The sequence below is a fragment of the Hyperolius riggenbachi genome, chromosome 1 (assembly GCF_040937935.1).
Source record: "Hyperolius riggenbachi isolate aHypRig1 chromosome 1, aHypRig1.pri, whole genome shotgun sequence".
NCBI lineage: Eukaryota > Metazoa > Chordata > Amphibia > Anura > Hyperoliidae > Hyperolius > Hyperolius riggenbachi.
The window spans coordinates 354,919,005-355,063,183 of NC_090646.1; the positions used below are offsets into that span (position 1 = coordinate 354,919,005).

The 144,179-nt window shown below is 44.6% G+C and overlaps 1 protein-coding gene across 2 annotated transcripts; it reads left to right on the plus strand.

Annotated features, from left to right (window-relative positions):
- Nucleotides 1–4,410: 4,410 nt before the first annotated feature.
- GTPBP3 (GTP binding protein 3, mitochondrial) lies at nt 4,411–96,502 on the plus strand. Of its 2 annotated transcripts, none has more exons than XM_068234175.1 (10): nt 4,411–4,852; nt 31,040–31,115; nt 45,494–45,729; nt 48,447–48,533; nt 51,335–51,537; nt 60,121–60,193; nt 63,255–63,398; nt 85,142–85,307; nt 92,444–92,734; nt 96,150–96,502. In XM_068234175.1, exons 2-10 carry the CDS (start codon nt 31,075–31,077, stop codon nt 96,379–96,381), a joined length of 1,473 nt encoding a protein of 490 aa, XP_068090276.1. In that variant the 5' UTR covers nt 4,411–4,852; nt 31,040–31,074; the 3' UTR covers nt 96,382–96,502. The 2 variants fall into 2 exon arrangements, with proteins under 2 accessions (XP_068090276.1, XP_068090275.1); XM_068234174.1 differs by lacking the exon at nt 4,411–4,852 and adding an exon at nt 4,910–5,252.
- Nucleotides 96,503–144,179: the final 47,677 nt, after the last annotated feature.

Below are 144,179 nucleotides of genomic sequence, written 5' to 3' on the forward strand. Positions count from 1 at the left end.
ATGTCAGAGGCTTAGTGTATGTATACATAAATGTGGAGGATGAGCACCTCTTATAAATTGACAAGTGGTGGGTGAGGTGAAGGATCACCTTAGGAAAAAGCACAGAGACAACGGGAGCCCAATAGCCCAATATGTCTCCACTCAGGCAATCCAGTGTTGGCCTGATGGGATATGGTTGGACTCTTTAAATTTTTTTAGATTAGATCTGCAGGAGGTAGAGCCACCGCAGACTAAAACATACGAACCACCCCCTCGAGAAAACGAGGGGGAGGTTAAACTTAGCACAGCAGCAAGGGTGAAGAGACACCCAGGATGGATAAAACTTAGTTAAAAGCACAATAAAATAAGAAAATAAGAGGTGTCTTACCTCTACAATGACATTAATGAGGATTAATAACACAAAGATTTTTATTTGCAGACAGCCTGGGCGCCTCTTCTTCTTTGCTGTACCTCTTATAAATGTGCAGTTACTTTCGTACAGTGCTAAGGCCTTGGCAAACTGCTGCCGAGGAAATTTAGCAACACGTGTGTGTTATACATAGCACTGTCTGATGCTCACACTGTATGTTCTGGGCACATTGCAGTTTTACAATGCATTGCATTTATTTATGTTTGCAAAACATTGATGCTCCATTCACTGTGATTGAACGAGGTCAGGGCAGTACTCAGAGCCACCTAGAGCAACCTAGGAACAACATTTTTTTGTAAAAAGGATAGTCACTTGCATTTCATAGCAACACAGTAGTGTGCCAGGGGCTTTAGTGCTTTGGATTTGAAGTGTGAGTCGCACAAATGGAACAGGTTTGTGCCGGCTAGAGTCTATATATGTTTATAACATCTTGTCTGCGTATTAAGTTGGGTGAGAGACACAATAAATTAAGTTTGCTGCCTGCACATCTCATATGGATACCCTCTCTGCTATCGGTTTCAGCACAAGGATGTGAGTATTGCATGTGTAATGCTGATGAGCACAGCTTATGGTGTTGTTGGAAGCTCTGGGTAATTATCAAATCTTTCTTTATTCGGGTCTAGTGCTGCTGCAAAGCCACAGCCAAATCGCTATAGCCGCACCATGCTGTCCGAATTGCACTGGCATGCAATGATGGCATGCTGGTGTCTGAATAGGCAGCGTTTCCCAGCTGCGAATTCAGACATAATGGAAATGGGCCCTTCCTAAATTGAAGCCAAAGTCACTTAATTATACTTGAAACCAAATTTAAAGTAAGGGTCCTTTTACACGATATTAGTTGATCACAGTTACAACTAAAAGGACAACTGATTTTCAAAGTAATGCTCATGTTTTCCTATGGCTCAGTTCACAGTATAGGTGTTTTAACTGAAAACTTTTTCACAATGCACTGCTATGGAAAGTTATAACGCATCAGTTTTTCAACATATAGTGTAAAAGAGGCCTCAGAAGAATAAAAATGATTTACTTTCCTCAGTATTAGGAAGATTCTAGATCAGGCATGGGCAAACTTGGCCCTTCAGCTGTTAAGGAACTACAAGTCCCACAATGCATTGCAGGAGTCTGACATCCACAGTCATGACTCATAAAGGCAAATAAATTGTGGGACTTGTAGTTCTGTAACAGCTGGAGGGCCTAGTTTGCCAATGCCTGTTCTAGATACTACAGAGACTATTCCGATTATCATTGAGTCCACGTTACAGAGCTGGGTTCCACTGAAAATTTTCATCAAGAGCTTATTGAATATTGTGCTCCCTCCACTTTGTGTGTGAATGTACAATACATACCACATATTATGCTACTGCCTTGCACGCCTGCCTGCATATACTTATAGGTTTTCCTGGAAGATTCGATCAGAGATATAGAATCTGCAGGGAATTGATATCCAAAATTATTCCTTTTAGAACATATTTTGATCACCTAAAATTGATTGAAAGTATTGAATGATCAAACCAGATGAAAGATTTCGATCAGTTGGGCTTGTGTGGCAGTTGGTTCGCAGCCCAAAGCGATGCACTGCATTGAACAGTGCATTGTTGCAGTTCAATCAATTTTGAATCAATGTCCTGCTGGAATCTATTGAATATCTATGTGCTGAGTCCACTCTGATTCCATTTTGATCAAAGTGGACTCAATTGTTTTGCCAAATTGCAGGCTCACCTGTCACGATGGCGCAAATTCTTTCCTCCTCCTGTGTCTGACGTATCTTTGAATAGTGATGTCAGTACATGCGGCATTGTGACGTGGTACTAGGAGCCGGTGGCAATGAAGAAAGATGCCGGACACAGGAGGAGGCGTGGAGTTGCACCAACGTGACAAGTGAAGCTGCTTCCACACAGTTACTACAGGCTTCGGGGCGAGTGACACACATCCACTTGGGGGGAGACTGGCTTGGGGTCTGTGGATCGCCAGGAAATCAACCGCTGTTACCACTGTGCGCCCAAATGAGCCCTTTTGAACCAAGATTTTTCCAGCATGCTGGATTAATCCCTTCAGCTGGAAATCAATGGAAACGTTAATTTGGGTGACCATGTTGTAGCATCAATCTCTGCTAGATTAAATCATTATGATGAAATTGGCTGGATTTTGATGCCAAAAATCAAGTAATGTATCTCTTATAGGCTGTCAAGCAGGCCGGCTGATGCTAGGTACACAAGATGCGTTTTTTCGTGCTTCTATTTCTTTTGAAAAACAGAAACTCTGGCTGCAGCATTAGGAACTCCTGTTCCTTACCTTGTGCCACCGATAAGAGCTGATAACAGAAGCATAAACTATATTGGAATCTCCCTGACTTGCAGAAGGAGTTTAACCTTCCTGGCGGCCACGCAGGAGGATTTCTCAGGCCCTGCTGGGCTGATTTGCATAATTTTTTTTTTTGCAACATGCAGCTAGCACTTTGCTAGCTGTGTGTGCACTCCGATCCCCGCCGCTCCGCGCCGATTAGCCGCCGCTTGCCGCGCCGCCCCCCCCTAGACCCCGTGCGCTGCCTGGCCAATCAGTGGCAGGCAGCGCTGGGGGGTGGATCGGGACTCCCTTTGACGTCACGACGTCGGTGACGTCATCCCGCCCGTCGCTATGGTGACGGGGGAAACCCTCCAGGAAATCCCGTTCTTTGAACAGGATTTCCTGATCAAAGATCGCCGGAGGTGATCGAAGCGGGTGGGGGGATGCCGCTGCACAGCGGCTATCATGTAGCGAGCCCTAGCCAAAATGCGGGGATCTCATCAGGGCCGGCCTTTGACCTGAGCGACCGGAGCGATCGCTCAGGGCGCCGGGCCGCAGGCTTCCAGGGGGGGGGGGGGGGGCCTGTTCCTGCCGCCCTGGCCGCATGTTACTTTGTGCTGCTGCTGTGAGCTCCGGTTTGGTCCATTGCGTCTTGCTCCGGCTCCGCCCCCTGGGGGTGATGGGGGCGAAGGCCAGCAACTGCTGCGGCGCCGTCTCCTGGAGTCAGTGTGAGACTCCGCCCGGCGCCCGGCCCCCGTGAAAGGATAGATGGAGCGCTGAAGTGCGCAGCACGTGTTCCAGCCACCCTGTGTGACTGTCCTCCGTCCTGAGTGAGTGAGACAAGACCTGGCCATCTTCTCCTCCTCTCGTGCTCCCAGAACTGACCAAGTGACCAGCAAAAGTAATGCTCCCCATCCCCAACCTACCTAACTACTACTGCCTACAACACTACCTACTACTAAGTCAGTATTTTTCCTCTCTGGCTCTCGGGAAAATTGCTAATGTTGCTGAAACCCAAGAGAAGCTGAAGATGTGTCTGACACTGCCGCTGCCCGGCGGATCAACACTTCACCATACACATCACCATAGCAACAGGGACGTGAGCCCTCTGCTGCGCATGCGCACTGTCCCAGTTTGAAACATTGTATGTCTCTCACAGGATGACATTTTAAAATTTGTGGCGTTTATGGCTCTCTCAGACAAAATGGTTCCTGACCCCTGGTGTAAAGCATCCCCCTATTATTTATTTATTTTTTAACACAGTGGGGCCATATGCAATTCATTTTTTCACCTGAGTTTTCTCCCGGGTGATATTTTCACAACTTGTAAATAAAATGCCTTTTGCACCATCAGCCAGCAAACAAATACTGAAAATAATTTTGACAGTCCTTTTTCACCTAATTTTTGGTACTTTTTTTATCGTAAAGTGCTAAAACGTTATTTTAATTCGAAGATGAAAAATTATCTCCTAGGAGAAAACTCTGGAGAAAAAGTTTAAACAGGATCGTTTCATGGTAATTTATACAATTGGCAACTAGGTGGCGCTCTAATAACATGACAGATTATTGTCCACACAGAGAAGGAGACCGTTGATCCTGATACCCACATGGTCACAGAGAATTATTTACCTTTTTTTAATTATTTTATTTTAGTATCATCAGTGGATACAAGGAGTTCAGCCACTTCCGCTGTCATCTCAGGGGAGCATCAAATGTGTACATATCACCATGGCAACCGGATCGCAGCTGCCGTGACTAGAGCTCTCCCCTCCGCTTACACTGTCCCATATCCTGATTCCTGTAACATGTCTCCTGCTCACCCGCTGCCTATCTTTTCTTGAATCCCTCATTAAATGCAGCTATAATACCTCATCACCATATTATTGTCAGGGTGTTAGAATTACTATTACAATTTTTGGCACCGGGGATTGGGAAAGAGAATGGAAATACTACAGCTGCAGGAAAGGGTAATGTCTATTTCTGGCCACAAGGGGGAGCGTCCTTCCTCTACAAGCTGCTAGTCATGTACAGTATTTCTCCTGTCTGGCTCGCCGAGAATATGTTGCTGTCTGAAGCAGAAGAGATGCTGAAGACGCGTACCCTGCCGCTGCCCGTCTGCCCTGAGGACCAGCTGTAAACATTGTGATGTCAATGGCAACAGGTATGCGAGCCCTCTGCTTGCGCATGCGCACTGCCCACAGGCTGTAACTGCATTGCATCACATTATTACGTCTGCACTTTTTTGGGGGGGATTTTTTTTTCCCTTCAGAAACTGGGTGGCAGACAGTGTCACAAGCAAGGAAGCCTCCATTATTTAATACAGCAAGGTGGAAGTGGAATAAGGAAAGAGAGGAGAAAGGGCGGAAGTAACATGTAAAGTGAAAAGACCAGAGCCAATAGTAAGAAACGAGAAGTGATGTCAGAGAAAGGGCAGAAGTGATACAGGAAGCTGTTGTGTATGGGAAAAATCTGCAAAGGCACATTTGCTGTTAGGAAAAGCATACAGTACAGATACACTGTTGATCCACGTGAGTTTTGACTCCAAAAGCAACATGTGAAAGGTAATATGCTAGTTATCATAAGGACAGAAAATTATTAGAACGATGAAACATGCTGAATGAGATGCAATGTTTATGGGACTCTGAACATGTGACTACTATGTTAGCTAGCAGTAGGGTTGCCAGGTGTCCGGTTTTAGACCGGACAGTCCGGTTTTTGGCCGCTGTGTCCGGTGCAAAAAGGCATGCTAAACCGGACAATTAAGATGTCCGGTTTTATGCCTTTTCCGGCGGCTGTCAGTATTGACAGCCGCCTGTAGCAGGAGGAGAGCAGCGCAGTGGAGGGAAAGCGGTGGGCAGCGGCGGAGAAGGGGGCCATCTCCCCCCCTTCTCTCACCTTAGATGCTTTCCGTCCCTCGCTGTCTCCTCCGATCTGTGTGTGGCTGACTGGCGGTGGCGCTTGGCAGCGGTCGGGACTTACCTTCCGTGTCGCTCCATGCGCCGGCCGGAAGTTCTGGTGCCGCAGCCGCTGCTCTGGTCTGCATCAGACCAGAGTAGTGGCAACTCATCCCGCGCGGCGCCTGCGACGAGACCAGTCACCAGACGGAGGAGACACGGAAGGTAAGTTCCGCCCCTCTGCCAGCCACCGCACACACCGATCGGAGGAGACAGCGAGGGAGGGAGAGGACCCTAAGGTGAGCGAAGGGGGGGAGATGGCCCCCTTCTTCACCGCTCTCCCTCTTCTCTGCGCTGACTGCTTCCCTCCTGGGGGGGGGGGGGGGGGGACGACACACCTGCCTACATATACTGGGCCCATATACACCCTGGCTACATATACTGGGCCCATATACACCCTGGCTACATATACTGGGCCCATATACACCCTGGCTACATATACTGGGCCCATATACACCCTGGCTACATATACTGGGCCCATATACACCCTGGCTACATATACTGGGCCCATATACACCCTGGCTACATATACTGGGCCCATATACACCCTGGCTACATATACTGGGCCCATATACACCCTGGCTACATATACTGGGCCCATATACACCCTGGCTACATATACTGAGCCCATATACCGCTGGCTATATATACTGGGGACATATTCCCCTGCCTACATATACTGGGGACATATACCTCTGGCTACATATACTGGGCACATATATCCCTGGCTACATATACTGGGGACAACTGGCTGTTTGTCATTATGTGCAGTTACTGGTGAAAAGCTGTCTCTTATTATGTGCATTTACTGGTGAAAAGCTGTCTCTTATTATGTGCATTTACTGGTGAAAAGCTGTCTCTTATGTGCATTTACTGGTGAAAAGCTGTCTCTTATGTGCATTTACTGGTGAAAAGCTGTCTCTTATGTGCATTTAGTGGTGAAAAGATGTCTCTTATGTGCATTTAGTGGTGAAAAGATGTCTCTTATGTGCATTTAGTGGTGAAAAGATGTCTCTTATGTGCATTTAGTGGTGAAAAGATGTCTCTTATGTGCATTTAGTGGTGAAAAGATGTCTCTTATGCACATTTAGTGGTGAAAAGCTGTCTCTTATGTGCATTTACTGGTGAAAAGCTGTCTCTTATTATGTGCATTTACTGGTGAAAAGCGGTCTCTTATTATGTGCATTTACTGGTGAAAAGTGGTCTCTTATGTGCATGTACTGGTGAGGACAGTTAGTGACATGGCTATGTACTCTGTAATGTGCTGCAGAAGATGTCAGTGCGATATAAATACTGTAAAAAACATTTTTTAAAAAGTCCATTGCTTAGCCCCACTCTACATAAAAGTGCGCTTCTGACTCCGCCCCTAACTCCACCCCCTGTCCGGTTTTCTCCATCAGCCGACCTGGCAACCCTAGCTAGCAGTGTAATGGAAGAAAGTACTGCAGATGACATGGGAGATTGGATTGATGTTCCATTCAGCAGGCTAGTTGATAGGTAGACTGACACAGCATAACTCTCAACATTTGAAAGACTGCTATAGGACACTATTACTATTAATATACTGGGCTTGATTCACTAAGACAAATAGCACGCCTTATCAAAATTAGTACGCCTTATCAAAATTAGCACGCCTTATCAAAGTTAACATGCCTTATCATAGAGTGACCAGACGTCCCGGATTGCCCGGGACACGTCCCGGATTCGGGGTCCGCCGTCCCAGGCTGCATGAGGTCCCGGGAAACGTCCCGCTTTCAGCAGCGGGACGTCCCGGCCTCGGGACTCTGGCCACTCTATCCTTATGAAATGGCAGCGGCGTCTATAGACGCCGTGCCAGTTCATTGCCCGCAGCCCCGCTCCAGCCTTCTCTTCCGGTGTCTGTTCCGACACCGGCAGGCAAGCAGGGCTACGGCAAGATGGCTGCCGAAGCCCTGTACTTGAGACTATTTGTCTCCAGTACAGGACTTTGGGCGCCATCTTGCCGTAGCCCTGCTCTGCCAGGCTGTCAGCGCGGGAGACTTCAGGAGCAAGATGGTACCGGGAGCAGCGCGCCAGAGGCCGGAGACTTCTGCCAGGTGAGTAAATGCTTGTTTTCCAGGTGAACTTTGCCCGCATTACGTTTCTTGTCTGGTGAAATGTTTGCCCGCATTGCGTTTCTTGTCTGGTGAAATGTTTGCCCGCATTGCGTTTCATTTCCAGGTGAAATGTTTGCCCGCATTGCGTTTCTTTTCCAGGTGAAATGTTTGCCCGCATTGCGTTTTTTTTTCCAGGTGAAATGTTTGCCCGCATTGCGTTTCTTTTCCAGGTGAAATTTTTGCCCGCATTGCGTTTCTTTTCCAGGTGAAATGTTTGCCCACATTGCGTTTTGTTTTCCAGGTGAAATGTTTGCCCGCATTGTGTTTCTTTTCTGGTGAAATGTTTGCCTGCATTGCGTTTCTTTTCTGGTGAAAAGTTTGCCCGCATTGCGTTTCTTTTCTGGTGAAATGTTTGCCCGCATTGCGTTTCTTTTCTGGTGAAATGTTTGCCCGCATTGCGTTTCTTTTCTGGTGAAATGTTTGCCTGCATTGCGTTTCTTTTCAGGTGAAATGTTTGCCCGCATTGCGTTTCTTTTCTGGTGAAATGTTTGCCCGCATTGCGTTTCTTTTCTGGTGAAATGTTTGCCCGCATTGCGTTTCTTTTCTGGTAAAATGTTTGCCCGCATTGCATTTATTTTGTACTGACATGTTTGCCCGCATTGCGTTTATTTTGTGCTGACATGTTGCCCATTGCGTTTATTTTCTGGTGTCCGGGGTAACTGTTACTGCATTTATTATTTAATGGTCATAGGTGGCTATGTTTGCTGCTTTGTGGTTACGGTATACTATTAGCATCACACAGTTTCTGCACACCCATGATGCAAAGCCTCGTCTGTCCACATCATGGCGTAAACACTGCTTTCTTATGCCACGCTGTTACATCATTACGTTAGCTCTGCCCATACAATGACATGACCACGCCCATTTTTCGCCGCGGTGCGCGCAGCCCCCTCCCCAGTCTTCATCACTGCGCGCTCCTCAGTCCTCCCCACTCTTCGCCCCCCCACGACCCCCTTCCCCGTCCCAGGTTGGACCCACAAAAATTTGGTCACTCTACTTATCAGCGTACATAGCAAACTTATGCGCAAAAGGTGGATCAGCGCAACACCAGGCCGCCTCCGAATGGCCTCCATCAGAGATGCGCTGAGCCCCCCCAGGAACTACAAACGCACCTTGAACCCAAACAGAAGCTCTGCATATACACCAAAAGCATGGCTGTTAAGTGGGAGCAGCTGACCAAAAACGAATTACATCAGCACATAGCAAGGAAATGAGCAGCGCTACTTAAAAACAGACTAGTGCCTACCTGCAAAAGAGTGCAAGCCCCACTTGTGGGGTCGAATACACACCGAGCATACACATGACCTGTCTACCACTAGAGGAGGATGCAGGCTATGCATATACATAGGTTAGGATTTAGTTAGAGTTAGGCCCCTCCCATGGAGGATTGACTTCTTCGCAGTGGGAGGGACAAGTACTTAATAGGTTGCATGCAAGCTGTTAATGGAAACCAACATCCTCCTCTAGTGGTAGACAGGTCATGTGTATGCTCGGTGTGTATTCGACCCCACAAGTGGGGCTTGCACTCTTTTGCAGGTAGGCACTAGTCTGTTTTTAAGTAGCGCTGCTCATTTCCTTGCTATGTACATAGCAAACTTATGCCTGCTAATTGGCAATGACAAGAGCTCCACTCGTCCTGCCCTGAGCCCCTGCGGGTTCATAATGCTCGCTATGCTACTCTGATAAGGCCTGTTAACTTTGATAAGGCATGCTATTTGTCTTAGTGAATCAAGCCCGTAGAGTGCTAGAATCTTCTATGGTACTGTATAAATAAATATGTTATGAACAATTAAACTGGACAAAATATGACAACATAGATAATTCACTGCTGTATAGCACACCTTGTCCTAAGTAAATCTGCACAGCACAGAATATAATAAGAAAGAGGACTTAACCAGCTGAGCTTACACTCTTTGTGGGTGAGGGATGCATGCAGGAGTTATGGGGAATAGATTAGTTTAGTAATTTCACCTGTGGTGTTTGCTTACTATATTGCTATCTATAATGCAATCTAGATTCACATATATTTATGTTACGTTTATGTTATCTCCCATTTGTGTCCAACCAGTACCTACATGAGCAATGTATATGCCCCTTTTTAGGTATCCTGAAATACTCTGAGTATTCTAAGAGCCTAGCAATACCCCTGTCAACTTTTCAGAGAATAGGGCCTGTACTGTTCAAAGTATTTCTATTATCCTATAGAAACTCAGCTGTTAATGATTGCTTTGAATTGTAGTGATCTATGGGGTTGATTCACTAAAGCAACCTCCTGTTGCTCACGCTATTAAATCAGAGCGACTTAATTTTGCTTCCATGCACGCTAGCACAGCATATTGTGCATAACTAAACAATGGGTGCTGCTTACAAAAGCCGTGCTATAGTCATGTATCGAAGTTAGTATTGTTGTATAGTTACTATGTAATTAACATAAACTCCAAGAGAAGAGACCCAGCACCGTCTTCAAGCGTATTATAAGCTCTTTTATTTATTTAAAGCATCAAAAAGACATAAAGGGCAAGTCCGTGCGACGTTTCGAGAGGAGGCTCCTCTCTTTCTCAAACTGACAAGCCCTCTGAATACATGAAACACAATCAGCTTTAAATAGTGCTTGCTCCGCTAGGGAGCCAATCAGAATGGTCTGGACGCCCTGTCATCAACCAATCAGGTTAAGTTCCTACTTGTAGGCCCTCCCATCTGGTGGAGGACCTGATGGGGAACTGCATCTATTTATATACTCCAATCATTTTAAAATGGCCACTGGAGGGCCGACCAATAAGGGCAGAGCATGTTCTGAATAAGAAAAACGTCATTCAACCGCCACGCGGAAATCCGTATTGAAAATCCGCATGTGGTTAAAGTCAATGCGTATGCGAAAAAACCCGGAAGCGTAAATCGACTAAGCCATAGACGTTCCAATCCAATCGCCCATACCGTTCACATGTTAAACTTATCTTTTCAGACTAAAAAATGAACATGCTCTTAACCCTTAAAGAGACTCCGTAACAAAAATTGCATCCTGTTTTTTATCATCCTACAAGTTCCAAAAGCTATTCTAATCTGTTCTGGCTTACTGCAGCACTTTCTACTATCACAGTCTCTGTAATAAATCAATGTATCTTTCCCCTGTCAGACTTGTCGGCCTGTGTCTGGAAGGCTGCCAAGTTCTTCAGTGTTGTGGTTCTGTGATGCATCTCCCCCTTCCAGGCCCCTCTATGCACACTGCCTGTGTATTATTTAGATTAGGGCAGCTTCTCTCTTCTCTCTTATCTTTTACAAGCTGGATAAATCGTCCTCTGAGCTGGCTGGGCTTTCACATAGTGAGGAATTACAGACAAGGGCAAAGCTGTTTGCAGGAAGAAAAGAGCAGCCTGAAACTTCAGTGCATGAGAGATGCAGGGGGAAAGAAACACACAAATGATCTCTTGAGATTAAAAAGGAAGGCTGTATACAGCCTGTTTGTGTATGGATTTACTTTCTATGTGTGGACATACTGTACATCAACCTACTTCCTGTTTTGGTGGCCATTTTGTTTGTTTATAAACAAACTTTTTAAAACTGTTTTTAACCACTTTTAATGCGGCGGGGAGCTGCGAAATTGTGTCAGAGGGTAATAGGAGATGTCCCCTAACGCACTGGTATGTTTACTTTTGTGCGATTTTAACAATACAGATTCTCTTTAATAGGAATGAATATCAACAATATATACTGAGAGAAATAAGTAAAAAAAAAAGTGAAAAGAATGAAAAAGGAAAAAACTAGCGCTAGGTGTCTGGCGGCCACCCACAGCAGCGGCCAGACACCGAGCATTGCAACAAAAACAATAATTTCATCTCACCCTCCCAGACTGGCGTCCGCCTCATTGCGGCGGCCAGTCTGGGCTGGCGAGAACAAAAATTACCAATTCCATCCAGACTGGCGTCCACCCCTGGCGGCCAGTCGGGAAAGAAACAGGCAGAAAACAAAAAAATTTGAAGGCCAGCCCGGACTGGCGGCTACACTCCAGCGGCGGCCAGTCCAGGATAGCCAAGAAATCAACATAATAAAAAAAAAAACAAAAAAAATAATTTCTCTATAAACCCCTCTCCCTCCCGACCGGCGGTCACCAAATTGTGGCAGCCGGTCGGGGAGGATCGGGGAAAAAAGAAGCAGAACCAACCCAAGAAGAAGACTCCAGGCGTCCAGACCAAAAAATCATCAACAAGACATCTATCTATAAACACATGGACCCAACTCGCACTCCCGGTTAAGACCCCCCGGACCAAGGGCATCCAGCTTCCTAATCCAAAACAGCTCCCGTCTCAATAATAGTTTGACCCTATCACCCCCCCCCCCTTTCGTGGCGGGGGACAGAGTCGATCACCTGGACCCTCAACTGGCTAACATTATGGCGACAGGCAGAAAAATGGCTAGCAACCACCTGTTCAGATGTGCCAGAACGGATGGCTGACTTATGCGCTGAGATGCGCATTTTAAGTATCTGTGTGGTCATCCCCACATAAATCAATCTGCAGGGGCAACAAAGAAGATACACAACATATGCAGAGTCACATGTGTAATAACCATTAATTAAAAAACGTTTCCCTGTAGTAGGGTGTGTAAAAGTATCTCCTTTAACCACTTAAGGACCGAGGTGATAGAGATCTACGCCCTGTTTTGATGGGCTCCTGGCTGGCAGGGCGTAGATCTCTATCACCGGCGCCGCTGCTCCCCGCCGCGATCGCGCGCACCGAACCGGCTGCACTTAGCTGTCTTATGACAGCTAAGGCTTCCGGGTATCGGCAGGAGCCGTCACTGATTGGCTCCCTGCCGTGTGATCGCTGTGAGCCAATCACAGCGATCACCCTCCGAAAGGCAACATAGTTGCCGTTCCGCCTCCCTCTCCCTGTCACTGTGGATCTTGTGTGACAGGGAGAGACGCACAGCCTGCAGCCGTGACAGGCTGTGCGATTTTAGTGTAAACTTTTTTTATCCAGCACTCCCCCCCCCCCCCCCCCCCCCATGTATCCCTTGATCCCCTCCCAACCACCTATATATAGATCTATCTATCTATCTATCTATCTAGATCTATCTATCTATCTATCTATCTATCTAGATCTATCTATCTATCTATATATATATATAGATCTATCTATCTATCTATATAGATCTATCTATCTATCTATCTATCTATCTATCTATCTATATATATATATATATATATATATATATATATATATATTTTACTGCATTGTGATTTTAACCACTTGCCGACCAAAGTGGAGGCCGAAACGACCGCAATACGCCGATCGGCGGCGGCTCGTTGCGGACTAGCTGGCTGGGGATTGCACGCTGGATGTGCCCACCCGCGACGTCAACCCGCCAGCCAATTAGCAGCGGCGGCGGGTTGTTAACCCCCGATCTGCCGCATGTAAAGCGGATAATACGCTTTGTAATGTATACAAAGCGTATTATACAGGCTGCCTCCTGCCCTGGTGGTCCCAGTGATTGAGGGACCACCAGGGCAGGTTGCAGCCCTCCTAGTAAGTACCCAAGCACACTGATCCTGCCCCCTGATCGCCCACTGCACCCATCAGACCCCCCCTGCCCACCCCTCAGACACCTGTTTGCACCCAATCACCCCCCTAATCACCCATTAATCACTCCCTGTCACTATCTCAACGCTATTTTTTAGATTAGGTCCTAAACTGCCCCCTGGGGGCTCCTGAACACCCACACCCTCATATCCTCCCTAGAACCTGTCACTGCTACCCATCAGATCAGGCCCTAATATGTCCCCTGCGGGCTTCTGATCACCCGGCCAAACCCTCACCCGCCCCACCGCAGTGACAGAATTTTTTTTTCTGATCACTGCTGGTACGACTTAATTGCCATGTCCAGGTCACGATTTGAGAACATTCCTGCACTTCAGTGCCAATACAACCTGTCATCTAAGAAGCCACCCTGCTTATGACCGGTTCCACAAAATTCGGCCCCTCATAGACCACCTGTCATCAAAATTTGCAGATGCTTATACCCCTGAACAGTCATTTTGAGGCATTTGGTTTCCAGACTACTCCTCGTGGTTTTGGGCCCCTAAAATGCCAGGGCAGTATAGGAACCCCACAAGTGACCCCATTTTAGAAAGAAGACACCCCAAGGTATTCCGTTAGGTGTATGACGAGTTCATAGAAGATTTTATTTTTTGTCAAAAGTTAGCGGAAATTGATTTGTATTGTTTTTTTTCACAAAGTGTCACTTTCCACTAACTTGTGACAAAAAATAAAATCTTCTATGAACTCACCATACACCTAACGGAATACCTTGGGGTGTCTTCTTTCTAAAATGGGGTCACTTGTGGGGTTTCTATACTGCCCTGGCATTTTAGGGGCCCTAAACCGTGAGGAGTAGCCTAGAAACCAAATGCCTCAAAATTACCTGTGAATAGGACGTTGGGCCCCATAGCGCACCTAGGCTGCAAAAAAGTGTCACACATGTGATATCGCCGTACTCAGGAGAAGTAGTATAATGTGTTTTGGGGTGTATTTTTACACATACCCATGCTGGGTGGGAGAAATCTCTCTGTAAAGGGACAATTGTGTGTAAAAAAAATCAAAACATTTTAATTTACAGAGATATTTTTCCCACCCAGCATGGGTATGTGTAAAAATACACCCCAAAACACATTATACTACTTCTCCTGAGTACGGCGATACCACATGTGTGACACTTTTTTGCAACCTAAGTGCGCTAAGAGGCCCAACGTCCTATGAGTACCTTTAGAATTTCACAGGTCATTTTGAGGCATTTGGTTTCTAGACTACTCCTCACGGTTTAGGGCCCCTAAAATGCCAGGGCATTATAGGAAACCCACAAGTGACCCCATTTTAGAAAGAAGACACCCCAAGGTATTCAATTAGGTGTATGGGGAATTCATAGAGGATTTTATTTTTTGTCACAAGTTAGTGGAAAATGACACTTTGTGAAAAAAACAATAAAAATCAATTTCCGCTAACTTGTGAAAAAAAAATGAAATCTTCTATGAACTCCCCATACTACTAACGGAATACCTTGGGGTGTCTTCTTTCTAAAATGGGGTCACTTGTAGGGTTCCTATACTGTCCTGGCATTTTAGGGGCCCTAAACCGTGAGGAGTAGTCTAGAAAATAAATGCCTCAAAATGACCTGTGAAATCCTAAAGGTACTCATAGGACTTTGGGCCCCTTAGCGCAGTTAGGGTGCAAAAAAGTGTCACACATGTGGTATCGCCGTACTCAGGAGAAGTAGTATAATGTGTTTTGGGGTGTATTTTTACACATACCCATGCTGGGTGGGAGAAATATCTCTGTAAATGGACAATTGTGTGTAAAAAAATCAAAAGAAATCTCATTTACAGAGATATTTCTCCCACCCATCATGGGTATGTGTAAAAATACACCCCAAAACACATTATACTATTTCTCCTGAGTAAGGCGATACCACGTGTGACATTTCTTTTGCAGCCTAGGTGCGCTAAGGGGCCCAAAGTCCTATGAGCACCTTTAGGCTTTACAGGGGTGCTTACAATTTAGCACCCCCCAAAATGCCAGGACAGTAAACACACCCCACAAATGACCCCATTTTGGAAACTAGACACTTCAAGGTATTCAGAGAGGGGCATGGTGAGTCCGTGGCAGATTTCATTTTTTTTTGTCACCAGTTAGCAGAAATGGAAACTTTTTTTTATTTATTTTTTTTGTCACAAAGTGTCATTTTCCGCTAACTTGTGACAAAAGATAAAATCTTCTATGAACTCACCATGCCTCTTAGTGAATACTTTGGGGTGTCTTCTTTCCAAAATGGGGTCATTTGGGGGGTATTTATACTATCCTGGAATTCTAGCACCTCATGAAACCTGACAGGTGCTCAGAAATGAGAGAGATGCTTCAAAATGGGAAAATTCAATTTTTGCACCATAGTTTGTAAACGCTATAACTTTTACCCAAACCAATAAATATACACTGAATGGGTTTTTTGTAATCAAAAACATGTTTGTCCACATTTTTCGCGCTGCATGTATACAGAAATTTTACTTTATTTGAAAAATGTCAGCACAGAAAGTTAAAAAAATCATTTTTTTGCCAAAATTCATGTCTTTTTTGATGAATATAATAAAAAGTAAAAATCGCAGCAGCAATCAAATAGCACCAAAAGAAAGCTGTATTAGTGACAAGAAAAGGAGGTAAAATTCATTTAGATGGTAGCCTGTATGACTGAGCAATAAACCATTAAAGCTGCAGTGGTCTGAATGGAAAAAAGGCTCTGGTCCTTAAGGGGTGAAAAGACTGCGGTCCTTAAGTGGTTAACAATAGAATTACACATATGACACGACAAACAGGGAAAAGTCCCTTTTCTTGTAGTAGTTAAATTAGCAGTCCGAGAGCCAATATCTGCCTTAACCAAAGTGTCGCTAACCGTAGGAGCCGTCTGTATGACATAAGTGGATATTCCTGAAATTCTATAACCTGTGGAAAGCCTTGTTTTAATAAAGGCCAATGTTTTCTGACAATTTTCTCAATCTGTTTAGAATTGGTCGAAAAGGTAGTAACGAGAGGAATCCGATCGATCTGTTTGGAACGTGGTCTTTTAGTTGAGGAGGATCGACCAAAAGGATTGCATAAATGTAGAGGATAATCTCTCTGAACAAACCTATTGGCCATTTCTTTCAGACGTGTATCTCTCAATGTAGCATCAGACACTATTCTATTTACATGTTCAAATTGGTTTTTAGAAATATTATTAGCAATATGAGAAGGATGGAAACTCCTATAATGGAGCAATGCATTTCTGTCAGTAGATTTCCTAAATAGATCGGTGGTCAATTTTCCTCCAACTTTCGTGACCACCGTATCCACGTAGGACACAGAATGTGTACTACAAGTATACGTAAGGGAAATGTATGGACAACATGCATGTAGATCTTTAATGAAACATTCGAGGGTCAAACGTGGCCCCGCCCAAATAAAAAAACATCAATGTATCTCCACCACCCCTTAGAGTGGCGGAGAAAGAATTGATTCGTGTATACAAATGAATCTTCATAGAGACTCATGTATAAATTAGCATATGTCGGGGCCACGTTTGACCCCATAGCTGTACCTCTACATTGTTCATAAAACGTATCCTCAAATAAAAAATAATTCCTCCTCAAGATCACCTCCAACAGATCGATAAGAAAACGTCTCTGGTCATCAAATACATCTGAACAAGTCTGCAGATAATGAGAGACTGCCTCCACACCTCCATCATGAGGGATGGAGGTGTAGAGTGACTCTACATCAATTGTAACTAATAAGTCATCATCATCTAAATTCTCAAATGTATTAATCACCTCCAGGAACACTTGAGTGTCCCTTAGGTAAGACGGTAAAGCTATTACCATAGGTCTAAGAATACAATCTAAGTATTTAGCAATTTGAGAAAATAATGAATTTACACCTGCAACGATTGGCCGACCAGGTGGATCAACCAATCGTTTGTGTATTTTTGGAAGCACATACATAACAGGAGTCACAGAGTTGTCCTGAACCAGAAAAGTAGCTAGATCCCTATCTATGATGTTTTTGTCCAGAGCATTCTTCAACAAACGACCTATCAACCTTCTCAGATCCCAAATCTGATCTCGATCTAAAATTCTATAGACACTTCTATCCCCCATCTGACGTAAAATCTCAGCACGATAATTAAGTGTCGATTACGACAACTGAGCCCCCCTTGTCGGCGGGCTTAATTGTTAGGGCCTTATTGGCCTTCAGACATTTAAGAGATTCCTGTTCTCGTTTGTTAAGATTCTTCATTACTTGAGAACCAGATCCTTGTAGCTCCTGAATGTCCCGTTGCACATTCCCAAAGAATGTATCAATCACTTGGTTGGACGGGGGGGCAAAAAGAGCTTGTATTTTGTAATGGAGTGTCCTTAAGTCTCAAGGGCCCCATAGTAATTGAAAGGGAACCTGAGTTGGTTTCGGAAGTTTGCTAAAAAAGCATTTCAACTTCAAAGTCCTTGCAAAAGACCAAAGATCATATTCCAATTGGAGTGAGTCCCCATCGTTGGTAATACTGAATGAGAGACCTCGATTAAGTACCCTAATCTGAATATTGTCCAAGACATATGAAGAAATTTTGATGACTAAGGATTCTTGCGTTCTCTGAGTGTCATTGGAGAGCCAAAGGGTTCTACGCATTTCTTTGTGCTTTTTGGCAAGCTGATATTTTCTCCCACCTCTCCTGATCCGTCTGGAGGGATATTGGCCGAACTGTCCGAAGGCAAAAAATCGGATTCTGATTGCTCTTCCTCTGAAGTTGTTATAGAATCATGAATGGGTCAAGGTTGTACAGGTTGTGGACCCTTCGGTGGAGCTTCTCTAGGACGGGGTCTGGGTTTACTTGGCCCATGGGGTAAATTAGAGGAAGGTTGTTTTTGCCAAATGTATACATAACCACTTTCATAATCAAGTGAGTCCCGTTGGAACTTCTGACGTTTAACACTTTCAAGTTCTTTACAGTATTTCTCCAGGTTTCTAGATAAAAGTTCCTCATAAGCAGAGATATCATCTGTGGGCAACAAGGTTCCCAAAGTATCTTTCAATGAGGCAATCTTACTGTCCAGCTTAGGTAATTCAACTTGGATCCTTTCAATGGTCAGTATCATAGAATCGAAAGAAGCTTTGTTCCAGATTTTCTCCCATTTTAGGCGGAACTCCCCATCATGAGGAAACATTTATATACTCCAATCATTTTAAATGGTCGGCCCTCCAGTGGCCATTTAAAATGATTGGAGTATATAAATAGTTGCAGTTCCCCATCAGGTCCTCCGCCAGATGGGAGGGCCTACAAGTAGGAACTTAGCCTGATTGGTTGATGACAGGGCATCCATACCATTCTGATTGGCTCCCTAGTGGAGCAAGCACTATTTAAAGCTGATTGTGGTTCATGTATTCAGAGGGCTTGTCAGTTTGAGAAAGAGAGGAGCCTCCTCTCGAAACGTCGCACAGACTTGCCCTTTATGTCTTTTTGATGCTTTAAATAAATAAAAGAGCTTATAATACACTTGAAGACGGTGCTGGGTCTCTTCTCTTGGAGTTTCTACTTGCTGTTCCTGGAGACAGAGGGACAACGACCAAAAGCACGTCGCATCTGGATGGTTGGGTGCTGCCTGTAACCACTTGTCCACTATGTAATTAACATAGTAACTAAATAGTAGTGGCTAAGCTAGTGAAGTATTGCGGTAGTGAAACATCACTAATGCGCGGCTTTTGTAAGCAGCGCCCGTTGTTTAGTTACGCACGCTACACTGCCACTAGCGCGCATAGTGTGCATGGAAGCAAAATTAAGTAGCGCTGAATTAATAGCGCGAGCAACAGGAGGTTGCTCGTGCTATTTCCCTTAGTGATTCAACCCCCATGTGTGATACATAATGCCCTGAGTGCAGGCTATTAGGCTTGGAACCCACTAGGAATCGCTGCAGCGCTTGTGTGCAGCGATTCTGAGGGCGTTTGCAATCACAATTACCTGACGCTTGGAAGTACTGTGCAGCAAACTGTACAGCTCTTCTGATTTGCTTTTTTTTTTGTATAAAACTTTATTATACTTACCAGGCGTGCTTCCTCTGTCCCTAGCCCTGCCCCCTAAAGGAAGAGGCCATAGGTTCTTCTCTATGACCAGGGAAGCGCCTGTGACCTCTTCCTTCAGGGGGCGGGGCTACAGACAGAAAAAGGAACTACAGAGACCCGGTAAGTATAATAAAGTTTTTTAAAAGGCTAATAGCTTGGCCACCCAGAGCACTACATACTTGCTTTGATAAGCAATTTATGCAGTGCTTATATACTTTGCATCGAGTGCAAATGTGCTCAAAATGCTACATGTCCTGTGATTGCAATTACCCCTAATGTAAGTCGCCCTAATGGGTTCCCCCACTCTCATTGGCAATGCAGTTTTGGGAATCGCCGGCGATTGTCAGAGATATCAAAACTCTGCCAAAATCGCCCTAGTGGGTTCCTAGCCTTAGGGATGGTCATCTAAATGCAAATTGTTCTGAGTTGCAGGATTTTGCAAATGTATGCTGCTTGAACCAATCGAATCCTTTCATTTGCGTAGAACAGTATTGTACTGGCTAATTAAAAATTGAGAGCTTTATGTTTTTAAATTGAATATTCAGATTCGTCCAAAGAGCTAGGTATGACTTATTCTATTTGTCACTACAGCCATCACAGAACTGATGCATCTTCTAATTTTCCAGTTGAAGGCTACACATCTGTGGATCCAGCAACATCTGAAAATATATGCTCCCCTGGCTCGTTCACCCAGACCTTCAGATCAGCGCAGCGACGGGGCTTACTTCCTAACCTGTCAGGTCTCACCGGTGCTCCCTCCACTAGGTGTCACTGTCATCTTTGCAGTCCTCTCGGTCTGAAATGCGATGTTTGTCAGACCGAGGAAGGCAGAGAGCATAGTGGCTATAGTGGTGAAACCCTTCACTGCTGCTGTACAGTTAGTCTGGATGAAAGGACACAACCAGAGGAGCACAGGAGCTGCTTTACCATAGTAATGCTAGCGTGCACACGTATTTCATGGATAATGTAGATGAGTGCTCTGTGGACACTCTCACGGGAGTCTTGGACTGGAGGGGGCAGAGCAGCAATGTCCTGGCTTTGGGGGGGGAGGGGGGGGGAAGAGATGGGTATGGCAGGAGTTGTGAGAGGAAGTGGAGTGATGCAGCAAAAAAACCTGTCCGCAGCAAGAGCTCTGGAGGGCCGCATGCGGCCTGCAGGCGGCCATTTGGACAGCCCTTATCTAGAACTGAAAAGTTTAGTTTCAACCTGTGGCAAAATTGATACAGGAAGATGAAGCTCCCTCCTCCCATATTAGTAAATGGTTAATTCCATCTTTTTTAGCATGCTTGCTTGCTTTCTGGCCTTTCCAGCCAATACAAAGTATACAGGTTAGTGTATAGATACCAGGCGCAGAAACAGTGAGTTTGAGATTTCCTCAGAAACTCCTCAGCTGCGTGTTAAAAAAAGGGGATTCCCTCTTCCCTTAGAACTTAATACAGATTAAACAGCGATAACACGCGCTAAAATTCAAATGGCTACTTTATTAAAATCCTTCATGAATCATATGCTCTACTCGTTCACAAATATTCCCATGTATGCCCTTAGTGGGTTAATTCCTCATCCATACACCACACATCCACAATGAAGGGCCCTTCAGTACTCACAAACTCTGAAATCAGGATGGGGTATGTTCCTGATTAAGAAAAAAGGGGCTAAAAAAGCTTAAAACAAATGTTCAAAGTTTTCCACAGGAAGCGTTCACTATGCCCCCTTACTCGTGACCAGTGATTGCACTCTCTTCATCCCCGCCTGCATAAGCGGTGTATGTATAAATTCCAAAGACTCACGTGTCCTTATAGTGTCATTGGTTAGCGTCTCCACACGGGATATTATCCGCAATAACGCCGATTGTCTAGTACAGGCCGCGTCACTTCCGCCACTCAGGCTCAGCGAGCCGCTCTCAGTACTTCCGCCCGGCTGTGTTGCGCTAGGATCAGCTTACACGGTGACGTCACCTTAGGATTTTGGAACTTTGTCTCACGGGCAGCAGCTGCGCGCTTTCGCTACATGCCCAGTTCTTCGTCCTAGATTAGCGTTGCCCACACTAAACGATAGCGTTCTCTCACCTCAACGCGTTTCAGCCAAATAACGATGGCCTTCATCAGCGGAAGTACTGAGAGCGGCTCGCTGAGCCTGAGTGGCGGAAGTGACGCGGTCTGTACGAGACAGCCGGCGTGGAAGGGACACTTGGAAGTTGCCTATTTACAAACAGGACGAATGTTGCGGAGCGCTAGTGGGACTTATTGAAGTTATTGCGGATAATATCCCGTGTGGAGACGCTAACCAATGACACTATAAGGACACGTGAGTCTTTGGAATTTATACATACACCGCTTATGCAGGCGGGGATGAAGAGAGTGCAATCACTGGTCACGAGTAAGGGGGCATAGTGAACGCTTCCTGTGGAAAACTTTGAACATTTGTTTTAAGCTTTTTTAGCCCCTTTTTTCTTAATCAGGAACATACCCCATCCTGATTTCAGAGTTTGTGAGTACTGAAGGGCCCTTTATTGTGGGTGTGTGGTGTATAGAGGAGGAATTAACCCACTAAGGGCATACATGGGAATATTTGTGAACGAGTAGAGCATATGATTCATGAAGGTTTTTAATAAAGCAGCCATTTGAATTTTAGCGCGTGTTATCGCTGTTTAAAGTATACAGGTTGTATAATTGTAAGGCCTGGAACCCTCCGGCAGGGATTTTGAATCGCTTGCCGATCGCCAGCAATTGGCAAAGCACTGCAGCAGTGGAACCCTATGAAAGTGGGCCCACTTGCAGTGTTGGGATCGCAAAGCACTGCATGCAGTAAATTGAGAGCAATCCTGGAGCAATTGCATTAATCACGTTTGAAATTGCAGCATTCCTGCAAAGTGCCACCAGTGGGTCCCAGGCCTGAGGGACACTTGATCCGCTCATGATGAACTGCAGTGCCATTAGCAACACTAAAGAGGTGTAATGTTAGTTCTGCTTTTGCATTTAGACTTTGTTCTTAAAAGTACAAAATGCAGAGACCTATGGTACTTACATTCGCAATAAAAAATAGAGCAATGTAGGTCAAAGCTCTTACTATGGAGAAACACCTTAGCATGCATACATAAAAAAGGTGCCTGGATCAAAGGGCGCAGTGTTTTGCTGCTAGTAGAATCTCGCTAAAATTAGCGATATTCTACTGCTGAATTCAGATAGTAGAATATTGGTAATATTTACAGATATTTTACTATGGCTAACCCTACCCTCACACAAAACCCTCCCTCTACTGATCTCTAACCCTAAGACCCCCACGGTGGTGCCTAACCCTTAGACCCTCCCTGGTGGCACCGAACCCTAAACTTCCCCCCAAACCTTTTCTCCACCCTCTCTACCGCAAAGCCGTAATGGGCGTCAAAAGTAGGTAAATTTGGGCACTTGGAGGTGCCAGAGTAGTAGTAATGATTTGAAATATCGGCGACCGATAGAATCCCAGCTGCCGAGGCTTGCGAAAATGCAGATAGCGGCATTGCATAGCGGATGCGGAGTGCACGCTATGCAATGCTGCTATTTGCATTTCTGCAAGGCCTGCCACCCAAACTTCTATGGGCCACGCTATTTCAAATCATTACCACTAATCTGGCATCTCCACTCCAGACAGCAAAGTTAGCCTAGTTTGCGCCATACTGCGGCCATCATTAAAGCCGTGATTTGCGGCAAAGAATGTAAATTGAGGCGCCTCATAGCAGCCACTGCTGTGTGCTTAATCACGACTCTTATAATAGGCGCCTATAGTGGCACCATTTTTTTCCGAAAGGGCACCTGCACCCTTTTTTCATCCTTCGCCTTAGCTCTGGCATAATAATTAGATAATTAACAAAGGGTGCACTCTTTATCCTATTATGTAATAACTAAAGTCTTGGCTTTTTCACATTCTAGACGGTTCTTGGCCTAGGTGGGTTGTAGGGGCCATACCAGCAGAGAATCTAGCACGTGTACAGCGGCCTCAGTGCCTTGCTGACAAATCCGAGGTGCTGGATTGTCTTTGCCTGAACACAGGACTAGTGGGTTGTTCCCATCCTGCTATGTTATGTGCCACGCTGTCATAAATTCTCCCTTCTTTATAAAAACAGCACTTGGCCCCAAAGTGTAACCCTGATCCTGCAGGCGACAGTCATTGTGCATGTGTCTGCACCTTGACAGTACCTTTATAGGCCTTTGCAATCGACAATCTTTGTTAGAGGGAGAAGGGGGGGGGGGGGGGAGATGTAGGAGGTCCGGAGAGCTTTAGGTGCACCACTGGAATTGCTGCTTACACTAATTATGTAAATGGGGCGGTGGGAGAGTGGCGCTCTGGGGACCGCCGAATGGCGTCATCTCGCTCCTCGCGAGATTAGCAGGGACCGAGCGCTCGCTTGAGTGCGTGCTCCCTGCTGTAAACAAAGCAGGGTCACACAATCAGCCTGCCAGCTGTGATCAGAGTTGGCAGGCTGAAATAAAGCAAAAAAGGCCAATAAATAATTGTACAGCGCTGCAATGTAGTGCAGCGATGTACTGGGGACAGCCTTGTCATTTAACTATCCCTCCCAAAGCTTACAATCTAATCCCATACATAGACTGATGTATGCAATCACACACACACTGATCCTGCCCCCCTTGCCCCCTGATCGCCCACAGCACCCCTTAGCCCCCCCATCACCCCCTCAGACCACTGTTTGCACCCAATCACCCCCCTAATCATCCATTAATCACCCCCTGTCACTATCTGTCAACGCTATATTTTAGATTAGGTCCTAATCACCCCCACACCCTCAGATCCTCCCCATTTCCCCCCCCCCCCGCCCCTGTGTACTGTATACATCTATTCTCTCCTGTAATCACCCACTGATCACCTGTCAATCACCCATTAATCACCCCGTCACCACCTGTCACTGCCACCCATCAGATCAGACCCTTACCTTGCGGGCACCTGATCACCCGCCCACACCCTCAGATTGCCCGCAGACCCGCCCTCAGATCACCTCCCAAGTACATTGTTTACTTCTGTTCTCCCCTCTAATCGCCCACTGATCGCCCATCAATCACCCCCTGTCACCACCTGTCTCTGCGACCCATTAGATCAGACCCTAATCTGCCCCTTACGGGCACCAAACACCCGCCCACACCCTCAGATCGCCCTCAGACCCCCTGTAATCAACTCGGCAGTGCATTGCTAGCATATATTCTCCCCTGTAATCACCTGCTGATCACCTATCAATCTCCCGTCACCGCCTGTCACCCCCTGTCACTGCTACCCATCAGATCAGACCCTAATCTGCCCCTTGCAGGCACCCAATCACCCGCCCACACCTTCAGAGACCCCTCAGACCCCCCCCCCTGACCACCTCCTGAGACACCCATCAATCACCTCCTGTCACCACCTGTCACCCCCTAGCACTCCTACCCATCAAATAAGGCCCTAATCTGCCCCCTGCGGGCTTTTGATCACCTGCTTACACCCTCAGAACCTCCCCGATCACCCCCCTGTCACTATCCTAGTGATCTAAAAACAGTGATCAGTGAAAACTGTCACTTTTTTCAGTATCACTAGTGTTAACAGTTAGGCCAGTCATTTAGCTAGGGCCCTTCGTTGGGTAGTTAGCGTCAGTTAGCACCCGGCCCACCACACTGCAGTCACTAATTAGTTGCTGATTAGCATCATCACTGTCGCTAATCAGCATTGCTACTGTATAGTATCTGTAAGTGATCATTACTGATCGCAGTCAGATCTATATTAGGGTCACTAGGATACACTAAAAACGCAGTGATTGACCGATCAGGCCTGATCGTTCGCCTGCACTTGCGTTCAGCCCAAAAAACGGTGTACAATAGCTGTGGCGCTGTAAAGATCAGTTTTGATTTTTTTTTTTTTTTTATCAAAACTCTGTGACCACATCTTTCTTCTTCACAAGTACTCCCTTTTACTAGGTAGGTGATCTTTTTCCTGGGTAGTCTCAGAGGAATACCCCCTAAATTTAGCAGTCCACAATGGCAAAAAAGGGGTATTCCGCCAAAGAGGCCTTTGAGATTCTGGCCCAGTGGGGTGAATGCAATTGGGAAGCCTAATCCGACGAATCATCCGGGTCAGAATACGAACCGGTGAGCAGCAGTGGCTCTCTGACCGATAGCAATAACGAGGTTTAGGTCCCGGCTAGAGCAAGGCGTACCACACCCCATGTCACTGGACCGCAGGTGGCGCAGGATCAGACTCAAGGGCAGCAGAGTGGTGCTAGCGCTGATCCGAGTTTTCTTGGTGAGGCATGCACCAGCAGCGTAACATCTCCTGGACCTAGCACCAGTACATAGACCCTGGTGAAGTGGCGAGCACCAGCATGGTAGTAGAAACTGGTTCGGTGGCACGTGCATTAAGACTCGAGTCGCAGCTACCAGCAAAACAGGCCCGTACTACCCATAGTCTCCCAGAGGTGCTGGCAAATCCCAATTGGCAATTCCCTGGTTCCGCCGCACCTGTACTGCCCCCTTTCACCGCAGAGTCTGGATTCCAGGTGGAGACAGATAATCTAGGATAGGCCCTAGACTTTTTTTCATCTGTTATGCACTGTGGATCTTTACGACTTAATTGTGGCTGAGACCAACCATTATGCCACACAATACGCAACCCCCAATCCGAGAAGCTACCATGCCCAGCCTTTTCGGTGAAAACCACGCCAAGTTTTCAAACTTAACATTTTTTTGTGCCTTCTCCTTAACATGGGTCTAGTCTAGTCTTATTGGTCTACGCACCCAATACATCACATGCCCATGTTCTCTGCTGCCATGTCCAGGTTACGATTTGAGAACATCCTGCATGCTGGGTGGGAGAAATGACTCTAAATGGACAATTGTGTCTAAAAAAAAAATAAAAAAAAAATCAAACAATTGTCATTTACAGAGATATTTCTCCCACCCAGCATGGGTATGTGTAAAAATACACCCCAAAACACATTATACTACTTCTCCTGAGTACGGCGATACCACATGTGTGACACTTTTTTGCATCCTAGGTGTGCTAAGGGGCCCAACGTCCTATGAGTACCTTTAAGATTTTACAGGTCATTTTGAGGCATTTGGTTTCAAGACTACTGCTCACAGTTTAGGGCCCCTAAAATGCCAGGGCTGTATAGGAAACCCACAAGTGACCCCATTTTAGAAGGAAGACACCCCAAAGTATTCCGTTAGGTGTATGGTGAGTTCATAGAAGATTTTTTTTTTTCGTCACAAGTTAGTGGAAAATGACACTGTAAAAAAAAAATAAAAAAAAAAAAATAAATCAATTTCCGCTAACATGTGACAGAAAATAAAATCTTCTATGATATTTGTATGTAGAACAAAGTTGCCAGCAGGATAAAAGTCAATAAAATTTTTAAAAATTGCTTGGAGGAAGTGGTGGGCTTGCCTCCCAAAAGCAGACACGAGATCCTGTCTTCATATAAATCAATACATTTATTATACGGTACCCCAAAAACAGTGCAAAGCGTTTCGCAGGCCCAGCCCGCTTCATCAGGCAATAAAAGTGGGGACAAAACTGTAGACAAGAGACAGTACATTATGCTATAGTAAATTCTGCAGTTACAAATTTGCATATCAATATATTGCATAGCATAAAGTATACCATATGAAAAAATGCTTCGTGGAGATGGCATAATAGAGTTGGGTGTGCAAATAAACAATAGGGGGTAGAGGCTATGGTGCTCATGATAGTAATGGGCTATGTGGTGTTTTCTACACAGATTTGCAATGAGTGGTATTGGTAATGGAAAAGGGTATATGTCCGCAAGAGTAATGCGTCATAGAGAATTGAGAAGAGAACAGGGGGCCAAAAATACAGGGTAAAGTGTGCAAATAAAAAAAACATAAAGAACTCACCAGAATTTTGTCAATAGCAGGTGTAGCGCCTCATTGAAGTGGTGAGGACACTCAACTCCTTATATATACAGGTTCTTGCTAAAAGGGCCAATTAGATGTGTGGGAGGTGTTAGGTAGGCGGGGTTAGAGCGAGTGTGCGAGCAGCCAATGGGCTCTTGCCACCTGTGTTCAATGAGTTGGGTTTTGGGGAAGGGTGGGCGGGGTTAGGGCGGGCTTGTGAGTAGCCAATGGGCTTTCGCCACCTGTGTTCAGTGTATTGGGTAGTTGGGGGGCGGATACAGGTATCATGGTGACCAAATGTGCAGATGAGTAGCGTACTGGCTGAATCAAGTACTGGTTAAGGGCACTGCCCTTGACATGGTTTTTTTTTTCTATTTTAAAATCTTCTATGAACTCACCATACTCCTATGGGGTCTTGGGGTGTCGTCTTTCTAAAATGGGGTCACTTGTGGGGTTCCTATACTAACCTGGCATTTTAGGGGCCCTAAACCGTGAGGAGTAGTCTGGAAATCAAATGCCTCAAAATGACCTGTGAAATCCTAGAGGTACTCATAGGACATTGGGCCCCTTAGCGCAGTTAAAGTGCAAAAAAGTGTCACACATGTGGTATCGCCGTATTCAGGAGAAGTAGTATAATGTGTTTTGGGGGTGTATTTTTACACATACCCATGCTGGGTGGGAGAAATATCTCTGTAAATGACAATTTTTAGATTTTTTTTTTACACACAATTGTCCATTGAGGCCCGGTGCACACCAAAACCCGCTAGCAGATCCGCAAAATTCTTGCAGATTTTGAAACGCTTTTTCTTCTTTTTCTGTAGCGTTTCAGCTAGCGTTTTGCGGTTTTGTATAGCGGTTTTGGTGTAGTAGATTTCATATATTGTTACAGTAAAGCTGTTACTGAACAGCTTCTGTAACAAAAACGGCGGCAAAACTGATGTGAACAGGCGTTTTTCAGAGCGGTTTGCGTTTTTTCTATACTTAACATTGAGGCAGAAACGCATCCACAATCCAAAAAATGCCTCACCCCGGGAGTATGCGTTTCTGCAAAACGCCTCCCGCTTTGGTGTGCACCAGCCCATTGAAATACATTACCCAAGCGTATCCGCAGCTGCAAGCGGATCGCAAAACGCAGCCGAACCACTCTGGTGTGCACTAGGCCTTACAGAGATATTTCTCCCACCCAGCATGGGTATGTGTAAAAATACACCCCAAAACACATTATACTACTTCTCCTGAATACGACGATACCACGTGTGACACTTTTTTGCAGCCTAGGTACGCTAAGGGGCCCAAAGTCCTATGAGTACCTTTAGGCTTTACAGGGATGCTTACAATTTAGCACCCCCCAAAATGCCAGGACAGTAAACACACCCCACAAATGACCCCATTTTGGAAAGTAGACTGCCCAAAGTATTCAGAGAGGGGCATGGTGAGTCCATGGCAGATTTCATTTTTTTTTCCACAAGTTAGCAGAAATGGAAACTTTTTTTAATTTATTTTTTTGTCACAAAGTGTCATTTTCCGCTAACGTGTGACAAAAAATAAAATCTTCTATGAACTCACCATGCCACTTAGTGAATACTTTGGGGTGTCTTCTTTCCAAAATGGGGTCATTTGGGGGGTATTTATACTATCCTGGAATTCTAGCACCTCATGAAACACGACAGGTGCTCAGAAAAGTCAGAGATGCTTCAAACTGGGGAAATTCACTTTTTGCACCATAGGTTGTAAACGTTATAACTTTTACCCAAACAAAAAACAAAAATCCAATAAGTCTCTATTTATTGATCAAAGACGTAGCACAATACATTTAGACAAAAATGTATATAGAAATTTTATTTTATTTGAAAAATGTCAGCACAGAAAGTTAAAAAAAAAATCATTTTTTTGACAAAATTCATGTCTTTTTTAATGAATATAATTAAAACTAAAAATCACAGCAGCAATCAAATAGCACCAAAAGAAAGCTGTATTAGTGACAAGAAAAGGAGGTAAATTCATTTCGATAGTAGGTTGTATGACCGAGCAATAAACTGTTAAAGCTACAATGGTCTGAATGGAAAAAAAGTGTGTGATCCTTGAGGGGTTTTAAAGAGGATCTGTAACGTCAAAAGATCCCCTGGGGGGTACTCACCTCTGGTGGGGGAAGCCTCCGGATCCTAATGAGGCTTCCCACGCCGTCCTCCGTCCCTCAGGGGTCTCGCTGCAGCCCTCCGAGAAAGATGACGTCAATATTTACCTTCCTGGCTCCTGCGCAGGCGCTCTGACGGCTGTCGGCTCCGAAGTAGGCGGAAATACCCGATCGCCGTCGGGTCTGCTCTACTGCGCAGGCGCAAGTTTCCGTAGAGTGGACCCGACTGAGATCGGGTATTTCCGTGTAGTTCGGAGCCGAGAGCAGCCACAGCGCCCCCGCTGGAGCCTGCAAAGGTAAATATTGAACTGACAGTCGGGTCTGTCGCCGGCTGTTCGGAGGGCTGCAGCGAGACCCCCGTGGGACAGAGGACGGCGTGGGAAGCCTCATTAGGATCCGGAGGCTTCCCCCACCCGAGGTGAGTACCCCCCAGGGGATCTTTTTTTTTGTTACAGAGTCTCTTTAAGGCTGCAGTCCTTAAAAGGAAACCTAAACTGAGAAGGATATGGATTTTTCCTTTTAAAATAATACCAGTTGCCTGAATCGCCTGCTGATCCTGTGTCTCTAACACTTTAAGCCACAGCCCCTGAACAAGCATGCAGATCAGGTGCTCTGACTGAAGTCAGACTGGATTAGCTGCATGCTTGTTTCAGGGTGTGATTCAGCCACTATTGCAGTCACAGAGATCAGCTGGACTGCCAGGCAACTGGTATTGTTTAACAGGAAACATCCATATCACTCTCAGTTAAGGTTCCCTTTAAGTGGTTATACATACAAGATTTCAGAAATAAAATCTATTTTCTAAATTATAATAATAAATAGCAGCCTTTTTTAAGCTGCATAATGACAAATATTAAATATTTTACAATTATTGGAGGAACCCCTCCCTTCCTTTCATATTGTCGGGACAGAATCCGGCAGACTGGTGGAGTAGGTGGTGTCCGGCAATGGAGGAATTGCTAATGGCTGCCACCTGTATAACCCTAGTTATGGAAAGAGGAGGGTGAAAAGCATGCACTGAAATGCTCATCGGCTTGAAGGAGTGTTTATTTATCTTTGTATGTGTCAGAGTGGTGCAACTAAATCTTTTGAATTAAAAAAGTGTTTGGCTTGGGTCCGCTGCTATTGTGGCTCACAACCTTAAAATGGAAAACGCACATTGACAAATAAACCAAAACGCTCCAGGCATTGTGTTGTTTTAAGCAGAACAGATGATCACTGTTCTGTTGTAGGAGCTATAGGATTTTTTTTGCAAACAGCGTTAATTATGGCTGCAGCATGGTTGGTAATTATATCATTATATCGGTTGTGTGGCTGTAGAGACATGTGGGTGTAAGAAACATTAGAACATTTTAATTCAACAGGTTTTTTATTACTATTATTAACAAGTATATTTTGTTTGAATAACAAAAATTGTGGTTGTGTAATATTTTTTTTTTTTTTTTTTTTTTTAATAATGTCTTTTAATAGACCATTTATGGCCATCTTCATTACTTTGTTTCCTCCCTCTCTACTCTTCCTCCACTTGGACATTATAGCTATGTTTGTAATATATTATGGTTAAAATAATCTGTTTAGAACATATACCTTATTTTTTTTTTCTTGTAAATTATCTTTCGGCTAGAAATTGAATAAGCAGCTAGAGGACAGATTGGGACTATGTGGTTTTTAAGAAGATGTCTGAAATCACTAGCTTTAAGGTAAGTGTGATGATGGTACCAACACCCAGTATCCTTACTGGAAATCTGTAGTGCATTGCTGGGCAAATTAAGCGGCCCAGGCCACAGGCTGAGTACCGCAGGCCACATTCCTCTTCTCTTTTTCTCCCTCTCTGCAGAGTTGCGAGTGGGCATTAACAAGAGGGTTAACTCACCTAATCGCTGCAGCATCGGGTCTCCATGGCCACAATGACAATGGGAGCAGCAATGAGGTGAGTTAACCCTCTCGTTAACGGCCACTCGCAAATTCTGCAGGGAGAGAGGGAGGACAATAGGAGAGAAATCTGTCTGTCCAACGCCAGGCCAGATTCACAGCGCCTACGAGCTGGACATGGCCCGCAGGCCGTAGTTTGCCCAGCGCTGGTGTAGTAGGTACAGTTGCCCAGGGTCCACATTGGCTAATGTTAAGGTGGCCATATTCTTAGCGATTTTTACTATCGGTATCCGGTCAATTGATACTGAAATTTATTCAAATTTTGTTCCTAGCGTGTGGCACAGATCAGATTGAACCCTGTCAGTTTTGACCTGACAGGGATCTATCTGATGGTTGAATCTGGTGGCAGTCTATAAGTGTATAGCCACCTTTACTGCCAGATTATAGAATGGTCAATTGTGCAAGTACTGTTTGAATGCCCTCCACTGTGTAAGCATGACAAATGACTTAAAGTAAACCTGTAAGGGAAAAAAAGGAAATGTTTTATTGTCTCTGCTCAATGGCAGCCTATAGAGTGTCACATAGCTAAAATACATGAACTATTTACCTTTTTTATCTATCACCTGGCCTACACTCTGTTGTTGTTTGCAGGAAAAAAAGTTGTAAGGCTGTAAATCCTTATTAGTTAGGGTTTGTGTTAGGACTCGTTTCCACTGCAATGCAGAGCTGCGCGGCTCTGTGTTGCACCTCACTACCGGGGGGCGGAGCTTGCGATCCCATTCATTATACTGAATGGGATCGCGGACGCAATTGCCCTGAAATGCAGTCAACCATGTGCTTGAATGGGAATGGCAGACAGTGCTGTCTATGCACTGTCTGGTGTCCCCGCAATCGCATTTCCGTAAGCGTGCATGAAAGCGCGCTATATGGAAATGAGGCCTGACAGTCTGAAAAGGTTCCAACACAAGAGAAACTGTCACCTGCATGCCTGAATGTCAACTCTTTCAGGCACAAAAAGAAAGAGGAACATAGCCTATTTATTTATATGTTTGGCTCTATAGATACACACGTTTATCTCATCATATCACATATCACACTCAAAGCATAATGCAGAAAAACAAACAGAAGAAGAACTGATACGGTAAAAGAATGTTGTGCAAAAACAGGCTAATAACAGTACATAATAGCCATTACAGTATTTAGTGCAATCATTCCAGCATAGGCTGTAGCTTTACTTAAACAGTTTCAAGTTTTGTATATCAGTTTGCTTATTCTTTGGAAACAACAGATGCTTGTTCAGTGAGACGTCATAGGTTGCATGTAATCATGTCTATGGGTTTCAGAAAATATAAATAATGTTTAACATATCCTTTTACATTTCAACCGTGTGATGAAAGGCTAGGATTAAGAAGATGCTGTTTCTTTGGCAGGTTAGATTTTTTTTTTTTCAAGGATTTAGGACATAGATAAGTATTTGAATGTGTAGACTTATCTAGTGTTAGCTTAAACCATTTTTTAAGCTTAAGCTCCCTGGGGAATTCAAGTGCATTAACCCAGTTCCTCCAGACTGATATGAGAAACCTTTTTGGTTACTGTGACTATAAGCAGACTTGGGCGACAGAAGAGTTACCATAATTTAATCTTTAATAGCTAAAGAACTGTGTATGTATGTCAGGTCTGGTCGACTTCTCTCAGGAAGTATTAGGTCATATAACAAAACGCTCAGCTCCGCATAGAAACGTAACTGAACACTGAATCTGACACACTGTGAAAAGCATCTTGTGCATGATGACATTAGAATTTTCTCTTTCTCTCAATGGAGAGTAAGTATGCTTTCTGCTAATACAGAAGACTTGAACAATAAAATCTAGTATTAGAGATCCTATATTCACCTTTACAAACTATAAAAAAAAAAACAGGGGGATGACCCAGTGCTCTAACACAGTGAATTTCAGCAGTTGAGAATCATTTGGTGAGTGTCAAGAATGCCCACTGATTGGCATTGTCACGGACGGTTGCGGGGCCGCAGGCGCGTCCTGGAACCGCCCGTGAAGAAAAAGCAATCGCACTCGATTCCCTGCATCGATTGCGCTTCAAAACGGTACAATCTGGGTTGAGTGTGTAGGGACAGCTGAAGTCCTTTTCTTAGCAAAGAGAGCACCATCCTAAAGGCTGGGTGGCTCTTTTGATATGCTAATGAGCCTGAGCCTAATCTGCCCCAGAGAGTCCCTGGCTTCAAGCTGTGCTGATGGCCCATCCATCAGGTATAAGGTGACAAGCATCATGGCAGAAGCAATCTAGTTGGACTAAAAGCCAGACCCACTGGCTCATTCCCAGCAGGGGAGGCGACACCTCGCTGGCTGCTCCAAACTTCAAAGAGCCTTTGCCTGGGAATAACCTGAGTCTCATAGCAAATCCATAACTTCCCAGATCTGTCATATTTCTGGGGTTCCTGAGATGGCAGCTTCGCCAAACGTGGGGGAAGTGTAGCATGAGCCCCGGTGCTGGTTCTGAGGAAGTTTCAGAACATTCTGAGGTAAGGACTGCCAGTTAGGCAGTTTGAAAGTGCCTGATGATACCACAGGGGTCCCACCCCTCATGTCTGGTATCAGGGCGCTGGGTAAATCGAGACAGACCTGAAAATGTTAATAAATCTGCCCTGACCTGTACGGTTCTGTGAGATAGAGCCCATATATGGGTAGATATGATTTCTAGCCCCAGTACAAGGGGAGGGCTCATCTCATCTTCTAAGGGGGTGTATGGCTCCCCGCCCTCACTCCCTCCTACTGAAGCAGGGGCATAAGAATGGCAGAGGACCCAAACTCAGGGTCCTCCACACTGAAACATCTTGAACTCATGAGATGCCAGCTTGAGGATATGCTGGCATCCACCTGGTCTGAACTCTGAACTCTGGACTTTGAAACCAAGAACTCTATGATTCTTCCCACAATAAGGACATCTTTCCAGGAACTAAGTATTTTTCTCCCTTCTTTTATTTTTCATACTGGCTATTACTGTTTTAATAATTGTTGATTTTCATAATTGTCTGTATATATTAATTATTTATATTGCGTGAATAAACAACTTTCCCCAAGTCATTCACTGTTTCGCTACCCTGCTTATCAGCACACACAGAAATGATCCCGGGTCTCTGAAGATACGCTACTGTTTGTTTGTTGTTGGCTAGACAGAATATCGTGTGTTTAACCGTTTTATTCGCAGGATTAGCCAGTCAGTTAGTGGGCCCCACAGTCCCATGATAACCGCGGTGGTGGCAGTTTACTCTGAACCAGTGGGTGAAGTGGTAATCACCCGTGTCTCACAGGCTCCCTTCTGAGTTGTCCGCGGCCAATTCTTAACGGTTCCTGCGCATTGACTGCGACCAGAGTTTGCACGATCCGTGCGCTGGCACCGTTTAGAAGGCTAAGTGCGGTCAGCCACTAGGGTTCCTGTGACAGTGTTAGGCAGCGGTTGGGACCTGTGTTGTGCTGAAAGTATCTACGATAGCGCTAGCGCTATCGAGAAACGAACTAATTCGTTGGTGTAGCTGGAAGGCAATATATTTTTTATATATACAGAGAGACTGTGTAGCCAGTACCCCTCCCCAAAAGTTTTATTTTATTTGGCGTGGAAATGTCCGGGAACTACAAGAAAATGTGCCTGGCGGACCTGCAAAATCTTTGCCAAGAGAGAGGCATTGATGTCGGCCGCAAGAAACAAGGGGACCTGGTAACGGAATTGTTTCAATGGGATACCCAGCAACTGCAGGAGCTGGATGTGTCTGCTGAGGTAGAGGCTGACCCATCTGACTCAAGGCAAGGGGAACCAGAGACTGAGACTCCTGACCGTACAGAGGTTGTGCATCCTGAGGGCCCTGCATCAACAGTTACGCAGGAGAATGTCAGTGTGGACCCCAATCCCAGAGTTTCTGAAAGTACTCGCCTGGAACCGGCCCGTACTGGACTGTCCGTTTGTACTGATCCGCTAATGCAGCAGGCATTACAAAAGCTGATGGACACTGACCTGGACAAGTACCTGCAGTACATGCGTGAGGAGCGCCAAATGCGGGAGGAACGGGAGCGGCAAGCCGCTGCTGCTGCAGCCGCAGAGGCGCGGGAGAAACGACAGCATGAGCTAAACATGGCAAAAGTGCAACAGGCCAGCCGGAGTTCACCGCCCAGCCTCCCTGCTGAAGGAGCTGCACCACCCGTAAGTGCAAAATTTAAATTTGCTAATATTGAAAAAGACACAGACATTGACTTGTTCTTGCGGTCTTTTGAAAAAGCATGCCGTCAGTATCGTCTGTCCCAAGACCAGTGGGCCAGACATTTGACACCTTTGCTGCGCTACAAAGCGCTTGATGCCTTCGCAGAATTGCCTGCGGAGAAGGATAATGATTATGCTGCTATAAAAGACGCTATCATTACTAAGTACCAGCTGACGCCAGAAGCCTATCGGAAAAAGTTCAGGGCCTGGCAGAAAAAGTCTTCTGATTCGTACCGAGATGTGGTCAGCAGCTTGCTCACCACACTCCGCCAGTGGACGCTAGGCCTCACCAAAGGGTCTTATGGCGTCCTGGAGGACTTGATAGTCCTGGAACAATTTCTGAACATTTGCCCTGCTGATGTACGCCAGTTTGTGCTAGAACGCAGGCCGGCTTCAGCAACTGTCGCTGCAGACCTTGCTGAGACTTTTGCAACTACCCGGGTGGTTGATACCCGCAGAACTGTCCCATCCAGCTGGAGAGGAGGTCAGCCCAATACCTCAGCAGACCCTCCTGCCCCTGTGAGCCGTCCGCCCCAGAGGCCACCCAGCGCAGCTGCTGCACCCAGGCCTGCAGCGCCTGGAGAGGTCACCTGTCACTACTGCCGCCAGCCCGGACACATGAAATTCGACTGTCCGGAGCGGAGACAGACACCACCAGCACCTGGATCATCTGCATCACCTGTACCTCACCCACAGCAGAGGCAACCCGCCAGCGAACCACAGCCTGGATCATCAGATTTTGTCCTGTTTGCCCGCGGAAAGGAAATCCGCGACCGAACCGACCAGCAGCAACTTGTTAGAGTGAACGGCAAAGTTGTCACCGGATTTCGAGACACCGGAGCTGACATCATGTTAGTTCACTCACATCTTGTGCCAAAGGAGAGCATCAGCTCCAGCCGATCCCTTGCCCTTACTGGAGTAGAGGGCACCCTTTTTCACATAGCCCACGCGACAGTGAAGCTGGATTGGGGAGTGGGAGGAATCCAAGAAAGGGTTGTTGGGGTTATGAAGGATCTCCCAGTCCCTGTGTTGCTGGGGACTGATTTGGGCAAGCTTGTGTCCTACTATGAACCTGCCACGACCGCCTTGTCGCTCACGGGAGGAGACGGACTCTCCGCCCACCACCAGGTACTTTATACACTTGGGGGAGCACCAGGGGGAGGCGGGTTGAATGTGCCCAGTTCAAGGGTACCAGGTTCAATAGTGCCTGCTTCAAAGGCACCTGAGTTTGATGTACAGACTGTTTGTTGTGATGATGCTGTAACTGTACCTGAGTTTACTGTACAACCTGTCTGTAATGAAAAAATGTCTATACCTGTCAATGTCATTACTGCATGCAATGATGATTTGAGTAATGTCCGTCTGTGCCATTCTGACAGTGTACCTGTGCTAGCAGTACCGCGCAGCTGCACTGCTCAGAACCCGAGCTCAGAACAGGTGGAGGGGGTTCCGGCCTCCTCCCCCTCCTCTGACCACAGGGATGAGACCTTTCAGCCGCTGGCCTCGTGTGACATGAGCCAGTTGGCTGAAACTGACAGCGCCGTATTCTCAGCCGCACTACAAAGTGACCCAAGCCTGAAGGTGCTCAGGCAGCAAGCCGCTGAGCCCCTCGCAGACGGGGCCGCTTTCAAGGTGTACTGGGAAGGTGGGAGACTGTACAGTGAGTCTGTACAGCCCCCTACAGGTAGATCCCACGCGAATACCAAATGGCTTGTGGTCCCGAGTGCGTTCAGGGGACATGTGCTGAAATCCGCACATGGTAATCCTCTGACAGGGCACTCAGGGGTCCGCAAGACACTTGCCGGTATTCGGAAACAGTTTTATTGGCCCCGGATGAACAGGGATGTAGCAAACTACTGCAGAGCATGTGCCGTCTGTCAGGAGCTGGGAAGGTCCAGGGATCCCCGCGGGGTTCCCTTAGGTCCACAGCCACTTAGCAGGGGAACCCCGCGTGGGCTGGCTGTTGACCTAACCAACCCACTGCCCGTTGTCAGCAGTCCCGGCAGACACCACGTCCGACTGCAGTGGCGCAAACGCCCTGTCCAGAACGGTCCATGTCGGGTCAACCCTGAGGGAAGCAGACCGCGCCCGGTCCAGGGGAACCGAGCCACAGGCTCCAATAGGTTTTCCCGCCGCACCGGCAACCCGAGACCCGTCAGCCAGGTTGGCCGACACGCAGCGGGCAGCCGACCCCAGAACGCCAACGGGGAACTAGATCAGATCTCGCAGATTAGCGGCAACGACACACATCTTGCTGATGAATGTCTATCTGCCTTCTCCCCAGGGAGGGCTGTCACGGACGGTTCCGGGGCCGCAGGCGCGTCCTGGAACCGCCCGTGAAGAAAAAGCAATCGCACTCGATTCCCTGCATCGATTGCGCTTCAAAACGGTACAATCTGGGTTGAGTGTGTAGGGACAGCTGAAGTCCTTTTCTTAGCAAAGAGAGCACCATCCTAAAGGCTGGGTGGCTCTTTTGATATGCTAATGAGCCTGAGCCTAATCTGCCCCAGAGAGTCCCTGGCTTCAAGCTGTGCTGATGGCCCATCCATCAGGTATAAGGTGACAAGCATCATGGCAGAAGCAATCTAGTTGGGCTAAAAGCCAGACCCACTGGCTCATTCCCAGCAGGGGAGGCGACACCTCGCTGGCTGCTCCAAACTTCAAAGAGCCTTTGCCTGGGAATAACCTGAGTCTCATAGCAAATCCATAACTTCCCAGATCTGTCATATTTCTGGGGTTCCTGAGATGGCAGCTTCGCCAAACGTGGGGGAAGTGTAGCATGAGCCCCGGTGCTGGTTCTGAGGAAGTTTCAGAACATTCTGAGGTAAGGACTGCCAGTTAGGCAGTTTGGAAGTGCCTGATGATACCACAGGGGTCCCACCCCTCATGTCTGGTATCGGGCGCTGGGTAAATCGAGACAGACCTGAAAATGTTAATAAATCTGCCCTGACCTGTACGGTTCTGTGAGATAGAGCCCATATATGGGTAGATATGATTTCTAGCCCCAGTACAAGGGGAGGGCTCATCTCATCTTCTAAGGGGGTGTATGGCTCCCCGCCCTCACTCCCTCCTACTGAAGCAGGGGCATAAGAATGGCAGAGGACCCAAACTCAGGGTCCTCCACACTGAAACATCTTGAACTCATGAGATGCCAGCTTGAGGATATGCTGGCATCCACCTGGTCTGAACTCTGGACTTTGAAACCAAGAACTCTATGATTCTTCCCACAATAAGGACATCTTTCCAGGAACTAAGTATTTTTCTCCCTTCTTTTATTTTTCATACTGGCTATTACTGTTTTAATAATTGTTGATTTTCATAATTGTCTGTATATATTAATTATTTATATTGCGTGAATAAACGACTTTCCCCAAGTCATTCACTGTTTCGCTACCCTGCTTATCAGCACACACAGAAATGATCCCGGGTCTCTGAAGATACGCTACTGTTTGTTTGTTGTTGGCTAGACAGAATATCGTGTGTTTAACCGTTTTATTCGCAGGATTAGCCAGTCAGTTAGTGGGCCCCACGGTCCCATGATAACCGCGGTGGTGGCAGTTTACTCTGAACCAGTGGGTGAAGTGGTAATCACCCGTGTCTCACAGGCTTCCTTCTGAGTTGTCTGCGGCTAATTCCTAACGGTTCCTGCGCATTGACTGCGACCAGAGTTCGCACGATCTGTGCGCTGGCACCGTTTAGAAGGCTAAGCGCGGTCAGCCACTAGGGTTCTTGTGACAGGCATTATTATTATTGATTACTGATTATTCATTGTATAATTATTCCCTTAAATTAAACCTGAACTGAATCAAAATAAACATACATACATCATACATACCTCCCACATAGTCTACCCAGTAATCTTTTTCTCCTTGCCTGCTTCCTGTTTGTCCACTGTGATCACTGGAATTCTCCATCCTCCATTTTAAAAATGGCAATGACCCCGATACAGCTCTCTGTTAACCTGTAATATCACCCACTTGAGCCATAGGGAAACATGGACATTACATTGCACGTCAGTTGTCCTTTCAGTTATAACTGACAGCAACTGATGTAGTGGAATAGGGCCCTAAGGCTTTCAGTTCAGACTAGATCTAGTCAGAACTGGAAGGAATCATTGTAAGAGACTCTCTAGCAAAATTTTCAGCCTTCTTTCTTCTATCCTATAAGTTCCTATACCTGTTCTAATGTGGTCCGTCTTACTGGAGCCTTTCCTAGTTGCACAGTGGCTGTATTATCTCTGTTATATAATCTAATCTTCTTTCCTTTGTCGGCTCAGGCAGGAATGTGCTGCCCTGCTGTGATAGGTAGAAGTTATACCCATCCTATCCACGCCCCCTCCAGGCTCTGTATGAGTCACAGACTGAGCTTCTCTCAGCCTATCACATGCTGGTTAGCAGCCAAGTTTTTTGTTTGTAAACACTGCCTAAAACTGTCAATTACAAGCTATGATTGCAGCAGGGAGTGGCAGAAACAGGAGAACATAATGAATAGAATGGTATGCTTTTTATTGTAAGACTTTTAGAGTACAGATTCTCTTTAAAAGAAAATGATGAGCTTCTGAGAGGAACTGACGGCAAGGTAAGTTTGAAATATTTATTTGCAGGTACATCACATTTATTTTATATAATTTTACTTGCTTCAGGTTCAGGTTCCCTTTAATTATGGTACACAGGAGACAATCCTAGGACTAGATTTCATTCAGTCTATAATTCCACTTGAATTCCTAAATGACAACTAGTCACACAATGTTCACACCTGTCTGATGGCACTCACAACTTGTCCTTTGCCCACAGCAAGTTACTGTGGGTTCCAGGGGCTTTCTATTAATACCCTTATACAATATTGTATGTGTTGATATAAAAGCACATTGCATCAGTTATCATATTTTTACTTTAGTTGGCTAAACTCTAAAGTTTGTAGGGTATGTCAAGAGATCAAACCCTGAAATTTTAGAAATTCATGCATTTATCTCAATGCTCCCCATTCTTTTGTATGGCTAAAAAAGCATATAAGTTTATACATTGTAACTTTAGGGGAAAAAACACCTACCTTGGCTTTGAAAACCTTGCACACTTGCTAGATGGTTCTCAGCCAAGGTAGCCAGACAGAGCCACCTATGCCGAGAATCTAGTGTGTGTACAGTGGCCCCTGATTTCACCATGAGCTTGCTGGGTAATCTGTAACTCTGGGTGCTTCAAGTCCTACCCCATAGAGCCACATTAATCCATGCCATGCACTGATGAGGATCAACCAATCCGACCAGTCTGTATGCATGTTGGATTATTGTGGCTCTGTACAATTAACAAGCAGACACATCATTGCATTCCAGCGGTTCTGGAGGTGTGTTTAACTTACAGGGACAACAAAGAGATGATTTGCATATTCAGTGATGCATTGTTGGAGACCTCATATACTCACTCCAACCTGAATAATTGCATATACCTTCTGTTTTGAAGTGAATGGGAACTGAGATAAAAAAAAAATCAACCAGATACTTACCTAAGGGTAGCGAAGGCTCTGGGTCCTATAGAGCCTTCCAACTCCTATCACTGATCCCTCGTTCCAGCGCTGGATCCCCCGGTAGCAGTATTCCACCGAATTGGTCAAATACGGCTTTCCGCCACTGAAGGTGGCTTTGAAAGTATTCGGGAGCCTGAGTGCTCCCGAAGACGGGCGGCTTCATAATGCGCACTGCATACTGCACGCTCACACAGGTGCAATACAGAGCCGCCTGTCTCATGCACATGGCTCCCAAAGACTTCTGAAGCCTCACTCCATGGAGAATTTAAACGGGAACCAGCACTTAATGGAGGGGACCAGGAAAGGAAAGGCACTATAGGACCCAGAGCCTTCCCTTTCCTTAGGTAAGTATCTGTTTAATTTACTTTTTAAAGCTTCCTATTAGCTTTATGAAGGCAAGCTTTTGTTTTCCATAGCATTGTAGTAAGAGGAATTTTTGGTCCTTTGTAGCTTGTTACACACTCCTAGGTGTTCTGGTTCATCATAAGCTTGCTGGGTAGTCTGTAAGTTTATAGAAGAACCTGATTGGTATGTATGATTAATTTTTTTTTGCCTCTGATTTTGTAAATCCATCCCAATCGCTAGTCAACATACTCTCATTGCCATCCATATTTATAAGTTTGTGCTGAACTTGTGTAAGGGAGCTTAACATGGTAAGGTAATAAATGATAATTGCATGTACTTGTAAATGTGGTCTTTTTACCAGTGACTATTATACAGTCTATCGATCTGAATCTTTTTAGCTACTTGATAATGGATGGTTTATGTTGTGATTGACATATGTATCATGTGAATGCTAACTTGTGTGTGGCTGTTATTATTACTAATTCATACATTTTACGGTAGTTAGTGATAAATATTAATGCTCTTTTATGTCCTGAGTATTAATAATTCATATCATACATTAAGTTGCAGAGACTAATGATACAGTAAATATGCTGTCGTTTTTAAATTAGAGCAGCTGTACACGGTTAATTTTCTTAGTCAGTTTAACCACATAATGACATGCTGACTTATAAAAACGTCCTGCTAGAGCCTCTTAGGCAGGGAACACACTTGACTTTCAGTTTTCCGCGCGCGTTTTTCTGCATACCTTTTCTGCACACTAAGTGTGTTTCCATGCAGGAAAACGCGCGCGTTTTTTTACAGCAGCTGATGTAATTAATACAGAAAACTGCCAAAATGTGCAGAATCAGGATGCAGAATGTCAGTTTTTTTTCCGCGCGCGGACAACACAGTAAGTGTGTACTAGCCCATTGATTAACATGAGTTCTCAGTTTTTCTGTGCAGAAAACGCGCACGAAAACTGTCAAGTGTGTTCCCTGCCTTAATGGCTCCAGAACGTTTTTATAAGTCAGACAGTGCTGCTGCCGATGTGCGCATGCACGTGCGCGCTACCACGTGTGCACGTGCATGTGAAAATTGTGATAAAAAAAAAACACCAAAAAAATACACCTTTATTTCCAAACGATATATTGTCACCATACTTTGTACTAGGGACATAATTAAAATCTTGTGATAACCAGGACAAATGGACAGATAAAATGTGTTGGTTTTATGCACAGTAGCAGTGTTTATATTAAAACCATAGGGGATGAAATTGGAGAAATAGTGTTTTTTTTTCATTTTTTCCTTGTATTTCCCTTTAAAATACATAGAAAATAAAGTAATTACTGAAAACAAATATCAACCCCAAAAAGCCCAATCTGTGGTGAAAAAAACAAGATATACATCATTTCATTGTGATTAGTAGTGATTAGGCTATTGGCAAATGAAAGGGATAAGCACTGAAAGGTGAAAATCGCTCTTGTCCGTTAGGGTAAAAACCGCCTTGGGGTGAAGTGGTTAATATAAAAACCACTGACTAGGGACACTTTTTGAAGGGAAGCCAGCATGCTTTTTAGGTGGCAGTGGAAATGAGAATACTTGGAGAAAATGCACACAAGCACAGGAACCACATTCTAACTCCATGTAGATAGTCTCCTTGGCCAGCAATCAAACTTGGGACTCCAACACTGCAATGAGAGGTTGCTGTCCACTATGTCATTGTGCTGTTAATTGGGGCTTATTGGTTAAAAAAAGAAGTTGCCCAGAGTGGCCTGTCAGGTTTCAGCTGATCAGTAATTTTTTTTCTTACTGGATGTTTTAGCATGTTCCACTTTTGTTCCAGATTTCTTGCACTTGTACAGATAAATCAACTCCTGTTTTCCATAGATGTTGGCATTCACCCATTTTCGCATTATTGACATCGCATAGGGTCTTTTTTTTTTCTTTTCTCGGCCCACAGTGTGCAGTGTGTTAAACCCACCCAGTGACCAGGCCATTTTTTACTAATTGGGCCATTGCAGCTTTAAGGCCTAGCTGCAGGGCTGCACAATTCGGCACACAAGTGATTTCCCCCCCCCCCCCCCCCCCTTTTTTCACCATCAACAGACCTCTCTGTTGGTGTGGTCTGATCGCTCCTCATTTTTAGAATTTAACTTTTTTTTTTTTTTTTAGATTTCCCCCCCCCCCTCCCTCCCCCCACCAGCCAATCAGCGTGATCGGCTGTCATAGGCTTCAGCCTATGACAGCCGATCACTTCCTGGACTACAGAGGGGACAGCCGTGTCACACGACTGTCCCCAGTTCAGCGCTGTCTTAGATTGCAGCACTGTACAGGTATATTAGAAGGCGGTTTCACAGACTTTTTGGGTGAATTCAGCTATGCTATTCCAAAAGAATTCCACTTGTGAACAAGACCACCACATCTGTATTGCCATCCCGTGCCTCTGACCACACCTGCAACACTTGTCACTGCAATGTGAGTATTTGTTCAATTGGGTTGGAGTTAAGTACCACCTGGTGATCGTCTTAAACTGAGTCTGCTGAAGTCTTGTGTTGTATATTTTCCAGTTATTTAACCATATTTTAGGCCAGCCAAGTGATTCGGTGACCTCTTGCTCCCATTTCGAGCAGTAAAAGGGGGGTGGCTCTTGTGTTCAGTGAGGTTTAAAGGGAACCTTAACTGAGAGGGATATGGATGTTTCCTGTTAAACAATACCAGTTGCCTGGCAGTCCAGCTGATCTCTGTGACTGCAATAGTGGCTGAATCACACCCTGAAACAAGCATGCAGCTAATCCAGTCTGACTTCAGTCAGAGCACCTGATCTGCATGCTTGTTCAGGGGCTGTGGCTAAAAGTATTAGAGACACAGGATCAGCAGGTGATTCAGGCAACTGGTATTTTTTTAAAAGGAAAAATCCATATCCTTCTCAGTTTAGGTTCCCTTTAAAAATAAATAATAGAAAAAGACTAGATAATGTTTATTCCAAATCTTTGTTAAGCAAAATGTGTTTTTCAAAACCATTCACGTCTTTACTCATCTTATTATTTCTTTGTTCTAATTTGTAAAGCTAACTTTGAGCTTGTACGAGCCCCAATTCTTTCTTCTGCTTGCAGTCTTCCAGCAAACTTTGAAAATAACTGTTAATTGGGGCTTATTGGTTAAAAGAAGTTTCCCAGAGTAACCAGTCAGGTTTCAGTTGATCAATAAAACCTTGATTTATATATTTTTACTGGCTGTTTTTAGCACAGCACTTTTGTTCCAGATTTCTTGCACTTGTATCGATAAATCAACTCCTATTTTCCATAGATATTGGCATTCATCCAGTTTTTGTGTTATTGGCAACTAATAGGATTGTCAGTGAAGCTGATGGCTTATCTGAATGTTAATCAGTCATATGCCTATTGTGCCTCCACTGGACCTGGTGGTTTCTGTCTGTCAGATGCACTTACATGATCATTCAATTAGATACCAGAATGTATGAACAAGTGCCATTACAAAGCTAGTGACAAGACAGACAGCCTATAGCAATGGGGACACAGAGAAATAATATATACTTACAAGAGATTTAGCGTTTTCTCATGCTATCCTGTTCTAAATCTGAATTAAAAACATGATTGGCTGATATCTATATATTCTATTTTCATGTTTTTGATCTGTCTGATTTAACCGCCAATGTCTGAATGCTTAGTTGCAGATAGTGCTTATCCTGTTACAGGAATAATACTCTGCTGAGCTCCATACAGTGAGAGACAGGTAGAGCCTTTTCTTCTTATGCCACTTTCAATACTTTCCATGAAGTAACTCAATGTGCGGGCATTATTGGCCTGATTTCTGTAAGTGATTATTTGAAATTCATGTTAAGTATTTCAGGTTATTAAGCTACCACTATGAGGGAATAAAAAGCATTAATGGTTTGAATGAATGAATAAATCTACAGCAATTGTTTTATGCTACAGCAATAACTTAATATATGCCTGAACAGTATATAATACTTGTTGTACCTAACAGGCTTGTATTAATGAGGAGTTACAAATTTGTAATTGTTGCACAATCATTCAAAACTATTTTCTAACTTTCTTATGTTGTGGTATAGTCCCTTGAAAAAATGGAAACATCATAATGCAAGAGATACAATATTTGCCCTATCTTCTGGACACGGAAAATGTGGTGTGGCAGTGATTCGAACTAGTGGCCCTGCCAGTCAAGAGGCACTTCAAATTTTAACAAAATGGCAGAGGCTACCCCCTCCAAGACAGATCACCTTGGCATCAATAGTTTGTCCAAAATCTGGAGAGCTGTTAGACAAAGGACTGGTGGTGTGGTTTTCAGGTGAGCAAACATTTCATTCATTGCTCCATTGTCTTATATTGCTAAGCTCAAAGAAAACCTCTTACAATTCTGGGCAACATAACTAGAAAATATGATGAAACAAATAAACAAGATCATCTTAAAGGAAACCAGAGCTGACTTAAACTAAATGTTCTATACATACCTTTCCCCCAGCCCCATCCGCACAAATCGCTCAGACGCCGCCATCCGCCGCTGGGTCCCGTAACTTCCTACAGTCGTAACCCTATCTGACGCAAGTGAAGTGCAGCAGCTGGAGAGATACGTTGAGGGCGCACTTCTCTTGTGCAGACTGGCCGCGACTAGAGGAAGTTACGGGACCCGGTACCGACGCAGGAGAAGGCTGAAGATGGCGGCGTGGGAGCCCCAGTTGTGTATAAAACATTTTGTTTAAGTCAGCTCTGGCACAGATTAAGTGAAAACCGTGATAAATGTTCAGTAGTTTTTCTCAACCGATTTACCCTGGAGGAGCCCTGCAAATAACTTTTGGATCTTACGGATCCCCGTGCATACATTTTTTTATTTTTTTTTTATAGTAAGGAGCCCCTGCATTTATTTTGCAGGAGGCATGGTCTTTAAAAGTAGGTGAGGCTGTTTATTTCACTACCCCCTTTTACACTGCCCCTCATTATACTGTCTCCTTATCCTAGTGCTTTTTATTAATGTGCTCATTATTATTCTGATCCCCAATGTAATGCTTATTTTTATAATACCCCCTATTATAGTGTGCTGTATTATAATTCCCCCACGATGGGAGAAAATGTCATGGAACCCCTGCTGAGTACTCAAGAAACCCTGGTTGAGAAAGCCTGATCTAGACTGTCAAAAGACAGGCAAACTAAAACAAGTTGAACTTGAGCTTCCCTAATGCTAGGTACACACGATGCAATTATCTGACAGATGTTCTGTCAGATCCACTATTTCCAACAGATCCGATCTGATTACCGATAGATTTTCCTTTCACTTCTATGAGAAATTGATCGGAAATCAGAGTGGAAATATTGGAGCTAGTCAATCTGACAGTAAATCTGTCAGAAATTTGCATCGTGTGTACCTAGCATAAGAAAGAGTTTGTGACAGTGCAGTGGTATCACAGTCAAGAATTCTCTGGTGGTCCAAAAGATTAACAACACTATATTATAAGTAGAGATGTGGCGAACGGTTCCCGAACCGTTCGCCGGCGAACATCTCTAAATTCATGGGCCTCTTACTACTTCCGGGTCGCAATGACCCGGAGTAGTACGCCTGCGCTGCCCGGCGGAGCGCGTCCTAGATCGCGCTCCCGTTGCCGGGCACTCTCTGCGCATGTGCGTGACGTCATGAGTGACGTCACGCTCATGCGCAGAGAGCGCCCGGCAACAGGAGCGCGATCTAGGACGCGCTCCGCCGGGCAGCGCAGGCGTACTACTCCGGGTCATTGCGACCCGGAAGTAGTAAGAGGCCCAGAGAGGTTCGCCAGGCGAACTGTTCGGCCCAACTCTAATTATAAGTTCTCAAAGCAAACCCTTTTAAAAAGGGTCAACAGGTTTACTTTTCAGTTTACAATTACAGTAGATCTTTAGTAGTGTACTGCCCTGAGCAGCAGCAATTGATCACGGCTGCTATGAGATTGTTGTTTTGTCTCTGACTGCAGATGAGGATGATTTATGGCTAATAACTTTTCTGTGTGCAAGGTAAACTAACATGAAGTGCATTCAGGTTAATAACCGGATGCTGCTTAGTCTGAACTGCACATTACATTATTAAACAAGATGCCACCTTTCACACTAGCTGTTGTTACCAGGGGAAGAATTGTGATTTTCACTTAGTTGACATTACTTTGAGTCAAAGGCACCTAAAAGGGTAACTGTATAGTCAATGCGGACTTGGGAGGTTTTTTTTTTTAATTGTATGTTATACCAAATAGTAACTCTTCTTTAACTTAAGAATCCAGTCTTATGCCATTTATTTAAATCCGATCTCAGCCACACTGTTGAGGTGATGTATTAGTGTTGTTGGTTTTTTCAAAGTAGCACACTTACAGGGGTTCACTAGGCATCACTTTTTGGCTGAACAAGTGTTTATTATTTTTTTTACATTCCTTCTTTACAAAATACATAGTTATAAACCACTGCAAACTCAATTATTTTAAGTATATTCTAGCACTACGTTTTGTTTCTTTGTTCAAATTGCACTGAGAACTTGTTTTTTTTTACAATGTACCTCCCCATAAAGAAGGTTTATAATGCAGTGTGCTGTTGGGGGGAGCGCCATTACTTACCTACAGAAGACTGCTTCTCTAGCCCCCTATCCATGTGGAATGCGCCATGTTCCCCAGGGTGCGTCATCCTCAATTAAAAAGTTTGCCTCTGCAGCAGACTCACGGCTGTCCCAATGTATGCTGCGAGTTGTAGTCTGTAGATGAGAGTATACCTTCCACCAGGACTACATTTCCCGGCATGCATTGCCGCAGCTGGGAGCCCGCTACAGAGGCCGGAGCTTTGATTTGCCAGTCCCTGCAGACACTGCCTGTATTTCTGTACACATTAAGCCTGTCTTGTATCCCCTTTTATACTTCTTACATATGTATTTGCAATATGGTCAGGGAGCATTAATCTTCAAATAGCACATTGTATATCTCAGATGCCCCTGTGTTACATATGGCTTGTTGTCATCATCATGTTTTTTTTGTTTCTAAATTATTATCATTACTTTCCTAGCCCCACGTAGCTTCACAGGAGAAGACTGTTGTGAATATCATGTCCATGGTGGGCCAGCTGTAATTAGCGGTGTGCTACAAGCTTTAGGTATGTTATGCATCAAACTGTATTTTCAGAAGAGAAAATCAACAGTTAAATTTATAGTCATGTATATCTTAGATAAGACATGTATACAAAATATTTTATATAGTGTGGTATCATAAAAAATAGAATTAATTAAAAAAAAAATGGAACGTTAGGGTACCCTTAGTTCTCCAACCAGATGCTTGTCAAGGCATGTGCATGTTCTTGTCTTAGAGAAGGGAGGACATAGAGCATGTAATATGGCCAGGCTAATTCTAGGATATCATAGAAGGCAGCATCCGCAAACTCTAGGGATGGGCATAAGGACATAAACCTAGAGCACAAGTCACTAAGCTTATGTCTTGTCTTTAATTGTGATTCTGGGCTTTTTTTTTTTTACTATTATCACCATGGTGATAAATCATTTTGCATTCACTAAGCAATATACCTCATGCAGTCCTTAAATAAGGACTCTGTCCTTAAAGGGGCACTACGGCGAAAAATAGTACAATTTAAAATATGTGCAAACCTGGACAAATAAGAAGTATGTTTTTTCCAGAGTAAAATGAACCATGAATTACTTTTCCCCTATGTTGCTGTCACTTACAGTAGGTAGTAGAAATCTGACAGAAGCAACGGGTTTTGGACTAATCCATCTCTTCATAGGGGATTCTCAGCAAGGCTTTTATTTTTTTGAAGATATTCCCTAAAAAGGATATAAACAATGATGCTGGCCAGCTTCCCTGCTCCCTACACATTTTTTGGGCAGTTAGACAGAGCAACTTTAATTCACTAAGTGCTTTTGAAAATAAATCCCTGAGAATCCCCCATGAAGAGATGGTCTAGTCCAAAACCTGTCACTTCTGTCCGATTTCTACTACCTACTGTAAGTGACAGCAACATAGGAGAAAAGTAATATATGGCTCAATTTACTTTGGATAAAATGTACTTCTTATTTGTATGTGAATGCAAGTGACAACAACCCTAAAGTGTGTGATGAATTATCACCTGGCCTTGGCTGTCAGTAAATGGAGTGTTATTATAGACTGCATTTTAAAATGGAGGATTCTGATCTGTCTGCTTTATTTTTTAGTATTTTATACAAAGGTGGACTCTGTATATAGAGAAAAACACAGCAGGCATATAGAGAGGGAGGAAGAGAGAGTTGTCAAGCGTATGTATGCATACACACAGACACTAAAATATACACCCACACACATTATTATTATTATGTATTTTATTTATAAAGCACCAACATATTTTGCAACACTGCACAATAGATAAATGGGTTAACATACAAGGTAGAACTTACAATGTCTATGATAACCGTAGTTCACTGTCTTTGGTCAAAATAGACTCTGTTCTAGTCTGCAAGAGGGATGTCAGACAGTGAGGTTGCATAATCAAGCTGGAAACACTGGGGGAGGGCCACGCCAGAGACAGACAGAACACACAGTCGCTATCTGTCCTTCCTTGGCTGCTATACACAGGATCCTCTTGCAGGCTAGCTGTAATCATGTGCTCCTCCCCTCCCTACCTACTGCATATAACTACACAGGTCAAAACTTAAGGACTGGAGTGAAAAGATAACATTCTCGGGGCCATATGCAATTCCCTTTTTCACCTGAGTTTTCTAATAGGAGATAATTTTTCATCTTCAATTTAAAATAACTTTCCAGCACTTTTCAACTTAAAAAGTACCATAAAGTAGGTGAGAAAGTACTATTAAAATTAATTTGAGTATTTTCTTGCTTGCTGGTGGCTTAAAAGAAATTTTATTGCCAAGTTTAAAATTATCACTTAGGAGAAAACTCAGGTAAAAAAGTGAATTGCATATGGGCCTCGCTGTGAAAACTTATCACTACACGTTAATAAAGCAAGCTTCTTTAGTGAATGTGAGATGAAAGACATCTCAGGTTCTATACTTACCTGGGGCTTCCTTAAGCCCCTTGAGGCTGCTCAGTCCCTTGCTGTCTCCCTGGGGGGCTCCTGTCCCCCGCAGTATGAGACGGTAGCCTGGCTGAGTTGTGCATACGTCGCCCGGGCCACGTGCGCTCCCTTCGCCAGAAGCATACTGCGCGAGTGCAGAATGCTCCCAGCCGCAGGAGCGCGACTGGGCCATGCATGAGCTATGCAGCACGACTAGGCCAGGCATTTGGGCTGTATTGCGGGGGACAGGAGCTACGCCGGGGAGATGGCAAGGGACTGAGGGGCCTCAAGCAGGCTTAAGTAAGCCCCAGGTCAGTATGGTACTTGATGTATTTAATCTCAGTTACACTTTAAAATATCGATCAATATGTCGTAATAAGGTTTCAGTTTCCTTATTATCACCGGAATGATCTTTATGAATTGTGGCCAAACTTTTTGATTGTCTGCCATTTATGTAGTGGTGGCAAATCATTATTTGTGTGTTTCCCAACATCTGTCCCACCTGAGTCTGCCTATTAAAAACATAATGTACTAGTTTCGAAAGACACTTTTCTCTGTCCTATTACCTACTACATCCAGGGCTTTCTGTAATTACATAGTTTTCCTAATGGTCATTTCTCTTATTCAATATTTCATCACCAGTTTTCACAGAATATTTGTGAATTTTGTAGAATAATTACATTAGTGCTTTTTCACTACTTTTCCTACTCATCTCTAGCAAACAAAACCGTTTCACAGCTTTTAAATATGGAGATACGTCTGTGTACAAGTGAACCTAACAAAATGGTGCAATTTAAAACAAAACAACAAAACAAAACCCTTCTTTATAAATATTACCATAAGGGTATCCTATTAAAATTAAAATATCTAAAATGAAATATGTATTATTTTTTTAGGACATCTAAGCACACTTCGCCCAGCAGAACCGGGGGAATTTACAAAGAGAGCCTTTCAAAATGAAAAGCTGGATCTAACTGAAGTGGAAGGACTAGGAGACCTTATCCATGCAGAGACTGAGGTTCAAAGGCGTCAAGCTTTACGCCAAATGGCTGGAGAGCTTGGACAGTTATATCACAGATGGAGTCATAGATTAATCCGGGTAAGTAATAACATTCTGTCCCTTTGAGTTCCAAGGCTTTGTATGTCATTGTTGAAATGGAACTGGCACAAATTTAAAAACTGACCTGTGTACAAAAAATGTTATCTTTTCTTTCCCAGAACGTCATTTCGGACAGCACCCCTGGATGAGACTGGTCTCCCTCCCCACTGTGGACAGGAAACTGTTAAAAGAAGAATTTGCATAAGCAATAGGCAGCCACATATAAGATACTACACCTGCCACAGTACCTCAGTTTAGTTTCCTGTCCCGGACGGGATGCATGGGAGAGGTCTCCAGGAGTGCTATCCATGTCAGGCGGCAGGGGCAGCGTTTTCCAGGGCTCCAAGCAGCACTGTTCAGTGAACAGTCAGGAGCCCTGCAGCGTGGAGGAGGCTTCTCCATCGGAGGCAGCAACTTTATGCGCGCATGTGCGTGCATTGGAGAGAGTTCACTTCCGGTTGAACCGGAGGTAGTCACGCGCTGGCGTCCCGCGTGATCTGAAGTCTGAGCCGGGCGGCAGGGGCCGCGGCGGTGATTAGGAATCAGCATACAGCTGATTCCTTAAGGTAAGAAGCTGATTAAGCATATGCTTAGCCGGCAGGGGCCGCTTGCATAATTGGATCAGCTGCATCAAATCAGCAGCACAGGTATAAGTTTGTAGAGTCCATGATGCACTCTGGTTTGTGACTGAGATCATGGAGGACGCCTCTGGGTCAGCTCCTGCACAATCTGCTGAATCTGCCCAGGATCCCTCTCTGGCAAGTAGATGTGATTATGTTTCTTCTGCTTGCCTGGATGTATGTTATGTATAGAGGGATTTGTCTAATAGCTGGCTATCGTTTATTATGTTTTATACCCCATAAGACATAAGACTGAGAAGGTTGAAAAGTCTGAAAGATCTTCTACTCAGTCCAGTCAGCATGGATTGGCAACTCTGAATGGAAATTGTGCCAGTATTGTACAGAGAAGGTCCACAGCAATAGGAAATTAAAGATTCTGCTATTGCTTCTACCGCCTCAGCTGCTTCAGATGGGCCTGGGACTAGTACTGCTATGGCTTATCTACCTGTTATAGCTAATCCATCATCTCCTATGTTGTCTGCACCTCTAACTATGCCTCCTGCTTCCAAGAGACATGGGCCTCTATTTATTAAGCATTCCTGCATGCGGTAATGCTCAAAACAGCTGACTTTACCCACCATTTAGTAAAGTGTGCATTCATAAAACCTGTGTCCGCATGAAAATTTATAATTCCTGAGCAGGTGCCAGAAATTAACACCTTGTGCGGAGATTATCACAACACAGGTCACTGAAGGTTAATTAATAAGAATTAAAGCAGGCAAATGTGGGCAGGGAATACCCAGGCTGTGTTTTTAACCCCTTGGATACCTGTTTTCAGATAATTTTCACATCAGAAAGCCTGCATGTGTAACATTCTTGAAGTTCTTCTAAGCTGCAGCAATTAAATAGATTGTTTAAAAGAACTTGACTCGTTAAACTAATGGAAACTGCAGCAGCAATTTCCATTAGTGCAATCTGATTGCGATGCGATTTGGACAAAGCACAATCGTCTTCCTCCTGCATTGTATGCAATTGAGCTGTACTATAAGTATAGTAGCGCAATCGCATAGTGGAAATTGAAGTGCGATTGGGATCGCAAATGCGGTTGCGATCGCATTTCATAGTAGAAAAAAGCCCTAACCGCAATGTTTTTTTCCTGAATTAATGAAAGACTTACTAATAGGTATTAAGTCTGAGCAGAAATCTTTGACGCCTTTGGTCAAATGTATGAGAGTTTGGCGGATCCTCATTCTCGGCTTATTCCAGTCCATTCTACTCTTAAGATTAGGATTAAGGAGTGGGATAATCTAGGAAAAGTTTTGAAGTTAGATCCATATTTTTCAAGGGTATCAAACAAAGCTGACCTACCTTTTTTGAGGATTTCTGGGAAATTTTGAATGATTTCCCTAAAGTTTGGAATGCTTCCAATCATCTAGTGGACGCTTCAGATGATACGGTTAAACTTATGGCCAGAACTACGGCATTAGTCAATTCAGCCAGAAGAGGTGTATGGGTATAAACTTGGAAGGATGACAATTCTTCAAAATCAAGTTATGTGGTGTACCTTGTGAAGGGGGTCTGCTGTTTGAGTCAGTTAGACAACCCTCTAGACAGAACGGCAGACACATATATAAAAAAAAAAAAAAAAAAAAAAAAAAAAAAAAAAAGGTATTCCTGTTAAAGGAATTCTATCGATTCACATATTTTCAATTGACACAGGAATTGTTTGGGAAGTGTTGCTAAGTTCTGGTATATACATTTTAGTAGCAACCTCTTTGTTTACTGTTATCAAAATGCTTTCAAACTTTACTGACAAAACTGACTCTGAGCCATGAGAAGAGGGTAAATTCCCCTCACACTTGATCAGATAACTCTGTGTAACTGTGTGTGACAGAGAGAACAGCTGCAGCTTCTGTGTCCTGTTTCGGACTGAAGTGTCTGTAGAGAGCAGAGGAAATGTAACTAATTGTTACAGCTTTTCATACTGTTTTTTGCTTTCAGAGTTTGTTTGATATTTGCTTCTGTAGTCCGATATGCAACTCTGGCTGTGCATTGAAGTAGACACCCCTTCTGCAATTGATTTGTCCCAATATGGCTAATCCTACCCTCAGTAAATTACAGCTTTTTCCTCTGATATTTAACATGAAAAGTAGGAAAATGTTTACACAGCAACTTAGACATTATTTGTACATTGTCATTTTAGAACACTTGGGTATCGATAGTATTCCTTAAGAAAGGACCTTTTCAAAGTAAACGGTCCTTTCGTCCCTCCTTCTAAGAATAAGTCAGATCCCTAGTCCTCTAGGGCAGGAGATGGGCTCTCTACAAGTCACAGAGGCCTAAGGGCCTGTTCAGACTGCACACGTTTCCAGCTGCGTTTTGGAAACGCGTGCAGAAGGCCAACACGCACGACATCAGACAGTGCATAGAGTGCGCTGTCTGATGTTCACACGGCATGCGTTCCGAACGCATGCTGCACGCAGATTTAGCAAAAACGCGCGGCTGTCCCATTTACTTTTCAGTGATGGGATCAGCCACGCAACGCATGCAAACGCGGATGGCGTGCGTTCGTACGCGTTGCGTTCCGCATGCGTGGCCGTCCGCGTTTGTAATGTAAACCGGCCCTAAGTCCAACTTCACTTTTACCAAGAAGTCAGATAAGCAATGACGCTAGTATTCCAGTGAGATGGAGAATTGCAAATTTCAAAACTTGGCAACTACAGTGCACAAAATATTGGTTATTTAGGCTTCTTTCACAGTGGGACGTTACAGGCGCAGGTTAGAGCAGCTTGTAACGCAGCCCAGCTCACAGTAATGAAAAATCAATGGGCTGTTCACAGTGCCCACGTTGTTACACTCTAACGCTGGACGTTTAAAGAAAGTGCATCATGCTGTGCGTTATACACGGTTTTAGCCGCATTAGACTGTTTGCATATGCTCAATAATGTGTGTTTTTTGTTTTTTCTTGCAGGAGGAGAGTCCGCTGTTGTGGCCAGCCACATGACTAATTAATATGCACTGCAGTGTTAACTTCCTGGAGCGGCCGCTTATTGCCTGGCAGGTGATGCGGAGTTTTCCGATCATGTGCTCTCCACAGTCTTTTGCCGCATGCGCCGTTTTCGTCCGATAGTAAGCGTCAAAAAGTACGCATCACAGACCCATCAGGAGACGCATAACGTGGCTCTAAATAGCATCCAACTTCAAAGCTCACATGCGTTGCGTTGGGGGCACGTTATGTGACCTTAGCGTCGCATCTAACGCAACGTCTTAGTGGGAAAGAGCCTTTAAGGTGTTTTTTTGGAGGGTTACAGAATAGAGTTCAGCCAGCCTCCTTTTAAGAGCTTTTGCATTACTCCCCGTTTGCAGGACCAAATAAAGTTTTCAGCCCTACAATCGAAAGTCCTTTCCCTGTTTAGAAAAAAGGGTAATTCGAGAAAGTACCGAAATGTCAGAGGACAGGGATTCTATTACCCTGTGTTTTGTCTAGTAAAGGAGCTACAGGGAAATTATCAGTTCATACTAAATTTAAAGAGTCTAAACCAGAAGGTAAAATACAGAAAATTCAGGATGGATTTGATCTATTATTCATCTCTTACAGAAGGACGATTTCCAAGCCTTTCTAGACTGAAAAGATGCGTATCTTCAATTACCGATACATCTGGCTTCTCAATAATGCTTAAGGTTTGCCTTCCAGATGGAGGAAGAGGTAAGAATGTATCAGTTTAATGCTTTGCCCTTCGGATTATCCTCAGCTCCAGGGTTGTTTATGAAGGTAATGTCTGGGGTTCTAGCTATACTTAAACAGAGAAAGGTTAACATTTTGGGTTACCTTAAATTTCTGTTTTGGGGGACATCTCCCAATTCGGTAAGAGATCAGATTGTTACGACAATAGTCTTACTACAAGATTTAGGTTGGATCATTGATTGGGAAAAATCTTCCTTAATTAAATCCTACACAGATTATACATTTGTTTGGGCTATTTCATTAGCATATCAGACACAGGGGGAGCAATTCAATTCTATCATGGCTCATTCCACAAGAGGAATTTCGACTTCTTGGGCAGAGAGGGCAGGGACCTCTATAGATCAGATTTGCAGAGCTGCGACCTGGTCAAGTCACAATAAGTTTGTAAAGCACTATCGCCTTAATGTATCTGTCTGCAGGTTTATGCTTCAGAAGGAAAGTTTTGCAAGCTGTGGTCCCACCCTAAGGTTTTATCTCTTGTATATCGTCTCATCCAGGGGTGCTGTCCGAAATGACGTTCTGGGAAAGACCACTTTACTTACGGTAAAGTCTTTTCCGGTAGTCATGAGGACAGCACCCCTGCAACCCGCCCTTATTTGGGTAGGAGAGAGAAATAAGTTTGTGTAAGCATCATTAAATGTCCGTGTCATCTTTTTTATTAACTGAGGTACTGTGGCAGGTGTAGTATCTTATATGTGGCTGCCTATTGCTTATGCAAATTCTTCTTTTAACAGTTTCCTGTCCACAGTGGGGAGGGAGACCAGTCTCATCCAGGGGTGCTGTCCTCATGACTACCGGAAAAGACTTTACCGTAAGTAAAGTGGTCTTTTTCCTTGAGCAAATGTTCTTTATAGATCATGTTCTGCAACGTGAATCTAGTCTTGGCTGCCGTGATAAGTGGGAAAGTTGGTAACTGACCTCTCTTGCTATAGCTGGCTTCTCCATCTTGTCATGCTCTTGAAAATGTGATTCATTCAAAGCCATTATCCTAGTTTACCATAGCTCCTGGAGCTTGATGTGTTGGGATACAGCAGCAACCTTGGTAAAGAAGCTTGTTTGCTTCATTCTATTGTCATCCTTGTCTTCCAGAAGATGGATTCCGATCACAGAGGATGATCATTAGGAAGCATGGTGCTTTTATGGGGAGAAGAAAATCTTAATGCATTAAAATGAAGAGGTTAACAGTAGGATTTCTGGCAGTCATTGATTAATCCTGGTGACACCAAGGGTTCAGATTCAAATACATGATGTCACAAGGATAGGAAATGAGATGATTTCATCTCCAGGACAGCGCCCTAGGAAGATGATTCCTCCACACACTGCTGGACAGGAACAGGTGACATATTTAAAGGAGTACTGTAGGAGGGAAAAAAAAAAAAAGAGTTGAGCTTTCCTGGGGCTTCTAATGGTCCCCTGCAGACATTCTGTGCCCGCGCAGCCACTCACCAATGCTCCAGTCCCCGCCTCCAGCTTACTTATGGAATTTTGAGACTTTAAAGTCGGAAAAACCACTGCGCCTGCGGGGCCGTGTCCTCGCTCCTGCTGACATCACCAGGAGTGTATTGTGCAGGCCGAGTACAGCCTACGCCTGTGCAGTACGCTCCTGGTGATGTCAGCGGGACCGAGGATACAGCCGCGCAGGCGCAGTGGTTTTCCAACTTTAAAATGGGAAATTCCAGAAGTGAACCAGAGGCAGGGACTGGAGCATCAGTGAGAGGATGTGTGGGCACAGGACGTCTGCGGGGGACCATTTGAAGCCCCAGGTAAGTTCAACTTTTTTTTTCTCCCTACAGTAGTCCTTTTAATGTATGCATGAGCAGCAACATAAATAGCTACCATCAGCACTCGCATTCCAAATGTGTGCATTGAGGACGATGCTGGCCAGGTCTGATTCTCCACAATCAGCAGAATGAGGAGGCAGCGAAGGCGCTCCCCTCTGGTTTGGCTCCTGGAAGCTGGTGAGGAGTGGTGCTAAGGCATGTCACGTACACGTCACCTACTAGTTTCGGACCACTGCGAGTCCTTCCTCGGGGTATTAGAAAGTGGTCCGAAACTAGTAGTTGCCTTACCAGCTTTTACCCAGTTTTAAATACAGATTTGTTGCAACTTTTAGCTTGAACATTTTTTATCGACGTCTGGCTGATAAATGTGATATGTGTGACCATCTTCATGTATTGAAATCATAATATGCTAACTGCAAGCTGAAGAAGTTTGCCACTGTTCTGAGAGCTGCCAGGTCACCTTACCAAAGCAACAGGGAAGCAGCCAGAGGAGACAGTGTGGAGTAGATGCTGGGAGAGAGATCAGACCTGGCCGGAACGGCTGACAGCTGCAGTTTTCACACTTGTGGAGAGACCAAGGAGAAGTAACCTGCACACTCAGGGATACAGGATTGCCTGAATCTGCCCATAGGTTAGACCACATGGAGTGGTAGGAACATGATCTGGGTGGCATTAGGTTCCTGGCAGTGACAGTGCATTGGTACTGAGCAGAATTTGCAAAGACAATTTGAGAGCAATCATGATACTTCCCTACTGGCCCAAGAGACCTTACCAAGTCACCATATTAGCAGCAGAACCTGTCAGACTACCTTTTCAACCAGATCGCCTCCTTCAGGGCCCAGCTTATCACCCAGATCTACAAATGCTCCATCTGTCAGCATGGAGGCTGAATTGGGATCACTAAAAAGTAAAGGTTTTTCCAGAAGTGGATTTGAAAGAAAAATGATTCATAGTATTTAGAGAAAAATATGAAAAGGATATGAACTCTTATTCAGCCTTAGAATTTTTAAGAAGTTTTACCATCAGGTTTTCAGTTGGGATTGAGTATCAGAACTTTAAATGTTCATACAGCAACTCTTACAGTTTTATTGCCAAAGAAGTTAGCAGAAGAAGAATACTTTACTCGTTTCTTCAAAGACAGACGTTTAGTTCTGCAAGCTTTGGTAGAACCTCCATTTGAACCCTTAGAAGAACTGTTAGAAAAATATCTAACATTAACAATAGTGTTTCTACTTGCTATCTATTCAGCCGGAAGAATAGGGGAAATGTAGGAATTATCCAGGCTTTACTGTACCATTTCTGAACATGTAATAACTTTAAAGTGTACCTGAGCTCTTGCACAGGACAGACGGAAAACAGAAAGCAATACACCCTGTGTGTTTTTAGAGAAAAGAGCCTGTCTAATTCCCCCTCATCTTCAAGTAATCACAAGTGTAATTTGAACTCTCAGCACAGAAATGTGTCAAAATAAATACTACACCTGGTATTTTCGCTGCTCTGGTGTGCCGTTTTTTGTGTTTGTTTTTTGTTGTTGTTTTTTTACTAAAACTCCATGCAAAACACAGTTCATCAGAAATGCATATTATTTAGTGGGGTGTGTGCAAAATGAAATGACCATTTCTAAAAACTTCTTATGACTAACAAATATAAATAAAAAAAAAAAAAAAAAAACGTTTTTTATATACCCTTACATTGGCAGTTCCTCCCATGTCATCACAGCTCTCTGTGATGCTGTGAGTTTAAAGAACTGGAAAGCAGAGCCAGAAGGGTGCAGACTTTGGCTTGAAAAGACATCAGAGAAGACAGACTCAGCTATAATGATTCCTGAGCAAAGCCAGACTGAATGCTCAGTCTGGGATTTTATCAGGGCTGAAAACAAACAGGCTGAGCAGTGAAGAATAAAACAGAGAGTAGGGTAGGTGTTTTTTCTAATGTTCCCACTGAAATATATGGTAAATACATGAGGGTGCTTCGTCTCTGGTTCACTTTAATTGTATCATTGCACATTAAAACATTGCTATCAAAGGATTACTCCAGCGACAAAAATAAGCTGTTAAAACCTCACAGAACCGACAGGTTTTGGACTAGTCCATCTCCCCATGGGGGATTCTCAAGGTTCTGTTTTCTAAAGCATTTCCTGAACGACAGTTGGTAAGTCTAACTGCCAAAACAGTGTGCAAGTGAGTAGGGAGGCTGGCTGGTCTTGTACTATCTTGTCAGTTAAAGTGCCATTCAGGAAATGGTTTTGAAAACAATGAAACTGCTGAGATTCCCCCATGAGGAGATGAACTAGTCCAAAACATGCCAGTTCTGTCAGATTTTATCTGCTAATTTTTTTTCCTGGTGTGGTCCTTCAAAGCATATAATATCACACTGCACTGAGAGCTTCTTATCTCAACCTTTCTAGCCTCTGCCAAATTTGAAAGTATTCTCTTGAGCTTTGACTTTAATCTACCTGCTTAACAGCCTCTGTCTCTTGTTCTCCTTTTTTGATCAGGCATTGGCTCATACTGAAGCCTTCATAGATTTCAGCGAAGATGACAATGTAGAAGAAGGCATTCTAACTTCAGGTATCCGCTAGAAATCTGTCAACATTATTATATAGAAGGCATAATTACGGTATATATGGTGTGCTTGTCAATATGGCTTTCTGTTGGGCCATACTCTTAATCTAGTAGTCACAGGAAGGCAGCATTTGATGTGATAGAAAATAAGTCTAGCCATGTCTAATGTCATGTCTAATGAGATCAGACCAAACTTCGAACTTAAGCCTCCGAATCCATTATTTAAAGAGAACCCGAGGTGGGTTTGAAGAATATTATCTGCATACAGAGGCTGGATCTGCCTATACAGCCCAGCCTCTGTTGCTATCCCAAACCCCCCTAAGGTCCCCCTGCACTCTTCAATCCCTCATAAATCACAGCCACGCTGCTGACAAACAGCTTGTCAGAGTTGGCTGTGTTTATCTCTAAAGTGTCAGTCTGCTGCTCTCCCCGCCTCCTGCAGAACTCCAGTCCCCGCCTGCATCCCTTCCCTCCCTGCTGATTGGAGTGAAGGGACAGGGGTAGGGACCGGAGCTATGCAGGAGGCGGGGGAGCAGCTGAGACTGACACTACAGATGTAAACACAGCCTCACAGCACGGCTGTGATTTATGAGGGATTGCAGAGTGCAGGGGGACCTTAGGGGGGTTTGGGATAGCAACAGAGGCTGGGCTGTATAGGCAGATCCAGCCTCTGTATGCAGATAACATTCTTTGAACACACCTCGGGTTCTCTTTAAGCCTAGAAGGGAATCACTTTATCCCATAAAGATGGTTTATTCCTTACATTGTATTAACTTTTTTTTTTAACAGGGAAGCAATTTAAAGCTGAATTGCAGACACACATTGGAATAAAAATATATTTGAGTTGCGTTAGCTTACCAAAAGATTTTCGCTATGCTCTACCAGACCTTTTATTGTGTAGCCACATACAAGAGTCATCTTAGGCCCGGTTCACACTTGCGGTTGTCTGCCAAATGGACCGGATGACCTGACCGGATGGAACCGTACGGTTCTGATCCGGATCCGATCCGGATCCGGTCAGGTTGCATCAGGTGTTCATCAGGATGCGATCCGGATCCGTTTGGCAAAAGTTAAGTACAAACCAAATAAAATGTTGGGGTCTGGGAGGTCAGCAGAAGGGGGACCTGTGGAATCAGGCCCTCTGCTGTTTAGCACTCACCTCCACCTCCGACATGCTGCCAACATCTCCAGCTCGTGTAAAGTCACTGCTGCTCCACTCCAAAATGCTTGCCCATGTGTCCCCATCCAAAATCGCCGCAACAATCCGCATAGGAAGTGGGGTAGAACATCCGGATTTTTAGCCAGTGTGTTGTGCGCTCTCCGGTTCTCATTGCTTTGTATTGGCCGGATGGTGCAGTCCGGCTCCGCCCCGGATACGGCTGCCGGAGGAGCCGGACCCAAAAATAGCGCATGTTGGAACGGACGCCGGAGTCCGGATCCGGTCCGGCTCCGGTCCGGCAGAACGGACGCATGTGAACGGACGCATAGGCTTTCATTGCCATGCCGTGCGTCCGTTCCGTCCGTTCTGCAAGCGGTCCGGCTCCAGCACGGCGATTCCGGACGGCCACCGCTAATGTGAACCAGGCCTTAAAGCACACCTGGAGTGAAAAAAAAACATAGAAAATGATTATTTTATGTGTTTTACTAAAGAAAAATAGTACATAGAACAAAGTCTCATATGTTTATGTTCAGCTTAGAGACCACCTCCAGCCAAAAAAAGGTCTGAATGGCAATACATATATGAAGTCTAGGCACTGTGTACCGTTAGATGAACATATAAAGTTTACATCTAGTACATTGTAGTGGATAGAACAGACTCACATTTATATCTGTAAGTAGCATTTCCTTATTCTTCCTGAAGCTGAAAGCATTGTGCCCACCTCTTCAGCCTGGTTAACTCCCCTGCCCCTCCCTTCCCTGCTGTCTGCCTGGATCAAATGACTTCTCTTTTCACAGTGAGAGAAGACACAGGAAAACTCCTGCAGCCTGTCTTATCATGTCTGTCTGCTATAATTCTTATTTCAGATGTCTGTCTGTCTGCCTAGATTAGATCACATGGACATGAGGGGTGGCGTTATATCAATCCCCCAGCATCCTTTGCACCTATGGTTTGGAAAAAAAAAAAGGCCCAGGGTCCAATTTCACACTGGGGGCGGGGATTTCAAGACCATATGTGGAATACAGACCCTGGGGGTGAGAAAGTCACACTTTATCATGTGTAAGTTTATATATCTTGGCAACTTATTAGGTTTAAAACAAACTGTAATCTATAACTTAGGTACTATTTAAAGAGGAACTATAACCAAGGATTGGACTTAATTCCAATCAGTAGCAGATACCCCCTTTACCACAAGAAATCTTTACCTTTCCACAAATAAATCATCAGGAGGTCTGTATGGCTAATATTGTGGTGAAACCCCTCCCACTGTGTGATGTCATCGCCATGGTCATGACAGTTTTCTGTCTGTGAACCTTGTTTCATTGTGGGAAATACCAGTAATGTATGTTTCCAGCTGCCAAGCTAGCATTATCTTCTTCTGTGCATAGAACTCTAAGTAAACGGTAATTCCAAGCAGATCACTTGACCAGACTAATGAGGTCAGAGTGAGATTAAAGATTTTACAATGTGCAAACACTGACCAAATAATCTATAAATTAATATTGTAAAATATAAATATTTGACCCTCTGTTGTCTTGCGATCCTGCTTTTGCAGGATGTGCAATGGTATGCCCCAGTGTGAAAGCCTGAAGGGGTCTGCTTGTAACTGGGTTATTGAGGAAGGGCAGATTAGGAGGGAAATATGCTAAATCTAGTAGAGAGATCATATAGAGGACACCCTGGACACAACAGTGAAAGAGGGTGAAGAGAAAGGGTACCTTACTCAGAAATGGAATGCATATACAATGTAGTAGTGCATGTCCCATGTAATTTTAGGTAATTTCCATTTTGACTTTTACCATGCCTTTCTGGCCCATATGCTAATTACTTTCAAATGCTTTGCTTTTTAAGCCTACATGATTATATTTATTCAAATTGTTTCACACTGTAATTTATTTACCTTGTCAGTTGATGAAGAGATTGATAAACTTCAGAAAGAGCTAGAGGATCACCTCAGGGATGATCGCCGAGGAGAGAGACTGAGATATGGTGTACAGGTGGTTCTGGCGGGAGTTACAAATGCAGGAAAGAGCAGTCTCCTTAATGCAATAAGTAAGTATTGTAATTGGGAGGTACTGTATCTATGTTCTTTTTTATGTACCTTTCTGCATCAAAATATATATATCCATAAAGATTTGCTTTGAATAGGAAAAAGGCATGTATTGGACAATATCCTGCTTGTGTGAAGTCCAGGCAGCTTAATAGCCATTACAACCAGTGGTAATCCAGCGCTAGGTTAACGCTTCAGTTCTCTCCATGCATGGAACTGCAGTACACAACATGCCCACCCAGGGACGGATCAAGACCAAGTTGCGCCTGGGGCAAGGTCAGGTTTTGGCGCCTAAAGGTCAGGTTTTAGCGCCTAAACTGCCATTCATTTTGCCGCCTTTTTAAGAACTCAACAAACTGCGCCTGGGGCAAGATACCCACTTGCCCCCCCTCCTAGATCCGCCCCTGTGCCCACCACTGAACCAATAACTACTTGTCAGAACATAAAGGACCCACATTATTGAGGTCTAATGGGGTTTTTCATTATAGGTTTTTAGTATATACATATCTCAGGTTGGCTTTCCTCCATTGTTCTTTCCATCCCGGTAGGTATAAACAAAGGAATATCATGTGCTCCCCTCCTTGGTAGAGCCTCAGACAGACTCTCCTAGACTTCACAGACCCCTGCGTCCTCTATAGCAGTGTTTCTCAACAACATTTTGGTATGCATTCTTTTCGAAAGCACATGTTCACCAATTACCCTTGATATTGGTATATAGTCATTGTTTTTAAACCGTTTTCAGTAATTTACTATTGCTTTTAACTAGCTAAAATACTAATTTGGGGTTGTGGTTTATATAGAATAATTTTCTAAAGCTATACATTTGTTATACTTGATTAACTACATCAAGCCCAACTACGCCCTGGACCCATCAGTAGTACCCCTGGAGTTCGCATATTACTGCTTGAGAACCTAGGCTCTATAGAAATCTTTCCACTCCCAATGTTCCTGAGAAAAAAGGGATCAAGGTACACATAGCCTAACTTTATGCACCTTTTAGCCACCTCAAACGTAGACCAGTCACCTCTATAGTTGCCGTTACATCACATAACAGCTCACAAAGCTCAAATAATTTATCCCATCTTGGCAGACACCGCCATGACCAAAAGTCTAGTAACTGGCTCCCCTCTCTCTCACCAGCCGTTCGCCTTTTTCGCATGCCATCTTATTACAGGACAGCAATATTCGCTTAACATCCACAGATCTTTGCTTGGGGATGAAACCTTACAATTAGAATCTAATTCTATCGAGTCATTGCTGGTAATAGAGTGCTTAGCAAAGCCCATTTTGACCATTTACAGTAGCTAGAAAAAAGTATGTGAACTCTTTGGAATTGTATGGATTTCTGCACAAATTGGTCATTGTAACATCTGCAACTATGGCGGCTGCGGACACGCAGGATATACCCGCAGCCGCCTTTGTTCCCTGTTCTCAGGCCTCATCCGTTCCGTCGGTGTCTAGCACGCCGGGAACGGTACTGTCTCATGCTCATAGGGTCGCTGTATCGCGCGGGCGCGCGCGGAGACAGGACCTTTATACTGGAAGAAGGCGCGTCAGCTGACCTGCCGGTCGGCTGACGTCAGAGGTGACTCACGCCGCTCGGATTGTCTGATTGGTAAGGTTCGTGGCGCTGGGCTCTCCTCGGCTTCTTAAGCCTTCACTGGTCATTTGCAACTTGTCTGCAGTTGTGAATACACTCGTGTTAGCGCTCAGACCTTAGACTAGTAACCGGTGTGCTTTGATCTGGGAGGAAACCAGGGATTTCACACAAGACTAGGACTATTGTATATTGTATTGCTGATTACCTGTGTATGATTCTGGCTATACTCTGACCTTGCTATTGCTCATCGATTCTGTACTTCTGCCTATCTGACCTTAGTTGCTGAACCTCTGCCTGATAACTCACTATTCTTCTGCCTCACGTTTCTGTACTGTGTTCGCCTCTCAGTTGCCAAACCTTGCCTGTCTGACCTCTCTACTCATCAGCGGGCCCTTGCCACTGGTGAGGTGCTCTTTTGATTAAATACCCACCAGCTCCTCTGATGAGGTTTAGTTTAAGTTATACACCTCCTGTGACTGATAGTACCTTACCATCTCCTCTGGTAAGGTCTAGTTAAACTATTCAGTCTCTTGTGCTGATAGTACATTACCAGCTCCCCTGGTAAGGTTTAGCCAAACTTTGTTGTCACTCCTGTTATTAGTACTTTACCAGCTCCTCTGGTAAAGACCTATTATTTATACTACTGTTGTTGCAGCTAGTACCCACCAGCTCCCCTGGTGAGGGCTAGCACTGTTATTGCAGCTAGTACCCACCAGCTCCCCTGGTGAGGGCTAGCACTGTTTTGTAGCTAGTACCCACCAGCTCCCCTGGTGAGGTCTAGCACTGTTGTTTCAGATAGTACTCACCAGCTTCTCTGGTGAGATCTATCTATTTAATCGACTGTTGCACCAAACACTTTACACCTCTGTTTCTCAGCCGTCTATACTTGCATTATTGGTGATACTGCAGATCACCACCTAATCTGGTATAGAGTCTGTATTATTGGTGATTCTGCAGATCACACAATAATCAGACGTCTTTGTGCTACACCAATTGTTAGTCATTAAATGTGATCTGATCTTCATCTAAGTCACAACAATAGACAATCACAGTCTGCTTAAACTAATACCACACAGATAGTTAAATGTTTCCATGTTTTTATTGAACACACCATGTAAACATTCACAGTGCATTTTGAAAAAAATATGTGAACCCTTGGATTTGCTAACTGGTTTAATCTCCATTGGCAGCAATAACTTCAACCAAATGTTTTCCGTAGTTGCAGATCAGATGTGCACAACTGTCAAGAGTAATTTTTGACTATTCCTCTTTACAGAACTGTTTCAGTTCAGCAATATTCTTGGGATGTCTGGTGTAAATCACTTTCTTGAGGTCATGCCACAGCATCTCAATCGGGTTGAGGTCAGGACTCTGACTAGGCCTCTCCAGAAGGCGTATTTTCTTCTGTTTAAGCCATTCCGTTGTTGATTTACTTCTATACTTTGGGTCGTTGTCCTGTTGCAACACCCATCTTCTGCTGAGCTTCAGCTGGTGGACAGATGGCTTTAAGTTCTCCTGCAAAATGTCTTGATAAATGTTGGCATTATTTTTTCCTTCGATGATGGCAATCCGTCCTGGCTCTGACACAGCGAAGCAGCCCCAAACCATGATGCCCCCACCACCATACTTCACAGATGGGATGAGGTTTTGAGTTTGGTGAGCTGTGCCTCTATTTCTCCACACATGGTTTAATCTGTCCACAAAAGATTTCGCCAGTACTGCTGTGGAACATCCAGGTGCTCTTTTGTTTTTTTGTTTTTGGACAGCAGTGGCTTCCTCTGTGGTATCCTCCCCTGAACTCCATTCTTGTTTAGTGTTTTACATACTGTAGATTCTCTAATATGTATGTTAGCATATGCCAGTTGCCAGAAATTATTGTAAGTCTTTAGCTGACAGTCCTAGAATCCTAATTCTACTTCACCTCATTGAACATTCTGTGCTCTTGCAGTCATCTTTACAGTACAACCACTCCTAGGGAGAGTAGCAGCAGTGCTGAACTTTTTCCATGTATAGCCAAATTGTCTTACTGTGGACTGATGAACTACAAGGCTTTTGGAGATACTGTTATAACCCTTTACAGCTTTATGTAAGTCAACAATTCTTAATTGTAGGTATTCTGAGAGCTCTTTTGTGCAAGGCATCATTCACATCCGGCAATGCTTCTTGAGAAAAGCAAACCCAAAACTTGTGTGTGTGTGTGTGTGTGTGTGTGTGTGTGTGTGTGTGTGTGTGTGTGTGTGTTTTTTTTAGGGCAGGGCAGTTGTAACAAACACCTTCAATCTTACCTCATTGATTGGACTCCAGCTTGCTCACACCTCACTCCAATTAGCTCTTGGAGATTCCATTGGTCTAGGGCAGTGATGGCGAACCTTTTAGAGACTGAGCCCAAGCCGCGATCCAAAATCCACATATTTATCTGGAAGTGCCAACACGGCAATTTATACTGAATACTGCTATTTTAGTTAAAGAAAAATAACTCGTACATTAAAGGCCACTCTACATTTAAAATGCTGCAATCAGCCCCACGTGTGAAATGCAGAAATTTCTCTCATATATAAATAAATAATAATATTAAAAATTGTACAAGTGGCTTCAGGAAAATAAATGAGTAGCTGGATTCTCAGACAAAATAAATGACATTGCACTCTGTGTGCTTGCATAATAAATAGTTTGTTTGTGCAGATGAGGGCCAAACATGGGCCATGCATGAGTCACAAGTGCAGTGCATACTGTATGTCTGTAGCAGAATACATGTGTGAATGAAGTGCACCTTGTGCACCACTCATACATGTGAGCACAGAGAAATGAATGGATTGCAGGATACTGAATGCTTGTATGCAGAGAATTCCAGCAGTGTAGCCATAAACTTCCATAACGTAAAGCCAAAATCTGGCCGTGCAGCAAGTTTCTGGGAGAGGGAGGAGGGGGCACCTACCAGGGGAGAAGCCTCAGCCCAGCTGCAGTCCTTCTACCGCCTGTCTTTCATCTTGGCACCTCTTTAATGGTTCTTGTGTGGGGGATTTACAGCACAGACAATGAGTCGGCTTACAAGAAAAGGGCTCTGGCTTACAAGGCAGCGACAGACATCGCTCAGGCTCAGCTGACAGCTCTGTCTGTTTAGTGAAGGGGAACAGGAGCATTCCACACACTCACGGGGCTGTTCAAATAGCGTGTCACCCTCACTTAGTCCACTGTGGAGGATGGGGGCGGTGCTTCAGCGAGTATCTGTCTCCTCTGCTCCAGATGGAACTATAAGTTAATTGTCGGGAGGGAAAGGAGGAATCCATACGCAGTGTAAGGGGGCAGGTGAAAATAATCCTCTTTCACCTGCCCGTCCCTATGCGCTGTAAAGGATTTGATGTTTCCGGAGGTGAGGAGGAGTAAGAGAGCAATTATTTATTTTAATAAAGAAAAAAAAATGAAAAAAACTTAACATTTTCAGTCAAGAGGTGGTGGTGGCCAGCAGCGCACATGCCCACAGAGAGGTGCTCGAGTGCCACCTCTGGCACGCGTGCCATTAGTTCGCCACCACTGGTCTAGGGGTTCACATACTTTTTCCACCTGCACTGTGAATGTTTACAAGGTGTGTTCAATAAAAACATGGAAATATTTAATTATTTGTGTGATATTAGTTTAAGTAGACTGTGATTGTCTATTGCTGTGACTTAAATCAAGATCAGATCACTTTTTTTAAAAAAACTATTTTTTATTGGGGTACAGAAATGGAAACAAAACGAGATTGCAATTTATACAAAATGTCACACACATTGTGACCTAAAAGAAGACAGGCCCCAAAGTTTCATAAATTTTCTGTGAAGAGTTTTAAACCACATAGATGTGCACTTGCTGCCACCCAAATAATTATCCAGTGGTATACAATTGTACATGAATAACATCAAAGATTATCCCAAAAATACAATAGTCAATCGTAAAGATATTGTAGGTCTCCGGTCCGATCTGATTACATTTTATGACCAATTTGTGCAGCAACCCATAGAATTCCAAAGGGTTCACATACTTTTTCTTGCTACTGTACTTGTCTGCTGGCCAGCTTTGGCAATAACTAACAAAATCTGGGCCCAATGGACTTTGGATCTGGGGACATAGGTAACGAGGATTGGGAGGAGGTTGTGGGTGGAGAAGTGGAGAGACTGATCTCTTTCAAAGATAGGCTTGTCCAGTTGAAATTCTTCACAGACCCCCCTACAGACTACAGACCACAAATTAATAATTCTCATTCTGATAAATGTACAAGATGTAGGGTAGATATAGGTACTTGTCTACTCATGTTCTGGGCGTATGGGGCTTTAGCTCAATTCTGAGATCAGATTGAAAGGGTGTTATCTTGGCTGCTGGATAGCCCAATTTAATCCAGAAACTAAACTAGCTTTGTTGAGGCCCTTTGGGTGAGAAAATCTTAATAATGTAGATATAAGAAGACTGATAGTTACATTACGGCATATGGCAAAAACTTTGTACTGCTCCTCTGGAATCAAACAGAGGTGCCCACTAAAAAGGAATGGATAAAAATAGTATACAAATCCCTCCCACTATATAAACTTATATACAAAAGTAAAATTGTCCTGCGAAATTTGACAAGATATGGTCGAGATGGTATGACCAGATGTCACTGTATACAGCATTATAAATGGTGTGGTAACAGCAAGTATTGAAACTGTGGATTGGGTAGGCTATCCTTGCCTAATCTGTTGCTGTATTAACCCCGGGAACTCCTCTAGTGGGATATATACCCTTGTTACACGGGTTGGGCCTGTTGCTTTCCCTCTAATGATTCAGCAATTCTAAGTGTGAATAAAACTGAAGCCTGTACTATGCAAAGATACGATCAAGCTGCTATACTATAATTGAGAAATGAGATGCTCTTGTGCTGTTGACAGTGTACTCCCCAAATAGTGAACAACATCGTAGCCTATGTTTAACACGTTGGTAATTGTCCAAATACTTACAATAGGACATGTAAAAGAACATCTCCCTCTCCCCTTTTTCTCTTTCTCATTCTCTTGACTGGACCAAGAATCGCATGTCATTGTTTACAAAATCCAATAAAAATGCGCCTGTTAAAAATAATAGTGTTTCAATTCACAATATCTTGCAATTCCTCTAGCCAGGGAGCAGACATATTAGAATTGTTGAACTTTCTCTCTGGCCCTTGTGTTTACTCGCCCTCTCAGGAATCGCATGCCATTTACAATCGCACAGCTGTTTGCTTTTCCCGCACGATAGGCACAAATTCAATACATTGTGCCGAAATCCAAAAAATTATGGTTGAATTTGATGGACAGATGTCTTTTATTTTTTTTTTGTTTTTGTTTTTTTTTTCCAGCCAAATTATGTAGCTATGCAGACAAACACGGAAAGTTGCTTGTAGTAAATGTGAAAACAGACCGTCGTAAACCCAGAAAACAACTGGGGAATTGTGCAGACAAGTGTGCTGTGTTATCAATTACAGTGGCTTTGCTTTTTTTTGTCTACAAATTGTGATCATCCTGTTTTTGCCTTTTCCAAAGAGATTAATTTGACTACAAAGTGCCTTCTAGTAGTCCTGTGACTGCTACCAAATCAAAGTATGGGATTCAACAGATTTTATTAGTTGTTTCCTAGAAAGACACCTGCTGTTTTATAGGTTATGAGGCCACATAGTTTCCCCAGTAATGTGGAAACCTCATCCTTTAATTTTACAGCCTGAGGACACGGCCTCCTTGTGTGTATAATGAAACCTATTTCCCTGCAATTCAAAAAGCATGATGGGCAAGCATCTGGGATCCATTATTGTATTGTATGGTCTCGTCTACATAAAAATGTATTAACACTAATACTACCTAATGGCTAATTCAGAATCAGAATCAGATTTATTTCGCTAAGTGGGATGGATGCTGCATTGGCATTGGACATAGCACATTACATAAAATGGGAAACAATCATAATGCAAAAAGTAAAAACACATACTGGTCTTCATTGTTCTGTTCCAATTATGGACATTATAAATGGAGAATATTAAGGTTCCAAGGTAAAATTAACTATATATATGTATATTTTTTTTTTTTATGTTGCTGTCACTTAGAATAGATTGGAAAAATATGACAGGTTGTAGACTGCTCCATGTCCTCATGGGGGATTTGCTGGATTTTCTTTATCTTCAGAAGCACTTATTGAATGGCAGTTGTTCAATCCAACTACCAACTACTACAACTAATAGTGTGCAAGCGAGTAGTGGGGCGGCTGGCTGACATTTTTGTATAGATCCTTTCCAGAGAGTGCTTTTGTAAATAATACATACAGGCCCGCCATCAGGGGGGGACATCCGTGACTCCCGTCACGGGCCCGGGCCTGCAGGGGGGCCTCATCCCCGCCGCGGCCCTAGCGGGTGCCGCCTGACCGCCGCTCAACCTCCACTGGCCGCTGCTCCATCCCTCTAGCCGCCGCCTCCCCCGCCGTGTCAGACCCCGATCAGGCGGCGACAATAGTGCGGGCGCTAGGACCCAGCGCCCGCACTGATATGCGGAAGTGACGTCACTTCCGCATATAGAGCGGGTGCGTCCAGCGCCCGCTCTTACTGGTCGGGTCGCCGCTGATCTTGAGGTCTGACGCTGCTGGCAAGGTAGGGGAAGCAGCGGCGGCGGCTGGGGGGGGGCTCCCTGTCACTCACTCACTAGCTAAAGGGGCTCCCTGTCACTCACTCACTAGCTAAAGGGGCTCCCTGTCACTCACTCACTAGCTAAAGGGGCTCCCTGTCACTCACTCACTCACTAGCTAAAGGGGCTCCCTGTCACTCACTCACTCACTAGCTAAAGGGCCTCCCTGTCACTCACTCACTAGCTAAAGGGCCTCCCTGTCACTCACTCACTAGCTAAAGGGCCTCCTGTCACTCACTAGCTAAAGGGGCTCCCTGTCACTCACTCACTAGCTAAAGGGGCTCCCTGTCACACTCACTCACTAGCTAAAGGGGCTCCCTGTCACTCACTCACTAGCTAAAGGAGCTCCCTGACACTCACTCACTCCCTAAAGGGGCTCCCTGTCACTCTCTCCCTAAAGGGGCTCCCTGTCACTCACTCCCTAAAGGGGCTCCCTGTCACTCACTCACTAGCTAAAGGGGCTCCCTGTCACTCACTCACTAGCTAAAGGAGCTCCCTGTCACTCACTCACTAGCTAAAGGAGCTCCCTGACACTCACTCCCTAAAGGGGCTCCCTGTCACTCACTCACTCCCTAAAGGGGCTCCCTGTCACTCACTCACTCCCTAAAGGGGCTCCCTGTCACTCACTCACTAGCTAAAGGGGCTCCCTGTCACTCACTCACTCCCTATAGGGCCTCCCTGTCACTCACTCACTAGCTAAAGGGGCTCCCTGTCACTCACTCACTCCCTAAAGGGCCTCCCTGTCACTCACTCACTAGCTAAAGGGCCTCCCTGTCACTCACTCACTAGCTAAAGGGCCTCCCTGTCACTCACTCACTAGCTAAAGGGCCTCCCTGTCACTCACTAGCTAAAGGGCCTCCTTGTCACTCACTCACTAGCTAAAGGGGCTCCCTGTCACTCACTTACCAGCTAAAGGGGCTCCCTGTCACGCTCACTCACTCCCTAAAGGGGCTCCCTGTCACTCACTCACTCCCTAAAGGGGCTCCCTGTCACTCACTCACTCCCTAAAGGGGCTCCCTGTCACTCACTCACTCCCTAAAGGGGCTCCCTGTCACTCACTCACTACCTAAAAGGGCTCCATGTCACTCACTACCTAACCTGGGGGTCCCTGTCAGAATCCAGGTGAGAGGTGTCTACCATAATAAGGGGGCATTCTGCCTATTTATGTGAAATGCTGTCTATTTATGTGCCTCATGACTGCTGAATTTGTCTTGTTGGGGGCCTAATGATAGAATTTTTACTTGTTGGGGGCCTCATGATTTGTTGGGAGCCTCATTGCCTCAAGATTGCTGAATTTGTCTTGTTGGGGGCCTCATGATTTGTTGGGGACCTCATGATTTGTTGGGGCCTCATGATTGCTGAATTTGTCTTGTTGGGGGTCTCACGATTGCTGAATTTGTCTTGTTGGGGGCCTCATGATTGCTGAATTTGTCTTGTTGGGGGCCTCATGATTGCTGAATTTGTCTTGTTGGGGGCCTCATGATTGCTGAATTTGTCTTGTTGGGGGTCACATGATTGCTAAATGCGAGACTATGGGAAAAGCTGACTCATTACCATATGAGACAATAGCATTAAACCTACTTTTTTAGCTTTTTTAAACAGAAAATAAAACTGGGAGGTTCTAAAAAAAATGATGGAGCACTTCCTCCTTCCGGCTTGAAGGAGGAAGTGCTCGATATCGAGGCTTGCAACGCGTCCATTCGGAAACTTGCACCTCGTTGAAACGCTAGGCGGAGAGCGGCGTTCTGGGTAATTAACCCCGCCGCATCTAGCCGCTCAGCTGTGGCAATTAGAACTAACTTGAATCACGAATATCCACCGTGATGGCGGCCCTGAATACATATAATACTGAGAATCCCCCATAAGGAGATCAATTATTCCAAAACCTTTCAGAACTGCCTTATTTTTACTGCTTACTATAAGTGACAGCAGCATAGGAGAAAAGTAACTTATGGTGCATCGTACTCTGGGAGAAATGTACTTCTTATACATGGGTATTTGACAGTTGTTCATGATAGTTGTCCTTTAATAGTTTGATGTTCTTATTATCTTTTATTATCTCTTACATAAATGTCCTGGATAATGTGTTCCGGGCAGCAGTCAAACATTTACAGTATACATTCAGTACTCCTTTCTCAAAGAAATCCCTCACTTTTATTAAAATGAGGTAACAAACTGCTCATCTGTATCAGACACTAAGGACTGGGGTGTCTGATATACTGTAGAGTGTAGATCGATGCAAGTTATTATTTTTTTTTTTGTCTGTTCCACATCTGGTATCCTAATAAATATTTCATTTTTTTTTTTATTGGACTTGTTAGGTGGTGTATGTACACATTTGTAAAATATGTGATTACGCGCTTACAAATAACTACATTCTCCTAGTATACAGTATAGTGTAATTGGATTACTAAAATACTGTAGTAAGCACTTGTAATTATTTATGAGGCCATAAGATGGCACTGCTGACACAGATTTGTCATGTCTCTACCAAATGTAATGCACACTGGGCACAGATTATCCATTATGCCTTTTTGGATCTGGCATTTTCATAATGTTGTAAGATATTAATTCGAATGTCGTCACTGTCTTAATATCAGTTTTGATATCAGTTATAGCTTCAAAGTACACTTATTCTATGAACCCACTGCCACCCCTCCAAATACTACCACTACCTGTTCTTCAGACCACATCGGCAGGTTCCAGACCTGAACTCAGAACTGCTTCACTGCTCTAAAAAATACACAACAGCATAATGACCTTTAAAGGAAAACATGTATTTGTTACAGCTGATTAAATTCCTGCAATAAGTCTGCAGTTTGTCTAATTCCTCCTTTCATGGAAGCAGACCTATTGTTAACATCCTGTGCTTTCAAATGCGCTTTTCTGCCATGGCAGTCAGCTGACATTGCTGAGGGATCAAATTACAACTTGTGATTAGACACAGATGAGGAGGAATTGGACAGGTTAAACTCTCTAAATTCAGGGTGCATTTCTCTTTTTTTCCTTCTGTCCGGTGCAAGAGTTCAGGTCCACTTTAAGTATAATTACATTTTTTTACAGTTTACACAAAACCTACAATGTTCTGCTAATAACAAAATGTCCACAGTTCCAAAAGAAAAGATTGCACATCATGCCTTTGAACTCTGTATCAGCCCAGACATAATATAGAAATTTTAGCATTCGTGACTTCCACTTAAGTTTGGCATTCCCATGAATGCTTGTGTACCCGCTCCTACATTGTCCCTTCGCTTGGGATCAGCAAGTTATGCAAGATTTTTATGCTCCCTACACAGTTGAAGAGTATTTTGGAGCCCCACCCGGTTATATGCGAATCACTGTTTGAGGCTATCTCACCCTGCCAAGTGTCCCCCCCTATGCTGCCAGGAGATTCCCACCAGCGGGTCTGTGCCTGCATGAATGCCCTCAGCCACTTGTACAACATCGCAGTAGTGACATCAGTGCCAGGGTTTCCTATTCAGCTTGTGTGACGCTCTCCCTGTGTCTCATCTTTCTTTTGAATATGGTTTTATTAAATTGGAATCGGTCAACAGTTTCATACAGAAAACGTTCAAACTGTAGCAGTCCAAATAGCAAGAAGAGCATCCATAATTTCCAGGTTTTTAACATTTTAGGGATGGCATTATATACAAATAACATTGAACGAGATCATCTACTGTAAAGTTTTATCGCTGTGCTGTGTTTCCATGCCCTTCTAGTTTAAATAGGGTATCGTTTGATAGCCAAAAGTGTCTCCTCTTTATGTCGCCCTCTAGTGGTGTCTTGACACACAGAGAGTGTCACACAGGGTGAAGTGGAAATCCTGACTCTGACCACACTACTACATGCTGCGATCCCAGGGGCCTTCAGTCATGGACGCACTGGTGGGGACACGGACATCTTCATGCAGGCAGCAGCAGTAATCTCCCAACAGCATTTGGAGGGGACACGGGGGCATCTACTGATCTACTGTACCTCGGGTAGGCTGCCTAATACAAGGAGCTTATCTGGCTAAGGAGGGGGATGCCTAATGGGGATGCTTAATTCAGGGGCAAAATATGGCTATGGTGGGCTGCCTAATACAGGGGGCACATCTGGCTACTTATGTTATAAAGGGCGCTATAGTGGGGAGAGGGATTATACAGGAGTCACTTTTTCCTGGTTTCTGAAGAAAAAGTGGGTACCTCCGCTTATACCTGGGTCGGCCTATACATTAGTATTAGAGATGATCTAAGAGATGCGAATACATCCGAGCTTATGCAAATATTTGCAGCTTGAAAATGGTCCAATCAATTTAAAACCGGGTGGGACTTGATTGGTCCATTTTTCAAGCTACATATATTTGCATAAACTCTGAAGTTTTTGCATATCGTTGATCATCCTTATTGAGTATATACAGGTACCTTATGTACTGAGATGCTCAGATAATACGCACATAAAATATAACATTACACATATTTTGTAACCAAATATATCATTTAATCTAATAGTGTAATAAAGTAATTCTACAAAAAACAAACAAAAAACAATTTAACAGAAACTTCCATTTCAGACGTGTGAACTGTGCATTTCCTTGAAAAGGTTAAACGATCACAAGCAGCATCAGTTACAGTCTGGCTTCTATTTCCTTCCTGTAAAGGGTCCCCATTGTGTGAATGTGTATGCTGTGTTTTAGGATGTGACCCTTTTTAGAACCATTGAGAATAACGAATAGGGCCAGCCACCCATCTTATTTTTTTACAGGTGAGGTCAAAAGTGCCTAAAGGACAATGGGTAAACTAAGTGCAAGTAACAATACAGGGCAGGGAAAATTGACTGGTTAACACAGGAAAAAATGATTTATTTCAGGACTGTGGGTTTTGTGTTTATTTTAGGAATGTCATTTACGCTTTGTCTTTTTGCAATCCTTAATCTGGATACAGACAAGCAAGGTTTGTCTGATAATGCAGGCATGATCTGACAGCTCTCTTTTGCAGATGGGAAACACCGGCAGTTCCAGTTCAAAATCAGCTCAGCCAAGTGTCTGTGTTCATTGCCAGACAAGATACAGTGGAACCTTGGTTTCCAAGCATCATTCCTTCCAGAAACCTGCTTGTACTCCAAAGCACTCTTATATCAAAGCAAATTTCCGCATAAGAATTTATGGAAACTCAGATGAATAGTTCTAGAATCCAAGAAACATTTCTAGAAAAAGTTGTAGAAAAATATTTAAAGGAATACTATCGATTCACATTTTTTTCAATTGACACAGGAATTGTTTGGGAAGTGCTGCTAAGTACTGGTGTATACATTTTAGTAGCAACTTCTTTGTTTACTGTTAGCAAAATACATTCAAAGTTTACTAACGCCAAAACTGACGGCTGACTGAGCCATGAGGAGAGGGGAAATTCCCTGATCAGTTAACTCTATGTGTAGCTCTGTGTGTGACAGAGAGAGACAGGACACAGGAGCTGCAGCTGTTGGTAGCTCTGTTTCTGACTGAAGTGTCTGAAAAGAGCAGAGGCAATGTAACCTATTGTCACAGCTTTTTCATATTGTTTTTGCTTTCAGAGTTTGATATGTTTGATATTTGCTTTCTGTAGTCTGATATGCAACTCTGGCTGTGCATTGAAGCAGACACCCCTTCTGCAATTGATTTGTCCCAATATAGCTAAATCCCATCCTCAATAAATTACAGCTTTTGCCTCTGATATTTAACATGAAAAGTAGGAAAATGTTTACACAGCTACTTAGACATTATTTGAACATTGTCATTTTAAAACACTTGGGTGTCGATAGTATTCCTTTAATGTTAAGTGATGTACTACTGTATAAAGTAAAAATGTAAGAAAAAAATAAAAAAATATTTTAACTATAACTAACAGTCATTGCTATATGTTGGCTTCTGTGTGTGGTTTTAACAAGGAACTTGACCAATGACATTTGCTTTTGCCTATTTTGAGGATTTCACGGAAATGTGATATTGTATAGTCAATACAGTCAGATCAAGTACAATCCTGCATTGCAGTGGTGTACCTAGGGCATCTGACACCCAGTGTTGATTATCAACAGACATCTCCCCCTGTCCCCCCTCCCCCAGGATCAAATTTTTTTGAGAGGTGGTGCACTAAGTGTGTTGCAGAAAAAAAATGGGATAAAGGAAGGGAAGGAAGTGTGGCATTTAGTGCAGCAAAAATGATCATGTCTATGACATAATGTGGTGGATCTAACTAGTGTAGCTGTGTAACTCAAAGGTAGTGGGCCCAAGTTTCAAGCTTCACCCCAAAACACAGTTAGGGGGTAATTGGGCAACGTTGTATGGAAACAGCAGACGGTGCAGTCTATGCACTGATTGATGTCCCTGCGATCGCACTTTCATAAGCCCAGCTGAAAGCACGCTATTTGGAAACTAGCTTGTAACGATTGGTGTCAGCAAGCACAGATATTCTGATTATTGGTGATCTGCAGTATCCCCAATAATACAGATGCTATACCTGATTAAATGGTGATCTGCAGAATCACCAATAATGCAAGTATAACATGACACGATACAATCGTATGCAAGAGGGTGCTTGGTACAATAGAGTATCTCTATAGGGCACAGAGATACAACCTCCAGCAAGCTGGAACAGCAGACAACAATAATAATATACAGCGTAAATTCAAGTCTGTGGAAATCTCCACCACACTGTAATTCCAAAGAGGTGTGGTTACCTCTGAATTGGAACCCCGTGTGTGAGATCCTCCAAAGAACGGAGTGCCTCTAGCAGCAACGGTTTGCTAGTGGCGGTCGTCTCAAAGAGGCAAGCCTCTAATAGAACCCTACAGTGGGAGACGTTCCACTGAAGGGAGAAAGGTCAACAAAATGAGGTTCGGCAACAGATCAGGCGGCAGCAGTACAGAAACGTGAGACAAGAGAATAGTCGGAAACCAAGCCAATAGTCGATAACGGTACGGGCTGGCGAAGAACAGAATCAGGAAGCAGAAGAGTAGTCAAGACAGGCACAGAATCAAACACGATAAATCAAACAGTATAATATGTGTATATATTGGTGGTTAACCAATATATAACACCATATCAGAGACAAGGCTGACTAGGTCTGAGTGCTGACACAGGGTATCGAAAACACAGACGAAGTGTGACTGAAAAGCACTTCCTTATATACTGCCTGGGAGAGAAGTCTCCACCCCAGGCAGCAACCAATCAGAGCAGGCTAAAATGTCAGCTGACCTCCAGGTCAGCTGACACGCTTTCTAAGAGTATAAAGGCGTGTCTGGCGTGCGCGCGCACCCCCTAGAGGCAAGATGGCAGAGCCCTGGTGAGCAGCATGCTGGTGAGTTTGGAGCAGAGTGCTCGTACGGGTTTGCGCAGTGGATGTGGACGAATTTCCGCATCCCGCGTTGGAAGGTCCGCTTGCCGGACTGGATGCGACCATATTTCCGCAATCCATCCGGCGTTGCGGATTTTTCGTTACAGTACCCCTCCCTCTAGGCGTGGACTCCGGACACGTCCCACCTGGCCTGTCAGGATGGAGCTCATGGAACCGTCTCCTAAGATTATCAGCATGTAAATCACCTGCTTTGACCCAGGATCTTTCCTCTAGACCGTACCCTCTCCAATGCACCAAATACTGCACTGAACCCTGAACTCGTCTGGAGTCCAAGATCTCCTCAACCTCCCATTCAGGCTCACCATCAACCATGACAGGGTGAGGCGGGAGGGAATCCACCTGAACAGCCAGCTTCAAGAGCGACACATGAAAGGCTTTTCCCACCTTTAGAGAAGGGGGTAAATTGACCCTGTAAGTGACACTATTAACCCTTTCAGAAATTGGATATGGTCCAATATACCTGGGCCCAAGTTTTGCTGACGGCTGTCTTAGAGCTATATGTCGAGTAGACACCCAAACCTTGTCTCCAGGTTTGAACTCCCACTCCGCAAATCGTCTCTTATCTGCCTGCCTCTTCTGTATGCCAAAAGCTTTTTTCAAATTTGCATTAGCCCAAATCCTTCTAAAAGATTTCTGCCACTCCTCCAGAACAGGGAACGGAGAGGCCATCACGGGTAAGGGGGAAAATTTGGGAAACTTCCCATTGACCACCTGAAAAGGCGCATGCCCCGAAGACTCATTCCTGAGATTATTATGTGCGAACTCTGCAAATGGTAGAAAATCTACCCACTGGTGTTGGGCGTCCGCCACATAACCTCTCAGGAACTATTCCAAGGGCTAGTTGATCCTTTCCGTCTGACCGTTGGTCTGCGGGTGCTAACCCGATGAAAAGGACAAAGACCGACCCATCTTTTTACAGAAGGCCCGCCAGAATTTCGAGACGAACTGGACCCCTCTGTCTGAGACGATATTCTCTGGAATACCGTGCAATTTAAAAATGTTTTGCACGAAAAGATCAGCCAATTCTTGGGCAGTAGGGAGACCCTTCAAAGGCACAAAATGGGCCATCTTACTGAATCTATCTGTGACCACCCATATGACAGTCTTTCCGCTGGAAACCGGAAGTTCCCCCACAAAGTCCATGGAGATATGCGTCCATGGTTCCTGAGAGGAGGGCAGAGACTGTAAGGTTCCGGCTGGAGCTGGAGTCGGGAGGGTTTGCTCCTAGCACAGACAGAACAAGCTTTAACAAATTCTCTGCAATCAGGTTGTAAAGATGGCCACCAGACAGATCTACCTAACAATTCCTGGGTTCTGGAAATACCAGGATGTCCGGCATTCTTATGTCCATGAAACAGTTGCAGAACATTGGTACGCAACTCACAGGGAACATACAGAACGCCTTCCGCTTTCCCCTTTGGGACCTCTACTTGAAAAGGGTTAAGAAGGTTAGCGAGATCTTCCACTATTTCGGTGGCTGCCAAAATAATCTCCTTGGACAGAATACTTTCTGGAGAAGGAGGTGGCGCTGTTTCTGGTTCGAAACAACGTGATAGAGTGTCTGCTTTGATGTTCTTACTCCCTGGTGTAAATGTAATTATGAAATTAAACTGGGAGAAAAAGAGAGCCCATCAGGCCTGTCTGGAGGTGAGTCTTTTGGCCTTTTCAATATACTGCAAATTTTTATGATCTGTGTATACAGTTATTACATGCTCCGCCCCCTCCAACCAGTGGCGCCACTCCTCAAAAGCAAGTTTGATGGCCAACAATTTCCCTGTTTCCCACATCATAATTCCTCTGGGCTGGAGAGAATTTTCTAGAGAAAAAGGCACAGTGATGAAGTTTACCTTGAGGACCTGAGCGCTGGGCCAACACTGCTCCAACTCCAACCTCCGAGGCATCTACCTCTACTATGAATGGGTAAGCCACATCCACATGACATAGTATAGGGGCAGAACAGAATGCTTTTTTCAACAACAAAAAAAAGCCGCACAAGCTTCCTCTGACCAATGAGTGGCATCAGCCCCTTTTTTCGTCAAATTGGTAAGTGGAGTCACCACAGATGAGAAACCCTTGATGAATTTCCTATAATTATTCGCAAATCCCAGGAATTGCTGCAGTGCTTTAAGCCCAAAGGGTTGTGGCCAATCCCTCACAGCAGAGACCTTCCTGGGATCCATGGATAAGCCTGTCGTGGAGATAATATATCCCAGAAAGGAGATCTCTTTTGTCTCAAAAACACATTTTTCCAATTTTGCGAATAATTGATTCTGCCTGAGTTTTTGTAACACATACTTGACATGTTGGCGATGATCAGTGAGATTTTTAGAAAATATCAAAATGTCATCTAATGACATAATCACGAAATGACCCAGTTCCTCCCTAAAGATCTTCTTCACAAACTCCTGAAAATCCGCAGGAGCGTTACGCAACCCAAAGGGCATCACCAAGTATTCGTAATGCCCCTTGGGCGTGTTGAACGCCGTCTTCCATTCGTCTTCTTCCCTAATACGAATTAAGTTATAGGCCCCTCTCAGATCCAGTTTAGTAAATACGGAAACCTCAGACACTTGTGTAAACAAGTCGTCAATGAGTGGAAGTGGATAACGATTTTTAATCGTGATCTTATTTAAACCCCTGTAGTCAATACAGGGACGCATACCTTCGTCTTTTTTTTTTTAACAAAAAAGAATCCCGCTCCCGTAGGGGATCTTGAAGGGCGGATGAACCCCTTCTGTAAGTTCTCCTGAATATAATCATCCATGGCCAGTTTTTCTGGATGAGAGAGGTTATACAAGTGACCCCTAGGAGGCATGGTTCCCGGTTTGAAATCAATTGGGCAGTCGAAAGGTCTATGTGGGGGTAATCGATCTGCTGCTCGAGGACAAAACACATCAGAGTAATCCTGATATTGTGGAGGGACTCCTTCCACATGAACCTTCGTAGAACACAAGGCTATACTTTGTAGACAATGCTGAGAGCAATAAGGAGACCATGTGGTCAGCTGCCCATCCCTCCAATTAAACTGAGGAGAATGTAAACGTAACCAGGGTAAGCCTAATATCACTGTAGAAGTAGACATTTTTAAAACAAAGAATTGTATGGTCTCGTGGTGCAAAACTCCGACTTGAAGTGAGAGAGGAGGAGTCTGACACAGTGGGGACTTTCCTTGTAGAGGAGAGTCGTCAATTGCCGTGACGTACAAATGTTTTTCCACAGGAAGGACAGGAATATTTAAACTTAACGCAAAATTTAAATCTATAAAATTAGCAGTGGAACCGGAATCTACAAACGCTGTGGTAGGAGAATTTTGCCCCTCCCAATCTATGGAGCAGGGCAATAATATCTTCACTTGTTTAGGAGGTAAAACTAGTCCGCCTAGGGTGGTACCCCCAACCACACCTAAGCCGAAGAGTTTCCCGACTTCCTATCACAGTTTTGTGCAATGTGACCTTTCTCTCCGCAATACATGCAGAGACCCTCTTTGCGTCTTCTTGTCCTCTCAGCCTCTGTGAGGCACCCGTGGCCTAGTTGCATAGGCTCCTCAGACTCATCTGTTGCTGAGCTTGTAGCCCCTGAACCCCTAGGATACATAGGGTACCTGCGCTTTTTGTTATACCTGAGGCGTCTATCTAATCTAATAGATGACGTTATAGCCTCATCTAGATCTTTAGGCTCTGGATGGCTAACCATTACGTCGGTTACTGCTTCCGACAACCCGTCCAGGTACCTATCAAGAAGTGCATACCGCTCCCATCTAGAGGATACAGCCCATTTCCTAAATTCTGACGCATATTCCTCTGCTGTACTGTGTCTCTGTCTGAGGTTTTTAAGTTTGCGTTCAGCCGTGGCAGCGCTATCTGGATCATCATAGATGACCGCCATGGCCTTAAAAAATTCCTCAACGGAAGCAAGGGCAGGATGCTCATCAGGTAGACCATAAGCCCAAGTTTGAGAATCTGCATGCAACAGAGTCTTAATTAAGGTGACCTTCTGAGCCTCAGTTCCTGAGGACACAGGTTTCATCTGAAAATAAGACAAAACTCTGTGGCGAAAATTCTGGAAGTCTGACCTAGCGCCTGAAAAATTTTCAGGGATGTTCATTTTTGGCTCACTAGGAGCCGGGGGAGGTAGAACGTTAAGTGGCGGTTGCAGCCTCTGGACAGTCTCTGTCAGCTGAGTAATCTGAGCATGCTGAGTAGCCACAGTAAGCTTCAGCTGTTCTAACTCTGCCCTTACGGTCTGAAGCTGATTAACCACCTCCTCCATCTTACTTCTTTCTGGTCTGTGTTTATGTAACGATTGGTGTCAGCAAGCACAGATATTCTGATTATTAGTGATCTGCAGTATCCCCAATAATACAGATGTTATACCTGATTATATGGTGATCTGCAGAACCACCAATAATGCAAGTATAGCGTGACACGATACAATCGTATGCAAGAGGGTGCTTGGTACAATAGAGTATCTCTATAGGGCACAGAGATACAACCTCCAGCAAGCTGGAACAGCAGACAACAATAATAATATACAGCGTAAATTCAAGTCTGTGGAAATCTCCACCACACTGTAATTCCTCAGAGGTGTGGTTACCTCTGAATGGGAACCCCGTGTGTGAGATCCTCCAAAGGACGGAGTGGAGGATTCTCGGTCTCTAGCAGCAAGGGTTTGCTAGTGGCGGTTGTCTCAAAGAGGCAAGCCTCTGATAGAACCCTACAGTGGGAGACGTTCCACTGAAGGGAGAAAGGTCAGACAAAAGCAGAAGAGTAGTCAAGACAGGCACAGAATCAAACACGATAAATCAAACAGTATAATATGTGTATATATTGGCGATAAACCAATATATAACACAATATCAGAGACAAGGCTGACTAGGTCTGAGTGCTGACACAGGGTATCGAAAACACAGACGAAGTGTGACTGAAAAGCACTTCCTTATATACTGCCTGGGAGAGAAGTCTCCACCCCAGGCAGCAACCAATCAGAGCAGGCTAAAATGTCAGCTGACCTCCAGGGAAGCTGACACGCTTTCTAAGAGTATAAAGGCGTGTCTAGCGTGCGCGCGCACCCCCTAGAGGCAAGCTGGCAGAGCCCTGGTGAGCAGCATGCTGGTGAGTTTGGAGCAGAGTCCTCGGACGGGTTTGCACAGCGGATGCGGACGAATTTCCGCATTCCGCGTTGGAAGGTCCGCTTGCCGGACTGGATGCGACCATATTTCCGCAATCCATCCGGCGTTGCGGATTTTTCGTTACATAGCTCTTCTGCAGTGTCATTTTCAGAGATGCTGCCCATAGCTTTTAGAGGTGGTTGCATTTACATTTTTTGTCCCTCTATAGGCTTTAAGGAACACTTAAGCCAGGAATAAAAAAATCAATTTTACTTGCCTTGGGCTTCTACCAGCCCCCTGCAGCCATTCCGTGCCCTCGCCGTCACTCATTGAGCCTCTGGTCCCCCGCTGCCAGCTAGTTTTGTTTTCGCTGACAGGCCCCGACAGGGAGTTGGTGGACTTTCTGCGCCTGCGCAGGCCTGGCCACGCGTATCCTTCATGTTCCCGTTCTCAATAGTATCCTGCACAAGCTCAGAACGCTATTGTGGATGGTAACACGAAGAAAAATACTCATGGCCGGGCCTGTCAGTGAAAACAAAATTATCTGTCGGCGGGGGACCGGAGGCTCAGTGAGTGACTGCAAGGGCACGAGATGGCTCCAGGGGGCTGGTAGAAGCCCCACGAAAGTAAAACTGATTTTTTTTTTATTTCTTGCTTAATTGTCTCTTTAAAATGTGACTGAGCGACGGGAAAAAATGCCTAATACTTAGTTGTTTGGTTGCTGAAAAGCATTGGCTAAACGTGCTGCCTATAGTCACCCTTGTGAACTGTCCCTTACTGGCATAAAGGGTCTTTCAAGCTAACGAGTGCAAGGGTACATTAATACTCATTGCACATTCCCCATAAAATAGTTGAAAGAATTAACCACAGTCTTTTTTTACTCTACTCACTGCATGCTAATTTTCCCCACATTTTAGGTCACTACAGTTACAGTTTTTCTACAAGTGAAAGTGGACAATGGAAGTGATGAGATTTTTTTTTTTTTTTTTATTCTCTCTCTCGCTCTTTCCTTCAGACCAAAAACCAACAGCTATTGTTTCTTCCATACCCGGCACCACCCGGGATGTATTGGATACCACCCTGAATATTGGCGGATATCCTATTATTATGAGTGACACTGCAGGGTTGCGGGATTCTGAAGACCCCATTGAGAAGGAAGGTGTCAGACGTGCTAAGGCCAGGTGAATACATTTTAATGCGTTGTGTGTTGGTATATAAAGGAATCTCTACAATCTGGTTACAGACAATCAAGAAATAACCCCATGTAAACAAAACTTAATAATCTATCTTGCTCTGTATAACCTTTATATGAGATGTGTGTGTGCGTGTGTGTGTGGGGGGGGGGGGGGTTTAAACACCCTGCGGGTGTTTACTCCCACTTAGAAATCATGGATGTGTCTGAAATTCACATTGTAGGTGCATTCCCACTGCGAGAGACTGCATTTAAAAAAAAATTAAGACAATCATATTTATGATTTTTAAAGAATTTATTTGTATTGCACTTCTGCACTTAAGTATTTGAACACGTGGCAATTAGCAAGAGTTCTGGCTCTCAAAGACCTGTTACTCTGCCTTTAAAAAGTCCACCTCTACTCCACTCAGTCTAAATTAGTAGCACCTGTCTGAGCACTTTAAAGACACCTGTCCACCCCACAATCAGTCAGACCCAACTTCTACCATGGGCAAGACCAAAGGGCTGTCAAACAACACCAGAAACAAAATCAAGGACCTCCATAAGGCTGGAAAGGGCTACAGAGCAATTGCCAAGCAGCTTGGTGAAACTAGATCAACTGTTGGAGCAATTGTAAGAAGATGGAACAGGCTAAAAAGTACTGTCAGTCTCCCTCCTACTGGGGCGCCATGCAAGATTTTACCTCGTGGGGTATCATGATGATAAGAAAGATGAGGAATCAGCCCAGAACTACATGGGAGAAGCTAGTCAATGACATGAAGAGTACTGGGACCACAGATTCAAAGATCACTGTTGGTAGAACACTACGCCGTCATGATTTCAAATCATGCTTTGTATGGAGAGTTCCCCTACTCTGCCTGTAACGACTGAATAGTCTCTTATTGCAGAGTATCTGTTTCCATCTCCCAGTGCCTCATGTTTGTTGCAGGTGGCAAGACATGGATGCAAGGAAAGTAACAGAAGAAAATGAAGTGATGACTGGCAGCATATTGTGTTGGATAACAATACACCGTTGCCATATGTTTCCCGAACTTGAAGTGAGGACATTTCGCTAACGCTGACAAAGACCTCAACGTACAAAACATTTCTTGGTAGCCTGGTGAGTACTTTTACATTGTTGACCACCTTCATTTTCTGTGCCCAGGACTGCAAGCAATCACATTAAAGCCCTGAGAAATGATAGTGGTCCAAGGAACATGAAGAGTGGGGACATCTTTTATTTGGGCCATTGACAGTTAATTCAGATACCGTAGACAGCACAGCCACAAATGGGACTTTCCTCGTGGATATTGCAGGAAACCGAGACTGGCCAGACACGCTGTCCCTACTATGCAATATGCAATCTAACAGCACTTCGGTGCCTCTCCTATTAGGAGACTCTGGTATATGCTTATAAAGTCTATGGCGCTACAAAAGCACTGTCAATTGCCAGCAATTACAAGCCCATCCTATGATTCATTCAAGCCAATGGGAAGTTCAAAGAACAACATTGCAGCTCATCATAATGTTACTAAAACCCAGTTTTTCAGTTTTTTGTTTTGCAGTGCGCGGTGTTTGTGGCAGTCTGTTAGTGTTTAAAGTGAACCAAAGATGAAGCACCCTCATGTATCTTACTATATATATCAGTGGGTTACATCCGAGAAAATACATACCCTGCTCTGTTTCATTCTTAACTACTCAGCTTGCTTGTTAACAACCCTGATAAAATCCCAGACTGAGCATTCAGTCTGGCTTTGCTCAGGAATCATTATAGCTGGTGGTCATCCTCTGCACCGTGCGGGGACCCCGGGCCGGTGGCTGCGAACGGAGCTTCAGCTGCAAGGGGCTGGAGGAAGCCCCAGGTAAGTAAATGGTCTGTCATTTACTTTGCCTGATGACTCCTTTAAGTATAAGTTTTTACGATAATGTTCCTTTTCCCTTTTTTAATTTAAATATGCAACTAGACTTAACTGGTGGCTTTTTATGTTTTCTTGGAGATCAGCTTCAAAGAGAGCGAGAATTCCGAGTAAAATATTTTCCTAATGTAAAAGGACAGTTGTTTAAATCTCCTGAGAATTTCAGAGGATGGTTGTCACAGCAGCAAACCACGTCACCGAACTGTGCTTCACCCTCTGTAGCCTGCCAAGAAAAGTCATTTACTGCTTTAAGGGAAAAAAAATTTCCTGCCGTGTGCCTGATAGAGGAAGAGATTTTGGACAGTGTGAACCAGCTGCATCCTCTGTACACAGAAGCAGAGGATGATTTAAATCTTTAAATGCATGATGGATGCATGCACATTTGTCAGGCTGGATGTATATGTAGATGTAAATCTGGTAGATATTTAGTAAAAGACAGAAGAATTCTGTGAGCTCAGCTGGGGAATCCTAGATTGTCCCATTTATTTAGATCAGATCATTAAAAGCAGTGGAGATATGTTTTGGGAGTTATCAGTGTCCTTCAGAGTGAAAAGGGACTTTCAGTTTTTAGTCCGCTAACTTAGAGGTAAATAAAAAGTAAGCTTTTGACTAATAACGCCTTCTTTGGGCTTAGTTCCTGTATCAGGAACTAAGTCCAAAGAAGGCTTATTAGACGAAAGCTTACTTTTTATTTACCTCTAAGTTAGCCAATAAATGGTACCATCCTGATTCAAAACTTCTTGCTTTTACAGATGGCTAACACGGTACAACACTCTATTGCTTCTAAAGCTTAGTAAAATGGAACTTCTAATTTAAGCAAACCTTGACTTAAAGAGGAACTCCAGTGAAAATAACGTAATGAACAAAAGTGCTTAATTTTTTAAATAATTTATTTTTTTATATAATTTTTTTCCATTGTAAAATCTTTCCTCTCCCTGATTTACATTCTGACATTTGTCACATGGTGAAATTTTTACTGCTGGCAAGAGATGCCACTGGAAGTAGCTGCTGCTTGCTTTTTTTTTGGCAGTTGGAAACTGCGGTTAATTCCCTCAATGCAACAAGGCTTCCACAGTGTGATGTCAGCACCATGGTCCTGACATCACACTGTGGGAGGGGTTTCACCACAATATCAGCCATACAGGGCCCCTTCTTGATCTGTTTGAGAAAATGTATAGATTTCTTGTGGGAAAGGGGTATCAGCTACTGGTTGAGATGAAGTTCAATCTTTGGTAACGGTTTCTCTTTAAGGCATGCTTCAAATGATGCGAGTGTATCTGCATCTTAAAGTTACACGCATGCCATCCATAGTATGTTTACATGGTTACTTCTTCCCCATAGCTCATTTATGTAGCTTATATTTTTGCTTTAATAGAAGTTGGCTTCTTTCAACACTATTAACAGAACAGAGAATTCACACCATTGTCCATCCTGTTGTGCTGTGCCTCACCTCATCTTGTCTTTCAAAACAGTCAACTGTCAGTGAGAAGCAGTTCTGTAACATTCGTGTGTGTATGCCAGACTTGAATCCATTCTTACAATTTTAATTTAAAGGACACTTAAGGTGAGAGTGACATGACATACCATATTTATTTCCTTTTAAACAATGCCATTTGACTGGCAGTCCGGCTTTTGCTGCGGTAGTGTTTGAATCACACACCTGAAACAAGCATGTGCCTAATCCAGCCTAAAACAGAAAAAAATACATAAATAGTTACCTTAGGGACTGGACTTTTTAATATGCATGTCACGAGGGTATACTACTGTTATATTTTAAATCATGAGCTTGTAAATGGCGATGGACGCAAAATTGAAAAAAATGCACCTTTGATTTCCAAATAAAATATTGTAACCATATATTGTACTAGGGAAATATTTTAAATGTTGCAATAACTGGGACAAATGGGCAAATAAAATGTGTGGGTTTTAATTATGGTAGCATGTATTATTTTAAAACTATAATCACCGAAAAATGATAAATAATGCATTTTTTTCAAATTTTTTTCTTATTATTCCCATTAAAATGCAGTTCGAGTAAAATAATTATTCGCAAAAAGTACCACCCAAAGAAAGCCTAATTGGTGGTGAGAAAAACAAGATCTAGATTGTTTCGTTGTGATAAGTAGTAATAAAGTTATTGCTCTGTTTTTTTAAGGGGAAAAACCCTTGGAGATGAATTTGTTAAACTAAAAGTGGCCACAGATTTTTCTGTTATTGATTAGGCATTAGATTAGACATAAACATCAAATCAAATTAAAAAAGCTATTGGAGGTTATGGCATTTTCGATTGATGTTTGAAAACATGGATCGTATATACAGTAGATTAAAAATGCTGATTAGTTGATCGATCAATCATGCTGAAATCTGGCGAACATGCTGGTAAGGGGTGTGGGCACAGGCAGCAAACAGTCCCTGATCATTGTATGTCATAGCTTTGTACTGCATCAGGGAGTACATGGGTAGCAGCTGCAGTAGTGAAATTAATGTTCAATCAGATTTCTGCTTAAATCTTATCTCATATCCAACAGTCAAAAATGGCAGAGGTTAAGAAGTGCTTGAAATCTAGAAGCAGGGCCGGAATAATGGAAAGGCCACAAAGGCCTTAGGTAGCTACAGAGGATCCAAAAAGAGAAAGACAAACCAGGCAGGCACACCATTGGTAAAACTTAACACAAGTTGACTGTTAATCTTTTAAAGACACAGTTCCATAGACTGCTACCGCAGTATTTTGAAGACAACTTGTCAGCAACATACATTCAAAACTTGCATCAACTGGATATGTTGCAGCAAGAGGATGCTAAAAATGGGAAGCAACACATGAAAAAGGGAAACTGATGCCCAAGAAAGCTGTTAATGAAAGATTTTGGTTTACTTTTAATTTAATATTGTGTGGCTAGCTAAAGGGTACAGTGGCTTGCAGCTCCAGAATCCAAGAAATTATTTATTGCCTTATGACGGAGGTTCCCCCAATGTTTCACTTTGTGAGCTATTTTGAAACTTATGAATTGAAAATGATTCACTTAGTAGAATCTACCTACAGATGCAAGTCACAGCAGCAGTCCATTAGCGTTTACCATAGGCTGCCAGACAATTAGATTGCATATCATACAATCTACCTCAGTAAACCAAATAGAAAAGTGCTTGACCAAAGAGTCACAACATCATGCTTACAATATGATGCTTAGTGACAAGCAAAATTGTAATCAGCAGTAACACATAACACTTCTAAATGTATGGCTCCCCACCTTGCAATATCATAATCCTCTACACTGCTGTGCAAAGCATAAGGGCAGGATATCACACTAAGCTCATCCCAGTCAGAGACAAAGTACGACACCTACATCACTCAGGCAGGTGGTATGGGATCTACCAGGAAGTCCTTTCCGATCTACCGGTAGATTGTGATCTACCTAATTGGCACCCCTGCCTTATGATTATGTCACACTTGGGTAAAAGTCTTTTGAAAGCTTGTCACTTTAATGTAGATCGAGGGCTATCATAAGTGAATGTTTTGATCATATTAGAGTGTATGTTTAGGTATCATTTGGAAAATATTCAAATATATTACTACCTAGCTGACAATCAATATAAAGGGTACCTGACCCAGGTAAAGCTACCTAAGATAAGCACAGAGGTATGTTTATGCTGGACCCACATACATCTATGTGTTTTCTATTTCTCTGTGTTCCTCCAGTCACTCCTCTTTAGGGCAGTAAATGGGGCAGGGAAGAGGAGGGAATAGGGAGGTGATAAGTCTATTGTTTACCGCTTTACATTTAGAAATAACAAATTAATCAGAGTGCCCCCCCCCAGTATTGTTAGCCAGAGAGTGCCTCCTTCCTCCAGTATAGGTAGGCAGAGAGTCCCCTCCCATCATGGGTTGCCAGAGAGCATCTCCCTAATTTAGGCAGTCACCGAGGCTCCCCCAGTATAGGTAGCCAGACATGCCCCCACCCCAGTATAGGTAGCCAGGTAGGGCCCTCAGTATAGGTAGCCAAATAGTACGTTCCCCCCAATATACCGTAGGTAACCAGAGAGTTCCCCCCCTTTCGGTGGGGGTAGCCAGAAAGGATACTTCCATTCCCAATGCACAGCGGAGGCGTGTACTACTAGTCACCTCTCCAGGATCTGGCAGACATGTGACACATGTCCTCTCCTTTTAGATGCTCTTGTCTCTATAATGGGACCATCATCTGTTATCATTTGACAGAGTGCCTAGGAAGAAGGAAGACAGGTGTTGCTGGATCCTGGGGAGGTGAGATTTACACTGCTCCGCTGTGCTCTCTGCATATGACATCACCTGGCAGTTGCTTTGAATGTGGCTTGGCGTAACCACCTTAGGAACTGAAAATTAACTCCGAGCCACACTCGGGATTACCGCTGGGGAGGATGAGGCTAAAAAATAGAATTAAAAGTGTGAGTGGAATGCTAGGTTCAATTTAACTTAAATGTTTCTGGCTTACCAAACACAGTACTATACCAGGTTATGCTATACTTCATAAAAATTGTCAGTTGTACACATTTTTGTATACCTTTGCGTATACTGTTATTTTATTCATTTAAAGGGACTCCGAGCAGTGCAGAAAGTATGGAAAGATGCATATCATTTTAAAGGTCTCTTTCTCCTCTTTCCAATGATATATAAACCGCCGCCCTACGCCTTTTAGTTTTCGCTATTTTCGATTTTCCGCGATTTTGATCACGAAAATAGAGAAAACTAAAAGGCGTAGGGCGACTATTTAGGTGTCGTCAGAAAGAGGAGAAAGAGAGCTTTAAAATGATATCCATCTTTCCATAGTTACCTTGTATTACACAGGACGACACTTTCCCCAGTGTCAGCAGCTGCATTCAGCAGAATGGAGCTGCTGACTTTAGGAAAAAGTCGCCCTGTGTAATACAAGGTAACTATGGAAAGATGGATATCATTTTAAAGCTCTCTTTCTCCTCTTTCTGGCGACACCTAAATTGTCGCCCTACACCTTTTCGTTTTCTCTATTTTCGCGATCGAAATCGCGTGCGCAGCAATTTCAATCGCAAAAATAGTGAAAACTAAAAGGCGTAGGGCGGCGGTTTATATATCATTGGAAAGAGGAGAAAGAGAGCTTTAAAATGATATGCATCTTTCCATAGTTTCTGCTCTGCTCGGAGTCCCCTTAAGCAGAAATTAAAATGCAACCTTTGACAGTTTATGATTGTATTTATTTGCGTTTCCTTTTTCTTTTTTCCTTAGGGTCAATGAAGCAGATATTCTGGTAGCTGTGGTGGATATAAGTAATTGTTCACTCTCTAGAGACTCACTTCTTTCCCCCCTGAAAGACCTATGCTCCAGTGTACAAGGGGATGGTCCAAGGAATATCATTGTAGTTCTGAACAAAGCTGATTTGATAAGCCAAGACAATTGGTGTACTGTGCGGGAGCTGTGCCAACGGTCTGGCTTACCACCAACCTGCATGCTGTCCTGCCATACAGGAGAAGGCATCAGTGACTTCTTACAAATCCTCAGGCATCAGCTAGAAATCATGTAAGTTGTAAGCTTTAGTAGGACAATTTACAAGAGAAGCCAGGGCATGCAAGCTAGATCTCTATTTTTATTGCTTCTTTATCTAACAGCCATTCCAATCCCCTGTGCGTCATCAGATCAGTACAAATAGAAGCATTTTTCATAAGTAAAGCAACATACACGATGTAGAAATTTCTGTCACCTAAAAAAAAGTTATTTATGTGATATTTCTTGACTTTCTTAACCTCCCTGGTGGTGCATTTCTGTCTGGATTTATGGGTCTAAAAGAGGTACATTTTTTTTCAAACATTTTAGGGCTCCAAATCTTAAGTCTTTACTCACCAAAATATATTATAATAAAGGCCTGGTAGACATCCTGCGTATAAATAAAAGACTGGAACACAAAATTGTTGAAATAATTACATTTATGAATAAGATTAAAATATAGTGAAACTGTACAAATAAGGCACTAGATCAGGCATGGGCAAACTTGGCCCTCCAGTTGTTATGGAACTACAAGTCCCACAATGCATTGCAGGAGTCTGACAGCCACAGTCATGACTCATAAAGGCAAACGCATTGTGGGACTTGTAGTTCCGTAACAGCTGGAGGGCCGAGTTTGCCCATGCCTGCACTAGACTATACAGTATGTACATATATACCTAATACACCTCCCGCGTGTGGTATATTTTGAAACAGGGAAATGGCACAGATGGCGGCATCACAATCGGGACTGTAGATGCGTGATTCATTTCAGACTTTATTCCCTTTGCTATCAGTCTTAGGAGGCAGGCAGAGAGTAGTCAAAATCCAGGCAGAGGTCCATGCAGGCGACTGGCAGAGGTCGGTGCAGGCAGAGAGTAGTCAAACCCCAGGTAGAGGTCGGTGCAGGTGGCCAGCAGAGAATAGTCAAATTCCAGGCAGAGGTCGGTGCAGGCGGCAGGCAGAGAGTAGTCAAAATCCAGGCAAAAATTGGTAACAGTAAGGCACTTAACAATATAGCCATTTGGTTCCCAACTGCTTCTGAGCTAACATCCTGTGCTTTCAAATGAGCTTATCTGCCATCTCAGCCATGACAGGTGACACGGGAGAGATCAAATTACAACTTGTGATTAGAGACAAATGAGGAATTAGACAGGCTAAACTCTGTACATATATACAGGCTGCATTTCTCTCTGTTTACCTTCTGTGCAGTGCAGCAGATCGAGGGGTTAAGATAGGGAGGATCAGATAGGCTAAACTCTCTATATACATCCAGGGCAAATTTCTTCTATGTTCTCCTTCTGCCCTGTGCAAAAGTTCAGGTCCACTTTAAAAATTTGTGCCACCCCAATGACGTCACAACGTACACATACCTCCATATGCATACGACACGTCGCAGCTGATTGGCCACCGGGATCCCGGAAGAAGAGCGGATGTAAAGGGGAGCCCGATGGCCGTGGGAAGAAGCCTGGAGTTCCGCTAGCCAGCGCTGATTGCGCGGGACCCAAGCAACAGGCAGGAGCTCAGCTTGGGAATACCGCCAGGGGGGGTTAAAACACGTACACACTAGATTAAAGTTGGCTAAGGTGGCTGATAACAACCGCCTCTGCCGATAATCCGGTGTGTGTACTGCAGCCCCCTGACTGCCGCCTGGCCAGTGCTCCACCAGGCAGATTAACTCGGCCAATAGCTTTGTTCTCCTTGCTTGCCCCGCCTGCTGCATGACATCACATCTGCACTGCTCTGTTACCGCTTCGCCCCTGTGGAGCAACAGAACATAATGTGTCATTGGCCAGCATGCCAGTCTTTACGGTCTCAGTCTAGCGATAATGGCTGATGGATGGGTTCCCGATTGGGTAACATCTGTCTAGTGTGTGTAAGGGCCGTTAGTATCAAGAGGGTTGAGGCACTAACCAGCATTATGATGTCTAATTTCCATGTCATATTTTTGCATAGTGCTTTATTCCATGCTTATTCCATGTTTCTATTTCTATGCTGAGTATTATATTGTAACGTAAGAAATGGAGAAAAAGCAGAGCACCACTCCATAAAAACCCTTTATTATCCAGTTGGGTGACAGCAGGTACAGAAAAGAACAGTGGGGGTCTAGGGTGCCTGACAGTTGTTTTGCTGGCTAAACCAGCTTCTTCAGAGGCAAAATATACCGTCGTATAATTTACCTCTAAAGAAGCTGGTTTAGCCAGCGAAACAGCAGTCAGGCACCCTAGACCCCCACTGTTCTTTTTTGTACCTGCTGTCACCCAACTGGATAATAAAGGGTTTTTATGGAGGAGTGGTGCCCTGCTTTATCCTCATTTCTTCAGTGCATGGACATGTGTTGTGGATGAGCACGCCCCTCACCCAGAATCCGGTTTATCCACCCTGCTACATCTGGTGCCAGGTACAGTTTCCTCTTTTTACACGTGATGTATTATATTTTTAGATGTATTTTCTGTCTTCAGATTGGGGCCTCATTCCAGCTGGGCATTACATGTACAGTCCTAATTTGATGTTTACAAGGGAATAAGTGCAAGCTGCTCAATCTTGACTCTGTTATTCTTTAAAGCGGAACTGTAGTTTGCTAATAAACACAAAGTTTCACTTATCTGGGGTTTCCCCAAGCCCCCAGCAGCTGTCCTGTCCCGCGCCGCTCCTTAAAGAGCCTCCGTTCGCCCGCCACCAGCTAGTTTCGGTTTCGCCGCCGGGCCACTGCGCGGCTCTGGCCACGCGTATCCGTTCTTCACGTTCTCCGCTATTGCAGAGGGGAACGCGAAGAAAGGATACGCTTGGCCAGAGCTGCGCTGGCATCGACTTACAAGTTGAGGTGCGTGAGCGAGCGGCGGCGGGGGAACGGAGACTCGTTGAGGAGCAGACAGGACAGCTGCTGGGGGCTTGGGAAAGCCCCAGGTAAGTGAAACACTGTGTTTATTAGCAATCTACAGTTCCGCTTTAAATGCATGTTTTCAATTTAGATACTGAATTGTTAAACAGTATTACGCTGTGAAAGTAATTGTGAATTGAATTAAAGGAATACTGTGGGGGGGTCAGGGGAAAATGAGTTGAACTTACCTGGGGCTTCTAATGGTCCCCCGCAGACATCCTGTACCTGTGCAGCCACTCACCTGAATTTCAGATTTTAAAGTCTGAAAACCACTGCCCCTGCGTGGCTGCGCCCTCACCCTCGCTCTCGCTGACATCACCAGGAGCGTACTGCGCAGGCACAGACCATACTGGATCTAAGGGACTAAGTTTGAAATTCCAGAAGTGAACCGGAGGCGGGGCCGGAGCATCGGTGTGTGGCTGTGCGGGCACAGGATGTCTGCGGGGGACCATTAGAAGCCCCAGGTAAGTTCAACTCCTTTTCCCCCGACCCCCCCTACAGTGTCCCTTTAAATATAAATTAATGGAATGCTTTATTATAATTGTGTTGTTTGTTTTTTTTGTTCCCTTGTAGCTGTGGTGATCCTCTGCAGGGAGCTCCAACAATAACTCAGACTCGTCACAGACTTCACCTTACTGCATGTCTTCATGCTTTGCAAAGCTATGGCATTTACAGGCAACAAGACTTGGTTCTGGCTGCAGAAGAACTCCGCATTGCCCACAGACAGCTGGGCACAATCACAGGCAGGGTGGGAGCAGAGGAAATTCTCGATATTATATTTTCTGATTTCTGCATTGGAAAGTGACACCACCTACCGTATTTATGTGGCATTCCAACTTAACTCGAACACTTTTAAGAATGTTAAGTTTGCGTGGTGCTGTCTGAATGCAACATCAAGCAAAATATTCATAAAAGGTTTTTCATTTTTTTGCATACTGTTTTTTTTCTTATGTATGGTACTAGGATTTGTAAGTACTTTGTTACATGGTATAGTTTTATGGCCGCAAAGAGAAACTACCTGAATTTGTACATGGGAACTTTTCATGCAGTGCCTTATATGTAAAATTGATAACATGCAAGTGTGTAACTCCTGTGCTGAAATATATGCATGTTGGTGCATTTTTCAATAGCTTCTTCATAGGCAACACAAAAAAGGACACCGAGAGCCAATAGTGTGTAGTATGTTGAGATGTAAGATGGGGGGGTTATGTGAACACAAATTAAATATACTCACAAACAAGGGTTACCAATTAGGCAACCAATTTGTAGGCAGGTGGGGAGATTAGACCTGACCCCACTCAGGTTAAGAAGTCACTCTCTGTAGATCGGAAAGAAAGGAGCAACACCCCTCCACCTTGGGTGTACTTAGCAATACACAGATATTTTGAACACAGACGCCAATACAGGATAAAATTAGTTAAAAGCGGATTTAAAAGAGGGGGTAGTGGTGGACTTACCTCCTCCAAAGTAGACACGGATTCTGTTGATAAATAGTCAAATATATTCAATTACTACACCGTTCAATGCGTTTCGCAGGTTCAATCCTGCTACATCAGGTAGTAACTGGAGCAAACTATTGTGGATAGCTCAGGAAGCAGCTTGGCTTTCTGACCGAGCCACAATAGTTTGCTCGTTACTTGAACCTGCAAAACATTGTGAAGTAATTGAATAAATTCATTGTTGACTATTAATCAACAGAATCTGTTTACTTTGAGGGAGGTAAGTCTGCCACTACCTCCTCTTTTAACAGCTTTTAACAAATGTTATCCTGTATTGGTGCCTCTGTTTCAAACTATCAGTGTCTTCATCGGCAAGTTTAGGGGAGGATTACTAGTGCCCAGAATCCCCCCGTCACACTGGGGCCGGTGCACAAGTGGAGACTTCTTGCACTATGTGCCACCCAGCCTCCTTTCTTTCCCTGCTACAGTTGACATTGAATGTATCAGCAGCATGTGTACAGAGCATGAAGCAGCTCTGGGGAACTTTACAGAGCACAGAGCCAGGTATGAGCAAAGCCCTGTTCCCCTGCTGGGTGCTAATAAAGAAGGAAGTTGGGACCTTGCAAAATGCTACACACGCACACACGCTCACTCCCAGCTCTAGCAATTTCCTACCTTTATCTGGTCAGCAGGTGCCTGTCAGCCAATCAGGTGCACAATTATAAACCATTTGTCGGCCGTACCAAATCTAGCAAGTATTGCATAAATTAGGCAGCATTCAGGTGAGAGGCTTCTGTTGGATGTAATCGTAGATTATGTCGCTAGCACGACCGCCCCATGCAGGCATCCCTCCAACAGGGGTCCCTCCCTAACCACTCACCTGTCACCCGCAGAATTTAAAACCACAAACACTGGTTCACACGACAGCTGCTTCACTTTCCCTTTCATTACAGATGTCAGTTTTGCGTATTATTTCTATCCAAACTGCTACTGATCAATCCCGTTGTTGATCTGGAGAAAATTGGACATATTGGAAATAATTATCCAATCCTATCAGTCGGAAGGGAAATTGCACTGTGTGTACCCAGAGACTTTTTGGCAATTCTCCCCCCCTTGAAAATGTGGGTTTGCCCATTTTCTTCACATGCCTACAGTGAACACAGGTTATCGCACACAGCAAGGGTTCTTGCTTCACTGGAGCTTAAGCATGTACTGTATGTGAGGCTGTACAGTTCTTTGTCTTTCTACCATGATAATGTATTTCAAAGGTAAGTACATGTAAAACATAGATGTATTAACCTCCCTGGTGGCTAGCCGCCGCAGGGGATCACATGGCCCCGGGAAGGATTTTTTTTAATGAAATGATATTTATCTGCTTAAGCTAGCACTAGGCTAGCTAACTATGCCCCCCAAGTGTCGCCGCTCTCCACTGATTCGGGGGGGGGGGAAGGATCGCCGCCGTAATACGTACCCTCCAGGGATCCATCGATGGTGCAGCTTCCCAATCAGCTCCAGGCTTCGCTATGGGGAGGATTGGGACTGCGCATGACGTCAGACGTCATGTCCAATCGACGCTAGAGTGAAGCTGAGTGGAGAAGCTGCGGCTCACGCGGGATCGCGGAGGGGTAAATATTGCCGGCGGCGATCGGGGGGTTGTTATCTATGCAAAAGAGCCATTGAGCGCCACGACTTTCAATGTCGCAGAGATCTCTATCTTCTGAAGCTTATTATCTCAAGTGTCTGGCACTGTATTGTTTTTTTCTTCTGCAGAGAACAGTTCAAAAGTTCACTAGCCTGCTTTGTAAATTTAGAATGCTGAGTAGTGTGTTAATTGCAAATATTAGAGAATGATGCAATGTTATAAAAAAAAAACTATATAACTGAAAATAAAAATATGAGAATATTTTCTTTGCCACTAATGTTCTAGTAATTATCCATACTACATAACCAATTCATTATATCATCATGTTTTCACTTCAGTGTCTCTTTAAATTATACCCAAACATATGTACCAGTCCATAATGTAGCAATATTGAATTAATAATAATCCCCCAATAGATCTAAACCCACCCCAGCTCCCTATTGTTTACAGAGCTTTCAGACTTTGAAAGTCGTCTTATAGTGGATACCTTACAGTTGGGACTATTGTATTATATGATGAATGCACCATTGCATCATGCTTGTATTACCATGGATGCACTTAGTTGGTTTGACAGCTTCCCCATGCCTTTCTCTGCAAACCACCTACTACTGCCCATCTGTTATGAAGACTTTACGTGTGCACCATGTGATATGCATAGGTCAGGTCTGATAACTGCTTCTCACAGATGCATTTCTATTCCTGTCTGTCCATAGGAAGGAAAAGAGGCACTCCCAAGAAATAGACTGCAGAGACTAATTATCATGCATGATCTAAAGATCAGATGTTTGAATAAAACCTTTCGTAGGAATGGACAGCAGTGGCGACTGGTTTGCAGGGAGAGACATATACAATAAATTAATTGATTTATTCCAACTGGATTATTGACAAGATGTCCTATGGTCATATTTGTAGGACCGCTTTGGTCCTAAGTCATGGCCGATCTCTATCCAGCTCCGCTGGTCTGATTCCTAAGTGGTTTCGAGCTCTATTCTGTGTTTTTTTTCTCATATTTAGTAGCATGTATTGTCTAAATTACACAATGTAATGGTACTTGAAAGGAGAAAAAATGCCCAAGTTTGATACTTATTTCAGCTAAGAGAAGCCTCTGGATTGTCCAGAGGCTTTCCCACGCTCCCCGTCCCTACCAATCCAGTGGTGGGACCCATTGAATCTATTCAACAAAGGCTTGTCAAGTAGCTTTGTGCTTCCATTCGTGTATGGGAACAGCTGCACTGTGTAGATGCAAGATAGCCTATGCCAGAGTTCCCCAACCCTAGCCTCAAGGCCCACCAACAGAACATGTTTTGCAGGAAACCACACACAATCACAGGTGGGGTAATTAGTGTTACAGCAGAGCTGTTTATCTACCTCTGTGGCTTTATACAAAACATGCAGTATTGGTGGGCCTTGAGGACAGGGTTGGGGAACACTGGCCTATGCAATAGCATGGAGCTGCTTGTGCACGGAGGGAAAAGCATTGTATGAGCGGCTCCAAGCTACTGCGTGGGCATGGGCAGTCAGTGCACCTGCGTACACGGAGGGGAACATGACCGTGTAGAAGCCTTTTTTCAAATAACAGACTGGATTTATGTACCATAGTTCAGTTTCCTCCATTGTATTTCATAAATCTGGCCAGTACTTCTGTACCTTGTAAACAATAGTTATTTGTCCTGGCAAAAAATCAGTGTAATTGCGTGAACAGTTAGCAATATGTAAACAGTGGCCCATTAAAGTCCACCGATGCCAGATTTCCAGTTATCCTTGGGCTGACGTTATGTCCATCAGTTTGTTCCTGTCGTTCCAGGAATCTCGTAGTGTCCGAATTCATTTATATTAGATTATTATGAAATCTGTCCAGCTACTTGTTTTGCCTCACCTCGATAATGATACTGTGACATGCAAGGACATTGTGACTCTCTAACTGATATGCGCTTTAGTTGGAACCTTCTTTTTATAGCAAACAATGGCAGAATAAATATTTTTATTATGCACAAGAGAGCTTGTCCAAATCCAGCAGGCTCAGGGGAGATGGGAGGAAGAACTACTTTACACAATGGGTGGTGAATTTATAAAATAGACTTCCTGAAAAGATGATACATTGAAGAACACTTCAACTAACTTGTCTAGGGTCAGCATCAGGGGAACACTCGCATACATTGAAAACCTTATTGTAACAAGTAATGGTGCAGTTTTGGAAGTGGTTTTGAGCTGCACGTTCCTAATTGTGTTCAGTAATGCAAAATTATTTTATCTGTATCCTAATTTCAAAGTGGTTTTACTTCCTTTCAACATTTTAAAACACTATTAATCAGCATCTGCAGTAATGTAAACAAGGCCAGATTTTAAGCACTTATACTAAACAAAATAGCATATGTCCTCTTTTCCAAGTTTCTTGAGAGCTATAACATATTCCTGAGATAAAAGAACATGATATGAAAACTATTGTGGAAGCTTATGTTATGAGGATTCAATAGAGTAGTAGATAAAGTCTGGTAATGCTCTGCCCCCCTTCCCAGCTTTAAGACCTTATAGCGAGCCTAGAAAGCTAATTGCTCAATTTGCAATCCTTCTATACACTACACTAACTTCCTGTGCTTCATCTAATGTTGAGTACATGATTCTTTGCTCAAACTGCTCCTCTAGAAGAACTTACATATACTGTAAGATACATTGAACAGAAAGGGTATGCAAGAATGAACCACCTCTGCTGTAGCATTAGTGAGCATCACTGAGACTCCCCATTGGTGTAGCTTTTCTATGAAGCAGGCCACAATATGCACAGTAGTTTCAAAACTGAACAATCATGAAAAAGTTGAAATAAAATTTCTGTGAGTGCGGAGCAATAGCATATGTGGTCAGTAGAAGAGCCAGGCAGCTCTGAAAGTTGAGACTACTTATTGCTATTCAACCCATATGTGGCTAAATTGTGCTTTTAAAGTGAATGGGAACCGCATTTTAAAAAAATGAAGCAAATACCTACATAAGGAGAGTGAAGGCTCTGGGTCATATAGAGCCTTCCGTCTCCTCTCTCGGTGCTCTCTATCCTGTGCTGTCTCCGACCCCCCCCCCCCCCCCCCCCCGTTTCAAACCCCCGCCGAAAGGGTATTTGGAAGTCTTCGTGAGCCGTGTCCTCCCGAAGATGTGCGGCTCCATACTGCACAGGCTTGAGCATGCAAGAGAGCGTGCTTGCGCAGGTGCAGTACAGGGCCGTCCTTCTTGAGGAGCACTCTGGCTCCCTGAAGACTTCTGAAGCCTCCTTAGGCTGGGTAAAGCAGTATTTGACTAATTTGAATTCAGTAACGATTGTAGAAGCCCCCACACTGCCACGATCCTGTCAAGACACATGAGTACATAAACTAACCTGCCGGAGCCTATCACGCAGGAACTGTTTATACTGTTGTGTGACAAACATTGTGTGATCTCCGTGGAGATGTATTGAGACTGAGCACAGACCTGCTCTTCTTTTTTTTTTTTTTTTTGCACCGTAAGGACTCTATACATATAGTAACTGTAAATCTAGAGGAACCTTAATAGCTTATATGTCCATTTTCTAAAGAAACCATTTACCTAATCAACAAGTTTTTTTCCATAATAAGGAGGAACTCCATGTGTGTTTGGTGGTATGAATGGTGCAAAAGCTGTGAGAGCTTTTTGATCTAATGATTAGTTATGCTCATTGGGCTTACTTTTGCGATTTTTTTTTTTTAACAAACATTACTATTTTTTTAGAGCTACTTATGTTTTTGTAGGTAGAGCAGAGAAACACAGTCAGCCCAGGCCTGGACAGAGCCCAGGGGGGGACCATGTGTCCCCCCACCAAAGGAAATACACTTACCTATTGCAAATTATCCCCAGCTGCAAGGGTTTGCATGTGCACACAAAACAGATATTCATTTTGGACTGGGGTATGTATTTGGGCTGGGGATAGCGTAAAAGGGCCTCTAGGTTGTGTTTCCCCCCCAGGCCAAAAGGTCCCAGTCCTCCACTGCTGAGTACAGACCTGCTCTTCTTCTTTTTTTTTTTTTTTTTTGCACAATAAAGACTCTATACATATACAGTGGCTTGCAAAAGTATTTGGCCCCCTTGAAGTTTTCCACATTTTGTCACATTACTGCCACAAACATGAATCACTTTTATTGGAATTCCATGTGAAAGACCAATACAAAGTGGTGTACACGTGAGAAGTGGAACGAAAATCATACATGATTCCAAACATTTTTTACAAATCAATAACTGCAAAGTGGGGTGTGCGTAATTATTCAGCCCCCCGAATCAATACTTTGTAGAACCACCTTTTGCTGCAATTACAGCTGCCAGTCGTTCAGGGTATGTCTCTCTACCAGCTTTGCACATCTAGAGACTGAAATCCTTGCCCATTCTTCTTCACAAAACAGCTCCAGCTCAGTCACATTAGATGGACTGTGTTTGTGAACAGCAGTTTTCAGATCTTGCCACAGATTCTCGATTGGATTAAGATCTGGACTTCGACTGGGCCATTCTGACACATGGATATGTTTTCTTTTAAACCATTGCATTGTTGCCCTGGCTTTATCTTTAGGGTCATTGTCCTGGTGGAAGTTGAACCTCCGCCCCAGTCTCAAGTCTTTTGCAGACTCCAAGAGGTTTTCTTCCAAGATTGCCCTATATTTGGCTCCATCCACCTTCCCATCAACTTTGACCAGCTTCCTTGTCCCTGCTGAAGTGAAGCAACCCCAGGTCATGATGCTGCCACCACCATATTTGACAGTGGGGATGGTGTGTTCTGAGTGATGTGCATTGTTAGTTTTCTGCCACACATAGCATTTTGGCCAAAAAGTTCCATTTTGGTCTCATCTGACCAGAGCACCTTCTTCCACATGTTTGCTATGTCCCCCACATGGCTTGTGGCAAACTGCATATGGGACTTCTTATGCTTTTCTGTTAACCATGGCTTTCTTCTTGCCACTCTTCCATAAAGGCCAATTTTGTGCAGTGCATGACTAATAGTTGTCCTATGGACAGATTCCCCCACCTGAGCTGTAGATCTCTGCAGCTCGTCCAGAGTCACCATGGGCCTCTTGACTGCATTTCTGATCAGCGTTTTCCTTGTTCGGCCTGTGAGTTTAGGTGGACGGCATTGTCTTGGTAGGTTTACAGTTGTGCCATACTCCTTCCACTTTTGAATGATCGCTTGAACAGTGCTCCGTGGGATGTTCAAGGCTTTGGAAATCTTTTTGTAGCCTAAGCCTGCTTTAAATTTCTCAATAACTTTATCCCTGACCTGTCTGGTGTGTTCTTTAGACTTCATGGTGTTGTTGCTCCCAATATTCTCTTAGACAACCTCTGAGGCCGTCACAGAGCAGCTGTATTTGTACCGACATTAGATTACACACAGGTGCACTCTGTTTAGTCATTAGCACCCATCAGGCAATGTCTATGAGCAACTGACTGCACTGAGACCAAAGGGGGCTGAATAATTACGCACACCCCACTTTCCATTTATTGATTTGTAAAATATGTTTGGAATCATGTATGATTTTCGTTCCACTTCTCACGTGTACACCACTTTGTATTGGTCTTTCACATGGAATTCCAATAAAATTGATTCATGTTTGTGGCAGTAATGTGACAAAATGTGGAAAACGTCAAGGGGGCTGAATACTTTTGCAAGCCACTGTAGTAACTGTAAAGCTAGAGGAACCTTAATAGCTTATATGTGCATTTTTGGAGAAACCATTTACTTAAAGAGGAACTTAACCACTTGCCGACCGCCCACAGCCGATGGGCGGCGGCAAGGGCTGGGCCCAAACGACCGCAATATGCCCGGCGGCGGGCGTGGTTATGCGGCGATCGCGTCATTTGTGACGCGATCAGCCGCCGGCGACAGGCTCCGTCCCCCTCGCGCAGTAACCCGCCGACCGTTCAGAAGCACTGGCTGGTCACTAACTACCGGATCGCCGCAATAAACATGTATAATATGCTTTGTAATGTATACAAAGCGTATTATACAGGCTGCCTCCTGCCCTGGTGGTCCCAGTGATCGAGGGACCACCAGGGCAGGCTGCAGCCACACAGGTAAGCACCCAAGCACACTGATCTGCCCCCCCCCCCTCTTCCCTCTGATCGCCCACAGCACCCCTCAGCCCCCCCCCCTGCCCACCCCTCAGACCCCTGTTTGCACCCAATCACCCCCCCCCTAATCACCCATCAATCACTCCCTGTCACTGTCAACGCTATATTTTTAATTGGTCCCTAAACTGCCCCCTGGGGGTTCCTGATCACCCCCCCCCACACACACACACACTCTCAGATCCTCCCCAGACCCCCCTCCCCCGTATACTGTATACATCTATCCTCCCCTGTCAATCACCTGTCATTCACCTGTCAATCACCACCTGTCACTGCCACCTATCAGATCAGACCCTAACCTGCCTCTTACGGGCATCTGATCACCCTCCCACACCATCAGATCGCCCGCAGACCTACCATCAGATCACCTCCAAAGTGCATTGTTTACATCTGTTCTGTCATCTAATCACCCACTGATCACCCATCAATCACTCATCAATCACCCCCTGTCACCACCTGTCACTGCTACCCATTAGATCAGACCCCTATCTGCCCCTAGGGCACCCAATCACCCGCCCACACCCTCAGAACGACCTCAGACCTCCCCCCCCCGGTGTACTGTATACATCTATTCTCCCCTTTAATCACCTGTCAGTCACCTGGCAATCACCTGGCAATCACCCCGTCACCACCTGTCACTGCCTCCCATCAGATCAGACCCTAACCTGCCACTTACGGGCATCTGATCACCCACCCACACCATCAGATCGCCCGCAGACCCACGCTCAGATCACCTCCAAAGTGCATTGTTTACATCTGTTCTGCCATCTAATCACCCATCAATCACCCCCTGTCACCACCTATCACTGCTACCCATCAGATCAGACCCCTATCTGCCCCTAGGGCACCCAATCACCTGCCCACACCCTTAGAACAACCTCAGACCCCCCCAGACCTCCCCCCACCTGTGTACTGTATAAATCTATTCTCCCCTGTAATCACCTGTCAATCACCCGGCAATCACCCCTTCACCACCTGTCACGGCCACCCATCAGATCAGACCCTAACCTGCCTCTTACGGGCATCAGATCACCCACACCATCAGATTGCCCGCAGACCCACCCTCAGATCACCTCCAAAGTGCATTGTTTACATCTGTTCTGCCATCCAATCACCCACTGATCACCCATCCATCACCCCCTGTCACCACCTGTCACTGCTACCCATCAGATCAGTCCCTAATCTGCCCCTTGGGCACCCAATTACCCGCCCACACCCTCAGAACGCCCTCAGACCCCAGCCCTGATCACCTCGCCAGTGCATTGCTTGCATCTATTCCCCCCTCTAATCGCACCTTGAGACACCCATTAATCACCTCCTGTCACCCCCTAGCACACCTACCCATCAGATCATGCCCTAATTTGCCCCGTGTGGGCTCCTGATCACTCGGCCAAACCCTCAGATCCCCCTCAAACCTCCTTCCGATCACCTCCCCAGTACATTGATTGCATCAATTTTCCCCTCTAATCACCCCCTGAGACACCCATCAATCACATTCCCATGTTCTGCTGCTGTTATGTCCAGGTCACGATTTGAGAACATCCTGCGCTTCCTGCACTTCAGTGCCAATACAACCTGTCATCTAAGAGGCCACCCTGTTTTATGACCAGTTCCTCAAAATTCGCCCCCTCATAGACCACCTGTCATCAAAATTTGCAGATGCTTATACCCCTGAACAGTCATTTTGAGACATTTAATTTCCAGACTACTCACGGTTTTGGGCCCCTAAAATGCCAGGGCAGTATAGGAACCCCACAAGTGACCCCATTTTAGAAAAAAGACACCCCAAGGTATTCTGTTAGGTGTATGACGAGTTCATAGAAGATTTTATTTTTTGTCAAAAGTTAGCGGAAATTGATTTTTATTGTTTTTCTCACAAAGTGTCATTTTCCACTACCTTGTGACAAAGAAATAAAATCTTTTATGAACTCACCATAAACCTAACGGAATACCTTGGGGTGTCTTCTTTCTAAAATGGGGTCACTTGTGGGGTTCCTATACTGCCCTGGCATTTTAGGGGCCCTAAACCATGAGGAGTAGTCTACAAACCAAATGCCTCAAAATGACCTGTGAATAGGACGTTGGGCCCCTTGGTGCACCTAGGCTGCAAAAAAGTGTCACACGTGGTATCGCCGTACTCAGGAGAAGTAGTATAATGTGTTTTGGGGTGTATTTTTACACATACCCATGCTGGGTGGGAGAAATCTCTCTGTAAATGGACAATTGTGTGTACAAAAAATCAAAAATTTGTCATTTACAGAGATATTTCTCCCACCCAGCATGGGTATGTGTAAAAATACACCACAACGCATCTTAGAAGAAGTAGTATGAGTACTGCAGTACCACATGTGTGGCACTTTTTTGCAGCCTAACTGTGCTAAGGGGCCCAAAGTCCAATGAGTAGCTTTAGGATTTCACAGGTCATTTTGAGACATTTGGGTTCAAGACTACTCCTCACGGCTTAGGGCCCCTAAAATGCCAGGGCAGTATAGGAACCCCACAATTGACCCCATTTTAGAAAGAAGACACCCCAAGGTATTCCTTTAGGTTTATGGTGAGTTTATAGAAGATTTTATTTTTTGTCACAAGTTAGCGGAAAATGACACTTTGTGAAAAAAAAAACAATTAAAATCAATTTCCGCTAACTTGTGACAAAAAATAAAATCTTCTATGAACTCGCCATACTCCTAACGGAATACCTTGGGGTGTCTTCTTTCTAAAATGGGGTCATTAGTGGGGTTCCTATACTGCCCTGGCATTTTAGGGGCTCTAAACCGTGAGGAGTAGTCTTGAAACCAAATGTCACAAAATTACCTGTGATAGCCTAAAGGTACTCATTGGACTTTGGGCCCCTTAGCGCAGTTAGGGTGCAAAAAATTGCCACACATGTGGTATCGCCGTACTCAGGAGAAGTAGTATAATGTGTTTTGGGGTGTATTTTTACACATACCCATGCTGAGTGGGAGAAATATCTCTGTAAATGGACAATTGTGTGTAAAACAAATCAAAACATTGTCATTTACAGAGATATTTCTCCCACCCAGCATGGGTATGTGTAAAAATACACCCCAAAACACATTATACTACTTATCCAGAGTACGGCAATACCACATATGTGGCACTTTTTTGCAGCCTAACTGCGCTAAGGGGCCCAAAGTCCAATAAGCACCTTTAGGCTTTACAGGGGTGCTTACAATTTAGCACCCCCTAAAATGCCAGGACAGTAAACACACCCCACAAATGACCCCATTTTGGAATGTAGACACTTCAAGGTATTCACAAAGGGGCATGATGAGTTCGTGGCAGATTTCATTTTTTTTTTTTTTTTGTCACAAGTTAGCAGAAATGGAAACTTTTTATTTTTTTTGTCTGTGTCATTTTCCGCTAACTTGTGACAAAAAATAAAATCTTCTTTGAACTCACCATGCCTTTCAGTGAATACTTTGGGACAGGTGCTCAGAAAAGTCAGAGATGCTTCAAAATGGGAAAATTCACTTTTGGCACCATAGTTTGTAAACGCTATAACTTTTACCCATCCAATAAATATACACTGAATGTTTTTTTTTTTTTTTTATCAAAGACATGTAGCACAATAAATTTGGACAAACATGTATACAGAAATTTTACTTCATTTGAAAAACGTCAGCACAGAAAGTAAAAAAAATAAATCTTTTTTTTCTGACAAAATTCATGTCTTTTTTGATGAATGTAATAAAAACTAAAACTTGCAGCAGCAATGAGCACCAAAAGAAAGCTGTATTAGTGACAAGAAAAGGAGGTAACATTTATTTAGATAGTAGGTTGTATGACCGAGCAATAAACCGTGAAAGCTGCGGTGGTCTGAATGGAGAAAAAGGCTCTGGTCCTTAAGGGGCGAAAAGACTGTGGTCCGTAAGTGGTTAAAGAGGAACTCTTAAAATTTAAAACACATATAAATAAGAAGTACATTTCTCCCAGAGTAAATGAGCCATAAATTACTTTTCTCCAATGTTGCAGTCACTTACAGTAAGTAGTAGAATCTGACATTACCGGCAGGTTTTGGGTTAGTCCATCTCTTCATGAGGGATTATCAGCATGGCCTGTATTCTTTATAAAGACATTCCCTGAAAAAGATTTATACAAAGATGCTGACCAGCCTCCCCGCTCGCTGCACACTATTTTGGCAGTTGGACGGAGCAACTGCCATTAACCACTTAAGGACCTAGGGCTTTCTACCCCTTAAGGACCGGCCACTTTTTTTCCATTCAGACCACTGCAGCTTTCACGGTTTATTGCTCGCTCATACAACCTACCACCTAAATGAATTTTGGCTCCTTTTCTTGTCACTAATAAAGCTTTCTTTTGGTGCTATTTGATTGCTCCTGCGATTTTTACTTTTTATTATATTCAGCAAAAAAGACATGAATTTTGGCAAAAAAATGATTTTTTTAACTTTCTGTGCTGACAGTTTTCAAATAAAGTAAAATTTCTGTATACATGCAGCGCGAAAAATGTGGACAAACATGTTTTTGATAAAAAAAAACCCCATTCAGCGTATATTTATTGGTTTGGGTAAAAGTTATAGCGTTTACAAACTATGGTGCAAAAAGTGAATTTTCCCATTTTCAAGCATCTATGACTTTTCTGACCCCCTGTCATGTTTCATGAGGGGCTAGAATTCCAGGATAGTATAAATAACCCCCAAATTACCCCATTTTGGAAAGAAGACATCCCAAAGTATTCACTGAGAGGCATGGTGAGTTCATAGAAGATATTATTTTTTGTCACAAGTAAGCGGAAAATGACACTTTGTGACAAAAAAAAAAACAAAGTTTCCATTTCTTCTAACTTGCGACAAAAAAAAATGAAATCTGCCACGGACTCACCATGCCCCTCTCTGAATACCTTGAAGGGTCTACTTTCCAAAATGGGGTCATTTGTGGGGTGTGTTTACTGTCCTGACATTTTGGGGGGTGCTAAATTGTAAGCACCCCTGTAAAGCCTAAAGGTGCTCATTGGACTTTGGACCCCTTTAGCGCAGTTAGGCTGCAAAAAAGTGCCACACATGTGGTATTGCCGTACTCAGGAGAAGTAGTATAATGTGTTTTGGGGTGTGTTTTTACACATACCCATGCTGGGTGGGAGAAATATCTCTGTAAATGACAATTTGTTAATTTTTTTTACACACAATTGTCCATTTACAGAGTTATTTCTCCCACCCAGCATGGGTATGTGTAAAAATACACCTCAAAACACATTATACTACTTCTCCCGAGTACGGCGATACCACATGTGTGGCACTTTTTTGCACCCTAACTGTGCTAAAGGGCCCAAAGTCCAATGAGTACCTTTAGGATTTCACAGGTCATTTTGCGGAATTTGATTTCCAGACTACTCCTCACGGTTTAGGGCCCCTAAAATGCCAGGGCAGTATAGGAACCCCACAAATGGCCCCATTTTAGAAAGAAGACACCCCAAGGTATTCCGTTAGGAGTATGGTGAGTTCATAGAAGATTTTATTTTTTGTCAAAAGTTAGCGGAAAATTGATTTTAATTGTTTTTTTCACAAAGTGTCATTTTCCACTAACTTGTGTCAAGGGGCCCAAAGTCCAATGAGTACCTTTAGGATTTCACAGGTCATTTTTGTTTCAAGACTACTGCTCACGGTTTAGGGCCCCTAAAATGCCAGGGCAGTATAGGAACCCCACTAATGACCCCATTTTAGAAAGAAGACACCCCAAGGTATTCCGTTAGGAGTATGGTGAGTTCATAGAAGTTTTTATTTTTTTGTCACAAGTTAGCGGAAATTGATTTTAATTGTTTTTTTTCACAAAGTGTCATTTTCCGCTAACTTGTGACAAAAAATAAAATCTTCTATGAACTCACCATTTTATGACCCCATTTTAGAAAGAAGACACCCCAAGGTATTCCGTTAGGAGTATGGTGAGTTCATAGAAGATTTTATTTTTTGTCAAAAGTTAGCGGAAAATTGATTTTTATTGTTTTTTTCACAAAGTGTCATTTTCCACTAACTTGTGTCAAAAAATAAAATCTTCTATTAACTCACCATACTCCTAACGGAATACCTTGGGGTGGACAATTGTGTGTAAAAAAATCAAAAGATTGTCATTTACAGAGGCATTTCTCCCACCCAGCATGGGTATGTGTAAAAATACACCTCAAAACACATTGTACTACTTCTCCTGAGTACGGCAATACCACATGTGTGGCACTTTTTTGCACCCTAACTGCGCTAAGGGGCCCAAAGTCCAATGAGTACCTTTAGGATTTCACAGGTCATTTTTGTTTCAAGACTACTCCTCACGGTTTAGGGCCCCTAAAATGCCAGGGCAGTATAGGAACCCCACTAATGACCCCATTTTAGAAAGAAGACACCCCAAGGTATTCCGTTAGGAGTATGGTGAGTTCATAGAAGTTTTTATTTTTTTGTCACAAGTTAGCGGAAATTGATTTTAATTGTTTTTTTTCACAAAGTGTCATTTTCCGCTAACTTGTGACAAAAAATAAAATCTTCTATGAACTCACCATACTCCTAACGGAATACCTTTGGGTGTCTTCTTTCTAGAATGGGGTCATTTGTGGGGTTTCTATACTGCCCTGGCATTTTAGGGGCCCTAAACCGTGAGGAGTAGTCTTGAAACCAAATGTCGCAAAATGACCTGTGAAATCCTAAAGGTACTCATTGGACTTTGGGCCCCTTAGCGTACTTAGGGTGTAAAAAAGTGCCACACATGTGGTACCGCCGTACTCAGGAGAAGTAGTATAATGTGTTTTGGGGTGTATTTTTACACATACCCATGCTAAGTGGGAGAAATATCTCTGTAAATGACAATTGTTTGATTTTTTTACACACAATTGTCCATTTACATAGAAATTTCTCCCACCCAGCATGGGTATGTGTAAAAATACACCCCAAAACACATTATACTACTTTTTCTGAGTACGGCGGTACCACATGTGTGACACTTTTTTGCAGCCTAGGTGCGCTAAGGGGCCCAACTTCCTATTCACAGGTCATTTTGAGGCATTTGTTTTCTAGACTACTCCTCGCGGTTTAGGGCCCCTAAAATGCCAGGGCAGTATAGGAACCCCACAAGTGACCACATTTTAGAAAGAAGACACCCCAAGGTATTCCGTTAGGTTTATGGTGAGTTCATAGAAGATTTTATTTTTTGTCACAAGTTAGTGGAAAATGACACTTTGTGAAAAAAAAAACAATAAAAATCAATTTCCGCTAACTTTTGACAAAAAATAAAATCTTCTATGAACTCGTCATACACCTAACAGAATACCTTGGGGTGTCTTTTTTTCTAAAATGGGGTCACTTGTGGGGTTCCTATACCGCCCTGGCATTTTACGGGCCCCAAACCGTGAGTAGTCTGGAAACCAAATGTCTCAAAATGACTGGTCAGGGGTATAAGCATCTGCAAATTTTGATGACAGGTGGTCTATGAGGGGGCGAATTTTGTGGAACCGGTCATAAGCAGGGTGGCCTTTTAGATGACAGGTTGTATTGGGCCTGATCTGATGGATAGGAGTGCTAGGGGGGTGACAGGAGGTGATTGATGGGTGTCTCAGGGGGTGGTTAGAGGGGAAAATAGATGCAATCAATGCACTGGGGAGGTGAACGGAAGGGGGTCTGAGAAGGATCTGAGGGTTTGGCCGAGTGATCAGGAGCCCACACGGGGCAAATTAGGGCCTGATCTGATGGGTAGGTGGGCTAGGGGGTGACAGGTGGTGATTGATGGGTGTCTCAAGGTGTGATTAGAGGGGGGAATAGATGCAAGCAATGCACTGGCGAGGTGATCAGGGCTGGGGTCTGAGGGCATTCTGAGGGTGTGGGCGGGTGATTGAGTGCCCTAGGGGCAGATAGGGGTCTAATCTGATAGGTAGCAGTGACAGGGGGTGATTGATGGGTAATTAGTGGGTGTTTAGGGTAGAGAACAGATGTGAACACTGCACTTGGGAGGTGATCGGACGTCGGATCTGCGGGCGATCTATTGGTGTGGGTGGGTGATCAGATTGCCCGCAAGGGGCAGGTTAGGGGCTGATTGATGGGTGGCAGTGACAGTGGGTGATTGATGGGTAGCAGTGACAGGGGGTGATTGATGGGTGGCAGTGACAGGGGGTGATTGATGGGTGGCAGTGACAGGGGGTGATTGATGGGTGATTGATAGGTGATTGACAGGTAATCAGTGGGTTATTACAGGGGAGAACAGATGTAAATATTGCACTGGCGAATTGATAAAGGGGGTCTGAGGGCAATCTGAGCGTGTAGGCGGGTGATTGGGTGCCCGCAAGGGGCAGATTAGGGTCTGATCTGATGGGTAACAGTGACAGGTGGTGATAGGGGGTGATTGATGGGTAATTAGTGGGTGTTTAGAGGAGAGAATAGATGTAAACGCTGCGCTTGGGTGGTGATCTGATGTCGGATCTGCGGGCGATCTATTGGTGTGGGTGGGTGATCAGATTGCCCGCAAGGGGCAGGTTAGGGGCTGATTGTTGGGTGGCAGTGACAGGGGGTGATTGATGGGTGATAGGTGATTGGCAGGTGATTGACAGGTGATCAGTGGGTTATTACAGGGAAGGACAGATGTAATTAATGCACTGGCGAATTGATAAGGGGGGGGGGGGGGGTCTGAGGGCAATCTGAGCGTGTGGGCGGGTGATTGGGTGCCCGCAAGGGGCAGATTAGGGTCTGATCTGATAGGTAACAGTGACAGGTGGTGATAGGGGGTGATTGATGGGTGATTGATGGGTGATTAGTGGATGTTTACACCAGATAACATGTAAACAATACATTTGGGAGGTAATCTGACGGCGGGTTTGCGGGCGATCTAATGGTGTGGGTGGGTGATCAGATTGTCCGCAAGAGGCAGGTTAGGGGCTGATTGATGGGTGGCAGTGACAGGGGGTGACAGGGGGTGATTGGTGATTGGCAGGTGATTGACAGGTGATCAGTGGGTTATTACAGGGAAGAACAGATGTAATTAATGCACTGGCGAATTGATAAGGGGGGGTCAGAGGGCAATCTGAGCGTGTGGGCGGGTGATTGGGTGCCCGCAAGGGGCAGATTAGGGTCTGATCTGATAGGTAAAAGTGACAGGTGGTGATAGGGGGTGATTGATGGGTGATTGATGGGTAATTAGTGGGTGTTTAGAGGAGAGAATAGATGTAAACAATGGATTTGGGAGGTGATCTGATGTCGGATCTGCGGGCGATCTATTGGTGTGGGGGGGGGGTGATCAGATTGCCCGCAAGGGGCAGGTTAGGGGCTGATTGATGGGTGGCAGTGACAGGGGGTGATTGACGGGTGATTGACGGGTGATTGACAGGTGATTGACGGGTGATCAGGGGGGATAGATACATACAGTACATGGGGGGGGGGGGGTCTGGGGAGAATCTGAGGGGTGGGGGGTGATCAGGAGGGAGCAGGGGGCAGGGGGGGGGAATAAAAAAAAATTGCGTTGACAGTTAGTGACAGGGAGTGATTGATGGGTGATTAGGGGGGTGATTGGGTGCAAACATGGGTCTGGGGGGTGGGCAGGGGGGGGGGGGGGGGTCTGATGGGTGCTGTGGGCGATCTGGGGCGGGGGGGGGGGGGGGGGGAAATCAGTGTGCTTGGTGCGACATAGGGTGGCTGCAGCCTGCCCTGGTGGTCCCTCGGACACTGGGACCACTAGGGCAGGAGGCAGTCTGTATAATACACTTTGTAAACATTACAAAGTGTATTATACACTTTGTATGCGGCGATCGTCGGGTTAACATCCCGCCGGCGCTTCCGTATGGCCGGCGGGATGTTGCGGCGGGTGAGCGGCGCCAGGTGGAGGCGGAGGATCGCGTCACGGATGACGCGATCGCTCCGCCCATGCCCCTACAAGGACCGCCGCCATTTGTCTATACGGCGGTCCTTGCGGGGTGCACTTCCCGGCCGCCACTTGTACATACGGCGGTCGGGAAGTGGTTAACTAAGTGCTTTTAAAAATAAAGAAAACCTTGAGAACCCCCCTATGAGAAGATGGGCTAGTCCAAAATCTGTTGGTAATGTCAGATTTCTACTACTTACTGTAAGTGACAGCAACATAGTTGAAAAGTAATTTATGGCTCATTTTACTCCGGGAGAAATGTACTTCTTATTTTTATGTGTTTTAAATTTTAAGATTTTCGCGACAATTCCTCTTTAACCACTTGAGGACCACAGTGCTAAAGACCAGGCCTTTTTTTTAATGACGATTACGCCGTCTAACAGTCTCCCGAAACTGAAGGCGGGGCAGATCTCCACCCCCCGAGAAGGAGATGCGCGCGCACCCTGCGCGCGATCTCCTTCAGTAGCCGGCTTCAGGACCTGACGCCAATTGCCGTTAGGCGGTACTGGGGCTGCCGCCGCGTTCACGCCCATTGGCGTGACGCAGTCGTTAGGTAGTTAAACAAGTTTTTTTCCATAATAAGGAGGAACTCCATGTGTGTTTGGTTATATGAATGGTTCAAAAGCATGGTTTGTGACAGCTTTATTACAGCTTTATTCTATACAATACAATAACATTTCTATAGCACTTTTCTCCCATAGGACTCAAAGCGCTTAGGCTCTCTCAGATTCAGTAATTGGTAGTAGGATGAAGTATTCACACAACAAAAGTTATATTTCTGCAAATGCCAAACTAAACAGGTGGGTTTTCAGTCTGGATTTAAACACGTCCAGGGATGGAGCTGTCCTGATCTGTTGAGGTAAGCAGTTCCAAAACGTAGGGGCAGCATGACAGAAGGCTCTGGGACCAAACATTTCCAAGTGGATTCTGGGTAGGACTAGATTATCAGAACCTGTGGATCTGAGACTGTGGGGATTGCTACGCAGCTGCAACATATCTTTCATGTCAGTAGGCTGATCTTGAATAGGACCCTCCATTCTATAGGTAGCCAGTGAAGGGAGTGCAGGACTGGCGTTATGTGGCAGTGACGGGGTTGGTTGGTTGGTTAGCAGTCTGGCAGCAGTATTCTGTATCAGCTTTAGGCGGTACAAGTCCTTTTTTGGAAAGCCAGTGTAGAGAGCATTACAGTAGTCCAGTCGGGAGGTAATGAAGGCATGAACTAAAGTTGGTAGATCTTCTGGGGGGGGGGATGAGGTGCTTGATTTTTGCAATGTTATTAACCTCCCTGGCGGTAAGCCCGAGCTGAGCTCGGGCTATGCCGCGCAGGAGGATTTCTCCGGCTCTATTGGGGCGATTCGCCCCATTCAAAGTGCTGTGCGCGCAGCCAGCACTTTGCCAGCCGTGCGCACAGCTTGATCGCCGCCGCTCTGCGGCGATCGCCCGCACGCAGCGGCGAAAGAGGGCCCCCCCCCCCGCCAGAGCCCTGCGCTGCCCGGACCAATGAGTTCCGGGCAGCGCTATGGGCTGGATCGGGTGCGCCTGACGTCAGGACGTCGGCTGACGTCCATGACGTCATTCCGATCGTCGCCATGGCGACAGGAGAAGCCAAACAGGGGAACGCGTTATATACGCGCTCCCCTGTTTGCTATTAGTGCCGGCGACGATCGCACTAGAGCAGGGGTGCCCACACTTTTTCGGCTCGCGAGCAACTTTAAAATTCGCCGAGGCCAGGAGATCTACCGACGTTTTAAATGCACCAACCCCCCCCCCGAAACGTAGGTAGGTACAGGTCCCCTCAGTACAGGTTAGCTAGGTATAGGTCCCCTCAGTACAGGTTAGCTAGGTATAGGTCCCCTCCGTACAGGTTAGCTAGGTATAGGTCCCCCTCAGTACAGGTTAGCTAGGTATAGTTCCCCTCAGTACTGGTTAGCTAGGTATAGTTCCCCTCAGTACAGGTTAGCTAGGTATAGGTCCCCCTCAGTACAGGTTAGCTAGGTATAGGTCCCCCTCAGTACAGGTTAGCTAGGTATAGTTCCCCTCAGTACTGGTTAGCTAGGTATAGTTCCCCTCAGTACAGGTTAGCTAGGTATAGGTCTCCCTCAGTACAGGTTAGCTAGGTATAGTTCCCCTCAGTACAGGTTAGCTAGGTATAGGTCCCCTCAGTACAGGTTAGCTAGGTATAGGTCCCCTCAGTACAGGTTAGCTAGGTATAGGTCCCCTCCGTACAGGTTAGCTAGGTATAGGTCCCCCTCAGTACAGGTTAGCTAGGTATAGTTCCCCTCAGTACTGGTTAGCTAGGTATAGTTCCCCTCAGTACAGGTTAGCTAGGTATAGGTCCCCCTCAGTACAGGTTAGCTAGGTATAGGTCCCCCTCAGTACAGGTTAGCTAGGTATAGGTCCCCCTCAGTACAGGTTAGCTAGGTATAGGTCTCCCTCGGTACAGGTTAGCTAGGTATAGGTCCCCCTCAGTACAGGTTAGCTAGGTATAGGTCCCCCTCAGTACAGGTTAGCTAGGTATAGGTCCCCCTCAGTACAGGTTAGCTAGGTATAGGTCCCCCTCAGTACAGGTTAGCTAGGTATAGGTCCCCCCTCAGTACAGGTTAGCTAGGTATAGGTCCCTCTCAGTACAGGTTAGCTAGGTATAGGTCCCCCTCAGTACAGGTTAGCTAGGTAAAGTTCCCCCTCAGTACAGGTTAGCTAGGTATAGGTCCCCCTCAGTACAGGTTAGCTAGGTATAGGTCCCCCTCAGTACAGGTTAGCTAGGTATAAGTCCCCCTCAGTACAGGTTAGCTAAGTATATGTGCCTTCTTCAGTACAGGTTAGTTAGGTATAGGGCGGGCACATGTAATCACTTACCTCCCTTCAACTGTGGAGGCTTGTCATCTCCCCGTACAGGCCTCCCCATACAGGCCATGTGCAGCAGCGATGCGGGCAGCCATGACACCTCGTGCGCGCAGCCATGACACCTCGTGCATGCAGCCTTCATCACACAGGCTGCTGAGGGAGCGCTCCAGCGGCCAGCGTGAGAGGAGGCGGAAGTGTTGTCTCCAGCGCCGCCCCCAGCCATGACACTGCCGCCCTGGCCTCTCAGCCGCGCCTCTCTCCTCTCCTGAACAAATCAGCGGCCAGCAGCAGAATCTGATAGGACGTGGCCAAGCGGCCGCGTTCTACAGCTGCTGGCCACAAAATTCAATGGGATGCGGCCAGGAGGCCGCGATCTACCAATCAGGCGGTCGCGATCTACCGGTAGATCGCGATCGACCTATTGGGCAGCCCTGCACTAGAGGGACACATGCGCCCTCTAGTGGTGCCCTCTGGTAGCTTTGCATGAAACAAAAAAAAAAGGATTTTTTCCTATTTGAAAAAAAAAAATTAACCGCCAGGGAGGTTAAGGTGAAAATGGGATGATTTCACCACAGCAGGGATGTGAGTTCTGAAGTTTAAATCCCCATCAATTAGAACTCCCAGGCTACGCTCATGATCGGATCTGCGTAGATCCGTGCCTCCTATTCCCAGTGGTGAAGACTGCAAGTTAAGTTGTTTTGTTGTCATGTGCTGCCCCCCGATCAGAAGGACTTCAGTTTTGTCTGCATTTAGTTTCAGCCACTTGTCATTCATCCATTGCTGTAGTTCACGTAAGCAAGCAATCTAATGATTAGTTATGCTCATTGGGCTTACTTGTGCAATATTTGTTTTTAAACAAACGAGGGAAGCACTCTTGCTTGGCAATATACCTTATATTGTAGACAACAGTACAACTGTAGTGTACTGTTGTGTACAATATATGGTGTATTGCCAAGCAAGAGTGTTTCCCTCGTTTGTTTGAATTCATCGTTTTGTGTGGAGTGGTGAACCATAGGGGGTAAGCACCGGCAGCCAGGTGGAAAGTTTCCCTCGAAGGAGGTCGAGGAAGAGTCCTCTATTGCGCAAATATTTGTTTTTAATAAACATTACTATTTTTTAGAGCTACCCATGTTATATTATTGTATGCAAGCCCACACAGTGAGTGAAGATTTGGCAAGCTGCTTGAAATAGTAAACATCCATCTTGAAATTCCAGAAATGGTACCTGAAGGTCTCCTCGACCAGAGCTCTGTTATCTTTCGGCAGTGGTGGGTTGTTGCGTTACTGTAATATCCTGCAATCACTTCTGGAAGGCAGCACAGGGACATTGGAGGCACAGCAGGACACAGTGTTCCAACTTGTATTCAAATGTAACTTAAAGCACACCTGAACTGAGAGACATGGAGGCTATTGTGAGAAAACGCGGAAAAGCCGCCGCCAATACTCAGAGTGAGGCGGCTGATTCCGCGTTTGACATGGCTGTTGGGACGCAGTTGGAACGCGGAGAAACCGCCGCATGCTCTAACTACAAGGCGCCGGATTCCGCATCCAATTCGGCTAGTTGCTCGCATAGGCCTGCTTCTCTCAGTAAGGCAGAATGCGGAGGAAACGACGCACGGTCAGACAGCGTGGCGGCGGATTCCGCATCCCATACAGCAACAACATTACAACACATGACTGGTGTGGCTGGGACTGATAGTCCACACTGGTTTAGGAGGACGCGCGCGCGCAGAGAGGCTGGGCCTTTATGGCAGTCAGAGGAAGGTCAGCTGACCAGGCCGGTCAGCTGACAATTGCAGCAACTTTCATTGGTCCAGCACTTAAGGGAGGCGCTGGAGAGCGCTGGTGTATATATACTGGGTGCTGGTCATTTCTCTGGCGTCTGGCGTTGCGATCACTACGTGGTAGCACTCAGACCTTGTCAGTATCTGTGTGTATTAGTCAGTTTCCAAAGGTGTTGATGATCACGTAACTCACACCTTAGCCTAGGAATTCTGTTACTATCTGTATTGTCATCTAGACTAGTTTCCAAGGTGTTGACGGCTACGGATCTCACACCTTAGTCTAGGAATTCTGTGCCATCTGTATTATTTGTATGATCTAGTTAGTCCTGGAGTGTGAGAATTGTGGAGCTCACACTCAAGCTTAGACATTGTTGATTATCTGTTATGACCTTCTGCATTTCCGACCATTCTCCTGATCTCTGATTTTGTACCTTGTATTTCTGATTCTCTGTTGCCGATACCTGGCTAGTCTCTGGATTCTGTATCTGCCTACTGTCTCTGTACCTTATCTGTCCGTGTGTTTATGACCTGGCTTGTCCGACCTCGAGAACTATCTCCTCTGTCAGTGACACTCCTCCACTGGTGTCACTCACGTTCTGTCCTTCCCACTGTCTCAGCCTGGCTCCGCCCCTTGGGGATTAGCAGGCTTGTGGGAGGAAGCTACCCCGTCACAGTAGATCCTACTGTCTTGCTCATATTTCCTGGGTGCTTTCCTCAAAGTATACTGTTGCACCCAAACACTCTCATCTCAGGTGTCCAGAGGTTAGTAGATATATCTGATTATCGGTGATACTGCAGATCATCAATAATCGGGTATATTCTGCATTCTCGGTGATACTGCAGATCACCGGTAATCAGACCCTCTCTGTGTTACACCGATCGTTACAGCTATCTTGCTGATCCTTTGCCCCTAATTCTATTAGCCAAAGACCCTACTACTTCTGCGGCCAAATAGACCAGCAGGACTGCTAGGCAACTGGTATTTTTTACCAGGAAATAAATATGGCATCCACCATAAGATGTGCTGTAAGAACAAACCTACAGTCCTGCGGCCAAATAGACCAGCAGGACTGCTAGGCAACTGGTATTTTTTACCAGGAAATAAATATGGCATCCACACTTAAAGTGAACCTCCGGACTAAAAATCGACTCAGCAGCACTGAAAAGGCCTGGTGTTTCTTTAACAGTTTCACAGCATCAGAACTTTATTTCGCTTATACAAGTCTCATTTTTAGCTGCGCAGAAGAAAACTGCCCGGGCTTTTTTCCCCTGATGCTGTGCAAAGCATGATGGGATTTCTGATTTTGTTGTTCTCGTTCTGCTGTTTTGGTGCAATTTTTTTTTTTTTTACATTTTGAATTTGACATTTGAAGCCTAGCGCACACAGCTGGGAGGGGTGATCAGGACACAGGACAGTTGGAACTGTGTCTCCTACTCCTTGTCACCTCCTTTCAACCAAAAAGATGGCTGCCCCCATAACAAAGATGGCAGCCCCCATGAATCACAAACATTTGCCTGTTCTTTTAAAACAGGGTGGGTAAGAGATTATATTGCCTATCTATTCTAATTAACATAACTAATGTAACTTAATGACAGTATGTTTGTTTAGGCTGAAGTTCCCCTTTAAGATGTGCTGTAAGAACAAACCTACAGTCCCTAGCTCGTTCATTAACCAGGGTCTACCTGTACCTATTATATTTCATAAAGCTACAATAGTCTAGTGTATGTGTGTACTTTGCTCTCTTAATGAGAATATAAATATATTCACACACACTAAGGGCTGGTGCACACCAGAGCGGTTCTTTTTTTTAAAATGCTTGCAGGGGGAAAACCGCTTGGCTAATGAAAGTGAATGGGATGATGCACACCAGAGCGGCTCATTTTTCCCCCAAAAGCAAACTCGGGGGGCTGCAGCATTTTTTAGATTTCTGAGGCGTTTCTGCCTCAATGTTAAAGTATAGGAAAGTGGAAAACCGCTCTGAAAAACGCTAGATCTGGGCGGAATTTCCAGGTGTTTTTGTTACAGAAGCTGTTCAGTAATAGCTTTACTGTAACAATATATGAAATCTGCTACACAAAATGCTCCAAAAAATGCTAGGCATGTTAAGAAAACTTGCCTAGACTCTGCTTCAAAAATCTCTAGCGTTTTGCAGATCTGCGATCTGCTAGAGGTTTTTGGTGTGCACTGGCCCATACTGTAGTTTTTGTTATATGGATGCAAAGTTGCAAACCAGTTGATGTAAAAGAAGTACTACCTGCTAAAGATAAAGTACTGTACTCAGTCAAGTATGAGGGTCATCTGGAAAGTAACAGCCATTTTCATTTAATCAATTAAGAAATCCTGTTGTTTAATTTATTTCAGACAAATATCTTCAGATTTTTTTCTCCACGTAATCGCCTCCTATATTTAAGCATTTACCATGTATTTTGAAAAGGTAATCAATCCCTTTGTTGCAGTAGTATCACACTCCTCACCTATGGGTTGGAGGGGTTAGGGGGGTTTCATGTTGATGCTGCTGAACAAACAGTTAGGCCTGAGACACACTTTGAGTGCTTTTGTGACCATCAGCGCTGTATGACCATTTTTTTTTTAAAAAGTGTTCATATTGTCTTTTTCAAAAAATCACAATCAGGCCTTGTTCACATTGCGTTCGGCTCACATGTCCGTCTGCGTTGGGCTGTTGTTGAGGTGTCTCAGGCCCTAAAGGCATGCTTCTGCTTCACAGAAAAGATAGGGGTCCTACTACTGCACATGTGAGTTGTCAGAGTTAAGGGGTAAATACTGTTGCAATGGAATTTCCTTAGTATCCATTATTGCTGGCAAATAATTTTCCTGTCTCCTTCAACCTTGCAGAATTGTCTTGGGCATAAAAAATAGTTTGAAAAGAATACCAGGATCCCTTAAAGTGATGTAAAATTATATGTCGGCTTAATAATGTGCTGAACATAGTTTGTTTTTTTGGTCAGGACAGCAATGTCTTTATGATAATAATCATTATTTATACCACCTTTCTAGTCACAGACATTACATAGAAGAGGAATGTAGACATTGGCTGTTGCATTATCCTTTATGAGCCATCTCCCCCAACTTCTTATTTAAACACATGTCCAAGAGACTCACTTCATTCACGCATCTGCTTATTAATAGCCAGTGCCTAGAAAACCTCAAATATTTTTGAATGCATCTTTATTGTGTCAATGCCATTTGAACTGTGAATCCGAAACAACTTCTAGGCTTTCCACATAATATATTTTCAATGAGTTTGCCACATGCTAACTTCAAAGAATCAGAAGGAAAAGCGTTTTGCCTCTTCTTGGAAATGCCGACATTCTCACCCTTCTACCTTTGCTAGAAACCTTAGCCTAGCCAAGAGTGCAAGCAATGGTGCTTTGTAACAACACATTTGTTTAGAGCTGAAAGTCACTTTTTCTAGAAAAAAAAATCATATGTAGAGTGGAAGTTAGATAATTTAGATAATTTATTCATTTACTTAATTTATTTTTTTGCTGGGGGGAGGGGGTATTACATGAACACGTTAATAAATAATAATATAATACAATACAATACAATTATTTTTGCAAGCTGTACTATATGTCCCAGGAAGCTATTTAGATATCCATGCCTCATATCCATGTTCTAATTTTATAGGACAAAGCATGCGATTAATTTCACTTATGATGGATATCATTACTCTGACATCCAGCCTTCCCATGCCCAAGTATGCTCTCTTGGTAGTGACTAGCTTGGCATGAAGCATAGAGAGCTGGATGGTACTGTCAATCCATCTCTTTAAGCTACTGTGGTGGTAATGACCAGCCAGGCTCTGTGCATGCAGCATAGAGAGCTGGATGTGGATGGAACTGTCAATCCATCTCTTTAAGCTATTGTGGTGGTGAGCAGCCAGGCTCTGTGCATGTAGAATAGAAAGCTGGATGGAACTGTCCATCTAGCTCTCTTTGGTCCCTTGGTAGCCACCAGTCTGGCTCTGTGTATGTGGAATATAGAGCTGGATGGGACTGGGGCAGATAACACACTTGTTGTGGTTTGACAAGTGAACTCACGTTCATGTTGTGGGATCAGTGAAGGGCAGAGTTTAGGGTGCCAGAACTTTTGTGCCTATAGACTGCGAGATGTAAATCCAGACCTTCACATGCGTTTCAAATATTGAAGCAACTCAGCATCCAGCGGTGAAATAAGATCTGTTTGTGTTGGAGTAAGTGGTGGGAGTTATATAACATTGTGCAGTGTTATAGATGTTCCTGGTTCAGTGTTGCAAAAAGTAAGATGTTTGGGAGAAGAGGAGGTTAAAACCAATCTGTAATCTGTCCCTCAGTCATACGTGTCCCTCTGACTAACCCTGTAAAAACACGTAAGGCTTGCTAACATTAGTCTAGAAAGGAAAGATTGTGGACGTGTAATAAGAGATAAGAGTTGAGAAGTAGGAAGCTGGTAAAGTAAAGTGCTTTTTGATATCTTGATGTCTCATTAATGTCTCACAACATTTCCTTCATGCATTGAAAACCCACATCCTGTCACATGCCGGTGCCACCAGGATTTCCGTGCACACACTTGGAATGACAAATCATAAATTCATTTGTCACAGAACATGGTAGAGCTGAGTGGCCATTCTTAAATTGCTATACTATGTCTAAACTACTGTAAATGCACAATGAAATGGGAATTGTAAAGGCTGCTCTGTTTTCTTACGTTGACATTTATTAAGAATGATCACAAAGGTCTTTATAGGAGATGGTCCTAAAAAGTGGTACATTTAAAACACTCTGCTGTAATTCCTTGGCAGAGAACCCTTTGCTCCAAACACAGGCATAAAGAATAATGCTCAATGACCTGAACTGTAACAGTAACTATATAATTAACTTAAAGGACAAATGAAGCGAGAGGGATATGGCATCTGCCATATCCTTTTAAACAATGCACATTGCCTGGCTGTCCTGCTGATCCTCTGTCTCTGATATTTTTAGCCATAGACCCTGAACACTTGTTATGTTGATATGCAGATCAGATGTTTCTGACAATATTGCCAGATCTGACACTATTAGCCACGTGCTTGTTGCTGGTGTTATTCAGATGATACTGCAGCCAATACCTTGATCAGCAGGGCTGCCAGGCAACTTGTATTGTTTAACCCCTTCCCAACAGCCAAATGCCTATAGGCGTCGGGAAGGCGGCAGCCCCAGGACCGCCCAACGCCGAAAGGCGTCAAGAGGGTTGGGCGAAGATTAGCAGGGAGAGACAGAGCTCCGCTCTGTCAACAGTTTGCCAGTGGCGATCACCACTAGCAGACTGTTAGACGGTGAAACCGCCATCTATTTACATTGTACAGTGCTGCAATCTACTGTAACGCTGTACTGGGAACAGCCGTGTCACTCGGCTGTCCCCTGGAAAGGCTCCGAACATGATCCACTCTCATAGGCTGATGCCTATGTCGGAGGGAGGGGGGAAATAAAAATAAACAGAAAATAGAAAACTTTCTTTTTAAAAAATTAAATACATTTAAAAAAAAAAGAAACCACAGCAGTGATCACAGCCCACCAACAGAAAGCTCTGTTGGTGGGCAAAAAAGGGGGTTATTCACTTGCGTGCTTAGTTGTATGGCTCTGCAGCGAGCAGTTAGAGCCGCAGAGCACTAAATTGTAAAAAATAGCCTGGTCACTAGGGGGTGTAAGCCTATGGTCCTGAACTGGTTAAAAGGAAATAAATATGGCAGCCTTCATATTATTTTCACTTCAGTTGTCCTTTAAAGCTGAATGTTGTACTAACAGATTGTATCAAAATCTAATGAAAATACTTTTCTTGCATTACAAAGCTTCAGAGAACGATGTCACAGGGGTATATTTGCAGATGCATTATCTGGCAGTGCAATTGTAGCTGCCAGCTCTGAGAAGCAGTTTCTTCACCACATACAGATCAGTAAGAATACTACTAATGAATCTTAGTTTGTTTTTTCCTGTTGCATGTGGATAGTCCAGGTTTAAGTATAATGCTGTCTTTACTTACTTATACAGGGAATCCAGATAATTCATGGTGAACATAAGAGCAACAAATGCTTACTTCCAGACCGCTCTCTTCCATTTATATAGGTCTGCAGATGGCCAGTTAGCCAATAAAAGGTGCAAATAACTCACACCTGAGTCTGCAGCCATAGACAGTGGTAGCAGGCAGCTCCGGAGCTTGCCTGCGCTCCCCCCTTTGGTGTTGCATGCGGGTTTGGGGGGGTCTCAAGTGGTGGCAGAGCTCAGGGCCCCCACCTGTTATGTGCAAAAGTGTTGGTGCGTTTTTATAACTCATGATGACTCAGAACCACTAGGTAAGTATAAGGATTTCAAAGAGACAAAAAAAACCTTTTACTTAAAAAGCCATGTTTAATATAAACCTTGATACAGAAGGTACAGTATCTGGAATAATTCAACTTTAGGTGCACAATAAAGATCTCCCATGATGCATAACTCATAATTATGCAAAACATCTGTTTATGCTCATAAAAGCCAAACACATTTGTAACCCGATTTATCCGTTAGCACTGGGCTCTGGCTGAGAGGATTCCACCAGACACTGACGAAATTATCAAAGATTTATTTGTGACCTAACGGCGGTCACTGTAGCTTCAATCAACCCGTAACACTTCAACAACACAATACACCTCCCTTGCACATAACAGGTCAAAATACACAATCTCCTAGTCTTCAGAGCCGGTGCACCAGTAAATGCTGTGGAATAAAAAAGGTTAAGCTACATACAAATTATATATGAAAGTTGAGCTACAAAGGTCTTCTTGTACAATAATCAACCACTTCACAGCATGTTTACATCACAGTACCATTGAATGGGGAAGGGGATGGTCTACTGAGCAATTCAGTTCCTAAACAGTCCTCAATCCCCTGTAAAGATGGCCCGAACCTACAATTTTTGGTTCGCAAACCTACTGCGGAAGTTCGGTTCGCGCAAACTTTCGTGAACCGCAATAGACTTCAATGGGCAGGGGAACTTTGAAACTAGAAACATTTATGCTGGCCACAAAAGTGATGGAAAAGATGTTTCAAGGGGCCTAACACCTGGAGGGGGGCATGGCGGAGTGCGATACATGCCAAAGGTCCGTGGGAAAAATCCAGATTGGGCTCAAAGCAGCGTTTTAAGGGCAAAAATCACATTGAATGCTCAATTGCAGGCCTAAAGTGCTTTAAAACATCTTGCATGTGTATACATCAATCAGGGAGTGTAATTAGAGTACAGTAAACAACAGGTAGGTAGGTATATGCAGTACTGGGTAGTACAATGTGCACCTGTCACACACAGACAGGTAGCGGACAGGCACAGTGACACTGCGTGCGCTCGCGTAGGTGCGTGGGTGCACAGTGAACAACCGGTAGGTAAGTATATGCAGTACTGGGTATTACAATGTGCACCTGTCACACACAGACAGGTATCGGGCAGGCACAGTGACACTGCGTGCGCTGACGTGGGTGGGTGCACAGTGAACAACAGGTAGGTATAGGCAGTGATGGGTAATGTGCACCTGTCACACACACAGGTAGTCACTGAATGTGCTGGGCCTGGCAGTGGCACACACACAGTATGAATTATCAAGGGTGTCTATGCAACACAAGTGTCAGTGGGACGCACACAGAAGAAAAAAAAATAGATCACAAGAAAAAGATTAGCTCTCAAAAGAGCTGTTGTGGGGTGCTATTTTAGCAATAAGAATCAGCAAGGAGCAAGCTAACAAGCCTACAAGAGCCTAACTAATCTTTACCTGTGAGAGAGTCTACAGCAGTTGTCCCTTCTCTATTTACTGCAGGCACACAAGTAAGTATAATGGCTGGCGGTGCCTGCCTTTTATAAGGGGGGGAGTGGCTCCAGGAGGGAATGTAGCCTGATTGTCTACAATGTGCCTGCTGACTGTGATGTAGAGGGTCAAAGTTGACCCTAATGGTGTATTATGGGGGCGAACCGAACTTCCGGAAAAGTTTGCGGTTCTCTGCGATCGCGAACCACGGAAGTTTGCCGGAAGCCGTTTGCCGGCGAACCATTCAGGCCATCTCTAGTCCCTTGTAACCAATTCCAAGCTATATTGCTCAGCAAAACCTGGGGAACTCGTGACAGTCTTCAAGATGGTACTGTACAGTTTCACAGTTCGTTGGGTGATCCCAAAAGGATGTTCACTTTGCTCAGCTCTCTCAAACTCTTTACCCTTGGTAATATCCCACCAAACCCACTTTACACTTAACACACCTGTCTGGATAGAGCCGCCTCCCAAAACAACAAACAAAATAAAATATCAATCAAATAATCAAAAAGTATTAGGCAAATAAAAGTAAACAAAATAAAATATAAAGTGACCAATGCAATATCTGAAACACTTAGGAAGGAAATAAACAGTGGATGTTACACACCAGTAACCCACAAAAGTATTTTTTACTGAAAAAACAATATAAATTTTATTTATCAAAAAGACATGATTTAAATTGCCCAGAAAGTGACCAGTGCACCCAGCTATGCCACCCAAATCACTATCCCACAATATAACTCTATTTTAGTGCACTTTGACTTTTAGGCTGAATAAGCTCTAATTTAGAGTTGTCGCAAAACTTGTACTCCAAGTAAGTTAACTCTGTATCTTGGTCAGATGTCAGTTCACTTCTCACTGTAGCACATCTTTAGTATCACAAGATGGAATGCAACCCCTCCTCTTTTCATTTATCTTATTTTAATACTGTCAGGTTCTCTTTACTCTCACGGCCTTAGTAATTTGCGGTTTCTTTAGGACCGTGTACTTAGGTAATATGCATAAATCACATTTTGGTTCACTTCTTGTATCAAACTCTTAGTAACACTTCAGAACATAGCACAGAAGAGCACACGAACTTTAACTCTTGACTTGAAATGGACTTGACAGGAACAATGTCTCTATACCAGGACTTAATGCAAGCAGGGGGCTGTGTCAGCTCTGTGGGGTACTTGTAGAGGCTGTTAATGTATCTTAGTGACAGCAAGGCCTTTACACTTAATACACTTCATAACAGCAGAAGATGTCTTTACCTTAGCTGGGTAGCTCTATCTTGCATCAACAACTGTATCAACAACACAAGTTCTCTGTACGTTTAAAGCTTTTGCACACAAACAGTCTCTAGTAACAGCACTTTGAACAAACTTGGCCTCTTCAGGTTCTGGGTTGCTATATTTCTATCTCAGCAAGCCTCCGCTGAAGACTGGCTACTAACTGAACACACACTGTAACTTGTAGTTGGCTCTCAGGCCCATACTCATCTGGCTGCCGGGGTCCTTTCTGTCCGGACTAGCTTGGATGTACTCTGTGCACGCTGCCTCTGGCCTACGGTCACTGTCCGGCTGGGTTGCCTCTGCCTTACTTGCTCCACTGTAGTCCCATGCGCCGTTTTGGTTCCATTAGGCTAACATCTAAGGCGAAATTTAGCCTTAGATGCTAAAGTTAGCTCACGCATAGAACTACATTGGGAAAATCTTGGGACCCTCTTTTAGAGGGTTACACATTCACTTCAGAGCCATACAGTATATATCCAACATGCATACAGCCATTTTGGAGTCTTTGCTTTTTTCAGTGCATAGCTGAATTATGATACTGCTGCATAGTTATCAAATCCAATGCAAAGAGAACTTGAGAAAATCTGGTACAGAAGTGGTGCAGCTGCACAGAGTGACCAATCAAATCCCTTGCTTTAAAGGATACCCGAACTGAAATGTGACATAAATGAGATAGACATGTGTATGTACAGTGCCTAGCACACAAATAACTATGCTGTGTTCCTTTTTTTTCTCTGCCCGAAAGAGTTAAATATAAGGTATGCAAGTGGCTGACTCAGTCCTTACTCAGACAGGAAGTGACTACAGTGTGACCCTCACTGATAAGAAATTCCAACTATAAAACACTTTCCTAGCAGAAAATGGCTTCTGAGAGCAAGAAAGAGGTAAAAAAGAGGAATTTCTTATCAGTGAGGGTCACACTGTAGTCACTTCCTGTCTGAGTCAGGACTGAGTCAGCCACTTACATACCTGATATTTAACTCTTTCAGGCAGAGAAATAGAAAAAGGAACACGGCATAGTTATTTGTGTGCTAGGCATTGTACATACACATGTCTATCTCATTATGTCACATTTAGTTTAGGTATCCTTTAAAGAGAACGCGAGGTGGGTTTGAAGAATATTATCTGCATACAGAGGCTGGATCTGCCTATACAGCCCAACCTCTGTTGCTATCCCAAACCCCCCTAAGGTCCCCCTGCACTCTGCAATCCCTCATAAATCACAGCCACGCTGCTGACAAACAGCTTGTCAGAGCTGGCTGTGTTTATCTCTATAGTGTCAGTCTGCTGCTCTCCCCGCCTCCTGCAGAACTCCAGTCCCCGCCTGCATCCCTTCCCTCCCTGCTGATTGGAGGGAAGGGACGGGGGCAGGGACCGGAGCTATGCAGGAGGCGGGGGACAGTGGCGGATCTAGAGGGGTGCAGGCATGGCTAGTGCCATGGGCGCCAGCACACCATGGGCGCCATGCCTGCCCCCATGCTGCCTGCCACCTACGCATCCTTGCCGCTCTTTCCACTATCACTATGCCTCCGGTCCCCCGCGCCCCCCCCCCCCCCCCCCTCGTTCCTTTCCATGGGGGATATGCTATTCGCCACTTTCGCATCTTGTGCTTCCCAGCCCTCCCTCCCATCCATGCTAGATCCCTCCGGTCTCCCGCGCCCCCACCCGCCGGCTCTCTGTCCCTGCTTTCAGACTTTAGTTTAGCGGCAAGAGGCGAGACAGAGAGGGCGCACTCCATACACCCGTCGCGTCACATGCGGAAGTGACGTCATCAACTACTTCCTGCATTTGAAGCGCACCGGGCGGGAAGTGTGCGCCCTCTCTGTCTCGCCTCTTGCTACTAAACTAAAGTCTGACTGACAGCAGGGACAGAGAGCCGGCGGGCGGGGGCGCGGAAGACCGGAGGCATCTACCATGGGAGGGAGGCACAAGATGCGGAGGTGGCGAAAATCTAACTCCGGTCCAGGAACAGAGAGCCGGGAATGTGGTAGAGGTGAGCACTTCATCCCTCCTCCTTTTGCAAGTCTCAGGGCCTCTTTACTTCTTTCTGCTATATGTCACCACAAGGCCTCTTTACTGCATTCTGCTATATGTCAATACAGGGCCTCTTTACTGCATTCTGCTATATGTCACCACAGGACCTCTTTACTGCATTCTGCTATATGTCACTACAAGGGCCTCTTTACTGCATTGTGCTACATGTCACTACAGGGCCTCTTTACTGCATTCTGCTATATGTCACTACAGTGCCTCTTTACTGCATTCTGCTATATGTCACCACAGGACCTCTTTACTGCATTCTGCTATATGTCACTACAGGACCTCTTTACTGCATTCTGCTATATGTCACCACAGGACCTCTTTACTGCATTCTGCTATATGTCACCACAGGACCTCTTTACTGCATTCTGCTATATGTCACCACAGGACCTCTTTACTGCACTCTGCTATATGTCACCACAGGACATCTTTACTGCATTCTACTATATGTCACTACAGGACCTCTTTACTGCATTCTACTATATGTCACTACAGGGCCTCTTTACTGCATTCTACTATATGTCACTACAGGGCCTCTTTACTGCATTCTGCTATATGTCACCACAGGACCTCTTTACTGCATTCTGCTATATGTCACTACAGGGCCCTTTTTACTGCTTTCTGCTATATGTCACTACAGGGCCCTTTTTACTGCTTTCTGCTATATGTCACTACAGGGCCTCTTTACTGCACTCTGCTACATGTCACTACAGGGCCTCTTTACTGCATTCTCCTATATGTCACTACAGGGCCCTTTTTACTGCTTTTTGCTATATGTCACTACAGGGCCTCTTTACTGCACTCTGCTACATGTCACTACAGGGCCTCTTTACTGCATTCTCCTATATGTCACTACAGGGCCTATTTACTGCATTCTGCTACATGTCACTACAGGGCCTCTTTACTGCATTCTGCTATATGTCACTACAGGGCCCTTTTTACTGCTTTCTGCTATATGTCACTACAGGGCCCTTTTTACTGCTTTCTGCTATATGTCACTACAGGGCCTCTTTACTGCACTCTGCTACATGTCACTACAGGGCCTCTTTACTGCATTCTCCTATATGTCACTACAGGGCCTCTTTACTGCATTCTGCTATATGTCACTACAGGGCCCTTTTTACTGCTTTCTGCTATATGTCACTACAGGGCATCTTTACTACATTCTGCTATATGTCACTACAGGGCCTCTTTACTGCACTCTGCTACATGTCACTACAGGGTCTCTTTACTGCACTCTGCTATATGTCACTACAGGGCCTCTTTACTGCATTCTGCTATATGTCACTACAGGGCCTCTTTACTGCACTCTGCTACATGTCACTACAGGGCCTCTTTACTGCATTCTGCTATATGTCACTACAGGGCCTCTTTACTGCATTCTGCTATATGTCACTACAGGGCCTCTTTACTGCATTCTGCTATATGTCACTACAGGGCCTATTTACTGCATTCTGCTATATGTCACTACAGGGCCTTTTTTACTGCACTCTGCTATATGTCACCACAGGGCCTCTTTACTGCATTCTGCTATTTGTCACCACAGGGTCTCTTTACTGCACTCTGCTACATGTCACTATAGGGCCTCTTTACAGCATTCTGCTATATGTCACTACAGGGCCTCTTTACTGCATTCTGCTATATGTCACTACAGGGCCTCTTTACTGCACTCTGTTACATGTCACTACAGGGCCTCTTGCTATCATTGTAATTTGCTTATGTGATTCCATCCACACTTTTGGTGGTATAATAACAATGTATAATATTACAGAATCACGTTTTATTATTCTGCTCAATATAGGCTGGTTTTCTTTACATCACAGGAGGCTGATTTCTGGGACTCTTGTATGAAGCAATGTTTGGCATTAGTGAAGTGATGATGTTACAGTAGCAGGATATCCAGAATTAGATGCTGTTAGACTCTGTTGTCTCATCTAATTTACCATCACAGGGATATCATTTAGTTGTGATTTATCATCGGAATCATTTGTCCTCTGCAATGCATTTGCTAATTCTGTTACAGGGGTGCAGGTATACCTTGTGTGGGGAGGAGGGGATCGGGCTGGCTGTGCAAGAGGAGCTTACAATCTAACTTTTGCCGCACTTGGCTACCTAATTATTTGATCTTGATGCCCCTGACTGTAATGCTTATTGTGAGGCACCTGGTTACTGAATTATTGCATCTGGAGGTGTGTAACTTCTTAATAAAAACTACTAATTAAAAATGTAATTGGAGGCAGTGACTACTTGATTATCTGGAGGCATGTGACTACTTGGGGGGGGGCGCAATCTCAATGTTTGCCATGGGCGCTATATTGCCTAGATACGCCTCTGGCGGGGGAGCAGCTGAGACTGACACTACAGATGTAAACACAGCCTCACAGCACGGCTGTGATTTATGAGGGATTGCAGAGTGCAGGGGGACCTTAGTGGGGTTTGGGATAGCAACAGAGGCTGGGCTGTATAGGCGGATCCAGCCTCTGTATGCAGATAACATTCTTTAAACACACCTCGGGTTCTCTTTAAGGATTTTCTACATGTGGGGGCAGCACGATTGCACAGTGGATAAATCTCTCACTTTGCAGCGCTGGGTCCCTGGTTTCTTTAGGTCTTTTTTTCAGTTCCAGGAATGTACAGTACATTATGGTATGTTTCGGCATAGTAGTTGCATTAGAGTACTATTTTAGCTATCAGAAAAAGTAAGAAAGGAATGTGCAGTACATTGTGCTTTTACTAATGGCTAACTGTAACAATTAGTGAGGCAGCTGCGGCGAACAGCACCGTCACCGCAGCTGCCTCCGTGCCCCTGCCCGCCTCACTACCCGTGCCTCAGGCGTCTAGCACGCCGAGGACGGGTCTGTCGGTCGCCCATAAGGTCGCATTGACGCGTGCGCAAGCGCACCATCACGACCTTTATTCGGATAGGAGGCGTCTCAGCTGACCGGAGGGTTGGCTGACGTCACGCCATGCACCCGCTGCTCCTGATTGGCCCGGGTGCAGGGGGCGTGCCTCAGGGTCTCCTCGGGCTCTTAAGCTCGGAGGATTCACTCCACCCTTGTCTGCTGTTGCGATCACTTCGTGTTAGCGCTCAGACCTTAGATAGATCCGGTGTGCTTTGATCCGGGAGGAAACCGGGGATTTCACACAGTGATAGGATTTGTTTGATTATTTATTTATTTATTTATTGTATTTATTTATTTATTGTATTTATAAAGCGCCAACATATTACGCAGCGCTGAACAATAATTTAGGTTACAGACATTATTTAGGGGTGACATACAGCAATATGACAATACAGGAATACAAGAAAACCAGATCACACAGCACAGTATTAGTACAAGGTAATGCTTAGTCAGTCACTGGATGAAGCATGGAGATTAGGCAAGTTATGTTCACTCAGATGCATAGCATGGGTTCACAGTAATGGAGGTGCCAGATCAGGTAGGACACAAAAGGAGGAGGACCCTGCCCAAAGGCTTACAATCTAGAGGATCTGATTACTATAATTATATCTTATACTGTTGATTATCTGTGTATGACTCCTGCTCGTTCTGACTATTCTTACTCTCAGTGATTCTGTACTTCTGCCCATCTGATCTTGCTGCCGACTCTGCCTGTTAAAACCTTCTTGCCTTTCCTTCTGGTTTTGTACCGTATCTGCCTGCCTGTTGCCAACTCGATTAGTCTGACCTCTCTACTCACCAGTGAGCCCTCGTCACTGGTGAGGTGCTCGCCGTACTGATAGTGCCCACCAGCTCCTCTGGTGAGGTATAGCCAAATCTACCAGTACCTACTGTTGCACCAAGCACTACCTGCACTCTTGCTATCACATCTAGTATCTATACCTATAGTATTGGTGATTCTGCAGATCACCACATAATCAGGTATAGCATCTGTATTATTGGTGATACTGCAGATCACCATATAATCAGAGATCTGAGTGAGGCTTAAACTGATTGTTACATAACAGCAGACGTCTATGGACGCACTGGGCCGCCAAGTTGCGGCATTGACCACAGCGGTGAACGCTTTAACCGAGACGGTCAATGCCCAACAGGTTTAGATCACCCAGCTGTCTGAAGCAGTACGTACCCTCCAGACTGCAGCAGCACCAGTGCAGTCCCCTCCAGTTACTGAGCCTAGAATGCCCATGCCTGAGAAATTTTCAGGGCATAAATCAGATTTTCGCAACTTCAGAAACCGATGTCTCTCATACTTTTAGATAAGACCAGAATCTTCAGGTTCTGAGAGTCAAAGAATAACCTTCATCAAAACCTTGTTAACTGGGGACTCTCAGACTTGGGCTTACAGTCTGCCTAATGATCATGAGGCTTTGACCTCAGTACAGAAATTTTTTGACACAATGGCGATCATTTATGATGATCCGGATATCGCCGTGATCGCTGAGAGGAAACTTAAGATCCTCAGGCAGGAGCATAACAAGGTAGAAACCTATGCCGCTGAGTTCAGAATGTTGGCAGTATCGGCTAGGTGGGGACAGTTCGCTTTGTTGCATTGCTTTTTGACCGGCTTGTCTGACTCAGTGTCTGATTTAATGCTCGGCCATCCTGAACCAAAATCAGTGGACGAGGCCACTGCACTGGCAGTTAAGATCGATCGCCGCATCCGGTACCAAAAACAGTCCCGGGGTAAAATTGCTGTTAAAGCTGTTCCGTTCTCCTTTTCTCCCCCTACCCCTCCAGATGAACCGATGCAGATCGGTCAGTCCAGATTATCTGAGGTGGAAAAATCCCGGGGACGTAAAGAAGGCCTCTGCCTATACTGTGTGGAAAAAGGACATTTAGCTCAAAAGAAAATTTGGCTAAAGGCTTTATCCATCCTTCAAAGTCTCCGGCCGAAGCAGGTTTCTTTTTTGTACAGAAGAAGGATGATGGGCTTCGCCCGTGTATTGACTACCGGGAATTGAATAAGATAACCCAAAAAATCGTTATCCACTTTCTTTCATTGACGATTTGTTTTCCCAAATCACTGATGCTGGTATCTTCTCTAAGTTAGATCTGAGAGGGGCATACAACCTGGTATGCATCAGGGAGGGTGATGAGTGGAAGACGGCCTTTAACATGCCCGACAGGCATTACGAGTATTTAGTTATGCCCTTCGGGCTGTGCAACGCCCTTGCAGTCTTTCAAGAATTTGTTAATGAGATTTTTAGAGAGGTCTTGGGGCGTTTCGTTCTAGTCTACCTTGACGATGTTTTGATTTAGTCTCAAAATGTGTCTGAACACAGAAAGCACATGAAATTCGGATTGAGGAAACTTAGACAGAACTGTCTATACGCTAAACTCGAGAAATGTCTTTTCGAGGTGTCAGAGGTTCCTTTTCTGGGCTATGTCATTTTCACTTCTGGTCCCTCCATGGACCCCAAGAAGGTTTCTGCCGTCTTGGAGTGGCCGCAGCCTGCAGGCTTAAAGGCACTCCAGAGATTTTTAGGTTTCGCCAACTACTACAGGAAGTTTATTAAGGGATTCTCCTCAGTAGTATCACCCCTCACTGATCTTACCAAAAAGGGGGCAGACACCTATACTTGGTCAGAGGAAGCACATTCAGCCTTTTCCACCTTGAAAAGTATGTTTTGCTCTGCTCCGTTTCTACGACATGTGGATATCACCTGTCCGTTTATAGTGGAGGTGAATGCATCCGAGATTGGGGTTGGAGCTGTCCTGTCACAACCCCCTGGGTATCAAGGTAGATTGCATCCATGTGCTTTTTTCTCACGAAAATTCTCTCCGGCTGAGAGAAATTACGATATTGGAAATCGAGAATTACTGGCCATTAAACTTTCATTTTAAGAGTGGCGTCATTGGCTTGAGGGAGCAGAACATGTCGTTACGGTCTACACCGACCATAAAAATTTGGAATACATTGAGAGGGCTAAGAGACTCAGTCCTTGACAGGCTCGCTGGTCCCAATTTTTCACGAGATTCAGATTTGTAATTACCTATAAACCTGGAAGTCAGAACATCAAAGCGGATGCTTTGTCTAGATCAGTGGTTCCCAACCTTTTATGAGGTATCGCCCCTTAGGGGAAGACGACTCACCCCTGTCGCCCCCCTTCTCTTAGTACGGTATACAACAAGCAAACTGCAGCGAGTCCCTGTGGAATAGGCCTAGTCAGGTCTATGTTGCCGGTGCACAATCCCTCTGTGGGTCACCACTCCACACACGGTTCAATGTAGTAAATACGAAGGAGGCACTCAATTGGCTTCAAACTTGCGTTTTATCAAATCCCAGTAATACACGACATGTTTCGGGGCATATCCCCTTCATCAGGTGTACATACATTGAATGGCACACAGTGAATAAATACATACTTCTAACCACCACACCCTAAATTGGACCACCTCCATCTTGTCAGCTGACAAGTCAGCTGATCACTGACATCACACAGTCCAAAGTCTTGTTAACCCCTTAGGGCACTGATCAGAGGCATTACTATATCCGTCTACCTCGGTAAACCTGATTAACAAATCAAATTACTGCATCTTAGGTAAACCTAATACAGACAATACTGCGAAAAACTTCTGTTGCAAATACTTGGACCACAGATCCATCTTACCACCCTCCAACCGACACCCCCAACCAATCACGATGGTGTGTGTTCCATTAATACCTGGGGATTGGAGAGAGAGAGAGAAATTAAGTCAGTAACACATAATACAGCATCATAAAAAACATTTCAAGCTGAACATTTCATTCATCCCCTTGGGGTTGATGGACTCCAACTTTCTCATCCACCGGGCCTCCTTCTGTAGGAGAATCCGGTCTCTGTTCCCACCTCTCTGCAGCGGTGGTACGTGGTCCAAAACTAGCCATCTTAACTGTGACACCCTATGTCCGCATTCAAAAAAATGTCGGGCTACTGGGGTGTCACAGCTTTTTTCTCCTGGCTTATAACCACGAATGTCACCCTTATGCTCCTGAATCCTAGATTTTACTATTCTGGTGGTTTTACCCACATAGAACATCCCACAAGGGCATTTCAAGGCATAAACAACAAACATGCTGTTGCATGTATACATTGAGTTAATCTTTATTCTGACACCAGAGTATGGATGTTCAACATAAGCACCTTTTATAATTGCATGGCAGCAATTGCACTCCAAACAGGGAAAAGTACCCCTTTTCCCTGTCAGATCACCAATACATTGTTTCCTGGTTGACAGATCAACCCTGCTCACCCTGTCACGTATTGTTTTACCTTTCTTGTAGGAGAATAAAGGTGGCTCAGTGAATAACATTCCAAAACTTGGGTCATGCTGAAGTATGGGCCAATACTTCATAACGACCCCCTTAATCATTCCAGACTGTTTACAGAATGTCTGCACGTACGGGATCTTGTTTTTCCTCTGGTTGTTCCCCTGTCTACTACTATTCAATAGGTTATCTCTTGAGATTTGAGCCACCTCCTTCTCCACTTTCTCAAGCTCACCTTTCTTGTACCCCTTCTCTAGAAATCTGTTAGTAATCCGTTCTGCAGCAACCCTGTATCCATGGTCTGTGGATGCGACTCTCCTTGCCCTAAGATATTGCCCCTTAGGGATACCTTTCACCACTGCGGAGTTATGGAAACTGTCCGTTCTTAAAAGATTGTTGCGATCAGTCGGTTTCGTATACAAATCTGTATGTAACCCCTGGGGTGAAACCGAGATCGCCACATCTAGATAGTGGATAACCTCTGTGGAGTGTTCCAACGTAAATTTAATGGTTGGATGCGCATGATTTGCCTCATCCACCATTTCCCTCAGAGTTTCCACTGGACCCTTCCATAAAATTAGAATATCATCCACAAACCGCAGATACCCGTGTATCATGTGACAATATTTGGGATTCTCAATAAACATTGATTTCTCTAGTTTATGCATGAAAAGGTTTGCAAAAGAGGGAGCTACAGGGGACCCCATGCTCGTGCCCTGTTTCTGTAAATAAAAATCATCACAAAATTTAAAGTAATTATTCCTCAGTACTAACTCTAGGCAATCGAGGACAAAGTATATCAGGTGATGGTTCATTGTGGTGTCCAGTAATGCATCTTCTACCACATCCATCCCTTCCTCATGCGGGATTGAGGTGAATAAGCTCTGTACATCAAGTGTGGCAAAAACCAAACCTGACACCTGCCTGAGTGTTCCCAATCTTTGTAGCAAGTCTGTGGTGTCCTTTAAACACACCGGTATTGCCTTTACCAAGTCTTGCAAATACACATCCACAAATTTAGATAGAGGGTAGAGCAATGACCCTATAGCGGAAACAATGGGGCGACCAGGTGGGTTTTCCAGACCTTTATGGATCTTTGGCAATAAGTACAATAAAGGTATTCTAGGAGATTCCACACTCAAAAAGTCAACTGTATTTTTAGTAATGAGACCGTTCAACATTGCATCATTAACCACCTTAGCGGTATGGACGAGCTCAGCTCGTCCATTACCGCCAGAGGGTGCCGCTCAGGCCCTGCTGGGCCGATTTACCTGAAATAAAGAGCAGCACACGCAGCCGGCACTTTGCCAGCCGCGTGTGCTGCCCGATCGCCGCCGCTCTGCGGCGATCCGCCGCGAGCAGCGGCGAAAGAGGGTCCCCCCAGCCGCCTGAGCCCTGCGCAGCCGGAACAAATAGTTCCGGCCAGCGCTAAGGGCTGGATCGGAGGCGGCAGACGTCAGGACGTCGGCTGACGTCCATGACGTCACTCCGCTCGTCGCTATGGCGACGATCTAAGCAAAACAAGGAAGGCCGCTCATTGCGGCCTTCCTTGTTTATTCCGGGCGCCGGAGGCGATCAGAAGAACGCCTCCGGAGCGCCATCTAGTGGGCTTTCATGCAGCCAACTTTCAGTTGGCTGCATGAAATATTTTTTTTTTTATTTAAAAAAAACCCTCATGCAGCTGCCCTGGCGATCTTAATAGAACGCCAGGGTGGTTAATCAACATATCAATCTTTTTCTTAATATCCCATGTAGGATCAGCAGCACACTTAACATAGTGACCCTGTATTTGGAGTTGTCTTAGACCTTCTGCAATATAAAGTGCTCTATCCTGAACCACAGTGGCTCCCCCCTTATCTGCTTTCAGGATGATGATTTGATCATTTTGACTTAATGACTGCAGTGCCTTTTGTTCAGATGCACATAGATTCTGGCCTCTCACATCCCCACTTTTGGACCATACTTTTTTAACCTCCTGCATCACCAAGCTCTCAAAGGTTTTTAACGCTGGTGAAGTAATGTCAGGAATCCATGTGCTCTTATTCCTTAAGACCTCAGTCTGCTGCACAGCTACTGTATCTTTAAAGCACATCTTAAGTTGTAAGTTCCTGATAAAGCGATGGAAGTCTATCTCCCAGTTTATTCACTGTGTGCCATTCAATGTATGTACACCTGATGAAGGGGATATGCCCCGAAACATGTCGTGTATTACTGGGATTTGATAAAACGCAAGTTTGAAGCCAATTGAGTGCCTTCTTAGTACGGTATACCCTTACGCCAGGTTTGTTGTGCCAGTGAAGGGGGTAGCGCTGTGACCTTGCCAGGTAAAAATAGCCAGTGACTCAACTACTTTGCGCCAATTCCCTTACCGGTGTAATGTCAGCTATTGCAGCCCCGCACGTTGTGCAGCCCCGCATGCGCAGTAGGAGCCTGCATCCCATTAAATTGTGCAGCCATGTAAAACATTCTAAATATCTCAGCTTCCGCATCACGTACACTCCCGAAATTTTCAGAGGAGGGAGGGGACCCCCAGATCTAGCTCTGTGCCGAATTGCAGCCCCCGAGCCCCGCTGGTTCCCGAGACTGATTGCAGCAAACCTATCTCGGGAACTAGCGGGGCTCGGGGGCTGCAATTCGACACAGAGCTAGATCTGGGGGTCCCCTCCCTCCCCTGAAAATTTCGGTAGTGTACGTGGTGCGGAAGCGGAGATATTTCAGGTAAATAATATCTAACTTCCCACTGAGCATGCACGATACTCAGTGACGAAGGCTGCTTCCGGGCTGCAATATCTGACATTACACCGGCGCGTGACCAACGAGCCCTGAGGAATTACGCAACTCTATCATGCACACTTGCATATTTTATACAGATCATATTTTTTGCCCATAATTTTCTTAAAAACGAGTGACACGGCGACACTTTATTTTTTCTGCCTTTTCATACTGATCGCCCCCCTGTCGCCCCCCACAAATTTACCGCCCCCCTTAGAACCCAAATCGCCCACCTGGGGGCGATCGCCCCCAGGTTGGGAACCACTGGTCTAGATGTTTTGAGCCAGAGTCAGTTCTGCCTTTGACTCCCGAAAATATTCTGCCCCGAAAATTGTTGTAGCAGCCACTGAGACATGGGAGGACTGGGCACTCATTTTAAGACCGTATCAAATGGAAGTTCCCGAGGGGAAACCTGAAGGGGTTCTATTTGTACCATTGCACTTACGATTACAGATCTTACAGTTATTTCATGCTCACAAGAATGCAGGTCATCCAGGAGTAGCCAGGACTCAGGATTTGCTGTCTAGATGTGTATGGTGGCCGTCTTTACCCCTAGACTGCAAGGAATTTGTGAGGGACTGCTCGGTCTGTGCTAGAAGCAAACCATCTAGACAGGCTCCAGCAGGCACACTTCAACTTTTACCCATTCCTGAGGAGCCATGGACTCACTTATCTATGGACTTTGTGGGCGAACTTCCTAGGTCTGAAGGGCAGACAGTCATTTGGGTGGTAGTTGACAGGTTCAGCAAGATGGGTCACTTTATTCCCCTGGAAGGACTCCCTTCTGCGCAAGATTTGGCAGAACTTTTTGTTCAACACATCTTCCGGTTGCATGGCATCACGGAAGATATAGTGTCAGATAGGGGAGTCCAATTCGTGTCCAGGTTCTGGCAAGCTTTTTGTCACCACCTGGGTATGAATCTGTCATTTTCATCTGGCTACTACTTACAGACCAATGGTCAGACTGAAAGGATTAATCAGTCATTGGAACAATTCTTGAGGTGTTATGTGGCCGATGCTCAGCAGGAATGTGGAAAGTTTTTACCATTCGCTGAGTTTGCGCACAATAATCTGAGGAATACTTCTTCTGGCTTCTCGCCCTTCCAGGTGGTCTCGGGGAGATCTCCCAAGTTCTCTCCATTACCAGTGGTATCCTCTCCTTTCCCTGCTTTGGAGGATTGACAGAGTTCATTGAAGGAAATTTGGTCCATGGAAAAAAGTAATTTGGGAAAAGCCATTCAAACTCAGAAGAGACAGGCAGATAAGAAGCGGTCACCGGAATGGAAGTTTGTACCAGTGGACTTGGTATGGGTTTCAACTCGTCATCTGGCCCTAAAGCAGCCTTCGGTTCAGTTGGGTCCCAGATTTATCGGCCCATATCCCTTTTCTAAAAAGATCAATGATGTGACTTATGTAGTGACATTACCATCTAGTATGAGAGGTGTGAAATATTTTCATGTGTCCTTACTGAAGCCAGCTGTGCATGTGGATTCCTCAGCGCCCCTCCCCCCCGTGGGGATTGACGGAGAGACAGAGTATGAGATTGAACGGATCTTGGATTTACGCTGGTACGCAACTCAGTTCAGTATCTGGTTCATTGGAAGGGGTTTGGGCCTGAGGAGAGATCCTGGGTTCCAGGTCATCGAATGCATGCTGAAGAGTTGAGACAGGAATGCCATAGATTACATCCAGAGAAACTATGTAGGACGTGTCCGGAGTCCACGCCTCAAGGGAAGGGTACTGTAACAATTAGCAAGGCAGCTGCGGCGAACAGTACATTATGGTATGTTTTGGCATAGTAGTTGCATTAGAGTACTATTTTAGCTATCAGAAAAAGTAAGAAAGGAATGTGCAGTACATTGTGCTTTTACTAATGGCTAACTGTAACAATTAGCGAGGCAGCTGCGGCGAACAGCACCGTCACCGCAGCTGCCTCCGTGCCCCTGCCCGCCTCGCTACCCGTGCCTCAGGCGTCTAGCATTGCGAGGACGGGTCTGTTGGTCGCCCATAAGGTCGCATTGACGCGTGCGCGCGCGCACCGTCACGACCTTTATTCGGATAGGAGGCGTCTCAGCTGACCGGAGGGTTGGCTGACGTCATGCCTCAGGGTCTCCTCAGGCTCTTAAGCTCGGAGGATTCACTCCACTCTTGTCTGCTGTTGCGATCACTTCGTGTTAGCGCTCAGACCTTAGATAGATCCGGTGTGCTTTGATCCGGGAGGAAACCGGGGATTTCACACAGTGATAGGATTTGTTTGATTACTATAATTATATCTTATACTGTTGATTATCTGTGTATGACTCCTGCTCGTTCTGACTATTCTTACTCTCAGTGATTCTGTACTTCTGCCCATCTGATCTTGCTGCCGACTCTGCCTGTTAAAACCTTCTTGTCTTTGCCTTCTGATTTTGTACCGTATCTGCCTGCCCGTTGCCAACTCGATTAGTCTGACCTCTCTACTCACCAGTGAGCCCTCGTCACTGGTGAGGTGCTCGCCGTACTGATAGTGCCCACCAGCTCCTCTGGTGAGGTATAGCCAAATCTACCAGTACCTACTGTTGCACCAAGCACTACCTGCACTCTTGCTATCACATCTAGTATCTATACCTGTATTATTGGTGATTCTGCAAATCACCACATAATCAGGTATAGCATCTGTATTATTGGTGATACTGCAGATCACCATATAATCAGAGATCTGAGTGAGGCTTACACTTATTGTTACACTAACACGGTACAATACTCTACTGCTTGATCAGTGTGTGATATTGCTGCACATTAAGTTTGGGTATGAAAACAGAAGTGCTCACAAGAGTTAAAACAATCCATTTCCAGTAAAATCATAAATTGCTTACAACTGGACAGGAATTACTGAAATAGTAATTATGTTCAAAGAAACAAATGTGGACAGTACTAATCAATAAAATATTCAGTAGCCCAGGAAAGGCGCAGTACCGTTATATGCATATATAAATTGATAATTTCACACTTTGCCTTGTTTCATACACAGTAGTTCAAAATCACAGTGTTGTATAGTTAAGTCCCTGTGTTTCTCTTATACAGCACTATGAATATAAATGCAACCCCTATCGTGTGATAAAACCAGGGCCGGTTCTAGACTCTCTGCTGCCTGAGGCAAACTTATGAGGATGCGCCCCCCCCCTCACCTCTCGATTTGGAATTATCGCACAGCACCATTCATTTAATGTTCTCAGTCAGCAAGGGAGCATATGCAACAACTTGAGATGTGACATGCAGCAGCTCAATACAATAACACACTGGCTGACTGCGAGTCTGTGACAAACTGCTCACCCTCAGCCAGTTGGCTGTCCTCCATTCCTCCTCAGTCTGGACAGCAGTGCCACCTCCTCCCTTCTGCTGTGCAAGTAAAATGAAACACTGCTGCTCTCCTGCCATCCCCTCCTCACTCACTGTCAGACTCCTCACACAGCACAACAAGCTGCTTTTCCCCAATGATGGCCTCTTCACCTCTCTCACTCTCCTCTTGCTTCTCCTTCTACTCTGACTGCATGCTGTAAGTGTGAACACACAGTACAAACATGCTGCCCCTGTAATCTCTGCGCCTGATGCAAGTGTTTTCTTGTTCCGATCTTGAACCACCAATCATATCAGGTTTTTGTGACCATCTTTCAGACTCCTCAAGTACTCCAGAGATATTAGAAGTTTACCCAAAGACCCATTTTTATATGCAAAACATGTAGCACCTGGTCAAGCAACACACTGCCTATCTCCTGACTAGTGATGGTCATGTCTAGGAGAACTCGTAGAGTAACAGGTGATTTGTTTCATCAGTT

Bases quoted from the DNA above. Each gene is read 5' to 3' on its own strand.
- GTPBP3 (XM_068234175.1), top strand. From the start codon at position 31,075: ATGTGGTTTTTAAGAAGATGTCTGAAATCACTAGCTTTAAG. The intron at 31,116-45,493 runs GTAAGTGTGATG...GTTGTGGTATAG, and splicing joins CTGAAATCACTAGCTTTAAG to TCCCTTGAAAAAATGGAAAC. The intron at 45,730-48,446 runs GTGAGCAAACAT...TTACTTTCCTAG, and splicing joins ACTGGTGGTGTGGTTTTCAG to CCCCACGTAGCTTCACAGGA.